This window comes from Leopardus geoffroyi, chromosome A2 (genome assembly GCF_018350155.1).
Source record: "Leopardus geoffroyi isolate Oge1 chromosome A2, O.geoffroyi_Oge1_pat1.0, whole genome shotgun sequence".
NCBI classification, from domain to species: domain Eukaryota; kingdom Metazoa; phylum Chordata; class Mammalia; order Carnivora; family Felidae; genus Leopardus; species Leopardus geoffroyi.
The window spans coordinates 55,771,205-55,913,937 of record NC_059331.1 but is presented as its reverse complement, the minus strand read 5'-3'; the positions used below and the strand labels follow the sequence as shown (position 1 = coordinate 55,913,937).

At 52.1% G+C, this 142,733-nt stretch overlaps 1 protein-coding gene and 1 non-coding gene across 2 annotated transcripts; both read right to left on the bottom strand.

The window, feature by feature from the left end:
* Positions 1-66,463: 66,463 nt before the first annotated feature.
* On the bottom strand, positions 66,464-129,576 carry WNT7A (Wnt family member 7A). The gene is made up of 4 exons (XM_045493944.1): positions 129,206-129,576; positions 123,918-124,144; positions 105,172-105,443; positions 66,464-68,911 (listed from the first exon to the last, which is right to left on the bottom strand). Exons 1-4 carry the CDS (start codon positions 129,274-129,276, stop codon positions 68,432-68,434), a joined length of 1,050 nt encoding a protein of 349 aa, XP_045349900.1. The 5' UTR covers positions 129,277-129,576; the 3' UTR covers positions 66,464-68,431.
* Positions 129,577-140,965: 11,389 nt separating this feature from the next.
* LOC123607763 lies at positions 140,966-141,069 on the bottom strand. Its single transcript, XR_006716908.1, has one exon. It is a non-coding gene; the product is annotated as a U6 spliceosomal RNA (small nuclear RNA).
* Positions 141,070-142,733: the final 1,664 nt, after the last annotated feature.

Sequence of the window (142,733 nt, the reverse complement as noted above, 5' to 3'; positions counted from 1 at the left end):
GTCTCTGAGGCTCTCTTGATTTCTCTTTAATCTCGTTTACTCTCAGTTCTTCAGACTGGACAACTTCTATTGACATATCTTCAAGTTCACAGATTCTTCCTTCTGCCATATTGAATCTGTTGTTGAACCCCTCCAAGGATTCCTTTCATTTCAGTTGTTGAGTTTTTCAACTCCACAATTTCATTTTGATTCTTTTCTATGATTTATGTCTCCTAATCAATAATCGTTGTTGGTTCACTGTTGTCATACTTTCTTTCAGTTAATTAAATATTACTTTTTGTTATTTGGACATTTTGGTACAAGTTTCTTTGAAGTATTTTTCTCCTAAGTCAGACATACAGGGACACTCAGCAACAGTTTCTACGGAATTCTCTTTTTCCTGAACATGGGTCACACATACTGTTTCTTTTCATACCTCATAATTTTGTTGAAAATTGGACATTTTAGATAATGTAGTAGCTTTGGCTTCTGATATGATGTTTTCGCCCTGGAAGTAATTGATATTCCCTGTTTAGTAACTTTTGTTTGTTTAATAACTTGCCTGGCTAACATTAACAACTGACAACCCTGAGTGTGGCTGCTGCTATTTGTGTTACAGTTTTTTATTCTTGCTTTAACTTTTAAGTCTAACTTCCTATAAGTCGTTCCTATTTCTGGATAGCTTAATAATAATCCAGTGATTGGACAGAGGTCGTGTTCAAACTCTTTGAGCCAGTAAGGCTTCTGTCTTCTCCTGATGTGTGTGTGTGTGTGTGTGTGTGTGTGTGTGTGTGTGTGTAGGATACAGTCTATTCAAAGGTCAGGATGATTTCAAGTCTGCCTTTGCTTTCACTTTCTTCTGGGAATCTCCATGTCTCTTATATAATTGCACAACTCAGGGCTGGCCAGGAGCATGTGAATATCTTGGGCTTTCTCAGTCCTTTACTTTACACATACAGGTCCTTAAGGTCTGACCTACCCTGGAAGAACCCTTGTGCCAACTGAGCTGAGGAGACCAAGAGCCAATGAAGCGCAAAGCCCATGGCCTTCCACTGTTCTTATCTGAATCTCAGCAGTTTTTCCAGCATAACAGCTTCTAGGATTTGGGGCATTGAATGAGGGTGTGAAAGGCAGGGAACTAGATCCCCTTAAAGGCCTATGTGATTCTGCTTTCCTGGCAGAAAGAATTCCATGTGATTTGGCCAGAAACTCCCTCAGTCTGCCCCTCTGGACCACAAATGCCATAACCTTGGGACTGAAGCCACAGCTGTGGAAACTGAGGCCCAGCATGGAGAAGGGGATTCCTGAGTGGAAGACACAGAACTAGGATCCTGGCTGTTGCACAGGATCCTGGCCAGTAACTATTTCAGTGTCAATTTCTCTGACCCTTAAAGTCTCTAGCTCAGTAGACAAGATGATGCCTCTCTTACGCCAACATCCCACTGCAGTGTGGGTACTGCTACAGCCCCTCCTGAGCTCTGGCCACACCAGCCTCTTTGACTTCTGCACATGTTGGGCTTGTCCGGTGTCAGGATCTTTGCATCTGCTTTTCTTGGTCTGGGATGCTCTTGCCCAATTCCCCACACTCCCCTCCAGGGTAATCTGCTCAAACAGTCCCATGATCACTCCATGTAAAGGGCATCTCCCCCATTCTCCATCACTACTGTTGTTTCCCTTTTATTTTTTAAATTTTATATATTTGAGAGACTGTGTGAGAAGGGGATAGAGGGTCTGAAGCAGGCTATGGACTGACAGCAGAGAGCCTGATATGGGGCTCGAACTCACGAACCGCAAGATCATGACCTGAGCTGAAGTTGGATGCCCGACCAACTGAACCACCCAGGCATCCCTGTTGTTTCCCTTTTATTAAGTCTCTAATACCCACCTGCAATTATTTGAATTATTTAAGTATTCGTTTCTGGTTTGTTCCCCCCCCCCCTTTATAAAAGGAAGGTCTCCAAGCTTATGGACTTTATGAGTCCCCAGTACTGAGTCTGGTGACCAGACAACAGACGCATCAGTGGTTGTGCAATGGAAGGCTAAAGAGAGGAAGGAGTGAGTGAATGCCTGTGATCCCTGAGGACCTTCACATGAAACTCCTCTGTTTGGGGTCAGGCCCCAGTGGCATGTGGACAAGGGTGCTGAGAACTAGGGAGCTATGAGTGTGTGTGTATAAACACAGGCTTTGTTTCATTATCCAGCGATGTTTCATTGGGGGCCGTCCATGTGCTGAGAGTGAACCTGCCATTCTGGATACATAAGATAATTAACGCCATTAAATTATATCAGTTAATATCTGATATGCTAACAGATGTTAGCACTAGAACAGGGAGGGGGAGAAAGTGCTGGGGGGGACCAGCTGCAGTTTAAAGTAATGTACATACAACGGAATACCATTCAGCCGTGAAAGAAGGAAATCCTGCCATTTGCAACAACATGGATGGACCTCGAGGCTATGATGCCAAGTGAGATAAATCAGCAGAAAAAGACAAAGACTTCTGATCTCACTTATATGTGGGATCTAAGAAAACCTAAACTTGTAAAAACAGAACAGAATGTTGGTTAGCAGGAGCTGGGAACTGAGGGAATTGGGGAGATGTAGTTCAAGGGTACAAACTTGCAACCAGTAGATAAATACGTTCTGGAGATTTATGCACAGCACAGTAATTATAGTCAACAATACTGCATTATAAACTTCAAAGCTGCTAAGAGACTAGATCCTAATTGTTCTCAACACAAAAAAACAAATTATAATTATGTTACTTGATGGAGGTGTTAGCTAATGCTATCATTTTAATCATATTGCAATGTGTAAATGTATCAAATTATCAGATCGACATGCTTTACACCTTGAGCTTGCACACTGTTTATGTCAATTCTATCTCAATTAAAAAAACATAAAACACTGTACATATGTCCCTGAGATTATTACACACAAATATAAATAATCTACAACACATTGTGCATCCTATTCAATCTAACCTTGTATAAAATATATTATATGTGTTAATGTGTAATATAATATATGTTGTATATATATATAATATATATTATATGATACCATGCACATGTATAATTATACAACAGGATAAGTTTGTGATAATGGTGTATATATGGTGATTATATACAACAATATATGGTATTATGGGTTCTATTACATGTATTCACAGCATGTTCTGACCCGCAGGTAGCTTCAGGGCCAAGTTCCACAGGAACTTGGGAGGTGCCTTTGGGGGCTCCTCAAGACCAAGACACTGGCATAGCCCTGGCCCCAGTCCCACTGCTGTCACTTTCACGGTGACTGCATGTCTCTGAGACTCAGCTCCTTTCCTGCACAGAGGAGGTAAAGGTACCTCCCTTGGGGGATCTGGGGGTGATTGCATGAAATACGATTGAGGGAGTAGGAAGGGCCTACTGTGTGCCATTTAGCTCGCCCAGCCAGCAGGCTGAGGCTCAGATCACAGCCGACACTGTAGGAGCCACCATTCCTTTTAACTTAAACAAATAAATAATGGACATTAGAAATGTACCTGGAATTTGAGAGCATGGCGTAGTCATTACACAGAAGTGCACCCCCTGTGCCTCCCACCCAGAGTCAGCCATCACCGGACTGTGTTGTTCATGTTTTATCAAAAAGTGTATGTGTGTGTGGAGGGGGAGGGGGAGAAGCTGAGGGGTTGCCTGGAACAATTTCAAGGAAATCCCAGACTTCACAGATACCGCAAAGCCTCCATTGCATCTAAAATAAAAGGACAGTAATTCCTTAATAATTTTCTAACTGGGAATATATTCAGTGGTTCCTGTTCAAGTGTGCTTCCCAACCCCCCCCACAGTGGATTTAATCAAACCGGGATCCCAACAAGAACCACATGGTGCATTTTGTTTCTTAGTGTCTTAAGTGTCTTTTAATCTATAAACTATCCTCCCTTTTAATTTTCATGCCTTGAATTTCTTGAACAGACCTGGTCATTTGTCCTGTAGACCAGTACATGCTTTGGAATGAATGAATGGATGAATGGATGAATGAACGAGTTGGTGAATGAATGACTGCTCGTGTACCTCCTCTTGATACTTTTGGAGGAAAAGTGGAAGAGAGTACTGAATCCAACCGCAGGCCTTGTAGAGTGCGTGGTATTTGAATTTACTTATTGACGGTTTTGTTGGAAATCCTTGTTTCCCAAAACTCATCTAGACAACTGACCTCTGGCAGGAAACACGGGAGGGGCAGTGCCTCGTGGAAGCGTCTGCCACGCCCCATCCTGAGCGGGAATGCTCGGAGAGGCTGGGCATTATTTATGGAGATGTCCAGGTGACAGGGGGAACTTCTGGCCAGGAACTGCCTGTGGTGTCACATCCGTAACCTGGCTGACATCGGAACGCCCTGGGGGGAGCGTTTCTCCAGGAAAGGATGGTGGGTCAGGAGCCCCCATGGCGTCTTTTCAAAGCAATAATAAAGATATCAGAAGGGCAATCTGTCAGGCACAGACGTTGGTGGTGAGCACTGAGGCCGGGCAGGTGGTGCAGAGGAGAAGGACGCGGCTGAGAACCAGATGTTGCATTTCCTGAAAATAGACATGTCAGGTCTCTGGGGCTGTCAGGTGCCCCCTTATTAGCCCATCAGGCTAAACGGAGCCACTGAGCAGTGACATCTCACTCAGCCATGGCACCTGGCAGAGGACCGTGGTCCAGGCTGGGACCCGGGCCTGGAGTGTGAAGAGGTTTGAAGAAGTTTCCCCTTGGGGAAAACAGGCACTGCAAAGGGGGGCAGCGGCTCAGGGGCAGGACTACCCAGGCCAGGTTTCGGCCCACGGGACCACAGAGTGATGGCTCTCTACGTGGGAGGGTTCCAGTGTCCATTGCTCAAGGCTCCCCGGAGTGGCTGTCGAGCCTCACGGCGCCTCCTCATTTCTACCATATCACGCAGCACTTGTCTTTGCAATGACCTTTATTTAAGTACGTTTGCCTTTTTTCACTTAAGCAAGCGGAAATTTGACAGACTGTCTTAAAAACTCAAACAAACAAGCCCGGCATCACAAACTCTCCATTAAAGAGATGGTAGAAATCAATTCTGTGACTCCTCCGTGGGGGCAGTGAGTGTGAGCAATCAGGTCCATCTCAGGGTGCCCAGCCTGCGCTCTGTTTGCCCGGAACAAAGGTAATGACAGGCAGGCACCCGAGCTGTCCCATGATGCCACCGGGGGAAGAAAAGATCATGGAAACCGGCTCAGCATGCAACACCAACATTACCTAACACTTATGTCCCATCCAGTGTCATCTTAGGGATGGGAAACTCTAAGATCAGCCAGGAGACCCAGGCCCACAGAGGAGGAGGGATCCACTCAAGGTCACACAGCAGGATGCTGCTTCTGAAAGCTTCATTTCTACAAGAGTCACTCCGCGTCCCTGCGACCTGCTTGACTCTAGTGAGCACATGTGCCTGCCAGTGTGTGGCCATGACCCTGGGAGAACAGCTTGACCTCTCTGGGCCTTGGTGTTCTCTTCTTTGCAGTAGGAACAATGCTTCTCCCTTCCCCAGGTTGGTTGTGAGATGTCGGTAAGAGGAGACTATCCTTTCAGTGGATGCTTCCTGAGCATTGTATGTCTGGCACATAGTAGGTGCTCAACACATAGAATCTCCTTCACTGCTAAAAAGCGATTCTGTGGCATAATAAGCACCAGGTATTAGCACCTACTCCACACCAGCATCTGCCTGGGGGCGTCTACCCACGCTTCGCAAGATAGGTATTATATCACCACTTAATGGACGAGGATACTGAAACTCCGAGACGTGAAGTAATTTCCTAAACGTCGAGAGGTGCTCTGGACAGTGCCTGAGCCGGAGGCTGTGGCCAACGCGAGGCAGTGCTGGGACTTGGACCCGGGAAACTGAGGCTCAGGGAGACAAGACTCGCCTAGGGCCTCGATTCCAACAGCCAAGCTGCCTGCCGGCAATTTCAGATTCAGGTGGTTGAATTTGCAGCCTGGGAGAGAGCAAAGCCTGTCTCCGAGCCTCTTGGGGGAGTAGATGTGTAATTATTTCGGGCAGATTGAATGCTTCTGACAAAAAGAAGGAGGGAGGAGGGAACAATTAGCCCTGCTTTGCAGGCTGCTGGTATTTCTCTTGCAAGGAGCATTGCAGCCCGAGACGCTGTAATTAGGCCTTGGTAATAACAGGCTCGGTATCTCCCGCACCCTGTCAGGGAGAAGAATCCATCTTATCGGTAATTGTAGGGTTGGCGGTTTCTGAATGTCTCTTTCCGCTAACCCGGGCCCTTCCTGGGGGGGAGCTGGCAGGGCTTTCTGAGTGAACGCTGCCTGGGCTGGGGTGCAGGGCGGGTGGGGGACCAAGTCCGGAGGAGCCTCCCTCAGAGCTGGGGCGGGAGGCCTGAAGCCGCTGCCTGGATCTTGGTCCCAGCCTCCCCATCTGTCTTCCCTGCTCCCCATGCTCCTGCAATCCATTCTCCACAAGCAGTCGGAAGGCATGCAGGTAAACTGGAAGTCGTACGACATCCCTCCTCTGCTTCACACCCTCCGTGGCTCCCATCTTCCTCAGAGGCAGAGACAAAGGTCTGCAGGCCTGTATCATCAGAGCTGTCCCTTTCTACCTCCTGCCTTCCCCTCACTCGCTCTGCTCCAGGCCCACTGGCCTGCTGCCTGAGCACAGGCCCGCACATTCCTGCCTCTGGGCCTTTGCACTTGCTGTTTCCTCCTCCTGGACTGCTTTTCCTTCACACACTCACTCCCTGGCCTCCTTCAGGTCCTTTCTCAGGAACAGCCACTCCAAGGCCTTCAGCACTTCTGATTCTCCTGCTCTGCTTTATTTTTCTTCTTATCTTATTTTTAAATTTTTTTAAAATGTTTATTTATTTTTGAGAGAGAAAGAGAAGGAGACAGAGTGAGTGGAGGAGAGCACAGAGAGAGGGAGACACAGAATCCAAAGCAGGCTCCAGACTCTGAGCTGTCAGCACAGAGCCCGGTGCAGGGCTCAAACTCATGAGCCGTGAGATCATGACCTGAGCCAAAGTCAGACACTCAACTCATGGAGCCACACAGGCGCCCCATATTTTTCTTCTTACCTTATTGCCTTCTAATTCACCATATATATTACACGTTACTCTCTGTGGTTCCCACAAGGCTGTCAGTTCCGTGAGGCCAGAGGGTTTTTTTTTTTTTTTTTCTGGCTGGTTCACTGCTGTACCCTGAATGGCTAAAACAAGGCCTGTCACACAGTAGGTGCTCAATTAATAACACACAGCTGGCCTGACTTTGAGCCTGAATGTTCTCTGCTTTACATGAAGTTCTGGTCATTACTGAGGCTCTACCCAAAGGCCCTCTCCTCCAGGAAGACTTCCAGGAATCTCCTGGGCCACACCCTCCCGTCAAGACCTGTTGAAGACACCTGACCTCCCTCCGCTCAGCCACCACCTGTTCTTCCATCGGTGGCTGTGAACTCCTTCAGGGCTGTGGCCCAAGTATGCTCTGGGTCCCTAGGGACTGGCCACCGCCCTGCATCCTAGCAGGTGCTGAACAGATGTTTCTGAAGAAATGCAGGCAGGAAGGGGGAAAATATCTGGGGAGGTGGGTGAGCAAGGAGAGCAAACAATGTAACAGCCACTAACATGAACAGAGAGCATCCTACTGCCAGGCATTGTGTTGTGTGCCCTGCCTGCACCCACACACTCCATCTCAAACAACCCTGTGCACAGCTCTTGCTATCACCACGTCCACTTTACCAAAAAGAGAAGTTAAAAAAGAATTGGTTAAAAAATTGAGTATTGGTTAAAAATACTCCTTATTGGAGTAAAAAATTGAGTATAGATCTCCATCTTTGCCATCTATTCATTTGTAAATTACACACACACACACACACACACACACACACACACACACATTTATATACACACACATGCCCCAAAAGAGAAATATTAAAGAGATAGATGAACATAGGGGCACCTGGGTGGCTCAGTCAGTTAAGTGTCCGACTCTGATTTTGGCTCAGGTCACGGTCTCGCGGTCATGAGATCAAGCCCCGCATGGAGCTCTGTCCTGGGTGTGGAGCCGGCTTGGGATTCTTTCTCTCCCATTCTCTCTGTCCCTCCCCTGCTCGCTCACTCTCTCAAAATAAACATTAAAGGAAGGCATGGATGAACATAAAGAGATATTTTTATGTGTTCTGCCTCTCCACCATGGATCTTACACAATGTCTGGGACTGTACATCCTATTTTGGAACCCAATATACCTTGGGTAGGTGAATCAACGAATGAGAGAATGAGTGAATGCTTGTGAATCATAGCATTCAAGAACAGAGGCCTCATTTTGGTGGGTTGTTTGGTTGCTTTCTTTGCTTCCTGGCTGTGTGTCCTTGGATGAGTTGCTTAACCTCTCTGAGCCGTCGTTATCTCATCTGTAAAGTGGAGATGGAAATAGTCTCACCTCCATGGGGTTGCGATAAGGAGTCAATGAGATCGTTTATATAAAGTGCTCAGAGCAGGGCTGGTACATTCTTGGCTGTTACTATTGGGAAAATTATTTCTTTTCCTAGAAATAAGGTTGAATAACTGGCCGGAGTCAAAAAGTCAAAGACTAAGAAGGACTCAAGAAAGAATGCTTGTCACCAGCTCCCTTCTGCTTTGTGTCACCGCTAACTTGAGCTGGGGCTGAAACCCCTGTTTGCAGTCAGCATGGCACAAGAATGGGAGGTGCTTGGGGAGGACGGGGCACCGCCTGTAACTTGTGTGACCAGATCGGGTTCCCTGGCTTACAGTGGGGTAACAGTGTACAGCTGTTGGGATCAGAGACTTGGAGGGCTTAATGGGGGTGAATGTGCTTTGCCAGTCAGAGGAGGGGCTCCGGGCTCCGGGAAGCGGAGCTGTAAACCCCAGCAGCTTTTGGCTAAGGACTCACCTTGTCAGGGTCATAACTCATTCATCTTGTGCCCAAATGGGCAGCCCCAATTCCTGGCTTACAGGGATAATTCCCCCAACTCATCTGCGGACAGATTGCATCAGAATTCCCGGTCCTCACCCAGCCTGGTCCCATCGGAATCACGGGGCAAGGGACTTAGGACTCTATAACAAATCCCCCCAGGGCTCTACAGCATGGCTGACCTGGAGATTTGTATTGCATAATCCACATTGCCCGCTTTATGATCTTTAGGGACTCAGAATCTGTCTCTGGGAGGGGGGTAGAGACCAGTGGGCAGGCGGGGGTTCAAATTTGCTAGCAGCGTGACTTTGGATGATTCACTTCATGGCTGAGCCTCAGTTGTTGCATCCGTAAACAGGGGTAGTAAGTAAGAGCACCTGTTTTCCTTAAAATTGAGGTCTAAAGCCTCTGGTGGAGACCTGGCTGCTAACTGCTCAATAAATAGGAAGCATGAATATTGTAATAATAATAATAATAATAATAATGGCAGGTGTCCATTCCTTAACCATTTGGCTGCCTTGTCAGGTGTAGGTATGAAAATAATAATAATAATAATAATAATCTGTTGTTAGTGGTGATTGTTGTTGTATTACATGCAAAATATTTCTTCCAGGAATTTAAGTTCATTACAAAAGGAGGGGAGCTCGAATGTCACGGAAGAGAAAACCCTGGTCCACCAGATTAGAGCAAAACAGTGTGCAGGTTTTTGCTAATTATGTTCAAAGGGGCCTCAAAGCAAAATCAAAGCCCTCCTCTGTCTTTGCTGAGCTCTGAACGTGAAGTGTGCTGTGTGTAGGTGCCAAACCCCACTAATCATCCCATCTGTCTTTTCAATAAAAGGTTGACTGTAAAAATCAGAAGCTGAACAATAGTGTGTTTTATTAAACACACATACATCTTCAACGCAAATACCATTAAAAATTTTCACTTTGGGGGGCGCCTGGGTGGCGCAGTCGGTTAAACGTCCGACTTCAGCCAGGTCACGATCTCGCGCTCCGTGAGTTCGAGCCCCGCGTCAGGCTCTGGGCTGATGGCTCAGAGCCTGGAGCCTGTTTCTGATTCTGTGTCTCCCTCTCTCTCTGCCCCTCCCCCGTTCATGCTCTGTCTCTTTCTGTCCCAAAAAAAATAAATAAAAAAACGTTGAAAAAAAAAATTTTTTTTTTCACTTTGGGACACCTGGGTGGCTCAATCTGTTGAGCATCCGACATCGGCTCAGGTCACGATCTCACGGTTCATGGGTTCAAGCCCTGCGTGGGCTCTGTGCTGACAGCTCGGACCCTGGAGCCTGCTTGCGATTCTGTGTCTCCCTCTCTCTCTGTCGGCCCCTCCCCCACTCTCTCTCTCTCTGTCTCTCTCTGTCTTTCAAAAAGAAATAAACTTAACAAAATTTTTTTTTAATTTTCACATGAAAATGTTTTTAATTACTTTCATATAGAAGATAGCAATGCTCTATATTTCATGTGCTATTAAAACAAGTTTTAAAACCCTCTAATAAGTGTTGAATGAAACTAAATTTATTGAAGAGGAGCAATGAGTATAAAACCAATACTACCAAATCATTAGTGATGCCTTTTGCATTAACAGCATTTGGAGGGTAGGTGGAGAAAGTATAAACAAGGATGTCGACATTTTAAAAGGATATCTTATCCAGCCTTTGTCTTTTTGCTAAATCTTGTACATATTAGAAGGTGTATTTGAGATGGTTGTACAGATACTCAGCTCAAGTCACTGGGAAGCATTTGATATCAGCAAAGTCACTAATGGACACATATAGGAACTCTTAGGTTTTTAGGTTTGTAACTGCCTAGAGTCTCTGAGCTGAAGAGTCTCGCCTTGTAAACCTTTTCTTGGTGTTCATTAGTGTATTTTAAATAATTTTTTATTAGGTGGGAGGGCTTTCTGTTATAGGCACCGTGATGGAAATTGTCAATAACAAAATAAGAACACATTTAAGAAAAATTGGAACGTACAGCTTAGTATCATAAGAATGCTCGAAACCGACTCGAAGGTGGTTTGAAGTTTCTCCATGTGACTTTTTTAAAAAATATTTTATGCAAAGCAGTCATTATATTTGTAATGATCCTGACAGCTCTTTGGAAAATTTTCTTGTGCTTTCAAAGCTAATATGATTGGAGTAAAAATGCAAAAAACACTTAGCTCTTGAAATCTTGCTCTCATTTAGTGTATTTACAAAATCAAACGCTCAGTGAAAAGGGTTTTGAAAAACCAGCCTAAGACCAGAGATTATGCTTCCTGTCTTTCCCTGGGGTTCATGGGCAGAATCCAATGATGCAAGAAATTTCTATGACATCATCAGAGCCCATCAAAATTTTGGTAAGGGAACTTGGGATGTGGGAAATACGAATTTAAAAAGTTATTTTTCATGTGTTTCTTAGAACGGCAATGATACTGTTCTCTAGGTATCAACTCATGATTTCACAAAGTCTTGTCTGTCCTTTTAGCCAAATGTCCTATCTAATGGCTGTCAATGTCTATGAATCAGTTTGTCTAAGTCCTTTAAGTCTTCAACATGCTAGAGAAATATACATCCCAACTCTTTGCATCTTAAAGAAATCCAAGTAAGCTACTCTCTTCTAGAATGATCTAGAATGGTCCAGAGGTATTCGAACTCTGGATTAAGTAGAGTGAACTTAACCAGTGCAGTGGTCCTTAAACCTCACCCAGCAAGAGAGTCACATAGTGAGCCCATGACACTTCCTATGCAGGAGGCATGGAGTGCGGCCCAGGAATCTGCCACTGTTCCCAACAATCTCCCTGCACCTCCAGTGCAGGAGGCCCGTGGACCACACTTTGAGAAACAGTTAATTGCAGCCCCTGCCTGTTTTCCCTTTAATGCTAGGTGCACCAGTGACAGGATGATTTATTACTTTGTGGGTCACTGGAATGACATGTACATAGACATTTGTGGAATGTCATCAATGGTATGTTCATGAAGGCCCATCATGAAATGAAAATATGCATGCTAGTGTGGTAACACTAGCACCAGATTTTAATGAACCCCTAGGCAACCGTGTCTTTTTTTTAATGTTTTTATTTTTGAGAGGTGGGGAGCAGAGAGAGAGGGAGACGCAGAATCCAAAGCAGGCTCCAGGCTCCAACCTGTCAGCACAGAGCCTGACGCAGGGCTTGAACCCATGGAGGGTGAGATCATGACCTGAGTTGAAGTCGAATGCTTAACCCACTGAGCCACCCAGGCGCCCGAGGCAACCCTGTCTTGATTACTGGAGTTTTATAACACATCCTGGCATCTGATAAAGCAAGCCTTTGACCCTCTTCTTCAGGCATGTCCTGGCTCTTCCCTGAGTTCCATATAAGTTTTTGTGTGTTATTTATGCTGTAAAAATATTGGTATGTAGTTTGCATTCAATACAATTCATTTTAAAGTATACAATGTAGGGTTTTTCAGTATATTCACAGGGTTCTGCAACTACCACCACTATCTGCCTCCAGAATGTCATCATCCCCCAAATAAACCCTGTACCTTTTAGCGGTCACTTCCCATCGTCCTTTCTGCCTGGCAGCCACTGATCCACTTTCAGTCTCTATGTACACCTGTTCTGGAAATTTCATAGAAACGGAGTCATGTAGTATGTGGCCTTTGTGTGTCACTTCTGTGATTTAGCATAATTGTTTCAGGGTTCATCCGTGTTGTAACGTGCATCAGACCTTCATTCCTTTTCATGGCTGAAGAATGTTCCATTGTATGGGTGGACCACACTTTGTTTATCCACTCATCATATGATGAGAAATTGGGTTGTTTCCACCTTTTGGCTGCTGCGAATAGTACTGTTATGAACACTTATGTACAGGCTTTTTGTGTGAACCTGTGTTTTCAGTTCTCTTGGGTCTATACCTGGGAGTGGAATTGCTGGGTTATGTAATGACTTAATGTTTACTTTTGGGAGGACCCTCTAAACAGTTTACCACAGCAGGTGCACCATTTTACACCCCCAGTGGCAATGCTTGAGGTTTTCCACACCCTTGCCTATGCTTCTTGTTGTTTGTGTTATTAAAGCTGTCCCACTGAGTGTGAAGTGAAATCTTACTGTGGTTTTGATTTACTTTACCTTATGACAGGTGACACGGAGCATCTTTTAATGGGCTTATTGACCATGTTAACATCTTCTTTGGAGAAATGTCTATTTGAATCCTTTGCACATTTTTAATTGGGTTGCTTGTCTTTTTATCCTAAGACTTCTTCGTTCTGAACATTAGACCCTTATCAGATATATGATTTGCAAATACTTCATTCCATTCTGTGGGTTGTTTTCACTTTCTTGATGGTATCCTTTGAAGCACAAGCATGTTTATTTTGATGAAATCCAATTTATCTTTTTTTTTTTCCTTTGGTTGTTTATGCTTTAGGTGTCATTAAGAAACCGTTGCCTGATATAAAGTCATGAAGATGTACGCCTGTGTTTTCTCTGAAGGGCCTTACTGTTTCAAGTCTCTCACTTAGGTCTTGGATCCATTTGGAGTTCATTTTTTGTATGTGGTGTGAGATAGGGGTCTGACTTCATTTCGTTTGCTGTGGTTACCCAGTTGCCTAGTACCGTTTGTTGAAAAGACTATTATTTCTTCCCTGAATTGTCTTGGCACCCTTGTCAAATTCAACTGGTCATAGGTACCTGGGTTTATTTCTGGACTCTCAATTAATCTACATGTCTATCCTTATGTCCGTGTTACACTGTCTTGATTACTGTGGCTTTGTGGTAAGTCTTGAAATAGGGAAATGTGAATCCTCCGACTTTTTTTTTTTTTTAAAGATTGTTTTCGCTATCCTGGGTCCCTTGCATTTCCATATAGATTTTAGGATCAGCTTATCAATTTCCATAAAAACAGCATGTGAGGGGCTCCTGGGCGTCTCAGTCAGTTAAGCGTCTGACTTCAGCTCAGATCATGACCTCATGGTTCATGAGTTCAAGCCCCGCATCAGGCTCTCTGCTGTCAGCACAGGGCCCACTTTGGATCCTCTGTCCCCCCCTCTTTCTGGCCCTCTGCCACTCACGTGCTCATTCTCTCTCTCTCAAAAATAAATAAACATTTTAAAAAAACAGCAGCTGAAGTTTTGATAGGGATTGTACTGAATCTGTAAATCATTTTGGGGAGTATCGTAATCGTACCATTATTAAGTCTTCCCATCTATGAACATTTATTTAGATCTTTCTCTCAATGATGCTTTCTAGTTTCCAGTAATAAGCTTGCACTTCTTTAGTTAAATTTATTCCTAAGTATTTTATTCTTTTGATGGATGGTACTATAAATAGAACTCTTTTCTTTATTTCCTCTTTGGATTGCTTATCGCTAGTGTATACAATCTCTTCTATACGTGACAGGAAGTGTCATGGCGCCCATGCAATAGGGGATTCATTTCAGTTAGCCCTCAAGCTAACTCCTCCTCAAAGCTGTTGAAGACACTTGTCTTCAGGTACAGAGATTTCAGGGGCTGTAGACCACAGCCATGGGTGATTCTGAATGAGGAGACATCCTTCTCTACTCCTCAAGCTAAGACCCAGAATGCCTGAAGCTGGAATCAGGGCCTGGACAGAGAAAGTGGGCGTGGCCACTGCCTTGCGTAACTCCAGGACATTCTATCCACTTTGCATTCCTGAATTGCCATTTGTTGGACGCTTACTCCTGGCCCAACACTGTTCTTATTCAATCCTCCCCGCAACCCACCAGGTTCTTATTATCCCTGTTTGTATGGTGAGGAAACTGAAGCATGGAGAGATGGGAGAACAGGGTCAAAGTCAACCAGCTGGGAGGTGGCAGAGCAGAGGCAGATCCCAGGATCTCTGCTCTCAACTGCTATGCAGCCGGCAGCAGAGAGCATGAAACAGTACGTGCTCCAGAGAGAAGAAAGAGAATCTGCTGATTCCCTCAGAATCTCCAGGTCTTGACTCTTTTTACCTATCAACCCTTCCAATAAATCGCTTTAAAGTATATTACTTATTTACGTATCTATTTATTTATTACGATTTTGCCTGGGCTCTCTCAAAGGGAATTTTATGACCTTGGTCAAGATATTACATATGTAGGGGTACCTGGGTGGCTCAGTCAGTTAAGCATCCAACTCTTGATCTCAGCTCAGGTCTTGAACTCAGGGTTGTGTGTTCAAGTCCCATGATGGGTTCCGCATTGGGTTCCATGCTGAGCATGAAACCTACTTAGAAAAAAAAAAAAGATATTACATATGAAAGCTTAAGGTCAGGGGTGGAAATATCCTTTGGATATTCCTTTGCATATGGTTGAAGCTGAGAGTATTTGTTAGAAAGATGAATGGCCAGTTCTCACAGGGAGTCTACTGAGATAAATCGGCCCACTGTTTTTTTTTTGAAAGTTTGCTATGTGTCAGGGATCTCTAGTATTTAAAATGCAATAAGCCATTTAATCCTCATAACAGCCCAGTGATACATGATAGGTACATTATCATTTACACCGTATAGATGAGGAGACTGAGATGCAGACAGGTTGTGTCTGTGCCTGGGGGATCAGCCATAGTAAATGGGGGCTGAGCCAGAATCAAACTTGGGCAGTCAAATCCCAAGCCTGGCCTCTTAACCTCTGCATGTGGGTGCATACTATTTGCCTGAACCTTCCTCTTCATCTTCAACAGGGTCAACCAGCCACTGCATGCTTGTGTCCAGTGATGGGGGACTTATTCCAGTGCCAGCCCTGCCTCTCCCTTCCCACCCTGGTTGTGCCGCTAAACTGTGTGAAGTTCCTTGAGGTAGAACCACTCTGAGTCCTTTCTCTATCCATCCCCCTCCCTGGTGCTGCCTCCTCTGTCTGAAACGTCCGGCCACATTTGTCTGGCTTGAAAGTCCACTTCAAAATCTGGTGTATTCCACTGCATCTAAAACACCACTGGTTGTAAAATGCATCTTTATTCTTCCAGCTAAACTTAGAATTCTTTCTTATCACTTGAAAGTTTTATTTTAGTGTCATTGAAAGAAGCTCTTTATTTTTTTTTTAACGTTTATTTACTTTTGAGAGAGAGAGAGAGAGACAGAGTGTGAGCAGAGGAGAGGGAGAGAGAGAGGGAGACACAGAATCCGAAGCAGGCTTCAGGCTCTGAGCTGTCAGCGCAGAGCCTGACATGGGGCTCGAACCCATGAACCATGACATACTGACCTGAGCTGAAGTCAGACGCTTAACTGACTGAGCCACCCATGTGCCCCGAAAAAAGCTCTTTAGACATAGAATCTATCATTTATTACTCTTGTGCCTAAAAAAACGTCAGAGACTGGGTAAGTTAGTCCTCAAACGTGTTCACATTCAGAGTCGTGCTGTTTTGAGTAATTTCTGACTTGGTCATTGACGTCTATGGTTTTCCACGTAATATTGTCCTCTGTGCCATCAAGACCGTGCGACGTTGCCACATTTCTGGGAAGGTCGCTCCACTGTTATCCCTGAAGCTCTCTTCCAAACCTCTGACACCCATCCTGCAAACTTTGACTCTGGCCTTTTCTTGCCTGGCATGTGACGGTCAACCACCTTGCATGTATCGAGAACAGAAAGAGACAAGCTTCATCTATTTGTGTGGATCTTCTCTTTTTGAGACCCTAGAGCATTCGGCGGTTGCTTTGCAAGAGAAATTGGCTAGTTCTCCTCTGATAAACATTCGCTTTACCAATATCACCTCTATCCTCTGTTTCCTCGGTTCCCAAGTCTTTCTGCACACGCAATAACTTTTCACTTCGACGGCATCACAGTGTAATTCTTGTTGAAGACATCTTAAGTGGCAATTAAGTGGAGCACATGTCATTCCAACAGCGCACAGACCTCAGCAGAGCGATGCCCGATGAACAGCCGTGGACCAAGCTCACACAGACGCAGGCGGTGACAGCCGCACCCCACTGCCACCTGGCGACTAGGATGGTGAGCGGCTGTCCCTTCTCAGGGATGTTAAAATGAGAAAAACAAGTGTGTGAGCTCCCTGAGGGCAGGATGCCTCATTCCTGTGTGGAACCCCAGGGCCTGGCCCAAGGAGATGTTTTTTTGTTTTGTGTGTGTGTGTGTGTGTGTGTGTGTGTGTGTGTCAACAGATGAATTGAGTAAGGCCCAAGGCAGCTGGGGACCATAACAGTGTAGAAGGATTCAGGAAAACATTAACACGCAGGGGTAAGGACTCGCATCACAGAAGGCGGGGGCCGGGTAGTTTGGGGGCAAAGTGCCCACTCTGCCAGAATTAAACCCTGAAAGTACCCTGCCTTCCTGCAACAGGGAACGGTTGGTCGTGGGTGAGAGAACAGCAGACCTGACCGGGTCCTAAGAGATCTTGTTCAACTCCCGATGGCTAATTTATGCAGGAGCCAAGATTCAAACCTGAGGGGGTGTAGCCTCAACCATGATGCCGCCCTGCCCACCCTCTCCTGCCAGGATGGATTGCCTTGGGCAGCGTGGAGCTCCCTGGCATATAGGTAGAAGCACGGAACGTGGAAACTGACCCTGCGTCACTCTTGGCAGTAGAAAACATAGGCTATGAGATGACCGGCATTTGGAAGTTTTGTCAAATCCCCTTAACCCAACCTGAGTGATGTACAGATGGGGAAACGCAGTCTCATGTGTCTCCTTCAGGACTCTCGTCCTTCCTCCTCTGAACACCCCCCCCTCTCTGCCCCAAGCCACTTGCCACTTTGTTAGCGGTTTGCCTATTCTGTCGCCTTCATGAATCAGTTATCTGTGTCTGGATTTATCTTCCTGACTGCAAAAGAAGCTAAGTAAAGATGCCATCTCCTCCGAGTGGCCACATGATCTAGTGGAGGGAGGGTTGACTTTGAATTGCTTCCATAACTGTGGGATGTTAGGAAAGTTGCCTAAAATATCTTTGCCTCAGTTTTCCCTGTCTGTAAAAGGGAGAAACGGTGCTAGTACCTACCCCCATCTGTGGTTGAGAGGATTAAAGGAGATATGGAATGTGCAACAGGACCCGACGCATGCTAAGTTCTTAGTAAATGTCAAGTTCCGTTGTCATCAGCATTATTCGCCTCTAATTAAATGAATTTGGGTCTGTATAGTGGGCAGATGTCTCCATGGCCCCCTGTTGTCCCTTCTCTGGTAAATGCCCACGGTCTTGGTGGGCTGGACCATAGCTCCTGGTCCATGCCAATCTGTGCATCCCTTCCCCAACCACAGTGATTGGCTCCAGGGCTAACACATGGCTGAGGCCCAGCCAATCCACAATAGGAAGACTCAATTCTAGATCTTTGTGCTCTTTGGCCACCAGGGACTTAAAGCTGGACAGGTGGAGTGCTGAGCCCCTCTGCACCCCTTTACCCCAACGGGGGAGACTGCCTGAGAAAAGAGCCAGTGCAGAGGGGGGTAGGTGGACCCCTGAGGGAAGAGAGAAATCAGTGCTGGTGACATAACCTGACCCCTGCATTAAGCTATACCTGAGTAGAACCAAAGCAATTCTACTCTTTGCTTTTTTTGATCACTGAGAAAAAAAAGAATTCCTTTTATTCCTTAAGCCAGCTTGGATTAGGCATCTGAAAGGGTCCTAGACGATAGTTATTCCAAGACTGTGTGAGATGGAAGTTAACATATATATACAGTAAAACCTTGGTTTGTGAGCACAATTCTTTCTGGAAACGTGCTTATAATGCAAAGCACCTGTATATCAAGACGAATTTCAAGAACCATCGGCTCAGTTGTGACTGTGTGACATTTGTCATCACGTACTTGGATCGCCAGACATCCCTCGTTTGTCAAGTTAAAATTTATTAGAAGTGTTTGCCCATCTTGCGGGACACTTGCAGAGCAACCCAAGGTTTCTCACAACCCAAGGTTTCGCTGTATTTCTTTTTTTTACGTTTATTTATGTATTTAGCGGGGGAGGCAGAGAGAGAATCCCAAGCAGGCCCCTTGCCATCAGCACAGAACCCCACATGGGGCTCGAACCCACAAACCGTGAGATCGTGACCTGAGCCGATCAAGAGTTCACTGTTTAACTGACTGAGTCGCCAGGCGCCCCTACGTATATTTCTAATTGCATTTTTAAAAAGAACTTTGTTCCATGGGGCACCTTGGTGGCTCAGTCAGTTAAGCGTCTGACTTTGGCTCAGGTCATGATCTCATGGTTTGTGACTTCGAGCCCCGCGTTGGGCTCTGTGCTGACAGCTCAGAGCCTGGAGCGTGCTTTGGGTTCTGTGTCTCCCTCTCTCTCTGCCCCTCCCCTGCTTTCTCCCTCTCTCTCTCCCCCTCTCTCTCTCTCTCTCAAAAATAAATAAATGTAAAAACAATTTTTTTTAATTAGAAAATTAAAAAAAGAACTGTGTTCCACAAATGTAGAAAGACCGTGTAGTCCGTGCTGAAATCATGATCCTTGGCCTTTGACTGGCTTATACGTATAGATGCCCTTCTCTTCACGAGCCTTTTGAAAACCGCTGGGTAACCTGCTTCCCTCTACACCTCCACACATTCTGAGCTGCAGCCAAGCTGCCCAGCATCAGCACTGCCACCCCATGGCTAAGTGTGTCTGAGTCCGTGTTTTCCCCCACCTTTCTACGATATTCCCAGGGGAGAGTTCGTATCACCTGTCCCCTTGTATCTTTTTCTTTATAAGCACCTCAGCTCAGTTCAGGCAATTACCTTAGACCTACTCATGTTGTCCTTTTGCATGTGCCATGCCTTCTGGAAATTGTGCCCTCCTAACTCTTGCTCTGTCCCTTCTGTTGCTGTACCTGTTTACTATCTCTCACCCCAAAGAAGCCCTGCTTTCAGCCCTGTAAAGGCTTAAAAATGCTAGTGATGTTGGCACATTTGTGATTTTGAGGGGAGAGCTCACTCTACGTCCCCAAACCCTACCTCTGCCCCTACCTGTTCCATAGACATTGACGTTCTGAAGACTGGTTAACTGTCGCTGTCTCCCCTCACCCACCTTGCTGACAGAAGGCCTGACCAGAAGGCCTAAAAGTGTTTGTTAAGGGAATATACCCTAAGGGCTTGGCTTGTGGGCGTCCCATCCACAGGCAACAAGACTTCTGGGCTAACACCCCATGGCTTGGAGCTCAGACCCACTGCTTCCTCTTTCAAAAAGTGTATTGTGGTGGTTTCTTTCCTTTCCTGAAGTCAGATTCGTAGATAATATCGCCTACTTGCAACCCGTGATTTCGATAAATCAGTACAATGTCCTAGTTATAATATTAAAGGGAAATAAAAGGAAATAATTTGTAACAAATAACACATATTTCATTTCATGAATGCTTGGGCTGAAACGACACCAGAAGAGAGGATAAAGTTGTCAGATGATTGCACCTGTTGATAATGAATGTGTTTAGACCCAAGAGAAATAAGGCACTCTTTAACTGAATAACGTAGTACATTGAAATAGGGATAAAACATGTATTTACCCACGTGCATAGAATGCACCCTGTATACAGCAGCTACAGGTGCAGACTGACGCAGCTGGGGGCTGCAGGTGATGTTAGGAGAGGGTGGACAGCTCTTCGCTCTTGGGAGAGTCCTGGGAAAAATAGGAAACACAGCCTCCTCTTGCTTCCCACGGTGGCTCCATCCCTGGCAAGTTCACGAGTATGCAGACGCCTTGCAAAACACAATCAAACCACTTTGTGTTTAAATGCAAAATAGAGTGGGGCGCCTGGGTGGCTCAGTCGGTTAAGGGGCCTACTTCAGCTCAGGTCATGATCTCGTGGTCCGTGAGTTCGAGCCCCGCGTCAGGCTCTGGGCTGACAGCTCAGAGCCTGGAGCCTGCTTCCGATTCTGTGTCTCCCTCTCTCTCTCTGCCCCTCCCCTGTTCATGCTCTGTCTCTCTCTGTCTCAAAAATAAATAAAACGTTAAAAAATAAATAAATAAATAAATAAATAAATAAATGCAAAATAGAGTGAGGTTCCAGATTCTGTTAGGACACGGAGGGATACCGACAGGTCTTCCTGGGTGGGACAGTCCTGCACGTGGAGATGTCCAGCTTCCAGGAACCCTGTCTGCTGAATGGGAGCAGCTCCACCCCCAACGACTGGGATGAACATAAACACCCCGTAAAAAATTCCACATGCCCCTGGGGTGATAAAAATCCCTTTGAGAAACCCTAGTTTAGAAAGGAGTCTGGCATCTACAGGGACGAGACTTGGCTCTATAGCCATGGGTAAACTGCTCCTGAGCCTCAGTTTTCTTCTCTGTTAAATGGGGGCTTTTTGATGTTAGGCAAGATGGTGCATTGACACATGGCAGGTACTCAGTGGGCAGGAGCTCTCTCCTTCCATTCCCTGTAACCGTCGGTCAGGCCTCAAAGACCCCACCCTTTCTCTCACTCCAGGAGAGAGGCTTCAGATCAGCCTAGCCCTGTGTGCTTCCAGAAGCTTCTGTGGGTTGGCCTTGCATTGCATCTGTGCAACCTTGCCCTTCCAAAGCCTGTGCCATCCAGAAACCTGAAACTGTGTTGGTCTGTAATTCCTTCACTCAAACACTGCCTGAGCACCTGATGTGTGCCCCAAAAGCCCTGTGAGGATATAAAAGGGGTCACAGGCTGGGGCTCAGACCCAAGGCTCAGCACGAGCCCTGTGCTGTCTGAAGGCAGCAGGGAGAGCTTCCTGGAGGAGGGGGTACCTGAGGATGGGGAAGGTTTGGACATGGAGCTGTGAGGAGAAGAGCATCCTGGGTAGAAGTGTTGAGGTCAGTGTCTGAGAGGCTGGGATGTGAAAGGTAATCAGAAAACCATTCTGTCTGTTACTAGCCTAATACAGGCCCTACTAGCCTGCACCATGTACCAATGTCTCCCCGGCCTTCTGGCCTCCAGCTACGCCCCTCTAATCCATCCCTGACCCCTTCTGCCAAGAAGAAATCTTCCCCAAATTTACTTTTAACCTTGTTCAGCTCTGCTTAAACCCTCCATGGCTCTATCTCATGCAAGGCTTTCGGTTCCTTGTGACTTGGACCACTGGTTGTTCTGGCCTCCACCCTAGGACTTCCGGCCCAAACTCTCTCGTGCATCCATTGTTTTTCATCCAACACATATTTATTGAGCACCTACCATATGCCAGATCCTGCTCTAGAGGCCAGGCAAATTAATAAAACCCCAGCAGAGAAATTCTTGATCTCACAGAACTGACATTTTGGTGGGGAGCTAGACAAGAAAACAGAATACTGTGAGATGACAGTTGCAGTTAAGAACAGATAAGAAAAATGTAGCAGGGTCAGGAGACAGTAAGGAAGGAGTTTTCTTAAGTATGTATTTTAAAATTTAAGCCTGGGGGCGCCTGGGTGGCTCAGTCGGTTGAGTGTCTCACTTTGGCTCAGGTCATGATCTCGCAGTTTGTGGATTTGAGCCCCACGTCGGGCTCTGTGCTGACAGCTCGGAGCCTGGAGCCTGCTTCGGATTCTGTGTCTCTGCCTCTCTCTGCCCCTCCCCCCACCTCAAAAATAAACGTTAAAAAAATGCTTAAAAAAAAGTTAATCCTAGTCAGATACCATGTTGTCCTTTCTGGTTTAAAAACATCTAGCTTTTGATCCTATGACAGTTTTGCAGCTAATTCAAAGAATGAATTTTGATTGGACTTGGCAGATCTTGGCGGTCCCTTTTGGTCCAGGGATGGGCATGTGACTCCATTTTGGCCAATAGTGTTTAAGGGAAAGACTGCCAGGGCTTCTGGGAATGATTTTCCTAGAAAGAGGCAGGCAGAGAGAAAGCCCTTTCTGCCATATCTCCCCTTAGGTTTTGCTTGAGCCGCCATCATGAGGGGAGGTGATGTTGGTTCCCATGACATCAATCTTGTGACCATGAGGGGAGATTAGAGTGGCATGCACAGAGTGGCAGAGTGGGAAATTGTGTCCTCAGTGACATCACTGAACCCGTGAACAAGCACAGCGTCCTTACCTTAGAACTTCTTGTTCAGGCAACACTAATATTTAAGGTAAAAGTTCCCGGGGCGCCTGGGTGGCTCAGTCAGCGAAGCGTCCGACTTTGGCTCGGTTCATGATCTCGGGTCGAGTTCGAGCCCCGCGTTGGGCTCTCTGCTGTCAACGCGGAGCCTGCTTCAGATCCTCTGTCTCCCTCTCCCTCTGCCCCTCCCCTTCTTTCTCTCTCTCTGTCTCAAAAAGTAAATAAACTTAAAACAAAACTTCGTATTCCTTCCTGTTGGTAGTGTTGCTCATTCTCGGTGTGCCAAGCTATGACGTCCCCCAGGCCTCAAGCAGCTAGAGCAAGTTGAGTGGCTGCAGCTCCCCGGCTTATCACCTCTGACCTCCAGCAGTGCCTTCTGTTTCCCACAGTAGCTGGCCCATTGCCGTCCTCTCTCTCGATACCATGGAGGGATGGGGTGGAAGTTGACAAGCACTGCCTGAGGCCCCGAGAGCTGCATGTCTCACTACTGGCAACTGTACCCATCTTCTGTTCCACTCATTTGGAACCCTTCACTGTTCCCCAGACTCCCCAGACCCTACCTAGCACCATGCTTTTGCATTTGCTGTTCTCTCTGCTCAAATGCTCATCTCTTTCTGGAAAACTCCTACTCACCCCTCAAAGCCCAGTTAGAGATCAAATGTTGCTTCCTTTATGAAAGTTCTCCAAGCCCCGGCGCTCCACCGCAGTATCTCTTGTGTGTTTCCTTGTGCTCTGCTGCTCACCCCCAATGGCTGATGGTCTCTCCTGCTAGGGACTGGGCCTTCCACAAGTCCAGGAAATGGGTTTTAATTTAGATGTGTGGTCCCCATTTCTAAAGCAAGGACATGGAGGGCTCAGACCAGGGGCTAATGATTTTCATTGGTTAGCTAAATGAGTAAGGTGAGTGAGTGAGTGAGTGAACGAATGAGTGAATTTTCTCGGCTGCCAGGCTGCGGGCAGAGGCCAGACTGGCCTCTCCTCTGGGCAGGACGCAGTGGTTGTTCGGTGTTTGAAGGTGACTCTCCTCGAAGGTAGACCAGGTGGCCCTGTTGCTCACAGGGCAGGTGGAGGCCTGCCTGCTCCTGGCCCTCCTGCTTCCCCTAATCTCTGCTTCTCTTCCTCCATCTTGGGCAGGCAGCCTCCCAGGGGCCAGTCCCGCCCTCTTTCTGCCCCAGGCCTCTGCCAGCTGAGTTATCCTCTCTGCCATCTCCAGGACTCCCGGATCAGCAGCAACCCCCCCCCCCCCCCCCCCGCCTTCCTTCAGGTGTGCTTGGGGGCTGGGGTGGTACGCTGGAAAGTGAGACAGGTGACAGTCCTTGCTGCTCTGGGGAAAATTAATTAGCCTGGGTTTGCAAATCACTTTGAAGATTTAAAAAAAGAAAGAGAAAGAAAGACATGCACTAGTCCCTTATCGAGACGATTATTACCTTGAGGCTTACCTCTCCCCTTTGCTAGGGCAGGGTATGGCCCCATTCCACTCCATACCTGTTTTTCTAGAAAATCCAACTTCTGAAACCCAGGAGGTTTGGTGCACGGTGCAAGGAAAGGAGCGTTTGGGCCCTTTCTGGGCAGGGCCCCCACTGCTGAAAACCAGTTCCCACTTGCTGCTGGGATCTGGGGCCTCCGATGCGTGTTAGGATGCTGAGCCTGGTGACCCCGGGCTGGGACCTAACCTCTCAGAGCCTCCGTGCTTCAGCAAAATGAGGATAGCGATGTTCCCCTCAGGAACCAGCAGACAACAGCTACCCGATAAACAGAGTTCCTGACTGTCTTGGGACACAGCAGACAGAGTCCACACAGCCCCCAGGTAGAGGCTGGGCCTGTTGTCTGGGCTTGGTTTCCCAGGGACCACCCAGCCAGCCTGCCCGCTACGGGGCAGACTCCAGCTCAGAACCGCAGAAACAGCTGACAGCTGCCAGGATGCCGGCTTCCTCCCCACAGTCAGAAAGGCCTCACGGGGCCATGCCGGGCCAGAGGCGGGCAACGTAGTGGACCCTTGGCTTCACACCCCCAGACCGGAGTCGTCTCCTTGAGATGCCCTAGGATGTCCCCTACCCCCCGCCCTCTCCTGAAGTGGAAACTGAGGCTCAGAGAGGTCAGTCTCTGGTAAATGGACTCCGCACTGGGCTTCCTGGCTCTGCACCCCAGCTGGGCTGGGGGAGGGGGTGGCCGACAGGCAGGCAGGTGAGGTTTGGCAGAGGGAAGGTCTGGGAGCTTTTACGGGGCTTCAAAAGTTTGGCATGGTTCAGCTTGAGGTGGGCGACGCTTCCTTCTTGGGGACCCCTCCCCCTCTCATGTCCTGGCATACCTGCCAGGCAACAGGTGGGCCTCAGAACCGGCTCATTTATGGCTCCAGGTGAGTGATCGTAGGGCCCCCCACTGAGGAGTTGGGGGAGGGGTCGTCAGGCTCCAGATGAAAGGCCAGATGTGCCCCCCTCATCTCTATCCCTCTCCAGCTGGGTCCCCTGTGCCTTGGGAGACGGACTACAAGTGCCCGGGAGGTGCCAGGCCTGCCAAGAGCCCCACGGGGCCCCTGGAGAGAATGGTGGTTATTGGTGGGCTTGGTCTAGAGCTGGTGCCTCACCTCTGAGCCTTTTTCCTCTTCTATAAAATGGGGATGAGAATGCCCCCTTCAGGGGCGCCTGGGTGGCTCAGTCGGTTGGGCGTCCGGCTTCGGCTCAGGTCATGATCTCGTGGTTTGTGAGTTCAAGCCCCGCGTCGGGCTCCGTGCTGACATCTCAGAGCCTGGAGCCTGCTAAGGATTCTGTGTCTCCCCGTCTCTCTGTCCCTTTGCCACTCATGCTCTGTCTCTCTTTGTCTCTCAATAATAAATAAAAGTTAAAATATATAAAAAAAAAAGAATGCCCCCCCCAACAAGTATGCTGAGGGGAATAAATGAGATAGAGAAGTAGCTGAAGCAGGGGGCTCACAGGTGTTGGTTCACAGCAGCCGCGGGGCCACCTCGTGCAAGGCACAGGGGGTCAAGGGAGGCAGCGAGCTCGGGGACGCCATCTCCTGAGGGCGACGGGAGGTGTCTACCTGCTGACAGACTCCTAGCCAGTCTTTGCCCTTGAGGAACTTTGAGAGTAAGCTGGGAGATTGAAACAGCGATGATGATGATGGGGATGATGATGGGGATGGCAGCAATGACTAGCATCTATTGTGCACTTACTGTGTGCCAGCCCCGGTTCTAAATGCTCTACACATTTTATCTCATCGAATGCCCTCCACCACACCATCCCCGGAGGTTGGTATCTTGTGGCCATTCTCAATTTTGGGAAGAGGAGCGGAAGCACAGAGGGGTCGGGGCATGACTGAGGACACAACGCACAGCCAGGAAGTGGTGACCAATGACCTGAACCCAGGCTGTCGAGCTGTAAAGCCAACGCTTTTGACCATGGAATCGTGCTGACTTTGTGAGAATGCTGAGGATCTTTATACTGTGAAGAAGTCTAGAATCAATGTCAGAAAGGAGAAGGAGAGACGAATCTGGAAGATGCCCCGTTGGTCTTCCGAAGCTACAGCCGTCTTCTGCTCACATACCATCTGTGGCTCCCCAGTGCCTGCAGGACTAATGTAGGGCCCTGGGTCCCCTAACCCCTGTGTCCTCCTCACCCTCCACCACCCGCGTCACCTGCTGGCCACTCCTTGGCCAGCTTTATCTTCTTGAACACCTTTCTCCCCCCACCCCCCCACCATCCCACTCTCTGCCCTACCCTTTCTCCCTCTGCTCAAGTCCAGCTCCAGGCCTCCAGTTCCCATGCTGCCCTGGCCCTGGATTGGAGGGAACAATCATCCATGTCCTCCCCCAGGCTGGAGAGTTCCTGGGCCTGCCAGCCAGACACAGTTGCTCCAGAAGGTTCTAAGAAGTGCTGGGCTATATATAATACCGTGATTGTTGCCACATTTTTGGTTTTTTCTTTTTAACCCCCTGAGTATGTGTTGTAGAAAGTCTGAAGACAGAAAAGCAGAAGGCAAAAATACTGTTAGAATCCTGCACTGTCCCCAAGAGCTGGCCGCTATTAATGCCTATGGGTCCTGCCAGCAGACTTTTCTCTTCGTGCATTATTGCAAAGCATTTATTTAAACTTCTGCAGGCAAGGGGAAGCGCCCCCTTTTCCTTTCCTAGTTCAGGCTCTGTTCCCCGGGGGGTCAGTAAGTCCCCCTGCATGTAGCCTGGATCCCTCTCACAGGGTTCACCGTAGGTCAAGCCCATCCAAAGCGGTGGACCCCTAAGAGGCTGCCATCTTGGGTTGCAGAGGAGGGTGAGAAAAAGGGTCTTCGCTGGAATCTGGTCAGAGGGGTCAGAGGTTCTGGGCACCCCATTAAACAAGGACTGGGGGGTCGCTAAGTAGCCCCGGCAACCCAGAAGTCCAGCTCCTTGGGGGGCAGGTGCCTCTGTCTGTCTTGTCCCCTCGTGTCTCTCCACGACCCACAGCAGTACCTGGCCCAGAACAGACGCTCAAGTTTGTGGAATGAATGTGGGAGAAAGTGCAGGTGGGGAACTGAGTGAGAAGGCCTTGTGCAGCCTCCAAGGCTTGAACATCAGAGGCTGGGCTGTCCCCAAGGGGTCAGGGGGAGGGAAAAGCCCTGGGGCCAAGATAGGGTGGAAGGCTTCCTGGCAGGGTCAGGAGGCCCCGCCCAGCCACCCGCCCACCACTGGGGGCACAGGAAGTGGAGGCTGCCGTGTCAGAACCCTGAGGGCAGCCTTGCTTTAGAGCCATTTATCACCTGTAGCAATTCTAGGAATGTGGAGATAGAGGGGGCCAAAGAGGGAGGTACGGAGGTACCTTGGGGGTGGGGGGCCTTCTCCCTGCCTTTCTCCAGGAAGCAGAGAACCCAGACCCTTGGCATCTGGGAAGGCGTGAGTCTCTCCTGAAAACTCACCCTCACAGAGCATTGGATAACGTTGGCTTTTAGGGAGCGCCCAGTGCCTGCTGGGCAGTGTGGTGACCCTCACAGCAGTAGGTGCTGTCCCAAGGTCACCCCACTGGGGACAGACAGAGCCAGGATTCATACCCTTCAGTCTGGGGCTAGAGTTAACACACTGATGTAGAGTGCTCCTGTCAGCACCCAAGCCAGACGGGGCTCTGCTGTCTGCCCAGCACCCTGCGTGGCTCCTACCTACTCGGAGGAAAAGCCAAAGTCCTCACGGTGGCCGTAGTGTCAGCTGAACCAGTGCCTCTCTTGCCTGTCTCCTTCCACCCCCACCTCTGGCTCACTCTGCTCCAGCTGCAGGCTCATGTTCAACTCAGGGCCTTTGCACCTGCCGTCCCCACAGCCTGGGATACTCTCCCTCTATTTAGAGTCTTGGCTCACTCCCTGGCCTCCAGGTCCCTGCTCAGAAATCACCTCCTCCAAGAAGCCTTTCCTGACCACCCTTGTATGGCCCGTACCCTCTAGACCACTCTGGCTAGTACGGCAGCCACCAGCCACATGTGGCTCCTGGGCACTCGACATGTCGCAAATCAAAATTGAGATGTGCTGTGAGTGTTGAATATGCACCAGATGTCCAATAGCTAGTATTTAAAAAAATATAAAATACCTCATTAATAATTTTTTGTATTGATTACATGTTTCCAAGATAAAATACTGGATAGATCGATTGGATCTATTGGATTCGATGAAATATGTTATTTATTGATTTTACCTGTTTCTTTTTACTTTTTTTCAAAGCGATGAGGAGAAAATATAGAATTACGTGGGTGGCCCCTTCACCCCAGTCTCTTTCTTCCCCCACTCACCCCATCTGCCCTGCTGCAGATTCGTTTGTCTCTGTGTGCATCACCTGGGTCTCCCCAGCAGGACAGGCACACCTGGGTCCCACCGGTGTTCCCAGCACACACAGCGGCAGCTGTCGAGTGAGCGAAGTGCCTGCCCTGTGTCCACCATTGCGCTAGGCTTTGTTCCTGAGCGTCTGAACTTGGACTAGGGGTGGGGAGTCGGGGGAGGAGTGTTGGGGTCCCCGGTGGTGGGGGGCAGAGCATTACAGAATGAGTGAGGTTTGGATTCGGGTCGAAACACTGCCTCTGACTCACTTTGTCCCTCTATGTTTTACTGCCTGTCCTATAAGGATCTCACTCTCTGCTCAGAGGGTCTGACGGGTTCTTGGAGGTTGTCCTGTGAGCTCCAGCAGGTGGGAGAGGCTGGGGAAGCTGTCTCCATGGCTGACCCACACCTGAGCTGGACAATGTCATTGAATGAACGCTGCTCTAGAGGGGGACCACCATGTTCACCATGGCCCTAAGGAGGCGGTGAAAACGGAGAAGCCGGGACTGGCTTGGGCAGAAGGTCCCAGTGCCTCCTGGGGAGGAGGCAGGGGCCAGAGGGACCTGGGGATCACAGGCGGATGTGGCACGGTCTGTGTCCTTGATAGGGATCTCAGAGAATTCCAATGAAGTGAGGCAAAATGGCAGAGTTGGTCAGAGAGGGGCGTGGGATTCCTGAGGCCGGGGTGGCCCCTGCCTGGGTTGATGGAGGAAGGATTCCCAGAGGAAGTGCCCTGTTCCCTGGGAGAGGAAGGCTGTGCAAGGGCACAGAGGGGTGTGGGGCAGGCAGGGAGGTGGTGAAGCTGGGGTGATGAGCCCTTGCTGGTAGTGGGAGCTGGGCCAGGGGACTGGCAGAGCCCGCCGGCCCGGGGGGCTCTGTGGCCAGAGGACCTTGGGCATCCCTGCTGGAAGGATGCTGAGAAGTCTGTAAGCAGCCACCAGTCATGCCCAGTAACCTGGAGGCCGGTCCAGTTCACCTCCCTCACGAAGTCCCCAGTCCTTCCAGGCAGCTTGTGGCTGATAAACCGTCTCCTCAGGCAGAGCTGACTTTGCCCCTCCTGTAACCATGCCTCCACCCCAGGTCTGGGCTCCATCCGCAAGGATAGAAATTCTCCTGCTCTGACTGTCCTGGAGTGCCCTGCAGAGCCTGGGGACGGTGACAGAGTCCCGGATGGAGGCGGCTCCTCTCCAGACAGTTCCACCCGAATCCTTTGTGTCTCCTCACAGCCCCATCTCCAACCTGTCTCTGTGCTGGGAGAGGCACAGGGAGGGTGAACCCCTGCCCTGCAGGGCCAGAGGGAGTGTGTATGCCCCTGATTCGTCTGCGACCTTGTGCATGTGACCCCTCTCTCGGCCTCAGTTTCCTCCTCTGGAACCTGAGAATGGGTCACAGAGCTTGCCTCACAGGGTAATGGTGAGGCCTGGCCCCCGTGGTGACTCATGGGGTTCCCCTCTTTCCCGGGGAGCCGGGTTCTGAGGCTGAGCTGCCAGGTGGGTAGACAGGCGGGCAGGCCTGGCCCGTGGCCGGGGGGTGGTGGGGGGGGGCGTCAGGGGTGGCTGGCTCTGGAATTATCACAGCCCCCACGGGGGTGCGGAGTTGGCGGGGGCAGGCAGGGAGGTAAAAGGGGGGCAGCTGAGGAGCTAGGAGTGATTTAACACCTGCACATAATTATCAAATGATCCGCCTTCTGGGAATTATTTTTACCTTAATCTTTTATTTGGTTCCAAATAAAATGAGAGAGGGACCTGCAAAGCCTAGGGAAAGGGCAACAGGGAGCTACTGGGGTCCCCGGAGGTTACCGCCCCTCACTATTGTCCAGTCAGGGCACCTGGCACTGGGGCTTGTCTTGGCCATCGCGAGGGGATGTCCAGTGGCTCTGGGGCCTGCAGCTCACCTGGGAAAGGTGGGAGCCCTGTACTGCTGGGAGAATGTGTGTGTGTGTGTGTGTGTGTGTGTCTGTCTGTCTATATGTGTGTGTGTCTAAGTGTGTGTGAGAAGGAGAGACACACAGTGGGGGTGACACAGTATGGGAAGGACTGGGTATGTGATGGAACCTAGGTTGGGGATATATCTGAGCAAGGTATGCTTCTGTGCGTATCTGAGCATGTGTGCGCAGGTGTGCACGTATCTGAGCGTGTCTCAGAGAAACATAGGGGTGCTGAGGGTCTCTTGGGGTGCTGACAGCAGGATCATGGATGGGACATTCACAATGCAGATTCCTGGGCCCCATCCCTGGCAGACCCCATCCAGAGCCCCAGGGGACAAAGTTCACGAATCTTCATTTTTGGCAATCCTGATTTTTAACTTCCTAATAGAAGTGACCCAACAACTCATCTGCATCCTAAATTTTGAACCGCCTCATTTTAGCCCTGCAGAATCTTTGGTGGTTTGGGAACTTTACAGCGGTCAGATTCTTTGGGCTGTTTAATATCTTTAGAAGTCTGGAATATTCTGATCTTAGGGGGAAGGGAGAATGTTTAGAATTGTTACAACTTTTAGGTGTTTTCATTTTTAAGGAACCATTCAAAGCCTGGAATGTTCAGATGCCTTAGAGTAGGGCTTTGCACATGTCAAATACTCCTATACCTCTTGAAAACTTTTGCCCTCCCATCAAGCCTATTATATTTTTTCTTTTGTATTCAGTCAGGTACCATTTCTCTTCTTTTTTTTTCTTTTAAACTTATTTTGGAATAAGTTTAGACTTATAAAGAGAGTACAAAGATTTCCCGTGTACCCTTCACCCAGCTTCCCCTGATACTGACCATTTTGAGCCATGAGTGCAATTGTTCAAACCAGGACATGAACACGGATAAAAATGCCACTAACCATTCTGAGGACCTTACGTGAATTTTGCTATTTTCACACCAGTGCCCCTTTTCTGATCCCGAATCCGATCGAGAGTCCCATATGGCCCGTAGGGGTGATGCCTCCTTCCTCTCCACCAATCTGGGACAGCTCCAGTCGTCTTGTCTCATTTATGTTTTGTCTTAACGCTTGGACACGATGCTGACCAGTTATTTTGTCAAATGGCCTTCAGTTTGGGATCTGTCTGGTGTTTGCTTTCTCGTGATTAGATGGAGGTTGTGCATTTTGGGCCAGAGGGCCACAGAAGTGCTTCTCAGGGCATCATATCAGGGGATTCCACGGGGTGTCTTCCTACCATCTGCGTCCGCTGTCGTTTGTGTTTTTTTTATTTTTTAATGTTTATTTATTCTTAAGAGAGAGAGACACACACAGAGTGTAAGTGGGGGAGGGGCAGAGAGCGAGAGGGAGACACAGAATCCGAAGCAGCTCCAGGCTCCGAGCTGTCAGCCCAGAGCCCGACACGGGGCTCAAACTCACGGAACCGTGAGATCATGACCTGAGCCGAAGTCAGGTGCTCAACCAACGGAGCCACCCAGGTGCCCCCATTTGTGTTTTTATCTAAACTGATCCCTCCCTTTTTAAAGTACTACCTGCTTTTATCCAACCACCAGAAACAATATCCCCCAATTATGATGGGCTTGATGCTATAGGTATTGGAATGGAAAATCACCTAAACTCATCTCAATGGCCTCCAGGGCTTTGTGTCCCGCTTTAGATTGTGCAGGATCTTTGAAACTGTGCAACCGATCTTTGATTCGGTTTATTTTATTATTATTATCATCAAGGGAGTCATCAGAACCATCAGAACTCTTCGCCTATCAAACCCCTGTCCCTTCAGTGTCCTGCAGAGGGATTTGCCACACTTCACGTGATATATAAACCTCCATATAGGAAAAACAGAGAAGGGGCCCCTGGGTGGCTCAGTCAATTAAGCGTTTGACTCTTGATTTCGTCTTGGGTCATGATGTCACCATTTGTGAGTTCGAGTCCTTCATCGGGCTCTGCACAGTGTGGCGCCTACTTGAGATTCTCTCTCTCTTTCTCTCTGTCTCTCTGCCCTCCTCTGCTCACACATGCATGCTTGCTTTTTCTCTGTCAAAAATAAATAAGCTAAAAAAAAAAAAAAAGGAAAGCAGAGAAGTCTGGGAAGTTATGGAATCTGGCTCCCAAAAGTACAGCACAAAACGGGAGCCACCATGTCATCTCAGGCCACTGCACCTGCCCCTGCCATGTCCCAGCCACAGCCACTGTGCTCCCCATCCTGTAGGAATACCACTCCCTGGAGACTCTTCACCGCACCAGATGGGGAAGGGATCCCGGGAAACACCGTTCCCAGACTCTGTGGCCTGCCAAGCCCAGCAACGGGCAGCCCAACGCAGCCATGTTATGTCCAGTCGACATTCCACGGACGCAGCTTAACTGTATTAACTTTTGCATAAGGTCATGACAACACTGTGTTTCTACCTAACCGGGTGCAACTGCCCTCTGACCCACTGAAGGCACGCTCTGCCTGTCCCCCAGGGAGGACGCAACATCTCTTAAGTCGCTTGGTGTCTTCCAGCTGAGCCACATGCCTCTTCCATGTCTGCGACTCGCATGTGATGTTTGTGATGTTACCACCATCGGTGCACCTTATGGCTTGACGGGGCAGAGATGGGAGAGGAGGAAGAGAAAAATAATGGGTTAATATATACGAGTATATTTGTATGGAAGCAGAGGAAAATACGCATAAATTCTAGTCTTCATTTCTGCAGTTAGTCACGTGGCAGTAGGTACATTTACAATTCCTTCTTCCCCTCCTGGTCCCATTTCCCCTTGGCCCTCCCCTGAGCCGCCTGGCCTGGTGGCTGCCTTCCCGGGGCCGGCGGGGGGGGGGGGGGGTGCTGTGCCATTGGTGGTCCCACCTATACGGGCTGCGGTAGTTTTCTGTTCACCACAGGACACGGTGTACCCAGGGGGGTGGCCAGAGAACCCCTGATCTCTAGGGGCCTGCTGTCAACACCCCAGGAAGCCCTCCGAAACCTCTGCTTTAGGGATCCCGAGCTGCCGTCCCACCCGGCCCAAGGGCAGGGACCAGCCCGACCTGGAAGGGGTCGTGCGGGGAGCAGAAGATGGGGCGTTTTCTGGGGAGCGCTGACCGCAGCCCAGCAGACCCCGCCTGTACAAGGTTGGAACCCAGCTGCTCCAGGGGCTTGAGGAGGTGGGCTGGGCCTCATCCTCCCTCTGAACCCTGCCCGCATGCCACCCAGGAAACTGGGCCGATTCGGGACCTGGAGTGTGTGGGGAGGGCTGCGTGGCGGGGCCCACAGGAGGTGCTGTGTCTCGGGGATGAAGAAGGCATGTGCCGTGGGGTCGGGAAGGAGCCAGGGCGTGAGCGCAGGCTGCAGGCAGCGCAGGGGCCCGGGCGTGCAGCAACAGGCCGTGGTGGAGACACAAAGCGCCCATTCACTGTCTCCCAGGGCAGTGGCGACTCTCAGGGGAATCCCTCAGCAGCCTGGGGGTTTGGGGAAGCCAGTTCCTGGGAGACAGCTTTGTGCCCATGCAGCATGACATCTCGGGTGGGGTGAGACTCCTCGAACCTCCCCTCCAAGGCTCTCACGCACAGAGCCTGCAGCCTAAGCCCCCTCCCCAAACTAGTGTCAGGCACTGCTCTCAACACTTCACCTGTATTTAGTCACTGAATCTTCATAAGACCCTGTGAGGTGGGAACTATTAGACACGGGGAAACTGAGGCCCGGAGAAGCCAGGATGCAAATCCGTGAAGCCAGGCTCTAAAATCCACAAGTCTGACCAACTTTCTGTGCTGCCTCCGTAAATGTGGATCTCATGGGGAAGTGAACGGTGGACCAATGGCCCAAACTCCAGTCCTGGGCTGGAATTCGCTCCCCCACAGCCCTCGTAGGCTTCCCTCTACTCCAGCTTACATTCCCCGCCATCACTGACACACACACCTTAGGCAGCCCATTCAGTCCCTACGTAGCTCTAACACTGAGGATGTGCTTTCTTGCAGGGAGCTAGAGTCTGACTCCCTGTGACTTCCCGTAAAATTCTGGCTCCTCCCTGGCTGGGGTCTCCAGCCCACATCCTCCTCTTTTCTGAACATACTCTGGATATTCCTGCTTCACCTTCAGGGTAGGACTCCGTTCCTTCCAGGGACACTCTGAATAGTGCAGAACAGAATTGAATAATCACCTCCCTTGTGCTGGGTATAGATCTTAGTTGATATGACCTGAGGTAGGCACTTCCTTCCTTACAGGCACTGTCCCACTGATGATTTCAATTAGTTCTCAAGGAGGCCTTAAAATACTTTTCACTTGATATAGTTATGACTTCCAAGTTTGGAGAATTTTACTTTCACCTCTTGTAAGCCCCATCATGCTCAAGGGCATTAGAAGGGCATCTCTGGGGGGGCTGACTCTAAGGTCCTCACCATAGCAATAATCAACACCAACACCTGCTTTTCTGACTGGTATCTCATTAACACCCTGCAACCACTACATTGGGGGAAAAATAAGGCTCAGAGACATGGAGGGACTCCCCAAGGTCACATGGTCAGAGAGGGGCAGAGCTAATGATAAATCTAACTCACGCTTTTTTTAAAAAAGTTTTAAAATGTTTATCTATTTTTGGGAGAGAGAGAGAGAGAGAGAGAGAGACAATATGAGCAGGGGAGGGGCAGAGAGGGAGACAGAATCCAAAGTAGGCTCCAGGCTCTGAGCTGTCAGCACAGAGCCCGATGCGGGGCTCAAACTCACGAACCATGAGATCATGATGTAAGCCTGAGTCAGGCGCTTAACAGACTGAGCCACTTGGGCTCCCCTAACTCATGCTTTGTGACTATTTACTATGTGCCAGGCATTGGGCCAGTCTCTTTTAGAGCATCCCTCTGAGGGAGGCACTGTTTTACCCCCTTTGCACAGGTGAGGAAACCCAGGCAAACAGTTTCTTAGCAAATCTGCCTAAGCTGCACAGCCAGTGTGTGGCTAAGCTGGGGTTTAAACCCGAGCAGGCTATTTGAGTTCATGCTCCTCACCCCAAAACTGCTGTGCCTCCTGAGGCCATAAGGCACAAGTTTTGGCTCCATTAATGGTGCTGGGTCAGGCTGGTCCCCTCTAAGACTTGCTTTTCTCGTTGTGATTTGGGGATAGCAGTATCTTCCCCGTGGGGCATGGGACAGCATCCACACAGTGCCGGGCTGACCTCTCAGCACAGAGCCGAGCACTCAGGGAATGAGAGTTTGCGATGAAAGAAAAGAAAAGAAATGTTTAAAAAGCCTTTCTCGAGTTAGACTGCCTCTCAGGGTCCTTCCGGTTTATCCATAAATTCCTTCGACCAATGCTTTTCCAAACGCCTGCCCAAGTCTCCCGGGGCCTACGAGTCCCTGTGATCTGGACAAACTGTGACTTCTCCCACCTCATCCCCTGGACTCAGGCCACACAGTCTGCCTGGCCGCTTCCTGGCCTTACCTGGCACACTTGTGCCCCAGGGTATTTGCACCGGCTGTTCTCTGTCCTGGAAAGCACTTCCCCCGAATGTCCCTTTGGCTCACCGCCTCATTTCCAAAGACTTTCATTTCTCAGGGAGACCTTCTCTGCCTACCATCTCCAGGATTTCAACACCCTCTTCCGGGCAGCGTGTTGCACCTGCCATCCTTAGTTTCGTTATTTCTCTTTAACCTTTATTGTGCTCTGAGACATCACAGATATTACTCATTTTTGGGGTTATTGTTATATCACTATCGGTTCCACCAGAATGGGGGTTTTTGTCTGATACATTCAGCACCTAGTGAGTGCCTTGCATGTGGGAGTTTCTCAATAAACGTGCATGGGATGAGGCACGCTATGTGCTTAGACTGGATGTGTGAGAAGCCATCTCTGTCCTCAAAGACCTTGTGGGTGACAGCAGATGCCCACCCTGGTGACCCCCGTGTGGGAAGTGGCAGAACCTCTGATTGAAGCCAGCCCAGGGCCCTGGAAAAGCCAAAGTGGGTTGTGGGCCCTAGGCTGGCAGGAGAAGGGCAGAGGAATTGGGGGAGGGGCAGAACTTAGAAATTTGACATTAATACCTCAGGACCTAATTCATAAAAACATCTAATTACAGGGTGCCAGTGTTTAATTGTCATTTAGGTAATGACTGCAACTGCATACAAATTATAGGGTGATCAACTCAAACGTGCTTACAGCTGCTGTAAATGCCATTTAATCTAACATGGAGCTCTCCAGCCAGAGTCTCCGGAGCTCAGGCAAAGGCAGGGTGCTGGGGACCTCCTCCATTTGGCTTGACGTGCCACAATGAGGTGAATCACGTGAAGCTGGGCTACGAACGCCAGCTGGCATGAATCTCTACCCGCCCTCCTACCCCACCCAAGAACGGTGGCTTCCTTGTAAGCCCCGGTTTAAACTGCAGTAAGGGGAATTTAGGTTATTGACTCGGGAAAGCTTTGGGGGGTGGAAGGGGACGGTCGGCCTCCTGGTTGGCTGGGGGCAGGTGGGGAGCCCAGAGACAGGGCCATGGCCGGTTTGGCTTCCCCTCTACCAGTAGGGTTGGACCGAACTAGAGGTCGGAAACTGGTGCCCCCTGCTATGTTTTGTCTGGGCTGCACAGTGCTCTGGAAGGACGCACCTGAGAGCCTCAGACGGGGCATATACTCTCGCATAACCATACTCCCCACCGCTCCCTATCACCTCCCCTGAAGCCCACTTTCTTTCACCTTCCCTTGCACCTTTACCGCCTGGGTGCTGTTGGCACTGAGCTGCCTGCCCCTTCCCAGAAGGGGTGTCCACGGGTGAGAGCAACACGGGCTTTGGAGCCGGACACCCAATGGTTGAAATCTGCCCTCTGTCCCTTGCCAGCTGAGTGGCCTTGGGCAAAGAAAAGGGTCTCTCTGAGCCTCTCCATGTGCCAGAGAGACTATGCACATGTGCAGTATGCCTGGCTTGCAGGGTTGGGTCGACAGATTCTCCAGCTGCAAGGGGCAGCGGTTAAGAGGGTGGGCTTTGGTGCCTACCGCCCAGCTTCCCGGCTCAGGCCCGGTACCTGTGATCTTCCCGAACTTGCATACATTACTTGACCACTTATTGTCCGTGTTTCTCCATCTGCGAAATGGGGATAATTGTCACGAGTGCCACCTACGTCAGAGAGTTTATGCCACGAGTTCACTGACGTGCTGAGAATAACGCCTGGCACACAGCAGTAGGCACTCACGAAATGTTAGCCACGCGTGCGTGCCACGTGCTGAGGAACTGCGGATAGGGTGGAGGACAATATAGCCCCAGTTCCTGCACACCCCCACACGCGGGGGTACATGCACACACACATGCATATACATGCAGGCACGTGTGTGTGCATGTGTGTGTGCGTGTGCAGGAATTGGGGCTATATTGTCCTCTACTCTGTGCACACACGCATGCCCTCCTCTTTCTCCTCTCCGTCTCCCTTGGGAACTCTCCCCTGCTGATCCGTCTGGGGAACTCTTACTCATCCTTCAAAACCCAGCTGGCGATATCTGTTGGGCGCTAGCTGCCCTTGTGGCATCCAGCTTAGCAGGCCCCTGGCTCGTCTCTGTCTCTGAGCGGGGGTGTTTGGGGGTGTTTTGGTGGCTGGCGTCATAACCACACTGGGCACGACACTCAGAACAGCTTGCCAAGTGTTGGTTGAACTGACCCTGTTGGATCGGCAGGCAAGGAGGACCCTCAGAGAACTTCTATGCCAGGGCGGGTGCCTTTTAAAGAACCTGTCGGAAAAGGAAATACGTGTCATAAGGAAAACTATATACAACGGTAAAAAAAAAAGTACACGGGGCGAAAGTAAACCTTTCCTTCTCAACGTCTTGAATTTTCTCGAGGTAGCCAATGTTAATAGTTTCTTGTGCTGCACTGCAGACTGTTTTCTGCCTCCACACACAGTATATATTTTCTCTCCAAATGGACCCCATGGTCTGCATCTCTTTCTTTCACTTGCCAATGCTTCTTGAACATCCTTCTCTTTCAAATTTCACGGACCTTCCCCATTCATGGTACTGGCACCTGGTGTTCCAAGGTGTGACTGCCTCATGATTTATTTAGCTGGTCCCCATTTAGAGGCACTGGGGCTGTTCCTTTTTGTTTTTGTTTTTAATTTTTTAATGTTTATTTATTATTGAGAGACAGAGAGAGAGCACGAGCAGGGGAGAGGCAGACAGACGGGGAGACACAGAATCCGAAGCAGGCTCCAGGCTCTGAGCCGTCAGCACAGAGCCCGACGTGGGGCTCGAACTCACAGACCGCGAGATCATGACCTGAGCCGAAGTCGGACGCTCAACCGACGGAGCCACCCAGGCGCCCCGTCACTGGGGCTGTTTCTAACTTTTCTCCAGCCCATGCCAGCTGCACAAGCCTCTTTATTACCTTGGCATTTGCATTCTGCGAGTGGTGACGCGTTCGGGGGTGACGAGTTCCCTGACTAGGCCAGACCCCCACCCCTGGACCTTTTGGTTGCTTTCGGTCCTTTGGCATTTCACTTACCCTTTGGGTGCTGAGTACCCATTCTAGACTGCTTTAGAGATAGCCTTATCCCAGTGACGTTCTGCCACGGTTCAAGAGCTGCAAGGTTTTGATGGGAACCAGCACTGAGAGTGAGAGCACAGACGGACAGGCACATCCCTCTGGCCATTCCCCCACCCCTCATCACCACCAACCAACTGTGGCATTTCTGCTTTGCCCAGTTTTAGGTGGATTTTTTATCGTGGATGTGGAGTTTCTCAGCTACAAAACCATGTCCAAAGGCATTTATTTAGTCAGGGACCCCCGTCGCCCTCCATGTTTTAGATCCAAGGAAACTGAGGCCTGGGGAGAGGTGCTTTGTGGGTGTGAGGCCCTGCCTTGGCTGGGGCAGGGAGCAGCCGACACCCGCCTTCCCCAGGGGCCCCCGTCAGGGGCCTTCAGCCCTGTCCCTTGGCCTAATCCCGTTTTCTGCCCAGCTGAACAGTGGACAAGGCTTATTTTCATCCCATTTTAATGCAAAGGAGGCTGCCAGGCCTGGCTTGTTCTGAGTGTGGTGACAGTGGCCGTGAATGGGGACCCCAGTAACGGGGACAAAAATGTGACAGGGCCCTCCATCACGGCATTGTCCGACAATCGGGACATTATGGTTGCTCCTGGAACCCTCTCCGGGAAGGGGCAGGGGCCCCCGCCTAGTATGCTAAGCAGACAGAGGCCAGGCCCGCCTTGGGCCACCCGGCCTTGGCCTGGTCAGTAATTCCATTGTGTCAGGCTCTTGGACCTGAGCAATCGAGAGCATCCCCCAGCTGCCTTCCTCCCTCTACCTCCTGCCACCGAGGCCTGGACGTCTGGGATGTGGGTGGAGGGGCTCCTAGACTCCGCCCTGGGGAGGCCGCTGGTCCCGCTGCCCTGCTGCGTGACCCCAGGACAGGCGCTTCCCTCTCTGGGCCTCAGCGGGTAACAATAGCAGCGACAATGACAATAGCCACACAACTGTGGACATTGCTGAGTGTTTTCTGGAAACACCTGACACGCATTCTCTCCATGAATTCTCACAGTCACCTTGGGGTGGAGATTTTAGCACCCCCAGCGTGCAGTGGAGACACCCCCGGAGAAGGAACCTGGCCTGGAGGGCCACGGCCTGCTTTGGTGGGTGGCCTTCAAGGCTGTGGAATGCCAGCGTGGCATGGTAGAAATACAGTGCAAGCCGCGTGTGTTACGATCTCAGACTTTCCGGTGGCCACATTAAAAAATATAAAAAGAGGGGCGCCTGGGTGGCTCTGTCGGTTGGGTGTCCGACTTTGGCTCAGGTCATGATCTCACGGTTTGTGAGTTCGAGCCCCGTGTCGGCCTCTGGGCTGACAGCTCCGAGCCTGGAGCCTGCTTCTCATTCTGTGTCTCCCTCTCTTTCTGTCCTTCCCCTGCTCATGCTCTGTCTCTCTCTCTCTCTCTGTCAAAAATAAATAAACATTAAACATTTTTTTAATTAAAAAATATAAAAAGAAACAAGTGAAATGAATTTTAACAATATAATTTATGTAACTCTACCCAAAGTAGTATTTCAGCATGTAATCTACATTTAAAATACTATCAATAAGACATTTTACATTACTTTCCTTCTAATTAAGCCTTTGAAGTCGGGTGAATAGTGGGCACTCACAGCACACCTCAGTCCAGACTTGGATTGAGCATTTCAAGTGCTCAGGGGCCACACGTGGCTGGTGGCCGTCGTGCTGGACAGCACAGCTCTAAAGGGGACCAGCCGATGTGCTCATACTCAGCCTGGGCTGCTTACCTGTTCTGAGACCTCAGGCAGAGGAATCTGTTTCCCCCACTGAAGCTCCCATGACAGCCCAGATGATGCAGAGAAATAAAGTGATCCTCAGAGCCCTGGCTCAAGGGCCTTGGATCATTTGGCAGCCCTCCCCGAGGGTCTTTCTCCCAGACCCTGGCTGGGGCTGCCCCTCCTCTCAGCCACAGCAGAGCCCACGCAGCTTCTGTATGTCACCTCTCTGGAGTGCTGGGGTGGAGGCTGCGGGGTATGGTAGGTGGGAGGTGAGCTGAGTCAGGGGGGAGTCCTAAGCCTGGTTTCCTTTGCCAAACCTCCACATGCTGAGCCCATTTTGCAGACATGGAGACGAAGGCCCCCTTATCCAAAAACCCGGGAAGCAGTGGCTGAGCTGCATGTTCACCTGCCTCTTGCAGGAGTTTAGCTAGGAGAGTCCTCCCCTCGCCAACCTCTTCAAAGATCTAGGAGACTCCTTCACTGACAGACGAAAATGCCGCTCCCCAGGGTGAAAGCCGTGGGCAGGCAGCTGGGAAGAGCCTGTGGTCAGGAAATGGGGCTGCGTGAACTTAGCTCCCGCTGGCCCTGGGTGATGAGCAACTCGAGGTCAAGTGCTTGTCCTCTCCACTCGGTTTGCTCACGGCCAAGTCCAGGGTGTCTCCCTGCCTCAAGGACAAGGAAGGTGGCCATGTGCAAGCTGTTCCAGGTCCGAGGTGGAAGGGCACAGGGAGTGGGCATGGACGCAGCTTCTTTCTCTCTCCCTACACCACTCTCCCCAGACCCCATTGATCAGAGGAGGCTCCTGTCCTCAGAACCGCAGGCCCACCAGCTCTGCCAACCCCCGGCTCCTTTCCATTTACGACTGGACAACTTCCAGGGCCGGAGTTGGGACAGGCAGTAATGGACCACAGAGTGAGTGATGGAGCCCTGGGAGCAGACTGGGAGGAAATGGGGGCTGGAGTGGCAGAGGACAGGGCCGTCGGGCCTCTGTGCAGCTAAGGGATGGTGTGCTCCTGTCCCCCACTTCCCCCTGGCTCCTCCCCCACTTCCCATCCTCCCCTGAGCCTCCCTCCAGCCCTCCCTAGTTGGCGCGGCAGCTCCATTTTCCAGAATTGGAGACTGAGGCTGGGGGAGGAGAAGGGGTTTGTCCAAAGTGACACAATAAGCAAACTCCAGAGTCCCAGGACCTTCTTCTCCTGGTCCAGAGGTGTGTGGGGACCCTCCCGGCATCCTGTGCTGTGAGTCCTCCCATCTTTAGGGTCCAGCCTTGAGGCCCCCAAGTCTGCTTTCTCCCTGGCCTTGGGTTGCATCTGCCTGATTTAGGATGCTGGTTATTTCCCACCTTACGTGATATGTGACTTTGGCCAAGTCACTTCTCACTGAATCTCAATTTCCTCATCCACAAAAACGGGGAGGGGGATTTTCGCACCTGCTCACAGAGCAGTTGGAAACAATGTGAGAATAATTGTTAGGGTCTTGGCCCTTCAAGACATGCTTGTCTGAGCCTTGACACTGGGGCCTCCTATATCCTGGAGCCCAGATTCAGACTAGGGGTCCTGATGAGCCCTGGGCTAGCCCAGAGAACGATGAACCTGTGTCCTCCCCCAACCTCCAGAGCCTCTCGGGCCCAGACCACAGAGTTGCCTCTGACTACAGAACTTTTGTGGGCTCTACTGTGCCTAAAGGGAGGAAAGGCCACTCCAGCCACAGTATGGGGGAGATGCTCTTGGTGGGGGTACACAATGCTCCAGTAGTCCCAAGAGAGGCCCTGACAGAGAGCGCCAAGTTGGGTCTCCAGGAATTATTTTGTTCCTCTTCATCACCAGGCTGTGAAGGGAGCCTCAGAGGGGAGGGGGGAAACTGATCCCAGGAGGGGCAGAATGGCCTGCCCGGGGTCACAGGGCGGGTGAGCAGCTCAGGCAGAGTGTGGGCGCATCCCCCCCATCCTGATGCCCCCCGTCTGGCCTTGCACCTGCCCGCAGCACACAGTGAGGGTGTGGGAGCCACACACGCATTCTCAGAGCATTTACTGAGCATTTGCTGTGTACTGAGCACCAGGTTTTGGGGTAGACCCAGCGAAACAGTCTCAGTCCAGAAACACCCAGCCCAGTGGGGACCTCATCGACCAGGTGGAAAAGGCCAGAGGAAAGCTGCATCAGCGATAGAGGAATTGAAAGTCATGCAGGGGTAGAAAATCACTGAGCTTGGCAGGGGGTGGGGGGCGGGGGAGGGGCACCCGGAGGGGCTTAAGGAGACCCCTCTGAAGGGAGCTTAGAGCCGACTCAGGACAGCATAGTTGGGAGAAGCGCGTCCCGGGCAGGGAAAGCAGCAAGTGCCACGATCCCAAAGTGATAAGAAGCTTTTGGGAACCTGTGTGGCTACGGTGCAGGGGTGAGGGGAAGGGCAGGAGCAGCTCTGGAGACTCAGTTGAGGCCAAGGTGAGGAGCCGGACTTCCTTCCCGCTGGGGCGGGGAGCACTGGGCTGTTCTAAACAAGGTAGCCACATCTCTGATTGCTTGCTGGAAAGAGAAGCCAGGAGACTCGCTAGGAGGCTCTTGCAGCCACATGGATGAGAGCTGATGGTGACAGGTCCAGGGGGGCATTGGATGAGCAGGAGAGCAGTAGATGGACGCCACGGCTGTTAAGGAGTGGGAGACGGTAGGCTCAAGGGTCAGACATGGGAGGTGGTGAAGATGGAAGACAAGTGAGGAATGATGCTGAAGTTTGTGGTCTGAGCAGGAAGATCCGGGGGGAGAATCAGGAGTTCCACGTTGGGCTCACGGAGTTGCCCGTGAGACCTTCAGATGGACAGGACACAGGCAGTGGGATGCCTGATCTCACTGAGGTCGATATTTCATACCAGTGGATGAGGTCACCTGGAGACAGACACAGAGAAAGTAAGGAGGATGGGCCTATGGCCAACTTGAGCTTAGGTCCCATTAAGGAAGGTCTATACCTAGAAAGAAGGAGGTGACATTTGTGCTTTATGCTGTTCAGACTCTTCCTGGATCCTGTGCCTGGGACTGGTTGGGAGGAACCAACCAGGATCAGGAGGAATCTGTAGACACCATTTGATAAGTGGGGCTGAGGACATTCTGCTCTCCATGTTGAGTCACTGCAGGCTGCCCCAGGCAGGGGGAGGAGGTGGGGCTATGGCTCCAGTGGCCAGAGCCCAGAGAGGCAGGCTCCAGTGTGGCGTGAGGGAGAGTTTCCTCCCAGATGGCCTCCACAGGCATGGGGCAGGCTGGCCAACAAGGAAGGGGCTCTGTGTTCGGGAAGCTATGTGAGTTAGGAATGGACAGCCTCTCATGGAGGGCGATGCAGATGGTCTCTGGTACCGGGTGGGGGCTGGACTCCAGGATCGGCAGGGCCCCTCCTGCTCAGAGACGCGGCTTCCGACGGGGAACAATGTTCCCAGGGAGCAGCAGGAACCGCTGCTGATTACAAATTGCTCTGTGATTTTTCTCCCGTTACCAGGGCGACAGCAGGCTGAGCATCTTAAGCAGCGGCAGGATGCAGCCGGCTCTTTTAAAGCCGTACGTGGGTTCCCTTCAGGGTTCACTTTCTTTCTTCGCTGCCTCATCCTCTGCTTTCCCTTGCCCTCCTGTCTTCTTCACACTGTTCTCTCCCTCCCTCCCTGCCACCCACCCTGTACTTGGCATTAGGGAGCATACCTGTTCCTTATTTGCCTTCTCAGTACTGGGCCTCCTCCTTGTAACTCACGGCAAAAGCTTCTTGCCCACAACGTCTCCGCGCCTTGGTTTCGCCATGTGCAGAACAGGAAGGACACGAGCCTGGATGACCCTACCCGTCCCCACAAATGCACATATGCACATATCCAGCTCACCCTTGGATAGACAGTGCTGGTACTGCCTCCGGCAGGAAGTCTCTCGATTTCCCCAGCCTGAAGCGCATTTGCACGCATTCGGCAGCCTGCGCCTTCCAGGGCGGCAGCGGCCGCCAGTGACTACTGAGCCCTTGAAATGTGGCCGGCGCCGTGCAATGAAATATTTGAGATATATTGGCTTAAATAACATTAAAATTAATCATGCCAGCTTATTTTCACTTTTGAGAAAGATTTAAATGACCTCCGTGCCTCGCAGTAATTTCTGTTGGGGACGACGACGTGCAGCAAACATGTGTGAATGCAGAGCAGCACTGACGATCGCAGCCGCTGTGGACGGAGCTTGGTGACTCACTTCATCCCGACAAAACCCCCGTGCTGTTCTGTTAGTATTCCTGTTTGGTGGGGAGAAACAAGAGGCTTGGGGAAGGGAGCCCCTTGTGTGAGGGCACACTGCTAGGGTGGTCGTGGAGATCCCAGGCTCCATCAGAGGCTCTAGAAAGTCGAGCCGATGGTCGTGGTGTTTAAGGCAGAGACCAGGAGATGTCACGGCCGGGTGGGGCGGGTGGTTCCGCTTCTCATGGCGGGCATTCAGGTCGGTAGCAATGGCCAGGTGCCGTCCAATAGGGTGTCAGGTCGTGGTAAGCCCTGACGGGTTCATCACCAAGCCTTTACCCCCTTCTCGGTGCATCGTCCTGAAACTCCGGCGTCACCGCTTCATCCAGGTGGATCCGACACTCAGGTGCCACGGGCTACACAGAGGTCACCCGGCCCCACACATGCACAGCCCCGGGGCAGCTTGTACAACTCACTCGGCGAGTGTGTTTGGTCCAAAGTTTCTGCAGCCATAGGACTGTAGGGGAGGGAGAGAGCAGGAGAGCCACAGCCCACCCCAGGGTGAGGCTGCCGCCCAGACTCAGTCTAAATGGCTCCCAAGATCTTGTTCTTAAGCACCCTGACTGCCCCAGTAGGCCGGATCTTCTTCTTACCCTACCCCATACACGCCTTGCCCTTCTCTACTGTGATCAGCACCCAGAGGCTGACCTCTGAGGACCCCCTCATCCAGACTCTGTTGCCCTTCTGCTTCTCCATCTTTCTCTGTCCAGGGTCACCGTGGCTGCCTTCCTCTGCTGTAGTTGTAGCTCCCGCACAAGGCCCCCTCCCGTGGCTCCAGCCCTTTTCTGGGGATCGCCCCCTGCCCTGTTCCTAAGCCCAGGGTGGTGATGGCACTCCACTGTGCCCAGCCCTGGCTGCTGCTCTGGCCTCCAGGGCCCCCTGAGTTCTGCTCACATCCCTATAAGTAATGCCTCCATCCGGCGCTCTTCAGGCACCTGCTGAGGGGACATCTGTGTCCTGCCTGCACCTGCATGAATTTACCTGTGGCTCACGCATGGCCGGAGCTCGGCCAGACGCTAACTCTGGCTCCGAGTGATATGTAGCTATGGCAGCCCCCGCTCAGTGTCCCTGGCCCTGCAGCCACCCCCTTACACCCAGTTTGCTCCACTCTCTGCTTCCTCTCACGGTGGGCAGTTCCTGTGGGTCTCGGCCTCCTCGCTGGGTCCTGGCCTCACTCAAGGCCTACCGCTCATTATCGCTCAGTGACAGGGTCCCTGACCCAGCTCAGGGGCTTCTGGAGATAGGGCTCTGTGTCCAGTTCTTTCCCCATCTCCTTTATCCCAGGGCCTGGCACTCAGGAGACCCCAGTGCGTGTTGTTCAATGGCTGAGTGAATGAAGTCATACAGAATATCCACAGTCTGGAAACAAAGATGGTCACATGTATGTGTTATGCATGTGTGTGTGTGTGTAAGACACATATATGTATAGGCACACATACATACACACGCATGTATCTAGTGCACATATACATTTTTGCAAGTGCACGCACATGCATGCATATGTGTGCATATATACACAAACACACATGTGTGATACATATATGTACAGGCACACATAACCTCACATACATGTACCTAGTGCATGTACACATATATGCGTGAGTATATGCATGCACAAAACATACACACATACGCACATTCACATGCATACACACACATATACATTATGTGTGTGTGTGTGTGTGTGTATATATATACACACATATATATATAAAATGTCGTCAAGGACATCTTCAATTTGTAAAACGATTTAAAAATGCCATGTAAGTGTCAGACTCCCTGGCAACTCCATGCCCTGCAGATGCCAGCTGGACACCTGGAGGATAGGACACTCACAACAGCCTCCACAGCTTATCTGGTTCACTCTGTCCAGCAAAGCATCTAGCATATGAGGAAACGTTCGGTAAATCGATGGACAAGCGCTTGCTTGGCAGAGGCACGATATCCTTGGGACTCGGTGTCATTTCTGTGGCCGGTGCCAGGCCTGAGTGCTGGGCCTGGTCCCCAGGCAGCGTGGCGAGCTAGTGGACCGTGGGAAGTGTGTGCATGGGCAGGTGCGTGCACTGTATGGGAGCCCAGGCTCTGGCATTCACCAGCTTTGTGGAGACACAGGCTGGCTCTTTTGCATGAGCCCCTCCAGACCCATGCTCGGCCCTGCTCTGTGCCCTGGGGGCTGCCTCTGGGGCCGCGTCCGTGGCCTCCCAGCCCGTTGGCTTCACCTGGCCTGATAGGGGGTCAGAGGCTAAGTGGGGTTCCCTGGACTCTCCTTCAGGGCGGCAGGTGGCTGTGGCTGCATCCCCCAATGATGGTGGCTCCTGTGGGTGGCCACTCCTCCAGCCGCAGCTGCCCGCAGCAGGTCCCAGGAGGGGCTGTTCTGTGCCCCAGGCCTCAGGAAGGAGCAGCCCCCTCTCCGGCAGCCCCTGTGTGCCTCACTGTCCCTTGCTGGTTTCTGTCACGCTGCCCACGCCTCTGTAACCAGCCCCTTCGTTAATTATTTGACTGTGCTCCCTGTTCCCTGCTAGGACCCTGCGTCGTTTTCCAGGCAGGTCACTTCTTAGAGTTGAGTCTTGGCTTCTGTAAAACGGGAGTAGCCAGCATGCAGGGTGGTCGAACAGGTTACGTGAGAGAATCCCTCCGGGCAGCATGGCCAGCTCATTGCTATTGCACAGGAAATGGCTGTTACTTGAGCATGCTATAAGGACAGGGGAGGGGAGCAAGGTAGAGTAGCACGGATTCTGCAGCCAGGTAGACGGTCTGGGTTCAAATCCCAGCTCTACCACATCATAGCTGTGTGACCTTGTGCAAATTCCTCAGCCTCTCTGTGCCTCCCCTGTAAAACGGGGGCAGTAGTTAACCGTAACGTCGATCACATATTAACTCTGAATGCCCCAAACAGCAAGCGCTGTGACTGCCACTACCTAGCGGCCACAGAACCCCACGTGTGCTGGCTAGAAGTTAAATGTTAGTGGTGGGGGCCCAGCGGGCACCTCTAGCGTTTACACCGGGGTAACTGGCAAATGCTACAGATGGGAGTCTCCTCCGATCCTGGCACGCAGTTCAATTTTGCCACATTCTCCTGGACTTCTTCCATGTTGACAGTTGGACCGATGTGGTCCAGCAGCCCTGGACAGCGTGTTCGCGTCCTCTCCTTACTGAGTGAGCAGTCTCGTATAACGGGGGCTCTGTGGCCCCTTCTTCACACCTGGCGCCCACCCCTGTGGCCTCACGGTCCCCACCCTTTCACTCTGGGTGGATCACTCCATCCTGCCTGCCGTAAGCATGCTGGGGCAGGGATGTGTGTGTGTGTGGGGGGGGAGCCTGCAGCCAGGCCGGCAGCTCCACGGGCCCCTCCCAGGGCCAGCGCGCCCCCCTCACCTGTCCTGGCTGTGTAACTGGAGCCCCAACCAGTGGAGCTGGTCCCGGCGGCCAGATCGCACAGGTATCGGCTGACCGCCTGTGTCCCGTTTTCCTTCACTCGGGGCGCAGGTAACAATGGCCGACAGTCCTCACAGGGGGCCTGGGCCCCCCCAGGGAGAGGCCCCGCTGTGCTATCGGGCCACACGATCTTCCCCCTTAAAAGGCCTGCCCTCCCTGCTGACATATCGCACAAACGGGGCCTTCACTCCCTGCCAGCGACCGTCTGCTGCCCTGGGAGTGTGGGCCGGAACCCGGGCCCCCGTGCCAGCCAGGCCCGCGCGGCTCACCCTCTCCCTCCATGTGAACCTGCCTCTCGATACACCTGACCATTCTTTTCCCCTCGGCCTGAATTACACCCCGTGAAAGCCCTTTGTTCCTCCGCCCTGGTCGAAACTGGGTCTGGCACGGTGAGGGGCTGTCCCGTTTCTACCAGTGTAGCCATCTGCCTGTGGGCAGCCCCGCAGGCCCCTGACCGGCTCTCGGTGGGACCTCCAGGCTCGGGGAGCAGACTGGGGACGGTGGCCAGGGTGAGGGGGTCCCGCTTTTGCCTCGGGTAGCCCCGATATTGCCTCTTTCCTGCCTCAGAATGCTGGCCTCCTTTGCTCTCGAGGGTTCTCCGCGGGAGCACACGGAGGCCTGGGCCAGTGGTCTCGTTCGGCCCTGCCTTCCTGGGTGAATCAGGGAAGCCCCGGGCCCTCGCTAAGCCCTCTCTTCCTTACCTGCAGGGTAAGGTCTCATGATGAGACCCACCTCCCTGTGCTGTTGCAAGGACTGTGTGTTCACAGCACATAGTGGGTCTTTGGGACTGCTGGTGCTGGTGGTGGCTGACCTGTGAGAGCTCAGCAGGGTGGGGGGACGGGGAGAAGGGCCGCGCTCAGCTGCAGACATGGGGATGGGACCTTCACGATGGACCCCACGGAGAGGGGTGGGCAGGGTAGGCCGCAGAAGCCCAGTTTCAGGCCAGGCCTTGGGGTTCGTGAGAGAGAATTCAGCCTAAGTGAAGTCGCACTGGCCCGTCTTTGAAGGACTCAGTAGCCACGAGTGGCCACTGCACGCTGGGCCCAACACTCTCTGGGATGGTGCTACTGTAAAGCCTGACGGGTGACTTCATTCCGCGCATGCCTGCTGGGCACCTGCTGGGCACCAGGACTGGCCTGGGCCAGCCACAAACCTGCCGGTCTTGGGAGGCCTCTGGGCTTCCTTGGCTTGCCCTTCCCACACGTGCTCATTGGGTGCGTACTGCGTGCTGGTGGGAGGGGCACCCAAGCTCTGCCCTGGGCCAGCTCGCAGCAGGCAGCGTGGGGCGAAGGCTTGGGTGCATATCACACCCAAACCCAGGTGTGAAAGGTCCCCTGACAGCTGTGCCAAAGGCCCTGGTGGTGGAGAAGTCCCCCCTGCTAGCGTGAGGGATGCTTCTGTTTCTCCACCTGGCAATGTGCCAGATGGTCTGAGAATGAACTGCCAGGTCTTTAAGTTCTGAGTTAAGCACCCATGACTTCCACTGCCAAGGTTTTGATAAGATGTGCTTTCATACGTCCAGGAATGGGGAGTTCATTACCTCCACTTTAACAAGACTCAGCCTAACCTCGTTGTGACAGGTGGGATAATGGGCCCCCAGATATGTTCACATCCTAATCTCTGGAACCTGTGAGTATGTTACCTATATGGAAAAAAGGACTTTGAACTTGTGAGTGAATGAAGGATCTGGAGATGGGGAGATTATCCTGGATTATCCAGAAGGACCTAATGTAATCGTAATGGTCTTTCTTATATGAGTGAGGAGGCAGTGGCGGGTGGGGGGGAGGGGTGTGATAACAGAAGCAGAGATTGGGGTGATGTGGAATGAGGTGCTCCGAAGGCAGAGGGAGGGTCCGTGACCCAAGAAACACAGGTGGCCGTAGACACTGAAAAGTCAAGGAAAGGAATTGACCTCTCAGAGTTTCCAGAAAGAACGAGCCCTTGCCCACACCTCGACGTTAGCCCAGTGAAGCTCCTTTCAGACTTCTGACCTCCAGAACTGTAAAGAGAACGAATCTGTGTTGTGTTAAGCCACCAAGTTTGTGGTGATTTGTCACAGCAGCCACAGGAAACGAATAGACTGGCACAGTGGTTAACAGCACGAGGTTTGGCGCTGGACTGAAATTGGTTTGAATCCCAGCTGCTACCTTTTCTAAATGGTGGTGCCTCAGTTTACCTTAGCTGAAACGTGGGGCCCATAACCACACCCACCCAATAGCGTCACGAAGGGTCATCATTCAGAAAAGTGCTGTGTGTTGGTATCACAATCATTACCTCGTGAAAGGCAGTATGTGATTTACTGAGAGTGTAGTGACCGGGCCCAGACCATCTGGACTGTAGAATGACTCTGTCCTGCCTCAGTTTGTTTATCTGTAAAATTGCAGTAGTAAGGAGGCTGTTCTGAAGATTGGTGCCTGCCTCCTGGGAAGCATGTAATCAACACTAATTATTATTCTTGATTTTATGGTATCCCCAGCCCCACTGCCCCATCCTGGGGACCGCCCTCCAGGCACGGGCCCCCAACAGCCAGGACCCGGGGGGCCAGAGCCGAGGATGTGGTCAGGTAGGCTGCATGGCAGTGCCCTGCCAACGGGACAGGCAGCCTGGGCCTGCGACTGGCCTGGCCAGGCCTGGCTCTCTGTTGGTCCACTTTCTCTGTCCCCCGCGCCCCTCAAGCTGTCCAAACACGGGCCGGGCGCCCAAGGAGGACTCCCAAGGAACAGCCCTGGGAAAGGTTGGCCGTCCGCAGCATGCGGCTGGAGGAAGCGGCCCTTGTTTGCTTTCCTGCAGCTCCAGGAGCTTCCTTCCCTCTGCGTGTTTGCTTTGCTTTCCAGCAGCTGCCTGCTGTGGAAGGCTGGCCGCCCAGTGGACCCAGGTCCTAGAGCCCCAGACACTTCCAGACCCAGAGAAGCAGCTCGGAACAATAGCTCAGTCCCTGGCCTCAGCTCCCAGAATCCTCTCTCGGACTCCCTGCCCTAGAAACTAATTCAAGAGCAACCAAAGCCAGCACATGCTGAGCGCCCAGTGTGTGCCAGGCCCACACGTACCCATGTGTATCAGGTGCTCCTTGAACCCTCCCTGAGGCACCAGGAGCCCGTGCCTTTCTGTCCCCATCTACCGGCTGGGAAACCCAGGCATGGAGCCGGCGGGCAGTGTGCCCAAGTCCTCAACACTCATGAGTTGGATTGGGTCTCCAGGAGTCCCGCTCCAAAGCCACGCACCCTGTGCACCCCTGGGAGCTCTATCAAAGAATCAGAAGCTCAGAATCACAAGATGGGAGCATTTTAAAACAGAGTCATAGTATCCAGGAACTGGATGATGGAAATTCTCAACAGTAGTACAGGATCTTTTAAGAAAATCAGAGATCCTTAGTCTCAGGCTCATTACATCTCATTGTCAGGAGACCCTAAACGTCTTACGCCCCTCCTCCTGCTCAGTCCCTCCTAGGATGCATTTTCTTGCACCGCCGCCCCCCCACCCAGTGTGCGGTTCTCTTGCCCGCCCTCCAGCCCACCCATCCTCCCACCGGCTTCCATCCCCTCCTCTCCCTCCTACTTGCCTGCATCAATTAGCACCCCTGCCTCTGAACATCTGGTGACAAACAGTGGCACTGATTACAAGGGCCTTGCGTTTCTTGTGTGGATTTCACAGGGGCGTCCCCGGGGAGGATGGGGGAGTTGCATCCTCAAGCTGGGTGTCGGTGGGAGGCAGCTCTGGCGACCCCAGCAGGCCCCCAGGAGAGGGAGATTGTGGTCATGAAGGAACCTCATACAATTCTCGGCCAGGAGCAGCCCCAGAACCTTTGTTCGGAAATCCCATCTGCTAGTGGGAACGAATCAGGGTTGTCCAGGGCAACCCAGAACTTGATGGGGAAGCCTCCTCTGCAGCACCCCGGTGGGTGGTTGTTTCAAGTCCCTTGAATTCCTCCAGCAAAGGAAAGCTCATTACCTCACGGGTTTTCCAGGGTTTCTCCAAGGTCATCCTGTGGGATGATCAGCCCTCGTTTTGGGAGAATCCCTTAAAATGTAAAAGCTGCCACTGTTTGGCCCAGAATCCCACCTTCTAGGAGACAAGAAGACTTTGCAGCAAGACTCACACCGGGTGCCGAAAGATACATGTTCAAGAATCTTTGTTACCATGTTGTTGATGACGGTGGAAAAACCAATGGAATCCTTGTCAATGTCCTTCAACAGGGGGTTGAGGAAATAAATTTGGGTGCTTCCATGCCGTTAAAAAAAAGAATAAAGCGGATCTACTCATGTGGAATGTGAAGGTGGAGAAAATACCTTGAGGAACAGGCATGTTCCACAAGGGGACATATAAGTCCACATTTGTATTCACACAAAGTGTGGCCTGGCTCCCTCTGGGTAGCAGGATTTTGGAACACATTTTCACCTTTTACTATAGACACCTCTATATGTATATATTTTTAAAATTTTTTAACGTGTATTCATTTTTGAGAGAGACAGAGTGTGAACAGGGAGGGGCAGAGAGAGAGGGAGACACAGAATCCAAAGCGGGCTCCAGGCTCCGAGCTGTCAGCACAGAGCCCGACGCAGGGCTCGAACTCACGGACCGTGAGATCATGACCTGAGCCGAAGTCGGATGCTTAACCGACTGAGCCACCCAGGCGCCCCTGACACTTCTGTATATTTTTAAACCAGGGAGCGTGCATTACTTTCTGTTATTAAAAGATATAAAGGAAGAAGATGTTCCTTAGCCTGAGGCAGTCTGCCTGGCGAGAGCACCAAGGGGAAGGGCTGGCTCACTGACTCCCATCTATCTGCTCGTTTGCTGCGACTGTGGGCCGGGCACTTGCCTCTAACTATCGACATGGACACGGCTCCAGTCCTGCTGTCCTACTTGGTAATTACAGCTGGCCTGCTAGTGAAACCTGGGCATCTCGGTGGCTTAATGCCATCGAGATGACTCCTTTGGTGTCAGCAGTCTGGAGTAGGCATGCGGCAGGAGGTCGCAGAGCAGGAGGCAGTCCCAGGCTCCTGCCACCTTGTGGCTCCTTTGTCAAGGAGGCTGTGAGGGGAGAGAGGTGGCAAAGCCCACCTGCTTCTTTCCCATGAAGGTCTGGGTATGATGCATATCCACTGCTGCTCCCGGATCACTGCGGGAGAAGCGGTCCTACCGAGCCATCTCCTAGAGGGCTGGGCCCCCCGGGAAGTGGCTCTGCTCCTGCACAAATGCTCTGGGCCTCCCTGCCTTCACTACCAGCCTCCTTTCTTGTGCAGATCGAAGCGCCTTGATGTAGAAGCAGGCAGGGGGGCTCAGAAGAGAAATTAAGTGGGCTCACCTGAATTAGAGCTGACCTAATGCTTAATCTGCCCCAGGTGGATCTGGGGTTAAAGCTGCCCCAGGGACCGTGTCTGAGCGGTGCTGAGGAAGGCGCATGGGGTCCGTTTGGGGGCTCCTGCCAGGGGCTGCTCTGTGCATTCATCAGCTTCCTTGCCTCTCAACACCGCCAAACAAAAACCTGCACGGCATAGTGTGTGGTGTGGGCAACTGCCGAGAAGGAACACAAAGCTGGGCTGGGGGTTACGGGGAAACAGGTAACAGGCGCTGGTGTTTTAGGCAGGGCCGTCAGGGGTGGCCTCCGTGAGGAGGTGACTTCTGAACAAGGACCTGACTGTGGGGAAGGAGCCGTGTGGTGTCCCTGAGGTTGGGGATGAACGTGGCCGTCCAGACCCGGCCAGGAAGTCCTGGCCTAAGCTAGTGAGCAAGCAAGGACATCAGGAGAGGTAGGTGCAGGTGGGGGCCAGACCGTGTGGACCGTTGGGTTGGCCGTGGTGTTTGAATCTTACTCCAGCTGTGCTGGGAAACTAATGGATGAATGCATGGCGTGGGTGAGTAACAGAGGTAAGAATGTGGCACAGAGAGGCCCCGTGCGGGGAGCTGAAGGAGTCCTGGGAGCCCATGGACGTGTGGCCAGTGCAGCCTTCCTAAGGACAAGATGCCTGGGGAGCAGGAGAGGTTGACCGGGTAGCAAGCTTACCAAAGCTTTCCCAGGTAGTGGGCCAAAGGTGTAAGCAAGCCATTTACAGAAGAGAAGACAGAAAAGGCCAAGTAGCCCATGAGGAGATGAGCAAACTCATGAGGAGTAAGCAGAGAGGCACAAGGTGCCACTTTGCATCCATTAGACTGGCAAGAATTGGAAAGCTGGGGACTGCCAAGTGCTGGAGTGGGTGGGGCACAGAGGACACCCGATGCCCTTCGTGGGAATGGCAGGGGTGGAGCCAGTCAAGGGAGCCACCTCCCAGGGCTCATGCAAAGGAAGTCACATCTATCCTAGCTGGGGCACAGCAATTCTGCTCCTGGATACTTACCCCCGACCTTCTCACACAAGTCCCTTAGGTGACGTTCATGTGTAAGGATGTGCCCTACAGTGCTATTCAGGGCAATGGGTATTGTAGGCACCGGATGCCCACCACTAGAGAGTTGATGGCCATGTCCTGAGCACGATACTATTTTCTGGGCACTATGGGGTACACTTGACCTCATTATTTGACTGCAGAAAGAGTCCTTATATCCCTGTGTTCTGCTGTGGAGGCTGAGGCTCAGAGTTAGGAGCTGAGGTCTGTGTGACTTTGCGTCCCCCAGAGTCAGCTGTCCTGGGTGGTTTCGCTCAGCTCCCTATTGAAGGGGCAGCTCCTGCATGGAGGGTGGCCACAGGGCTGGGCAGTACCGGGTCTCATGGGACACAACCTGGCTACTGCAGGAGCCCGGGTAGGAGCCCGGAGACTTGGCTCTGCTGCTTAGCAGCCCCGAGACTTCAGACAAGTCATCCTCAGGCTTTGCACCTGTGAAATGGACACATTTCACATACTAAGGCATCGGAGGCCTTAGTGAGGTTGCTCTAGTCCAGCTCCGGGCACAATCAGTGTTTGCTTCCGTTCTCCCCATTCCCCGGGTGCATAGGGGAAATCTCTCATCACCACGCCCAATGTAAATAAGGAAGGCTTCTCGGAGGGGGTGTATCTGATCATGGAAACTGGCTTTGTGACAGTTAGATCCAGGCAAACTGAGCTCTTCTTCCAGCTGTGTGGCCTTCGCTTCATGCCTGTCCGTTTTGGGGCCTCCGTCTCCCCCATCGTGAAACTCGCTGGTCCCGGTGAGCAGGCACTCTGACCCAAGCACTGCTACTTGGTCAGGGCCCAGGAGCTCTGGGGGCTCTTTATGAAAGAGCCCAGTGTGGGGAAGAGGGCGGGCCCCCAAGGAGTGTAGATGAATCTACACACCAATATGGGGTCATGGTGAGGGGTTCACAACAGCCAGAGGCTGTGTGCGGGTGCCTGCTAGCCCCCCAGCCCTTCTCTGACCAGCAGACCCTCTTCCAGGAAACCATCTTAGCAAAGATCCTTGGAGTCCGGCCTCCCCTACCATCAGCCTGGACCCAAACATACCAGAGAGGCCAGGCATGGAGGTACAAACCCTCCTCATGAAGCAAGCTGGCATCTGGATGACAGTGGCTGGTACCTGAAGACTGACAGAGGCAGGAACAAGAACTACCTGAGGCTTCATGTTTTGGCCCCACCCCCTCTCAGCAACCTGGGCTCACATCTCACCTCTCTGTACCTCCATGGGGACCACAGCAGTGTCTACTCATGGGGTTGTTGTGACCATACAATGGGGCAATCAAGGGGCATTAAGCGCGCAACCCTGACAAAGCCACAGTCATTGTTACTCTTCTAAGTCCCACCCCTCCCAGTGCAAAGGGGACTGAGCCCCCAGGGTAGCCCTCGGGCTACAGAATCCCATTTGTCAGGACCCTCAGTCAGGAGAGGCTAAGTTATGCTGCTATAACAAAAGTCCCAAATCCCACTGGCTTAATACAACAAAAGCTTATTTCTCACTCCTGCAAAATGTCCCAAATGGGTCAGCTGTGGCTTTGTTCTGTGGCATAACAGAGTAGCAGCCACCGTGGGGAACACAGCCCATCGCTCTGGCACAGGGGAGAAGGGAGATGGGAGGCTACTGGCTCTTAAAGTGTCCGCCTGGAAGTGAAACTCATCGCTGCCCTTCCATTCGGGCTGGCCGATGCAGGTCACAGGCGGACCCTAAGAGAGCAATGAGCACGACCCTGCTATGTTCCCGGAGGATGGAGGGACAGAATCTTTGCAAGCAGTGCCCATGAGCAGCATGCCATCCGACCTTTTTTAAATTATTATTACTACGATTTTGGCCGTAATTATTTTAAGTATGGGGCTCAGAGGGAGCAAGGAGTCAGCCCCAGACCACAGAGAGCCGTCATTGGCAGAACAAAAGCCATTCCCTTATTCGACAAGGGTTTACTGAACAGCTACTATGTGCCAGACACTGTCTTCAGCAGTGGGGAAATTATACAAAAAGAGAGTCAAAAAGCTCTGTGTTCGATCTTTTATTTTATTTTGCAGGTGGTAGTGGGAACACAGACAAAGAAACAGTCAACATAATAAATAAGTGAATGATAGTGTAAGCAAGAAGGCAGAAACAAGAGTAAGGGCAGAAAGGTTGGGATCCTGGAAGGAAGAAGGCCCTTTCAGTCTTAAATAGGGTGGTCAGGCCTCGTTGAGAAGGTGTCACATGAACAACGACTGGAGGGAGATGAAGGGGTGAGCCATGGGGATGTCTGGGAAAGAGCATTCCAGACAGAAGCAGCAGCATGCACAAAGGCCCATTTTGTTACTCAGTCAACAAGCATTTATTTATTAGGGCCTACTCAGGTTAGGCAGGTGCTGAAAACCTTGGCACACAGAGAAGAATGAAATAATCCCTAACTGTGAACTTCAGAATGCGATAGGGAAGAAAGGAAAAGCCTTGTCATTAATGAATTTACCGTTCATCCATCCACCCGTTTACCCACTAAGCATTTATGTAGTGCCCGCGGAGTGCCCTGCCCTGCTGGGGCCTCAGTGCAGGACCAGACGCTGTCTCTGTCTTGAGTTGCGCCCTGTCTGGTGGGGGGAGGCAGGCACAGACAGCTACTTTCCAGTGTGAGAGAGAAAAGCACAGTGGTCACAGGAGCCCAGGGAGGCCCAGAGAGCCGGGAGGCGAGGGCCACAGTCCTGAGGCCTGAGCAGGCAGCAACAGTGGGGGTGATCTTTGGTTAGGGGCCAGACATTGTGAATTTGAGCTGGTCGGGTGCAGATTATTTTGTGTGTTCCTGTGAATCTTCTCAAGCTTTATTCAGAGATGCCCTCACATCCCTTGGAAATGGTGTGCTTCTCATGGGTCTTGCTTTTGTGATCCAGTAGGTGGGTCTGGAGCAGTGCTCAGTCTGGAGCTAACCGTTCTCCAGTACCGAGGCAAGCAAGGCCTTCCAGGATGCTCCACCTGCTGTCCTGAGAATTGTGAGTAGGGGTCTGGTACTATTCCCAGGTACTCTCAGTCTGGTCACCAGGTGACCCTGTCTCTGTCCCTTTCAGGTGGCTCCTCCCCTGGCCTCAAGTACTGGCCTCATGTGCATGCACTGATCGTGTAGTTGGGTCCTCGGGGCCCCTGCAGATCCGGGCAACTCTGTCCTCTTGGTCTGGCCTGTGAAGCATGGCTGCCTCAGTCTCCATGGACCCCAGCAGACTCTAGGTGCTGTGGCTCCCTGTCCCCACGCCCCAGCCTGGAAACCCTCAAGGCAGCAAGCTGAGCAACCATAGGGCTTACTTCATTTGTGCCCTGCAATACAGGGACAGTACATTGTCCTCTGTGGCCTGACACCCAGTGTTTCGAGAATTACTGTTTTGTGTCTTTTGTCTGTTTTTGTCGGTTTTAGGCAGGAAGGTAAATTGGTCCCTGTGACTCCATTTTGGCCAGAAGTGGACAACCCCAGTAATTCTATGCCCCCCTCGCCTGAATTAAACCAGGTTCTTCTCTCCTCTCTCTCCTTCCCTTCTTCCAGCTCAGGCTGATGTGTGCTCTGGGTCAGACCCTTCACTGTGCCCTGAGGGAGGCCACATGGTGGTCAGAGAGGGCCCAGAGCCCGGGGAGGAGAAGGAGGGGTTCGCATTGTAGCTCTGGCCAGCGTGTACTCAGAGGAAACCTGGGAGCCCAGAGGAAGCTCGCTGTGACCTGTTGGGAAGGACTGCCATCCTCCCTGCCTTTCGCAGATGACAAAACTGAGGTCCAGAGAGGTGAAGGCCCTCCTAAGGTCACACAGCACAAGACGTCAGAGCAGGATTTGAACCCAGGCCTGGCAGACCATGATATTCATAGCTAACATTTGTTCAGTACCTTTTCCGCGCTGGGCACCATTCTAAACACTTCCGTGGCTAGGCTGTACAACCCCTGGCACAGCCCCATCAAGCAGGAACGCCTACTTCAGTTTCCAACAGGGTTTCAGGGTGTGGGGCTCTGGATTGGGGATTGAATCCCGCTTCTAGCTTTTTTTCTTTTTCTTTTTTCTTTTTAAGAGAGAGAGAGAGAAAGCACAAGCAGGGGAGGAGCAGAGAGAGAGGGAAAGAGAGAGAGAGAGAGAGAGAGAGAGAGAGAGAGAGAATCCCAAGCAGGCTCCACGCTGTCAGCGTGGAGCCCGACATGGGGTTCCAACTCACAAACCATGAGATTGTGGCCTGAGCTGAAGTTGGATGCTCAACCGACCGGCCACCTAGGCACCCCCCAGGTCTAGCTTTTAAAGCATGTGGGGGGGCACCTGCGTGGTTCAGTCGGTTCAGCATCCAACTTGTGCTCAGGTCATGATCTCACAGTTTGTGAGTTCGAGCCCCGCGTCGGGCTCTGTGCTGACAGCTCGGAGCCTGGATCCTGCTTCGGAATCTGGGTCTCCCTCCCTCTCTCTCTCTGCCCCTCCCCTGCTCATGCTCTGACTCTCTCAATCTCTCTCTCAAAAATAAATGAACATTAAAAAAAAATTTTTTTTAACGTTTGTTTATTTTTGAGACAGAGAGAGACAGAGCATGAATGGGGGAAGGGCAGAGAGAGAGGGAGACACAGAATCCCAAACAGGCTCCAGGCTCTGAGCTGTCAGCACAGAGCCCGATGCGGGGCTCGAACTCACGGACCGTAAGATCATGACCTGAGCCGAAGTTGGACGCTCAACCCACTGAGCCACCCAGGTGCCCCTAAAAAAATTTTTTAAAAAGTGTGTGTGATCTTGGATCCATTGCTTAAACTCTTTGCCTAAGTGTCCTTACCTAAACCAGATGTTATAAGTCAAATTGTGTCCCTCCCCCAAATTCGTATGTTGGGGTCCTAATATCCAGTCCCTCAGAACATGACCTTATTTGGACATAGTGTCTTTAAAGAGGTGATCAAGTGGAAATGAGACCATTCAGATGGCCTTAATCCAGTATGACAAGTGTACTTATTAAAAGGGGACATTTGGACCCAGAGAACATCGAGGCAAGACAATGTGGAGAGGCTCAGGGAGAAGGAGGCCATCTATGAGCCAAGGAGAGAGGCTGGGAACAGACTCTCCCTTACAGCCCTGAGTAGGAACCGACCCAGCGCATGCCTTGATTGTGCACTCGAGCCTCCAGAACTGTCAGGAGATGAGCTTCTGTTGTTTAAGCCCGCCCAGTGTATGGGCCCATGTTCCAGCGGCCCCTGCAAACTCCTGTACGAAAGCTGATAAGAACACCCATCTCCTCCTGTGAGGATTACACGACAGAGTGTGTGCAACGTGCTTGGAAAAGGTCCTGGCACTTTCAATCAATGCTCAGTGATTGATGAGGAAGCTGAGGCCCAGAGAAGTGAAGCGACCTTCCTAGGGTCACACAGCTCACACCTACGCTCCTGATGATTCTGCTGTCCTGCCTGAACTCCAATCTGAGTTCTCTCCTGAGTGCACTTTGCCGGAGCTCCCGACACCCTGTGCCTTCTTTGCCCGTAGCTGGTGCTTCACCGCATGAATCGATGATCCTTTCGGAGGTCAAAGGGGGAAGAAATGAAACAACAGAGAAGAGGGCCAGGCTGGCAGAGAAAGGATCTAACTCAAGGAAGTAATTACATATTAAGTGAAAAAGTCCTATGGGCGTGCTCACTGATCAGCACCGCCGAGTCCCTGATGGATGTGCAGCCCTGGACGCCTTCCAGTGGCAGGAGCCGTGTCAGAGTGTCTGCCCTAAGTCACGTCTCCACCGCCGTCCAGGTGTGCTGGCTAGCAGGTGGGGGCTGGCAGGTGGGTGGGAGGGTGTGCAGGGCAGAAGAAGACGTTCCTGTGGAGAGGAGGGCCCGGTGTTTCAGGATGGAGCAGCTCGATGCCTAATGAAGCGCTAAATGACGGGCCCTGGGAGCCGAGCCTCAGTTTCCTAGTCTGTAGAATGGGTGCCACTGTGATCAGGGAGACCCAGGACCTGGGGGTTTTTAAGAACCTGTTGCGGAACCTGCTGGAGGCCAGAGAGGGTCGGGGCGAGGCTGCAGAGAATAGTCCTCTCTGGTCACCCGATGGGGGAGGGGTGCAGTTGGGTGCAGTGGGGAGGCAGAAGGAAGACAGGTGGCCTTTGGGGGATAGCAGAGGGATGGGGTGAGCAGATTGTACAGCTCGGGGACAACCTCTCAAAGTCGTCCTGATGGGCTGTGGGGTGCGGGGCTGTGGTGTGGGGGTGTGTGAAGGGGGCAGTTAGCTGGATATTGAGAAAACTCCCCCAGGGTGTGAATTTGAGGGGAAATGTTAGCAGAATGAAAAGTGCCTATAATCATCACAGCTCAGCACCCCCCCATCTCTGCCCTGGGGAGAGGAACCATAATGCAGACCAGAGAGGGAAGGCATTGTCTCAGGATTTACAGCCACAAAGTGGCTGGGCCATGCTGCCTGGGGACAGCACCCCAGGACGTCCAGGAGGCAGGGGCCCTCAGCACCCAGGGGCCTGGGCACAGTTTGGGTCACCAGATATTTTATGTATTTATATTTATTTTAGCAAATAAAAATATAGGATGCTAGTTAACTTGAATTTCAAATAAACAATGAATTCTTAGTATACATATGCCCCATGTAATATTTGGTACATACTTGTACTAAAGTTTCTGTCGTTGCTTATCTGAAGTTCAGAGTTAACGGGGCATCTTGTATTTCATCTGACGACCCCGGACACAGAGAGAGGCAGGAGATGGCTGGGTTTGGGGAGGGAGCTTTCAAGTCGGACTCACTGGAAATTCAGCCTGGGTTTTCTCCTCCACCTTCAGGGTACCTGCCTCATGAGACTGACGTGAGGACTCCATGAGATCCTTCCAAAGCCCTTAGCGCGCAGCCTGGCATGCAGTCTAGACTCAATGTGTACTCCCTATCCTTATTATTTACTGAATTTGGCTGATCAATTGCCAGTCATGCATGTAAGGCAGCAGGTTTCAAACCTTGGGGTCTCAGGACCCCTTAACATTTAAAGAAATTACTACAGACACAGAGCTGTTGTGTGTGGTGTATGTGTGTTTGATCTATCAATAGTTATGATAATAGAAATTAAAGCTTTGAAAAAAAATATAAATATTTATGTATTCCTCTTAAATGATAATTAGCCCACTACGTTTACATAAATAACAGATTGAAACATTTTTTTTAAAAAAATTTAATGCTATTTATTAGAGAGAGAGAGGGAGAGAGAGAGAGAGAGAGAGTGAGTGGGGGAGGGTCAGAGAGAGAGGGAGACACAGAATCCAAAGCAGGCTCCAGGTTCTGAGCTGTCAGCACAGAGCCTGACGCAAATCTCGAACCCGCAAACCGTGAGATCATGACCTGAGCTGAAGTTGGACGCTTAACCGACTGAGCCACCTGGGCACCCCCATAAATGACATATTTTAAATGGAAATGGCTCTGCGTTTTAAAGCCCGTGGAAAAAGTGGCATCGCTTTACATTTTTGCCCATCTTTCCAATGTGTGGCTTCATCGAAGTCAGCCGGCCTCTCGCGTCTGTGGCTGCATCCGGTGCCCTATGCTGTCCCTTGTCATCTGGCCTCTGGGAAATTCCCCTGCACACCTAGGAGCCCGAGAGTGTGAAAAAGGCTAGTATCTTAGTATTACCATAAAAATAGTTGTGACCTTTTGATCTGCTAATCCCGACAGAGGTTCCCAGATCACGGGATCACGTGTTGAGAAGCCCTGAGGCCCCTCACAGACCTGGCCACACCCGCTGGCGCTGGCAGTGGGGATGGGATCCAGGCTGGCTGTGCGGCCGCGCTGGCCTGAGCTCCTCCGAGGTGGGTGTTCACAGCTGTGGCCTGCGCCGAGAGCCACAGGGAGCCCGCCTGGGATCCGCATGCACTTTAGGCGACGTCGCTGAGGTTCCACCAGGGGAAGGACCTCCCTTGCCCCGTCCATCCAGAGCGAGAGGGGGCAGAGCTGTGATCGGAGCCCAGCATCGTGAGCTTGGTTAGAGCGGGGCTTTGCCGTGGGGCGCGCTGCTTATGTGAGGCCGGAGCAGAGCCTCAGAGGGTGCTGTCCTGGGCCTCAGGAGTCGTCTCTCTTCATACTGTGATCTCCTGCCTGGGTGTCTCCTGAGGGAGACGGCCCTAGATGTCCTCCAGCCTGCATACCCTGATTCCCACCTGCACCTGCATGCAGCGCACACACACACACACACACACACACACACGCGCACACACGTGGCCAGGGACTATAGGCGAGAGGTGAGGGTCAAGCCAGGGCCTTCCAGGTAATAAAGGTTGCTCAGTCTGTGGGTGGCCTCTGGGTGTATATCTTATGAGTGTGACCCTGTACCCCTTGGGGTGGCCTGTACGTGTCTCAGGTCCTGTCAACGGGGTCTGTCTGGGGCTCTGGTCACGGAGGATGTGTATCTGTACTTCCCCTTTGTTTTGTTTTTTTTAATTTCGTATGAGTTTATTTTTGAGAGAAAGAGAGAGTGTGCACGAGGGGCGGGGAGAGAGGGGGAGAGAGAGACTCCCAAGCAGGCTCCATAGTGGCTGCACAGAACCCGATACAGGGCTCAGACGCACACGGTATGAGATCATGACCCGAGCCGAAATTAAGAGTTGGACGCTTGACCATTTGAGCCACCCAGACGCCCCGGTGTTTCCCCTTGGTGAGTGTCTGGTCCCTTCCTTGGCTGTGTGCCGGTCCCTCTGGGTCTCTCGCTCAGTGTCTGTGTGCGACCGTGGGTCCCTGTGCACGCCACACAAGCGTGTGGCATGACACTTTCTCTGGGTCAGAGCAGCTCGCCATCGTGGGGGCTAAGCTGAAGGATGGCTGCAGAGTTTTCCTGTTGTCTGCAGCACATTCTTCTGGGGCTAGGAGTGTTGTTGTGGCAACCAGTGGCCACCTTGTCAATGGAGCAGATGTGTCTGTGACCACGTTAAGAGAGCTTGATCTGTCTCTGCGCTCCCAGCTGGCCCCCCGAGCAGGCAGGCAGCACTCAGGACAGGCCAACTCTTGTCCCCTAGCTCCTTAGCTCTAGAAGCCTGCCTGAGCCCACTGCCCCCCCCCCACCCTCTGCCTGGGCCCCAGCAGGGGCCCGGTGAGTCTGGGAACAGGCTTCAGGTCTTCAGTCGTTCCGATTCAGCAAATATTTATTAACCCCAACCGTGTGCTGGGCACTGGAAACCCAGTGGCACCAAAGACAGACAAAGTCCTACACTCGGCAAACTTAATAAACATATTAATACCCAAACCTCACACTTCCTTGGCCCTTACAGTGTGCCAGGCACTGTTTTGCAATTTATATGTGTCAGTTCATGTAAGGACTGCAATAATTCTGTTTTACAAAGGGGGAAATGCAGGCACAGAGAGGTTAAATTGCTTGCTCTAAACCACACGGCAAGAGAGGCAGGTTTGAATACAGGGCATCTGGTTCCATGCTCTGAACCACTATACTGCATAGCCTCTAATAAATAATTAGAGCCTCTAATAAATAAGTAATAATAAATTACCACTCTCTGAAATATCATTTCAGATAGCGGTAAATACCACAAAGAAACAAAAATCGTGGATGAAGGGTGCTGGACCCCAGGGTCGTTGAGGTTATACCACTGACAAGTTGGCATCTGAGTTGAGTCTTATTAGCCAAAGAGAGCCAGCCATGCAGAGGTCAGGGGAAACAGCATGTGTCAAGGCCCAGAGGCAGGACTGGAACACGGCATGTTGGAAGAACATTAGGCTGGAGCCTAATGAGGGAGGGGCTCTGTGCTATAACAGATGAACTTCCAAATCAAAGTGGCTTCCACAAAAAGACCTCTATTTCTTGCCTGTGGGTGTTCCTGACCAGCAGGGGGCTGTCCTCTGAGTGGCCATTCAGGGACCATCCAGGGCCCTACTTTCTGTGGTTCCACTGTCCATACCCTATGGCCCCTGGGTGGCTGTGTCAAGCTAGTGGAAGGGAAGGAGCATGGAAGGGAAGGAAGTGTTGATGGGCTGGGAATGGAGTACTTTGTCATCCAGAACCTAGCCCCCTCGGCCACTCCCAACTTCAGGGGAGACTGCAATTGCTCCAGCAATGTGACCCGGAAGAAGAAGACCCGGGCATGGCAGGAACACAGCCGGACTCCTCCAGCGAATGGCCGCTGAGTGTACCGACAGAGGGATCAGATTTGGGTATATTTTGACTTAGACACATGGGATTTGTTGACGGATGGGAGGTGGAGGAAGACAAGACCCAAGACTGCCTCTAAGACCAGGCAGCCGACAGAGGTGAAGAAACTGAAGTTCCGAGGTGGGGGAGAATGGGAAGATTTGGCGTTCCCTTGGACAGCTGCCAGGGTACTCCCTCCAGGCCTATCCCTTTAGGGCCCTCGGGAAGGCCCAGATCCTGCCCTGTGGAGCCTTGCGCTAGGTTTAAACAGAAGTCCAGGGGCGCCTGGGTGGCGCAGTCGGTTAAGCCTCCGACTTCAGCCAGGTCACGATCTCGCGGTCCGGGAGTTCGAGCCCCGCGTCGGGCTCTGGGCTGATGGCTCAGAGCCTGGAGCCTGCTTCCGATTCTGTGTCTCCCTCTCTCTCTGACCCTCCCCCGTTCATGCTCTGTCTCTCTCTGTCTCAAAAATAAATAAAAACGTTAAAAAAAAAAAATTAAAAAAAAACAAAAAAAAACAAAAAAACAGAAGTCCAGAAGCCATGTGGGTGTGTGTGCACCTGCATGCGTGCATATGTATGTCTGAACAACAGATAGGAACTTTATCCCTCCCAACACCCCCTCCGAACTACTTTGCTGGTGCTGGGGTGCACTGTGTTGGTGGAAGGCCTTCCCCAGGAGACACAAGTGCCGGCCTCGGTCTTCTTTCCGCTAGACTTGCTGCGTGGTCTTGCGTAAAGCCCTGCCCCTCTCTGGGCCTCAGTTTCTGCATCTCTGAAACCAGAGGTTTGGAGCAAATCGGAGGCCGCATGCTGGTGGCAGAAAGGCCAAGTTCAGCTTGCTGCTTGCACCACCCTCATGGTGTTTGTCAAAATACCCAAAAAGTGGGAGATTTTACTAAACATTTTGCTTCAGTCTCTTAAGATTTTGGCCTTGTTAATGTCCGTTTTGTTGAAAAGCCACTTCAGGAATAAGCCAAAGAGGGGGAAAATACCTTTGCCCAGCAGAGTCAAATATTTATTGCCATAAGCTGTGTTTGAAGAACCTTATCATTATGGAAAGAAGAGTAATAATACTAATAACTAATAATATGTATCATTCATCTACTGCTCTGAAACTCCAATCATCAGCAGGAGGACCCTCACAGCAGCCCCGTGACGTAGGTATTATTTTCCTACTTTTACAGATGGAGAAACTGAGGCTCAGAGCTCACCTGAGCTGGAGGCCTCGGAGAGGGAGCAGGCCCCAGGGTCGGGGACCAACAGTATGCCAAGGGGCCAGGTGACAGATTGGCAGCCGACCCGGCCACTCTTCTCGTTGTCCTGGCTTCCCTTACGCCACGCGTACTCTTCATCTGGATAGTGAGGGACTTCTGGTATCTGGGGAGGCTGGTCAGAACCTTCCCCCTTCTCAGGCACCATGAGGCCAGGAACAGAGGGATGCAGGCTTGGAAACTCTTCTTGTTCATGGCAGACTCTGGTTTTCTAAGGCAGAGAGAAACTGTGACGTGGGATCTGTAAGAAACCGTTGTACATCTTCTCCTCCCTTACCTAGCCCCCCAGCCCCCCAGCCACGCACCCAGCCAGCCAGCCACCCGTCCGTCCACTCATTCCTTCACATCCCTTCCCACCCTGACCCCCAAGTAAAGAAGAAATAAATGGTCCAAGGGAAGAAATCAACCAACCATCCAGCCATTTTATTTGTCCATGCTGCAATCCAGGCCCAGTGCTGACATTGGGGAGTCCAACAGAGCCCAGACACCGAGGGGCTCCCAGCACGTGGGGCCATCAGGCTGTGGTCTCAGAGGTATCTGAGTTTCACCAGTGTCTGTGGGCACAGAGCCCAGAGGAGCCATCTCGATGGCTCAACACAATTGCCAAAGGTCCCTGCACACCACACCTCACCCACAAGCGGAGACACCAGGGGACCAGCAGCTGCCCAGGAGCACGCCCGCATGCACACGTCACCCTGAATCTCTCAGGCACATGGAGAGAGAGACACACACAGCCGGGCATATGCGGGGGCACACAAGATGTACGCACATCGGGACCCCAGAGGGGCGTGAAGGTGCAAAGTCACACGACGACCCCAAGTCTCCCGAAGGTCTCACACACACACACACACACACACACACGTGCACACGGAAATGCAAACGGACACATGTTAGGACACACACAGCCTCTTGCAGGAGAGCTTTCCAGGTCGAGAGGCACTGGATGTGGGTGGAGCCGGAGCAGAGAGGCCTCGTCTACACCTCTCTGCCAGTCTGCCCCAGGACCGTGACATCCGTAGGAAGCCCTGCCGTCCTTGGGACCCCTCACCCCAGCTTTTCTGCCCCGTAACTGAGGACTTGGCCTCACCTCTCGGGACACACGGCAATGGCAGGGACATCCTGGCGAGGAGCAGCCTCCCTGAGCCGGTTTCTGCTGAGTGGCGATCAAGCCCTGTGATGGTCACCCAATGCCAAGGGCACGGGCCTGCCTGCTACATGGCTCATTACGAGGTCACTGCTCAGTGACCCTGCTCAAAAGGCCCGAGCTTCACAGGTGAGGCTGGGGATCTGATTCCTTTCCCAGGTAATACCGATGACACTTCAGTCCAGCCATCCGGGGGCCACTTTTGCCCACTTGGCCAACAGAACTCGAGAACCCAGCTATGTGAGGGTCCCCGTGGGGACCAGGCCTCGCTCCTCCTTACTCCAAAGTGAGTACCGGAATTAAGAAGCAGCACAGGCCATGGAATGATACAGGCAGACTCGATATAAATAAAATATTCATATAAAAATAGTCTCTTAACAAAATATTCTCTCTTATCCAGTGGCTCACTTTCCAAAAGATGGAAACTGCTGGGAGTTTTATTATCATCTTTCCTCTCTCTCTGTATTCCAAACTGGATTTTTCTACTGGTGTCAGTTTGAGCTGGGAAGGACTCGAGGGTGGGAAACGTCTCCAAATCTGGACCAGCTTAAATTTCTGGATAAGTAGCAGCAAACAGCAAAAAAATATAAATGTGTGTGTATATATATCTATATATGTATAAAGGACATCTGCTCTTAAACATCTAGTGCTGCAAGGGGGTACCTGCAAAGTCAACTAGTAGAAATATCTGCATAAAGAATAATTATGTACAGTTCTACTCGGCTCCTTGCCCTAGTGACAAAATTATCCCGCAAGGAAAGCAAGCGGTCCACTTTGCAGAAAACGGATCCCGACGAGGTGGAAGGATTCTTTTTAATTAAATAAATTAATATTATTTTTTTATCAGAATAAATTGTTAAATATTGCTATGTTGAGGCCCAAGGGTCCAGAGCTCCTGGTGCGAAGAGGCTCTGCTCCTGCCAGGGAGGGCCCCCCTCCCCGCCCCCGCCGGCGGTGTCTGGGGTCGGGTGCAGCAGCAGTGGGTGAGGAAGAGAACAGGCAAGGGCTCTGGAGAGATCTTTCCGACCGGCGCCCGCCGGAAACCCCGCGAGAGGTGTCCCTACAGCAGAAAAGACAAGCTCAGCATTCCTGCGGTTCCCCGTGCAGATCCGGGAGGAGATCCGCCAGGGTGACTGCAGCTTGGAAGCCGTCCGGTCCTCCCCGCAGTCTGACGTGCGGCTGGAGGCGCCCACCCGGCCGGAGGGCGGCGCGGCGGCGTGCGGGGCTCACTTGCACGTGTACACCTCGGTGCGCTCGCTGCAGGTGTTGCACTTGACGTAACAGCACCAGTGGAACTTGCAGTTGCACTGCCACACGCGGGCGTACTGGTGGGTGTTGTAGCCGCGGCCGCAGCACATGAGGTCGCAGCCGCTGGCCTGCGGGGCCGTCTTGTTGCAGGCGCGGCCCTGCGTGCCCACGCTTCCTGTCACCGGGTCCTCCTCGCAGTAGTTGGGCGACTTCTCTATGTACACCAGGTCGGTGTCCATGGGCTTGCGGTACGACAGCGGCTTCTTGATCTTCAGGAAGGTGGGCCGCTTGTTGCGGCTGGCGCGCACGGGCTCCACGTGAACGGCCTCGTTGTACTTGTCCTTGAGCACGTAGCCCAGCTCCCGGAACTGCGGCAGCGTGGTCCAGCACGTCTTGGTGGTGCAGGAGCCCGACACGCCATGGCACTTACACTCCAGCTTCATGTTCTCCTCCAGGATCTGCAGGGGCGGGCGGGGAAGAGCACAGCGCACACGTCACTGCACGCCGGCCACGGGTGGCCCCCAGCCCCGCCCACCCCCGCCCTTCCGGCCCCGCCTGGGCTTCCTTCCTTGTAGGTGGGGGAAACTCACACCTGGTGTCAAGTCCCTCTCACCTCCGGGCTGTGGGCCGTGCTTCTACCTGGAACTCACCTCTTCTCCTGGCCTCCCAACTCCTATCTGGTCCTTAGACTGGTGCTCAGATCAGGCCAATCCAGAGCACACGGAGGTTCTCTTTGGCCGGCACAGGCTTAAAGTCATTTTGAACCAACACTTGAAAACCGGGAGCTAGACTTCCAGGTGTTTTTTTGTTTTTTGTTTTTTGACAAGTAGAAAGGGCATCTGGCGATTCTAGAGTGAGACCCAAATTATTTAATAACTGGTACAGCTGAGTGCTGACGTTTGCGCATGGAAGCTGGCCAAAAACGCCAGCATGGCAGTCCTGCTCTCCACATCTCTGCCACACTGCCACATGGCAACAGCGCCTGGAGCTGTACCTCCAGCTGCCTCCTTCACGGGCTGGCAACCCCCAATTTGCCACAGTCCCCACCACTCCCTACTGCCTCCCTAACCTCAAGTATGTATTTTCAGAGGTCATCTGCTTTGACCACTTATGACATCTGCCAGGCACAGTGATTGGGAACCCTGGCTCTGATCTAACCTTCCCTGACCTCCAGGCTAAGATGATGTGCCTCTTCTTCTGAGTTGCCAATACCTTTGGGCTCCCATCGCCATGGCACTGAGAAGCAGCACTGTATAGGGAACAAAAAGCACAGATTCTGGAGCCTGGGTTTAAATCCCAGATCTAACATGAACCTGCTATGTGCCCTCGGGCAACTTACTTGAGTCCTCTGTGCTGCAGTTTCCCCATATGCAAAACAGGGATAACTGTAATTAATTATAATCACGCAACAAATTACCTGACAGCAACAAAAAGGAATGAACTTATACACACAAGAAAAACAGATCTCTAAGATGTGATGCTAAGCGAAAGAAATTGGATGCAAAAAAGAAACATACTGTATGATTCCACTGATACGAAGTTCAAGATCAGGCAAAACTAAAGGCTGGGTTTCACTTGGTCTTTATTTGCATACACGGGCAGTGGGCCACAGATGGCCTGTGAGCTGCATTTTCCTGACACCTGCTTTGGAATATCCCAGCAGAAAAAGAAGGCAACATTTACCCAACTCCCCAGGGTACTAGATATTTAGGTTGTTTTCAGGCTGTGGATTTTTTTTAAAAAATCTTTTCTTTCCCTCCCTTCTTTCTTCTTCTTCTTCCTTTTTTTTTTTTTTTTCTAAATTTAAATTCAAGTTAGTTTATATACAGTGTGGTCTTGGTTTCAGGAGTAGAACCCAGTGATTCATCACTTACATATAACACCCAGTGCTCGTCCCAACAAGTGCCCTCCTTAATGCCCATCACCCATTTAGCCCATCCCCCCAGTCCCCCTCCACCAACCCTCAGTTTGTTCTCTGTATTTAAGAGTCTCTTATGGTTTGCCTCCCTCTGTTTTTATTTTATTTTTTTCTTCCCTTCCCCTTTGTTCTTTCTTTTTTTTTTTTAACTGTATTATAGAAGGGAGTATCTTTGGAACTAAAGCTTCTCTTCCCTCCTTATCATCTTTTGCCTGATTTTATCCCAATAGACATTTATGAAGCTCCTACTGTGTACCAGGCCCTGGGAGGGGCATGTGCTAGTGAGCACAGTTTCTGGGTCATAGTGTATATGAGCATTTTCATGGTCTTCATCTGGACTGCCAAATTAATTTTGTCTGTTGTATAGTGGAAAAAAAGTGCATTAGTGAGTAAATGACTGAATATTAATCACCTGTATACACACTGGGCCCATGCTTTTATACGTGGCATTAGTTAACTCCATGAGGTTAGTATGATTCCATTTTACAGGGGTCAAAACTGAGGCTCACTATGTCCTAGAGCTGGTCTATGAGGCATTCAGAGGAAAGGGTCTTATTGCTGAGGGTTGTGCATCAGCTGCTTGGTGGCTGCTTATTTGCTTTGTGACCTTGGAATTGTCACACCCCCTCTCTGGGCCTTTGCCCAGCAAAGTTGCCTTTGCTGAAACATGGAATGAAAGCAATTCTATCTTTTCTGACAAAAGTCACGGTGCTGGAACAGAATCAGACATTCAAAAAAAATAGTCATTAGTTCTGCCTCTGGGCCTGGGCCTGTGTGGGTGCTGGGGACACAGAGGTGACAAGATAAGGTCCCTGTCTCCAAGGAAGGAGCTCCAAGGAAGGGCTCCCATTTCTAAGAGCTCTGCATCCAGGAGGAGGTGACCAGTGCTCGAGTCAATGGACTCAACAGGAAGGGAGGGCCACCCTGTTTCAATCACAGTATCGGCAATCGAATGAGCCAGCAACGCCACAAGCATCCAGAATGTTCAGGGACAGAGAATCCAGTTGGCCGAATGCTCTGATTCCAGGACACCTAGTGTGATAGAGCACCTACTGCGTGCAGGCAGCCTCATATGACCTGCACACACATACAGCTGGTACTGATGAGCAGCCCCCAAATAACACAAATAATGTCCCTTTTGGTTGTCAGTGAGGAGATAGTTCCCAAGCATCTGGCCCTCCTTCTGGCCTTGGCCTGAGAAGCGCGGGGAAAGAGCAAAGCTCAGGGGTGTGGCAATGTGCTTTCGGGGCCGGGTTAGGCATCAGCTTCCGGCCCACTGAGATTTCAGTGCAGTCAGAGATTTCAGCCCAGACATGCTGGGGACACTCAGAGTGGATTCTGACAACACTGAGGACGTAGGGCACCTGGAGCCCTCTTCACAGCTGGTGGGTGTGCACACACAGCACGTGTCTAATAAAGCTGAAGACGCTCAGAAATTTCACTTCCAATGTATAGACCTGAGAGAATCAAATGTTTGTGTGCACAGGAAACAGGTTCAAGGACGTTCATCGGCACAGCATTCATGGACACACAGAGAGTGCCCAGTGTGGATTCATGATCTCTCTCCACGCTGGGCACTCTCCATACATCCATCCATGACGGAATGGGTAAGGTGAGGGGTGCAGTCAATGGGACATTACAGGATAGTGACAATGAACAGCCACAGCAAACCACACCAACAGAGGTCAAGGTCAGAAACACAGGGGAGAGGGAAAACAGCAATCATAAAAGACTTCCACAGAACGATTTCATCTATACCAAGTTCAAAAGTGGGCAAAACTGGATTGTATTGTTCAAGGGCACGTATAGAGGGGAAAATTATAATAAAAGGCAAAGAAGTGAGGGTCACAAATATCAAGACAGTGGCTGTACCTGGAGTTGGGCAAGAGGGTTTGTGGTTGACAAGGGTCACCTGGGGGCACTTCTGGGGTGCTGGCAATGTCTGTTCCTTGATATGGATGCTTTATAATTATTCTTTTAAACCAATGTAGATGTTCTCTGTGCTTTTTTGCACAAATGCTTTATCTCACAATTTATAAAAATGCAATGCGGGGCACCTGGGTGGCTCAGTTGGTTAAGCATCCGACTTGGGCTCAGGTCACGATCTCACGGTTCGTGGGTTCGAGCCCCGCGTCAGGCTCTGTGCTGACAGGTTGGACCCCGGAGCCTGCTTGGGATTCTGTGTCTCCCTCTCTCTCAGCCCCTCCTCACTTGCACTCTCTTTCTCTCAAAAATAAATAAACATTAAAAAAAATGCAATGGGTACAATAGCTACTAAGCACAGGAAAGGATGCTCAACAGCATTAGGCATCAGGCAAATGCAAATCAAAATCACAGTGAGATACCCCTTCCCACCATCTAGGATGGCTGACAGAAGAAATACAGACATAGCAAGTGTTGGCAAGGGGGTGGAGAAATGGAAACCTTCACGTGACGCTGGTGGGAACGAGAAATGGAGCAGCCCTGTGGAAAACTATCTAGTAGTTCCTCAAAATGTTAAACAGGGTTGTCACATGGCCGGGTGCTATGACCTCCCTTGAGTCTTACAGCCCCCCTACCGCCATATTCATGTGTTGAACTCCTAACCCCCAAGGAGTAAGTGGGGACTTTGGAGGTTCTTAAGTCATGAAGACTTCATGCCTTGTTAAAGGAGGCTCCAGAGAGACCCCTGGCCCCTTCTACCGTGTGAGGACACAGCGAGAAGGCACTGGCTTTGAGCCAGAAGGAGGGCCCTCACCAGAAGGCAACCGTGCTGGAGCCTTGAGCTTGGACTTGCAGCCTCCAGAACTGTAAGAAATAAGTGTCTGTTTATAAGGTCTGTGGTATTTTGTGATAGCAGCCTGAACAGACCGAGTCCGCCCAGCAATTCCGCTCCTACGGATACACTCAGGAGAAATGAAAACATTTGCCCATACGACAACTTGTAAACCAAAGTGAACAGCAGCATTCTTCATAATTGTCAAAGTGTGGAAACGACCCGACTGTCCATCACCTGAAGAATGGATAAACAAAATGTGGCGGATCCGCACAATGGAACGTTATTCCGCCACGAAAAGGAATGAAGTGCTGACACGTGCTACAACGTGGATGGACCTTGAAAGCATTGTGCTCGGGGACAGAAGCCAGACACAAAAGACATAAATGTTATGACTGCATTTATGTGCATTGTCCAGAATAGGCAAGTCCGAGAGACAGAAGGTAGATTAGTGTGGTTTGGGAAGAGACTGGGGGAAAGGAGGCACAGGCTTCTTTCTGAGGTAACGAAAATATTCTAAAATTGTGATCATGGTTGAACATACCTGAGAATGTGTTAAAAACTGTTGGACTGTTTACTTTAAATGAGTGCGCTATATGGTATGTGAATTATACCTCAATAGAGCTGTGTTTTTTTTTAATAGAAATTTCTTTCTTTCTTTTTTTTAGTTCATTTATTTATTTTGAGAGAGAGAGAGAGAGAGAGAGAGAGCGCACATGCTGGGGAGGGGCAGAGAGAGAGAGAGAGAGAGAATCTGAAGCAGGCTTCCTGCCGTCAGTGTGGAGCCTGACGCAGGGCTCGAACTCACTAACTGTGAGATCACAACCTGAGCGGAGATCAAGAGTCGGACATTTAACCAACTGAGCCACCGAGGCGCCCCAAGCTGTTTTTTTTTTTTAAAGTCCCTGGAAGGTTTTAGTGAAAAAGCAATAGGTTGTATTTGTGAGGTTGTGACACCCAATGTTTTCGCTGTGGCGGATGCTGGGCCCTGAACCCCAGTGGCAAGGGTCAGGCTCCCGGGTCAGGTTGGGTGCAGCTGCCACTCCCGCACATCGCCTCCCTCTTCCTGTGAGGCCACAGCTGGCCTGGGGCCATGGCAGTATTTGTGTGGGCCCCTAATCAGATGACGTCCAGCCCGTTAACCCTGCAAACCCTGCATTTTGAGAGCCTTAGTGATTGCATTATATCCGCGCTAAGCCAGGCATAATCGAAGCCGCCCTTGCCAGAACTGGCCACCCAGACGGGCATCCGGATGGGCACCCAGCCCTCTGCCCGAGGCAGGGGACAACAGCAGAGGAAACAAGTGTGGGACAAAGCAACATTCTTTGCGGCCCCTGCCCCCACCCCCCGAGGCCAGGCTGGCTACGGGCTTCTCGGCTGTCCAGGGAGACTTTCAGGACTCCCTTTACACTTGAGGAGTCTGGACTGTGATGCAGTGACACGGAGTCAGAGGGTTTGCAGGCTCTAAGATGACACAACCCGGTGTACCCTCCCAGTGCCTGGCACGCAGCAGGTGCTCAGGAAATGCCCAAAGGTAAACTCACCATCAGGGTGTGCTCAGACTGTTCCACGACCAGCAAGGGGCACCCTGAATGTTCAGGGTCCGGGAGGCCTTGCCTGGCCAGGCATCAACCCTGCGTCGCTGGGCCGAGGGGAAGTGGGGAGGACCCCGGGGGTAACCGTGATTCGGGGAGAGGCAATCACAGGGCTTGGAGCACCCGGTATGGACACGTGTCAACATTTTATGTCCCTGGTGGCACTGCTGGGTCCCAGCTTACAGAGCAGCCACATAAGACTGGTTGGGGCCTGCCATTTCACCAGCCTGTGATGCTGACGTGCCTCAGTGCAAAAGGAAAGTGAAGGAGAAAATAAAGCTGCGAGGCCTGGACTCTGGTGCCTCACAGTGTCTCGGGAGAACATGGACTTCTCCCGCCTCCCGCCAGTGCCCTGGGGTCTGAACACCGCAAGGGGCCTCAGGTTAGTGGGGTGGGAGGACTTTGGGGGCAACAAGAAGTTCCTGCTGCAGGGTTCAAGTTTTACCCGACGAAGGGGTGGAGTTCCCTTCTCTTCCCCACCTGTCGCTGCTGCTCGGCTAGGAGATGGGACTTTATCGTGAGTGGACAGGGAAGCCAGTGGAGGCCAGGACCACGAGTCAGGATTTATAAAGCTAGCGTAGCCATTGTAACAAACGTACCACACTCGCGCAGAGAGACTGTGGGTGCCGGGGCCGGGCGTGTGTGGGAGATGCCTGTATCTGCTGCTCAGTTTTGCTGTGAACCTAAAACTAGTCTGAGAAACAAAGTCTATTTTTAAGAAGAAGATCTCAGGGGCGCCTGGGTAGTTCAGTCGGCTGAGCGTCCCACTTCAGCTCAGGTCATGATCTCGCGGTCCGTGAGTTCGAGCCCCGCGTTGGGCTCTGTGCTGACAGCTCGGAGCCTGGAGCCTGCTTCGGATTCTGTGTCTCCCTCCCTCTCTGCCCCTCCCCTGCTTGCACTCTGTCTCTCTCTCTCTCTCCCTCAAAAATAAATCAAAATAAAAAAAAAATTTAAAAAGAAGAAGATCTCAGAAGAGAAGCTGTATGCGGGGATGGTCTCTGGTGTGGAGATTGGGCCGTCTCTGATGCTAACTGGCTGGGTACCCTCGCTGGCCCTCAGTTTCCCCATTTTGAATTCAAAGGTCTGAACTAGATGATCTCCAAGGCCGCTTCTGCCACAGTCTCTCTGTCTTCTGACTCTGTCTTGGCTCTGTATCCATACTGCTTTTAACCTATACAGAGTGTTTTCAGACCCTGATGACATCTGATTTTCCTGATGCTCCCTGACAGATGGACATTAAACTCCCATTTCACAGGTAAAGAAAGGGAGGCTCAGAGAAAGGGAGGGACTTCAGCAGGTTCACAGAGTGTGTGTCCATATGTGTCTCCAGACCGCTCCCCACACTGCCATCTCTTGACCTTGCCCCAGGGGACGAAATGGCCCCTGACCGTTGCTATTGGTGATTGGTTGGTTGGGCCGGCTGCATATCGGTCACAGGGCAGTTTGAATGCAGCTGTGACTTCTACCTGGGCCTGACCAGTGGAAGGCACTAGAGGGAGACTGGAGGGAAGGAGGAAAGTCCTGACAGGTCCCGCTCCTACTTGCTCCCTACAGGGCCTCACATTTTCCATCTCCCTAGAAAGAAACACCATACCCATTAGAAGTCATTCCCTATGTCTCCTTTCCCCTCAGTCCTAGGCAATTATGAAACAGCATCCTGTCTTTATGATTGGCCCCTTCTAGACATTTCATAGAAATGGCATTATACAACAGGTGGCCTTTTGTGTGTCTGGTTTCCTTCATTCAGCATGTTTTCAAGGTCCTTTTCATGGCTGAATAATACTCCGTTGTCCAGATATGCCACACTCTGTCCCATTCATCAGTGGTTGTGTCCCCTTTATGATATATTTTTAGGTTTATTTATTTATTTTGCGAGAGAGAGAGAGAGAGAGAGAGAGAGAGAGAGAGAGCATGCACAAGCAGGGAAGGGGTAGAGAAAGAGGGAGAGAGAGAATCCCAAGCAGGCTCCGTGCTGTCAGCACAGAGCCCAATGCAAGGCCCGAACTCATAAACCATGAGATCATGACCTGAGCCAAACCCAGGAGTTGGACACTTAACCAACTGAGCCACCCAGGTGCCCCAGCCCCCTTTTAAAACTGCCCTCAATGTCCTAGTCTGAGTGCACCCAGTATACCGGCCATGACCCAGAGGCCACACAGGCTGCACGTCGTTCCTCTGCGGCGAGCTGACAATGGGCCCCTACCTCTTGACTCCCAGGTCTGTCCTTGCTCTCCCTCCTCGTCCACCCCTTGGCTCTGACCCCTATTCCTTGTCTGGCTAATCTTTACTGCCACCCCAGAGGCTCAACCCAACATTTCCACCGCTGGATGAGTACCCTCTGGGGAGGCTCACGCATGTGCCAAATGACTGGGTGCATTATCTGAAATATCAAGAGGCTGAGAGAATCTAGAGATCCACCAAGGGGGACTGGTTGTAGAAATGATAACACTTCTAATAACTGGAATGTCCTGTAGCGGTTAAAGAGAATGAGGCAGGTCTGTACTTCCTAATGAAGGCTGATCCGTAAGATACATGGTTAAGAGAACACAGCGAGGCGTGGAAAAGTATGCAGAGCATGAGCTCACTTGTGGGAGAAAGAAAAGATCTGTGCATGTGTGTTAGTAAGAGCACAGAATATCTCTGGAAGGATACATGGGAAATTAGTAAGAGTGGCTACTTCCGGGAGGTCACCCAGTGCCGGGGGACTGGAGGGACACGAGCTTTACCTCTCATGGTATTGTAGCTTTCGAATATTCTATTACGTCAGAAAAAAAGTCACCTCATCCACAAAGCCCTCCTTGATTGCCAAGGCAGTCAGTGACTCCCTCATGGTTTCCATGGCTGTCCTGGGCTGTGGAGTATCTGTCATCTTGGCCCTGTGACGACTGTCTCCCTGTCAGCATCTCCCATCAAGCCAGCAGATCTTTTTGGTGTACGTGGGGATATACTATTCAGATGCCCCTTCAAGGGAAGTCTTGCTTCAAAGCTACAGCTAGTGATGTGCTAGTAGACTGGCCCTCAAAAAAAAACAAAAACCAAAAACCCCAAACAAACAAACAAACAAACAAAAAACAAACAAACAAAAACCCCGTACAGCCTGTTTTGTAGTGTTTGCTAATTTCTTTGCGATAAATGTTCCTACCGCAGCTGATTTTAGGCTGCAAACGATTTGACAATTGGCTCACAAATCCCCGAATCTTTAACACTGGGTCTTGTGAGCCCACGGGAGCTGGCTCCAGCGCATCACGGGATGGGGGGTGGGATCCACATACAGCCACCAGCTGTCAGATCCTTCAGGGCCTGTCCCAGCCTCAGAACCACAGTTTTCCCCTGGTAGGCTGCAGCCAGGGGCTGAGAGAGGCCAGAGTAAGAGGTCTGGCCACTTCGATGGGCGATACCTCCCCCGGAGTTCCCGCCACAGCTTTGTCCAGCCAGCGACGCAGCTCCACTCCAGCCCAGTCCTGCTCCTCCCCTTTCCCTTTGCTGATCCCTAATGAACAGCTTGGACCCAGAACTCCAGCTCAGCCTCTGCTTGTGGAGAACCCCACCTGTGCCATTCCTTGGAGGCTAGGGCCAGGACATTCACCTTCACCACCCCAGCCTCTGGCAGAGAAAGCCTGGTGTGGAGAAGGTACTGGCCAGCAGGAAGCAGAAAGAAGGACCTAGCGTGTGTCTATTCGTATTCACTCACTCCATCATTGTGCATTGAGCACCTACTGTGTGCTACGGGGCCTCACCCCTGCGGCATAGGCCCTGGGAGGACCGTGATACAAGGTGATGCTCTTCCTGCCTTCTTCAGGCCTGCAGATCCGAGCCTGGAGCAGTTATAATAATCCACCTGCATCTGATTATAAATTTGTGAGTTCCATGAAGGAGTGGAACAGAACGCAAAGAAAACTTCTGACCCGAGAAGCTGCTCTTATGTGCACGTCCAAGAAGCTTCCCTCAAGAAGGCAAAGGCAGAGCTGGCAGCCAGATAACAGGAAGGATAAAATAGGATCAGCCAAACTTGCAGGATGGGGAAAGGGTATTTCAGACCTGGAAACAGTACATGCCAAGACCCGGGGGGTGGGAGGGATGTGGCCTGCCCAGGAGGTGAATGGGAAGGGGCAGCGGGGCTGGCCACTCGGGGCAGGGAGGAACCCGGTTAGCTGCACGCCAAGGGGTGCCACCGAGGGCCTTTCACACAGGGGAGTGGTGAGGTCCGAGTGACACCTTTAAAGATCATTCCGGATGGGGCAGAAATGAGGTTAGGGAAGGCCAGAGTGGCAGGATGGAAGGAAACTGTCCCCATCCAGAGATGCCAGTGGCTCTGACAAAACGGTGGCGGCGGAGGGGAGAGGGGGAGCCACATCGGCAATACTTGGTGCTCGGTGATCCGTGGGGAGTTTGTGGGGGGCCCGGGGCAACTCACAGGCCTCTAATGGGGACAGAGACCATGCACTAAAACAAGGGACCCGAAGGAGGACCCGGCTAGAGAAAGAACATGCACTGAGTGCATAATGAGGAAATCCCAGGCCCAGCGAGTAGCCCAGAAGAGGGGCATCTGGAGAGCCTTCAGTGCCACTGAAATCTGGCCCCCGTCAGCATGGGTGCCCACAGGACATCATGCGACTGGAGTCCCAGTCAGGGTTCAGTCACTTCCACAAACTAGAACATGTGGTTGACACCAGCCAGAAGTGGGGTAAGCACCTGTAATTTGGGGTATTAAAAAAAAAAGAAGATTACAAGAGTACAAGACATGAAACTCTGAGAAAGACTGAAAGCTTTAGACGACCACAAGTTCAACATGAGGTAATAAGCTACTAAAAAGCCAATGGCCTGAGGTCACATTAATGGAGGCCGGGTGCCCACAGTAAGGGAGGAGATTGCTATGTGATTTTCAGAACTGAACTATGCCCTGGCAGATGGACAGAGGCAGACAGAGATAGAGCATGTGTAGGGGAAGGGGCTGGAGACCCCAAACCGAAGGAGCTGGAGCTGCTTAGCCTAGAGAAGGCAGTTTATGATGTCCCTGGTCACTGTCCTGGGGCAGGGTGAGTGGGAGGGACCATGTGTTCATCCAGAGGGTAGAACTGCAAAGCCAGGTGGAGGGGAGCCACAGGACAGCAGATGCCTGCTCAGTGAGAGGCCAGCCCTCCCCACCAAGCTGACCAGAACTGGATGGGGGCTGCTGGGGAGGTAATGAGCTCCCTGTCCTGGAGAAAGTGGCAGCAGCAGCTGGGGTCTGCAGTGAGGATTCCTGCACAGGGTAGGGTAGGGCTGCTCTCAAACTGCTTCTCTGGCCCCAAACCTGTCGGGAGAGGAGGAAGGATTTTCTGCACCGCTGGAGGGAGAAAAATCAATCTCTTTCCGACAGGTCCCCCAGGAAGTGCCAACAATGTACCAGGTGCTGCCCGGAGCCCAGAATTACCCACGGCAGGATTCTTAGGCCTGGGAGGGGCCTTGGGAGAAACTTGGCTCCAGAAAATTCCTTGATTCATAGCATCGAATAGATACTATCAAAGTTGGCCTCCTGTTGCAGACTCTTAGGGCTGCCCAGAGGATCTGGGTGTGAACTTCCTGGAGGAGGGGTTCTGAGGGGAGGGAGGTCAGACAGTGACCTCTGGTTCCCACACAGTCCATGCCACATGGCGCTCCTGCCACTGGAAGCTTCTGAGCGTCCTGACTCTCCAAAGCGTCCTGAGGGGCATCTAATTTTTAAAACCCAAAAGCCATTTCCCAGCGTTGAATTCCACCACTCCCTTTCACAAACCTTCCAACACTGAGGCCACCGGGAGGAACGGGAAGCCCTACACAGTCCGGGGGGAAATCCTACCTCGTGGAGCTCCGTCGCTCCTGCCATGCCCTCCCCTGGGTGTGCAGCTCCCTCATCCCCCCATGGCCTGACCCAACCAACCCTTCAAGGGCCTCCAAAAATGGCCCTCTTTCTCAGAGTCCTGCCCTGCCCACTGTATGCTGGCAGGACTCTGCCAGCATGGCCTTCTCCCCGTCCCAATGCCCTTCTCCTTGTGCTGTGTTTCACAGCAAGCCTGGCATGGCCTTCAGAGCTCTGCAAATCCTGGCTCCTCAGTGAGGCTTGCCCAGACTAGAGTAATCCTGTCAGTGATGGCTCCCAGCTCCCACCAGTCATGGCTCCCAGCTCCCACCGCTCATCCCTCCCAGTTCCCACCAATCATGGCTCCCAGATCCTACTGCTCATCACTCCCAGATTCCACTAGTCATTACTCCTTGTTCCCATATCCCACTGATCATTGCTCATGGTTCCCACCGCTCATCACTCCCCGTTCCCACTAGTCATTCCTAAGGACAGGCTCATAACCTAGGCCATCAGAACAAGTCCTGGGGATTCCATGTGAGGAAAAGACAAGAACTGTTAGTTATTTCCCACCATATGTGAAGAAGAAATTCAGGGGCCAGGGCTATGGATAGGCATCTTGCAGTCAGTCATGTGAGTCTGAGAATGGAGAAAGCAGAACTGAGAAAAAAGAGAGGGTGATGGGTGTGTGCAACTGATTCCTAGACTATCTCTGCATCTGCATCCTGGATCAAGCTGGACCTGAATTCATTCCCCCAGGACCATTCGGTTCCATGAACTGATGAATTTCCTTCGTTTCAAAGCTGACTTGAGTTGGGTTTCTGTCCCTCACATCCTAAAATATCCCAAGTGATACACAGCTCCCTTTATCTATAGGAGAGGTGCCCTTTGTAAAGCTAATAGCCAGTCCATGAATTTTAAGTCACAGCATGGAGCAGATCTGGGAGGGGGTGGGGGAAGGACTGTGGGTTTTTTTTAAGGGCCTTGAAGAGGCCAAGGCCTCGAGGGCTAGAGACTGAGGTCTGCTGCTTCCGCCCCTTTAATCCCCTCCACTGTTGGCCAGCCTGGTTCCTCTGCAGGAGGGGTCAGTTCTGGGCCATTTGCACCCCAGGTAAGGAGCAGTGACTCAAGCAATCAGAATTGGTCCTTACATGACAGCATGTTGTGATGAAAGGCAGCCTAAAGCTACCTAGGTAGCCCAAGAACCCTGGTTCAAATGCGACCTCTAGTTGCCACATGCCAGCGATGACAGAAAGACCAAAGGGAGCAGGGCACACTCCCTGTCTCGCTCTCCATTTCCTCATCACAACCAGCCTGCCTCTGACCACAGAGGTGGAAAACCCAAGACACCGCTTGATAAAAAGAGAGACCTGAGAGAGTAACTTTTCGTTTCCTATCTTCGGATGCTGTGGTGTGACAGTGAGATTCCTGGAGCTTAGGCAGCCATCTTGTGACCAAAAGCCAAGAGAACCAGAGGCTGACAAGATGACAATGGCAGACCAGAAGGATGGAAATAACCTGGGCCCTGGAAGAGAGCCTCTGAAAAAACAAACAAACAAAAACAAACAACAACAAAAGACCACCTACATCCAGACTTCATTTCGTAAGAAACAGCCACCTCCTATCACTGAAACCACTTCTAGTAGGATGTTTTGTTACTTGTAACCAAATGCGTCCTCAGTGATTCACTTCTTGTAAAGTAGGAGCAAGCTGTTCCTCAGAAGGAACAGTGCGAATTGAATGGGAGAAGGGCGATGGGGACTTGGTGCAGAGCACCTCACCTAGCAGCCCTGGCCTGTAGGAGTTTTCCAGTTTCCTTTACGAATGCTGAGATGCATGGGCACAGCCCTCCAAGGGCAGGGGCAGAGGAGCAGCGCTGTGGGCTGTAGGAGCAATCGGCTGGAGGTCCTCTACACTGCTGTGTGGCTGCAGGCCAGTCCTTCTCCTTCTCTGGGCCTCAGTTTCCCCCACCTGTACAATGAAGGAGCTAGAGAGGGATCTCCAAGAGAGAAGACAGGGACGCAGAGGGGCAAGGAGGGCAGGGACGTGAGAAGAGCAGCTGGCCGCGTTCTCCCAGGTGTTCCCGGGGTGTGTGTTAGTTTCAGCGTGGTACAGCAGCCACGCGGACACGGAGGTCATTGCGCGTGTCGAGCGTGCCCTGCTGAGGAGGTTCTGGGTCTTCATCCTCCCTCCCGCCTCCTCCCACACCCAGGCCGACTCACCCCAAAACCCATCCTGTTGTGAACACCCCGAGCGCAGCTCCCGAGGCTTGTCGGTGCAGCTGCCACATGGCACAGGAGCCCAGGGCATCTTCATGAAGCCCCCGAGAAGGCCACGTCTTCTCCCCGCGTGGCGCCCGTTCCCGGTGCCTGTGGTGTCCCCTCCCATCAGTGTCATCGCCGGTGCTTGCTCCCACCCTGAGATCCTGACCACCCTCTCCCTAGTAGGACACCTGGTCCCAGAACCTTCTCTGGACAAACGCCGAGTGAGCTGGGCCACCAGGAAAAGCTGGCCACTGGTCAAGGAGAGGCCCAGAAAGCAGGTGGTGGGTCTGCTGGGCATGGAGGCCTCGTCTCCCTAGGGCTGGCGCATGGTTTCCACCGAAGGGAGGTGACCTGGGCTAGGACATGGTCACCGAGTCCTGCTGGCTTCTCCCAGGCCTCCATGCCCTCGCTGCCCGCAGCCGCATGTGACCGAAACCACCTGCACCAACCGAGCTGAACCCTTGTCCCTCATCCTCTGTGTGTGATCACGGTATCCCTGACTGTGCGTGTGCCACTTTCTGTGCTCAGTGCCTCACAGACACATCCCAAGGAGCCTGACAAGATCGGGGCCTTGCTGGAGTCAGGCCTGTTCCCTTGCTCACCTCCCATGAGAGCCTGGTTGTGCCAGGCAGTCTGTTTGCCCCCTTCTCCAGCCCAGAGGCTCACCTGTGTACCCCACACCCACAGACCCCCTGTCCCCCAGCCTCATGACAGATCTGGCCAGTGGGAGACCCCACAATGGACGGAAGCGCAGGAAGAAAGAGAGGCTGGGACACTTCTTCCCCCGATTCCCTCTCTGTGGGGCCATTTGGTGGCTGTCGCCGCATTACCCTACCTATAACCGTGGCTCCTGCCAGCTGGTCCCTCTCCTCCAGCTATACTTTCTCCAGTGACACAGTTCTCTTCACTGCCCCTTCAGGCCTCCGGGCAGTAAGAGCTCCTGGGGTAACCAACACCGGGTCGGCAACAGGCCTCACGGGATTCACCCGATGCTGCCCACACCCCTGTAAGTAATCCCTTCGGCAGACTCTCTTCCGGGACCCCAACTGTGCCATCTACAAGACCTGGCTGGGCCACCTGGTGAGTCCCACCACCTCTGTGCGCCTTGGTTTTGCCCCCTCAGTCAAGGGAACACACCGGCCGGCGGGAGGGCCAACACCAAATGACCAAAGGCACGGTGCCGGGCCTGGAGGAGGCTGTCAGGAAACACAGCTGCTGCTCCTAGGACTTATTTATTTCCGGCGTTGTGTGAAATCTTTATGTTGGCTCGGATAAGAGCGGGGACACTTTCTCAGGAAAGGGCTCCGTGCTGGCCTCGCACCTAAGCTTCACCTGCTCCTCCCACCAGAGCGGGAGCAACTCTTTGAATCTGCACAGCAACCATCTCAGGCAGGATTATCCTCGTCCCCGTTCTGCGGCCAAGGAGAGTACGGCTGAACAGAAGGAAGGCCGAGGGCCAGGAAGGCCTTGTTCCCTCAGGCTGTGGTCCCCAGGGCTAGTCTGCGTGGCGGACCCTGTGGTGCCCACCCAGGTCCCCCTCCAGGACTCACGCTCACTGCCCGGCAGCCCGGGCCATGGCCACTGATGCTCGAAGGCCAGTTCGTCCTGGGAGCCGCTCTCCCATCATGGGAGCCAGCTCACACAAGGTCATGACCCTCCTCGGGGCAACCCCAGCCGGTGATCGGTTGGTACTGGCTGCAAAGGCCCGGTCTCCCTGCCTCCGCTGGGGACAACTCTAAAGGGCCATTCCAGCCCAGAGCGTCTCACGGGACCAGCCGAAGGCTCCGCTGTGGCCGCATCGCGCCTCCTTCCGGGCGTATCTCCCCGGAGCCCTTCCTGGAAATGCCCTGCGTGTGAATTTCCACGTCGGAGGCCCTTTCCAGGGGCCCCAACCGAAGACCGTGTGGAACTCAGTGGGCCGCTGGCCGTGGACCGTGCCCCCAGGAGACCACAGGTGGGAGCACTACCCTGGGAGGAGAGGCTGCAGGCTGACAGCCCAGAGTCCACACCACTTGCCCCTGCTTCTGCTGCTCCTCCTTATCTTTTCCTGCTCCTCCTCCTCCTCCTCCTCCTCCTCCTCCTCCTCCTCTTCCTGTTCTTCCTCCTCCTCCTGCTCCTCTTCCTGTTCTTCCTCCTCCTCTTGCTCCTCTTCCTCCTGCTCCTCCTCCTCCTGTTCTTCCTCCTCCTCTTGCTCCTCCTCCTCCTGCTCCTCCTCCTTGTCTTCCTGCTCCTCCTCCTCCTGTTCTTCCTCCTCCTCTTGCTCCTCCTCTCCCTGTTCTTCCTCCTCCTCCTCTTGCTCCTTGTCCTCCTGTTCTTCCTCCTCCTCCTATTCTTCCTCCTTCTGTTCCTCCTCCTCCTGCTCCTGCTCCTCCTCCTCCTCCTGCTCCTCCTCCTCCTGTTCTTCCTCCTCCTCCTCCTGCTCCTCCTCCTCCTGCTCCTCCTCCTCCTGCTCTTCCTCCTCCTCTTGCTCCTCCTCCTCCTGTTCTTCCTCCTCCTCCTCTTGCTCCTCCTCCTCCTGCTCCTCCTCCTCCTCCTGCTCCTCCTCCTCCTCCTGCTCCTCCTCCTCCTGTTCTTCCTCCTCCTCTTGCTCCTCCTCCTCCTGTTCTTCCTCCTCCTCTTGCTCCTCCTCCTCCTGTTCTTCCTCCTCCTCCTCTTGCTCCTCCTCATCCTGATCCTCCTCCTCCTGCTCCTCCTCCTCCTCTTGCTCCTCCTCCTGTTCTTCCTCCTCCTACAGCTCCTCCTCCTCTCCCTGCTACTCCTCTGTTCTTCCTCCTCATGCTCCTCCCCTTCCAGCTGGTCCTCCCCCTCCAGCTGCTCCTCTCCCTCCTGCTGCCCCTCCTCCTCTGCTCCTCATCCTCCTTCCCTTCCCCCCCCCCCCGCCCGCCCCGCGTGTCAATCCATCATGAGCAGAAAGCTGCATATCACCCAGCTGCAGCTGTATTCCTCTGGGCAACTCAGATGAAAGAGAGGAAAAGGCAGCTTTTTTTCAGTAAACATTTGGAGTATTTTCTTCTCAGCCACATTCTTTAAGTCATATTGGATGCACTGACCTCAAGCAAATATCCCCGTCTGCCTCAGGTGGGAATGGCAGGGGGAAAGTCACACCCCACAGGACAGAGGTAGTGGAGGGCAGCCGGGTTAGCCCTGACGGCGAGGCAGGCCCGGCGTCCGGCCCGGGCCTCAGGAAAAGGAGTGTCAACCCAAAGCGGAGAGAGAAGTTTCCTGGTCTAGACTGGGACCTTCTGAAACTCAGCACTGGCCAGGTTACAACTGCTCAGAGGCCACCCTGGCTCCCTGTCGTTGGGGTTCGAGCCCAGTCTGCCCGGCTCTCGAGGCCTCCACGGACTGGCCCCTGCCCAACCTTGGGGACTCGTAGGGAGCCACGTCTCAGGGACAGACCCCCCCCCACCCCTAGACCTGTCTCCTTCTAGGTTCCCGCTCCCCCCAGTACACCTGTACACCCCTGCACACAGGCACACACACCCGGACACACCCCTCGTGCCACCTACACACGCACCCTCCACGTATGCATGGCCCCAGCGGCCCCCACCTCCTTCACACCCTCGCGGTCCTCACCACACAGTCACACGGGTGCTCGGGCTCGCCTGCTGCCCCACTCCCAGTCACACACACGTGTGCACACTCTCACACACCACCACACGCCAGTCAGCCCTGCATGGCACATACTCAGATAGTCCCTCACCCGCCCCGACACACCGCATAACCTCCTGTGCTCGAACACATACATACACACATAGAGCCCCCCCATGCTTGCTCACACATCATACACACATACACTCCTCACAGGCTTGCACACATCACACACACACACACACACACACACACACACACACACACGCTTGGAGGTGAGCGAGCCCAGCTGGGAGCAGCAGACGGGCTTCACTATGCTTCCTGCCAGGGGCCCTAGGCCAGGCCTCAGCTTTGCTCACCTATCAGCTGATTCTAGCACAACCCTTTCAAAGGACTGTTGAGGGCATGGAAGGTAGAAACCCCATTTTTGAGGTGGAACAGACAGGCCCAAGGGGCCAGTGGTGGCTCCAGGAGCTGCCTCCTAGCCCCAGCCCATCTCTCCCAGACACACTCTGTCTGCTTCTTTCTCATGAGTGGACTCACTGGGGGGAGCTGGGATGACTAAGGGGCAGGGGCTGCCTCTGACGGGGTCAGCCCTAGAGATGGGGTCTGGGTGGGGAATGTGGACCGTGGCCCGGATGGTAGTCAGGTGACCCCACTATAGCATGAGGGGCAGGGAGGCCGGCAGGAGCGAGGTGGAGCCACTGAACCCACACGTTCCCCCCGACTTCCGGAGCATTCATTCATTCATTCATTCTTTTACTATTCATCTTTCCACCACATGTTCATTTAACCCCTGCCCTAGGCTGGGCCCTGAGGTTGATGGCCAGGTGGGCAGGAAGAGGCAAGCCCCATGCTCTCTGGAAGCTTATGCTCTGCGGGGAAGGTGACCATGCACCCAAGTGTCACGCAGGCTGAAGCCAGCCTCTCCCAGCGGTGGCTCTGAAGGGAAGCACACACCTGCCCCTCCCGCGGTCATAGCCCCCAGCAGTTTGCCTCCTGCAACCCGACTGGAAGACGTTTTTGAGCCAATGGAGGAATCTGAATCAGATGGGGTATCATAGAGCATTGACGAATTCTTTGTATTGTTCCAGGTAATAACAGTACCATTATTATGTTTTTAAAAAATCCTTATTGATTAGTGGAGTAACATGATGTCTGCCCTAAGCGGTTCTGGTTTAGAGGAACTGGGGTAGAGACTAAAACAATGTTGATGGCTCTTGGCCAAATGTTGGGGTTGTTGTAGTTCGGCGTTGGGTACGTGGGGCTCACTATACAGTTCTGTCTCCATCTACCCCTATCATCCCCTGCTACCTCTGACCTCACCTCGGGTGTCTTGTCCCCTGCGCTCAAGTTACAATACGTTCCTTTCTGTTTTTCCCACCCACCAGGCGTGCTCCTGCCTCAGGGCCTTTACACTTGCTATCCCTCTGCCTGGGACACTCTTCCCCACCCTCCGTAGGGCTCCGTCCCTCACTTGACCCTTGCTCAAATCTCTCCTTTCCAAGAACACTTTCCCTGACCCCTGCCCTGATTCATTTTGCTCCCTTGTGTCAGTAACTGACATAGCATGCATTTTCTTTGTTCGGGTGCTCTTGTCTCCCACTAGAATGTACATTGCTCAAGGATAGGGACTTGTCTGTCTGCTCCCTGCTGGGTCCCCAGCACCTAGACTGGTGCCAGGACCATAGTTGGTGCCGGAAAATACTCACTAAATGAACGACTGAGAGCAGTAACAGAGGAAACTGACTGGAGTGAGGTGAGGAAATGTCCTCCTGAGTCAAGACCAGGATGTCGAGAAGGACGTGGCCGGACAAAAAGGAGGCAAGGACAGACCAGGCAGAGAAAAGAGCATGGGCAAAGGCCCCGGAGCACAAGGGAGCAGGAAGCAGTCAAGACATGAGGAGAGGGCCAGCCCGGCCTTCGCATGGGACAGAGAGGGACTTGGCATTTGGGAAGCCCGCTCGGGTAGTCGCATGGATGACAGACCGGGGGGCTGAGCAGGTGCGGGAAGCAATAAGACGGGGGCTCAGCCGGGCAGAACTGCAGATGAACAGCAAGGAAGCTCACAGAAGCTGGAAGAGAGCTTGGCCATTTTCCAGAGGAAGGCCCCTATGAACCTGCTTCAGTGGCGAATCAGCCACACCCTGCCAGCCCTATGGGGATCAGAGCCCCAGCGCCCAGGGCACGGCCAGCCCATGCTGCCCAGCAGGCCGGTGCCTATGTCCAGACCCTCTTCTCTTGACCCAGAGACCTGTGCACCTTCAAGGACAATGCTGAAGATGAAACTTCAAAGGCCTGTGGTATTTGACCACAAGGACAGTGCAACAGTCAGACCAGAAACACGCATCCACGCAAGACTCGGATGAGAATGTTCACGGCAGCACTATTCGCGGGAGCCCAAACATGAAACGACCCACGCGCCCACCTGCTGATGAACAGATAAACAGAATGTGGCATATCCGTATGATGGAGTATTACGCAGCCATAAAAAGGGATGAAATACTGACACAGGCTCAACACGGACGGACCTTGAAACCATTAAGCTGAGTGAAATAAGCCAGACGTGAATGGTCACATATTGTATGATTCCATTTATATGGATGTCTAGAACTGGCAAATCCAGAGAGAGAAAGCAGATTAATGGTTGCCCGGGGCTGGGGGAATTAGGAGTGGGGAGCAACTGCTAATAGGCACGTGCTTTCTTTCGGCGGGGATGAAAACATTCTAAAACTTTTACGGGGCTGGTTGTGCGGCCCTGGAAATCCCTTCTGTAAACACTTAATGTCAGGTCTTTCTGAACCACACGAAGCCCACGCTGCCTCAGGGCCTTTGCAGCTGCTATTCCCTCTGCCTGTGACACCCTTCCTCTGGTCCCTCAGCTACAGTTCCGCTCCTCAAAGCAACTCTCCATGGTGGCCCACGCATTCTCCCCCGGCTGTCATATCTCCACTTACATCTTCCAGGACTCAGGGCCCCTGTAGATAACGCATTTTCCTGCCCCCTCCCTGCCTAAATGTCAGCTCCAAAAAAGCACTGGCCTTATCTCTTGTTCAGGAGGCATCTAGAAGAGGCTTGCCTCATGGGAGGTGCTCAGCCAGCATTTGGATGCAATCAAGGAGTGAGTTAGCGGACAAATGAATGAATCCATCCCGGCTCAGGAACCTAGCTGGCCATTTCCTTCCCGCTGGGATCTTGTAAAGAGGCCCTGACTTACAGGGTGTCAGGGGAAGGCTGACACCCCAGGGAGGGGCCTAATGACAGGGGACATAAGGGATGGACGCTCCAGTGCATGGAGGGAAGACTCAAGAATGAGGTCATCCTCTGTGCCCCTGGCCACCCCCAGATGAACTTCCCTGATCCCAACGAGGCCCCGCCTGGGCGACCAGGTACTAATGAAGCCCTTTGAACCCCCATCCCAGGACAAAAGTTCTCTTTGTGTCGGTGTCTGGGCATAGGAGCTGGTATCCAGGAGGGTGGGCCGGTCTGGCCTCAGGTTCCTTGTTGCCCCACATGTCCCAGAGGACATGGGCGCAGGCATACGTCCCCTGAGATATGCCTTTTCCTGCCCCCGATGGAGTCAGGTTTTTTCCAGCCAGGCAACTGGGAAAAACACCCTGGGTTATCTCTATGCCAGGCCAGTTTCCAGAGGGGTGGGGTGGGGCCTCGCCCCGCAGCGTAGGGGGGCCACGATGGAGGAATAACTGATTTCTTACTGCTCTGAAGCTACAGGGAACTGCTTCAGGAGCTGAGACCCAAGGGCTCAGAGGCACCTGGGCTTTTGTCCCAGCCCAGCCACCAAGAGCTGTGTCGCTTCTGTGCCCCACTCTCCCGGCCATCTCTGAGGCTCTGTCAGTGCCACGTGGGCTGGCCCTGAGAATTTGGGGGAGTGCGAGTGGGCCTGGAAGGTCCTCGGAAGCCAGATCACATCAAGGGAACTGGAGCATCTTAGAGCAGAGAGAGGAGTTTCCAGTGTCCCCGCTGGGAGTCCTAGCTCTGGCATCTCCTGGCTGGGTGATCACAGGAATATCACTTCACCTCTCTGAGCCTGATTCTTCAGCAAGAAAACTGGGGGTTGAGAACAACAACAGAAACCGGCTCAGGGTTGCTAACCGAGGAAGAGTGTGTGACATGCCTGCCTCACAGGAGGGAGCTAGAGGACAGGGCTTCAAGGGGGCCTGGTCGGTGCTTCCAGATTTTTGCAGGACTCTTTTCTGCAGAGGATGCCAATGAGCTGGAGGACCTGGGGAGCAAAGGTGGTTCTTCCTAGTTGTTTTAGGGCGCAACTCCCAACTGAGCCTGCAGGATGGGAGTGGACTTTGCAGAGGGAGTGGGCTCTCCGGCACCAGAGGTGTGCAAGCCAGATTTAGATCTGCACCGTCCAAAATGGGAGCCGCCGGCCACACGAGCACTCAGACTGTGGCCAGTCTGCATGGAGATGAGCTTTAAGTGTAAAGCAAATACCAGATCTCAAAGACTTGTTATGGAAAAAAAAAATAACATAAAACATCTCAGTATTTTCATGTTGATTACATATTGAAATGATAACATTTTGGGTGTTTTAGATTAAATAAAATATATTATTAAGTTTAGTATCCCCTTTTTAACTTTTTTGATGTGGCTACTAGAAAATTTAAATTACCTACACAGCTTGTGTTAATTTCTATCGGACAGCTGGTCAATTCCTTGTTGCCCAAAGCATGGCCCCAGGACCAACAGCATGGCCTCGTGGGGGCTCGTTGGAAGTACAGATTCCGGAGTCTGCTTTTCCACACACTCGCTAGGTGATCTGTGTGCACTTGTAAATTTGAGATGCCTTGTGGACGCCTCGACTGGAGGTCTGGGGGATCCCCGTTTCCGGGATGGAGTGGGAGCCAATGGCCCGAAGTCCAGCCTGCATTACACGAAATCCTAACGGATGCCATTGTCCCAGAGTCATACACTTGGTCCATGCCGTCCTTCAAACCCTGCTCTCTCGCACCAGGAAGCAAACATACTTTCAAGAAAAAAGGGCAGCTTCGCGAGGGACCAGTCTCTCTTAGAAATGCACACAGAATACACCATTGGTTGGCACCTTGTAACTTTTTAAAGGCTGGGAAATAATCTCAGAAAATAACTGGAAAACAGAGCTGTGTGTTAAAACAACAACAACAAAAAAAACAAAAACAAAAAAAACAAAAACCAATGTGACCAACTCCCCCTAAATTCCTCCTTCTTTTTCTCTCTGAAAACTTGGCCCACAGGCATTAAATGGCACTAAATATAGAAATGGTAAGCAAGTAAATCACTCAGAGGTGCTATGGGTTGCCCAGGGCCTGTTTTACGGTTGAGTTGTAAACCATTGAGAGCTGGGAGCTGTAATTAAAATGCTGACAGCCTCCCAACTGTGAGCAGGCCGGGAGGGAGCAGGGCTGGGAACCCACAAGAGGGGAACAGGGAGGGTGGTGCATTTCCAAAGGCACATCGGCCCAGGTTCAAAATCCACCATTGGCTTTCCAGGACACAACCAAACCCACAGGGGTCGGGAGGTGATGTGCCCTCCCCGCTCCCAGCCCCACTCCCAAACACACCCATGTGACTTCACCTCCTACCTTCCCCTCTCTCCCTCAGTGAGAAACACACTGGCCTCTGGGCCTCAGGCTCTTGTGCCTGTGGTTCCCTCTGTCTCCAATGCTATTCCCCACAGGGCCCCCTTCCTCACTTCCTGCTCAGAACTCACCTTCTCAGAGAGACTCCTCCTGACTACCCAATATAAAACGCCCCCCACCCCTGCCCCTGTCATCCCCTCTTCTCACTGTGCTTTCCTTTTTTAATCATGGCTTTATTGCTCTCTCACAGTAGATTCTCTCTGTGTTTGATTATTTGTTTGTCCTCTGCTTTCCCTCTGGAATGTCAGCTCCATAAAGGCAAGCACCTTCTAATCCCAGAACCTAAAACAGTACCAGACACATAAATAGGCGCTTAATAAACATTTGCTGAATTAATGAATGCATGGATTTCCATCCCTTTCTTTCAGCTGGTCTGCTGATCTCACTGGGAAAATGTCCAGCTTGCCAGCAATGAGCTCAGCTTTTCACCCATCCATTCAACCAGCCATCCTTCCAAATAACTATCCATTCATCCATCCATCCATTCATCCACCTGTCCACCCATATAACCATTCATCCAACGATCCTTCCAAATACCATCCATCCATCCATCCATCCATCCTTCCAAATACCTATCCATCCATCCATCCATCTTCTAACATCTATCCATTCAAGTATCCATCTATCCATCCACATAACCATCCAACCATCTGTCCAACCACTCAGCCATCCACCACCCACCCATCCAAACCAACCCCCAGATGGTTAGACCTCATATCCTGGGGTCCCACAGTCCCCTACACTGTCTTTTACCAAATCCAGCTTATGCCATCATGAATATATGCAGTGATTCACCATTTCCTTCTGTTATTACAATGTAAGGATCTCAAAAGCAGAAATATTATCTCTGATTTCCAGTGCCTAACACTTAGTAGGTGCTAGTGGACGTTTACTGGATGAATATTTTTTTTCCTTTCCCCTTATTTACTTGCTCTTCACTTCCTATAAGACTGTGAGCTCTCTGATGGAAAGGACCATGTTTTCTGTCATCTGCGGGTCTCTAAAATCTTGTGTTTGACACAAAGAAGACAGTCTATAAATACATAACGACTGAGTGAGTGCAGAAAAAAGGAATATAGCAAAAGTATAGACTCTGGAGCCAGACTGCCTGGATTCAGATCCTGGATCTCCCTTCATTAGCCGTGTGACCTTGGGTGAGTCAATGAACTTCTATGTGCTTCAGGGTTCTCATTCATAAAAGGCAGCTGACAACAGTACTTATCTCACCAGGTTGAGATTCTTACGAGTTAATAGATATGAAGTACTTAGAATAGTGCCCAGAGTAAGACGAAGGCTACATAGGAGTTTAAGAATGAAATCCCAATGTAAAGCTGGTCCATAGGAACCAATATTGAAGGCACAGACTTGAGTTTAAAAGGCGGGAAGGAAGCGTCTGTCTGAGCCTGCACTGTTCCCATAGGAGGGCTCCTACAGCAAACACTTTTAACTTTTCCCAGCCACACTGGGATCATTTGGCAAACTACCAATATTATGTCAGGTGGTCATAAGTACTATGTAGAAAAAGAAAACATGGAAGGGGACAGGAAGTGGTGAGGCAGACAGGGCAGCAGTTGCAAATAGAGTGGTCAGGAAAGGCCTCCTTAGGAGGGTAGTACATGAGCCAAGACTTGAGGAGGTGAAGGGGTGAATGTCTGGAGGGTGAACATTCCAGGCAGAGGAAACAGCAAGTGCAAAGGTCCTGAGGTAGGGATAGACCCAGGGTGTTTAAGGAACAGGTAGAACAGAGAGAGCAAAGAGGAAGTAGAAGGAGATGAGGTCAAAGGGTCATGGGGGCCCAGGTCATGAAGAGCCATGTCGGGCATGGTGAAGACTTGATGTTTACTCTGAGTGAGTTGGGAGCCACTACAAAGTCATGAGCAGGGGAGACATGGTTTCACTGATGCTGGATAAGACCACAGGGGCCAAGGTGGGAGAAGCGAAACAAGTTAGGAGGCTGTTGCACTGTTTCAGGGAAGAGATGACGGCAGCGTGGACCAGAGGATCAGGGGTATGGGCTGTTAGAAGGGGGAAGATTCCGGAAAGATGTCACAGGTAGAATCAACAAATTGGATGTGGGGTGTGAAGGAAAGTGTCAAGGACCAAGTCAAGCTTTTGGGCCTGGACAGCTGGAAGGAATGAAGCAGGAGCCCGCTGGCCGGAGCGAGATGAGCAGGGAGGTTTGGGGCAGGTGGAGTTTTCCAGCAGAAATCCTGGAGCAGAGAGTGGCAGGCAGCTGGGGACTGGACAACCTGCAGGTCCCGGAATGTGGCATGTACTTGGGTACCTGTGTCATGGGGCCAGAAAGGGCAAGGGCAGGGCCCTCTTTGGAGGTGGCTGCTCAGACATGACTGACAGACCCAGACAGACCTCCTCTGTCTCAGAGCCGGCATTGCAAGGGCTTGGTCTCCTGTCCAGTAAAGTGACAGTCCCAATGACCTCTCACACATCTGCTCCCCAGTCCTTCCAGCATGCTACCTGTCTGCTATGTGGGGAAAAAGGGAGCTTTAAATGGAGCTAGAAAGACCCTTAGGAATAGAATATAGGGATTAAAACCTAATCGTAGCTTTAAAATGACTAGCATTGCTACTAATAATAACAATATTCACAATAGTAGCTACTGTTTTCTGAGCACTCATCAAGCAAGAGAGCACGGAACCCAGCACTCTTGAGCATTGTCCCATTCAGTCTACACAGCGGCTCTGGGGAGTACAAATCATCACTTTTCTCCCAGTGAGGAAACTGAGGCTCAGAGGGGGAAAACTGCCCAAGGTCACGCCATATACAAGTTGCAAAGTTGGGGTTTTTATTGTAGCTCTTTCCCCGGCTGTGTCATTCGCAGCTCCCAGAGTGGAACAAAAGTCCAACATCCCTTCATGAGTCAAGAGCGCAGTGTGGCCAGGAGCCCTCTGACCTGCCTCCCCACACCCTGCCAGGAGCCTCAAAGCCCAGGGGAGAATAGCTCCCCACAGAGCAACCCTCCCAGCAAACTGCGTGGCACCCAGCCAGAGCCTCAATCGCCTTGCCTGCAAAATGGGCACATTTTCACCACTCCCTTGGAAGAGCGTTTCAAGCCTTGGCCATCAAAGTGTCAAAGAAAGGTTTTGCAAATTAAAAAGTGTTTTACCAATGTTCTTGTTAGAATTATTACTTTGTAATACAACCAATCCTCTAGGCTCCCCCTCCCTCAAATACATACACGTACACACACATATTATGTATATATAAACACGTATGTGTGTATATACATATACAGTACACACACACAACTATATATATACATTACTGCAGGATGAGAAGAGGCTGCATAGAGCACAGGCTACAAAGGCAGATGGCCGGGAGGGAATCCTGACTCGGATGTTTTCTACCTCAGCAACCTCAGTGTACCACTTAACTGATCTGTGCCTCAGTTTTCCATATCTGTGAAATGGGAGTGACAACACAGGCCCTTCCCTGTGAGATCATTTACGGAGAGCACCTGGAATGGGCAGGCACGTGTTACATCAGGCCTTGAGAGGGGTGCACAGAGCAGCTGAGTGCTGGGCTCACACTGCCTGCACCCTCCTGGCCCAGAGCCTGGTCCCACCCCCAACATCCAGGGAGACCCTGAGATGAGGTAACTCATTCTGCTACCTCTGGGACTTCCCAGGAGCCTGAGATGCTGCTCAAGTCATTGCCTGGACCTCAGCTGCCCTACTGTGGAATGGAGTTAACAAGGATCCCCCCCCCCCCCAATCTCCCAAGGTTGTTAGACCAGTGAAACAGATTAACTCCCTTAGACAGAGTGCTGGGACACAGCAAGCACTGGCCGCTGTGAGCAGTGTTGGTTATTTGCAACTCTACGGCCTGCTGCAAGGTCATGATTTAAAGAAGCCCATTTCTCAGGCAAGGAGCCCTTTTTCAGGACACACAGGCACCTGGGTTTCTCCTCAAAGGACATGCAAGCTTTCAGAATTAGGGAAAGTGACCCGCCTGCTCCCCCATCTCACTGGGCCCCACCCCACTCCTCCCTCCTCCCCTCTAAGACCACTCCTGCCCCTCCCCTCCCTGTCTCCCCCACCAGCACTTGGCTCCCCCTCCCTTCATCCCAGCAGATTTGATAACACCCAGGAACCTCAGTCCCCCTCCTGAGGACAAAGGCAGCGATTGTCCCTGGTGGGCGCCTTCTGACTAGGTCTCACCAAGGTGAAATTGAGCCCCCTCGGCTTCACCCCACTTGGGAGGCCCCTCAGGGCCCCCTCCCCACCTCACTTCGGTTTCAAATGAGCCCCCTGGCTGAAGGGCCAGCAGCCACACTGAGAATTCCTTCCAAGAGAAATCAGATGGCCACTATTTGAGAACCCCTTGGGCTGGCTAGGGGCCAGGAGGTGAACGGATTCGCTCCCACTGCTGCCAAGACCTTCCCGAGTCCCCTTAATAACAACACCAATGTCTGCGCCCACTGATCCCCCAAGCTGATGGGTGCTGTCCAACAGACCTCCCTGAAAAGATGAAACCGTCTGAGACGGCAGCCATGAGACACATGTGGCCCCCCAGCACTTGAAATGTGGACTGAGGAACTGAACGTTTACTTTTATTTGTTTGTAATTAATTGAAAGTTAAATAGCCACAGAGAGGGGCCCCTGGGTGGCTCTGTTCCTTAAGCGGCTAACTCTTGATTTCCATTCAGGTCATGATCTCACGTGGTTCACGAGTTCGAGCCCTGTGTCGGGCTCCGTGCTGTTGGACTTACACCGCCAAATGGTACATTTCAAAATGATTAGGATGGTAAGTGTGATGTTATGTATATTTTACTACAATTATAAATAAATACATTTTTTTAAAATAACAAAGAAGCCTTTTGTTGATTTCAAAATAACTAGCTCATTAAAAAAAACAAATCACAGACTTTGGGACCGGGGGTCAGTAAGTTCTTAGCCCACTCCAAAAGCACTATCCACAAAAGGAAAAACTGATAAATTGGACCTGATCAAAGTTAAAAGCTTACTGCTCTGAAAAGACCCTGTGACAAGGACAGATAGACAAGCCAGACACTGAGAAAAAAACTATTTGCAAAACATGTGTCTGACAAAAGACTAGCATCTAGAATGTATAAAGAAACCTCAAAACTCAACAGTACAAACATAAACAGCCTAATTAGAAAATGGGCACAAGAGGGGCGCCTGGGTGGCTCAGTCAGTTGAGCGTCCGACTTCAACTCAGGTTGTGATCTCACGGTTCGTGGGTTCGAGCCCCGTGTCGGGCTCTGTGCTGACAGCTCGGAGCCTGGAGCCTGCTTTGGATTCTGTGTCTCCCTCTCTCTATGCCCCTCCCCTGCTCCCCCCTCAAAAATAAGCAAATATTAAAAAAATTTTTTTGGGGTGCCTGGGTGGCGCAGTCGGCTAAGCGTCCGACTTCAGCCAGGTCACCATCTCGCGGTCCGTGAGTTCGAGCCCCGCGTCGGGCTCTGGGCTGATGGCTCGGAGCCTGGAGCCTGTTTCCGATTCTGTGTCTCCCTCTCTCTCTGCCCCTCCCCCGTTCATGCTCTGTCTCTCTCTGTCCCCAAAATAAATAAACGTTGAAAAAAAAAAATTAAAAAAAAAAAATTTTTTTTGACTCAAAAATAAAAATAAACGGGCACAAGACCTGAAAACGTTCCACTGAAGAAGATATATGGATGGCAAACAAACATACGGAAAGATGCGCAGCATCATTAGCTATTAGGGAAATGCTCATTAAGGCCACAGTGTGTCGGTGGCCTTACCACTATCACGCCTACCAAAATGGCAACAGTAAACACCAGCGGCAATGCCAAATGCTGGTGACGACGCGGGGTAAATGGATCCCTGTACATCGCCGGTGGGGATGCACTTTCTTACAAAGCTAACCAGACAACTACCATCCACCCCAGCGTTCGCACTCTGGGGCGTTTATCTCAGAGAAATGTTCCATGCCATGACTGTATCGATGCCAGCATCCTGCTTGTGATATTGTACCATAGTTTTGCAAGCTGTTAGGGAAAACCGGGGAAAGGTACGCGGTATCTTCCTGTGTTGGGGCAACTGCACGTGTATCTATAATATGTTGGCATAAAAAACTTGTACTTAAAAGTACAAGAAACATGGTAAAAGTTGAATTTGAGTTAAACAGCAATAGTTTCTTGGTATAAGTATGTCCCACATAATATTTAGGACATACTCATACCAAGAAACTATTTGTTATCTCAAATTCAAATTTAACTGGGAGTCTTGTATTTTATCTGGCAATCTTACTCCTGGGAAATTCCCCAAGGTAAGAGCAGATACTTGTCATTTCATTCATTCACTCAGCAAAGATCTCTTGAGGACTTAATATGTGCCAGGCACTGTCCTAGGCACAGAGAACCCACCTGTGCACTTACCTCATCCCTACCCTGCAGTACTGGCATTGAAGTGGAAGAAGACAGGCAATAAAGCCATAATGAGCTATGTAAATAAGATAATTTCATATGGGGGTAAGTGTTCCACAGAAAATAAAGCAGAGTAGTATCCAGAGAGAGCTGAAGTAGATGTAGGGGAGGAAAGTCAGGGAGGGACTCCCTGAGAAGGGGGCATCTAAGCAGAGGCCTGAAGGAATAGAAGGAGCTAATTATGCAAAGATTGAGGGAAGAGCATTCTAGACAGAGGAAAGAGCACGTGCAAAGGCCCTGAGGCAGGAACAAGACTGGCAAATTCCAGGAATGCATGGCCTCAGACCAAATTGGTATCCACTGGTCCTAAGAACCCTGTGTCCTCCCCTTCCCCACATGTCAGATCTGGAAGACCTTTCTGAGACCATGGAAGAGACCGAAGCTCTGGAGGCCAAGATTGGCCCAAAGCTGCCACTGGCCCATGTGCCTCAATTCTGAATAGAAGCCTTTCCATCTGGGAAGGTGAGAACCCATAGCTGCTCCTGAATCTGGGGCAGAAATGGAGGGCATGGTGGCCCCAGGAGGACTCAGCCTTGCCTGGGCAGCCGGCTTCAGACCAGGTAGGGCTTGGCTCCTCCTCTGGCCCTCAACGTGCCACCGCTGAGCACTCTATCTGGTCAAATATGCAAGTGGCCCTCTGCACGGTGGAGAGGAGCATAGCTGAGTAAGCCTTATCTGGGCCCCGCCCAGCTGCCAGGGGCCAGGTCTCTGGTGTCCCTTGACTCACAGGCCTGCCTGCAGCCAGGGCAGGGTGGGAATCCAGCTCCCAGGAGCACCCAGACCAGACGGGGCAGGGCAGGAAGGGACAAGACCGACCCCCCCCCCCCACCACCACCACCACCACCACTCCCGTGAGCGAGAGGCTGGGCAGGGACTGGAAGGTGACTTCTCACTCCAGTGGCATTCCATCCCCCTGAGCTCACCTCCCTCGGAGCAAGCAGCACATTCCAGCAGGGCCAGCCCCATCCCAGCTGGGCCCCCATCCCTGGGGGCTGCCTCTCTGGGGCTCAGTCACCACACTCCCAGGAAGGGATCTCTGAGGGCCCCTCCCTCCCTCCAGGCCCCAGAGCTGCAGCACACTTCCCTCTCTGTGCACAGCAAGACCTCACCAGCCTGCCCCGCCAGGTGCAATGTGTTTGTGGAGGCTCCAAGAGGCCGGTCTCCTATCCCCCCAGCTGGGGTTCCAGACCTGGCACCTGGCAGAGGCTGGGCTTTTCTGAACCCCACAGGGGCATTCTACACGTGCAGCAGAATGTCTCTGGAAGGGCCCCTGCACCTGGCTCTCCTTCCACCTCCAGGACTGCTCTTTGGCTCCCCATAGTCCTCCTGTCCCGTGCCCACTTCCCAAAGGCAAATGCCCAGCTCTCCTGCTTTCCCACTCAAATCCTCCCTCTGGGCAATCCTACCAAAGGCCAGGGCTTCTGTTACTGCCTCCTGCTGGTGGCTGCCAGAAAGTGGCTCCAGATAAGATCTCTCTCCAGAATTAAGATCTAGGCATCCAGGATACCCCTGGGCACCCCCACTTGCAGGCCACAGGGTCTCCCAGTCCCAAAAGCACCCAAAGGTACCCTGATCATTTCCCCTGACACTGGTCTCCCCCTGCCCCAGGTCCTGATCCCAGTGAGAAGAGGCGTCCACCCATCCATCCCAAACATAACCCAAGGTGGGTCTTGTCTATTCTGCTTCCTGAACAGCTGTCCCTCCCCACTCTCCCGAGGCCCCTGCTGAGTTTGGGCACATGCTGCTGCCCTGCCCCCTTTCCTCTGTTGTACACTATGTCCCAGAGAGGAACAGAAACCTGCCTGCACACTTCTCCACCAAAGCCTCTTCAGGAACCTCCTGCAGAAGGGGAAAGTCTCACTCCTTGAACTGGCATTCAAGGCCCTGCATTTGGTCCTCACCCCTGTGCAGCCTCATCGCCTATTACCCCTCTCTCCCTGGACACACAGAACACCTCACCGGCCACCTGCACTGCCTGAACTATCCTCCTTCTTCCCACCTGCCTTGTCCACCTGGAGGACTCCTACTTAACGTTCAAAGCCCTGCTAAGGAGTCCCTTCTTCCTCCCAGAGGTCTCCGGACTTCTCCAAGAAGAAGCCACTCCCTCTTCTTTCTGCATTGCATTTCTCCTGTGGAGGGTAGCCCAGAATCCTATTTTTTGTTCCTCTTATCTGACGCTTTCACAAGACTGAGCATCTTGAGGGCGAGAATTGTGGTTAGTTCATCTCCCCCAAAGGCTGGGAAGAAATCATGCAAAGCCACAAAAATCCCGCCATCCAAAGATGTCAGCCCAGCGCTTCTGACGCCTCTCTCCCTCCCAACCAAAGATCCTATGATTCCAAACTCCACACGTGAGCATGTGAACCTCACGTTCTACAATCCTAACCTGAGCGGTCTTTGATTTCATTCCAAAAATATCATGCCCCTGATTTTCCAATAGGGAGAGACTATAATTCTAAAATCACCTTCCCAAAAGAGCTGTTGGCACGCCCATTTCTATCTTCTCCCCTGACCATTCTGATTCGAGGACCACACAACTGCATGAGACATTGCGGGGGTAGCCCCGCCGGCCTGCAGCGGTGCCCTGCCTCCCCAGGCCCAAGGCCCACATCTGCAGGTGAGTGACTGGCTTTGCCCGGGCTCAGACCCGAACTGGAGACCCGTAAGGGCAGGACGCCCCATGGCGTTTATTCTCCCTCATCTGCCAGGTGAGGTGGTGGGCTGCCCTGGGTCCCCCGTCACGGGGCCTGCCACCCCACCTCTGCCCCTTAGGACACATAACCCTTCCCTGACTTCCTCCTCCTTTTGCTTCTCACCAGCTGCCAACAAGCCCAGAGCCTGTGGTCGGGTTGAGTCTTGTCTTCTCACAGCAGGGGCAAGGGAGCCAGCGATAAACACATCTGTGATCCTTTCCAAGATGCTCCGTCAGGAGCGGCTGCGGGCTGGCCCCTTTTCTGCTGTCAGCTCCCTACCTCTGCTGTGTGTGGGGCCCACGGAAGCCTACTGTGGGGGAGGTCCTGCGGTGGGACCCCATGTCTTTGAATAACAAATAGCACCCTGCAGGATCCCGCGGGCATCTCCCCACTGGGGCCCTCACCAGGCCCTGACCAGCACCTGAGGGTCCAGAACAAATTGAGGATCATGGCCCCATTTAACAGATGGGGAAACGGAGGCTTCAAACAGAGATGGGACCCTGAGCTGATATACACTGAGCCTTACTAACCCCAGCTAAGTGGCTGTCCTTGCTCCTGACCACTTAGATATGTGTCTGGACCCTTGGCGGGCCCTGTAGCGGGGAGTGACAGTCTGGCCACTGCAGGGCTAGGCTGGAAAGCTGCCTTCCCTCTGTGCTCTGCCTGAGTAGTATGGCCACTGCCCTGGGTGGCCTCCCTTGGCACCCTACAAAGGGGTGCTCAGGTCTATTCCCGTGTACAATGGGAAGTCCTGAATTCTACTTCCGGGTTCTGGAAAATACATGGTGTCAGGGTAAATGGCTGTTCCAGGAAGGTACCCTCAAGGGTCCTCCCAAACTAGAGTGGAGTTGGTAGGTATGGGGAGTATCCCCTCAGCTGGGTTTCCCTGAGCCGTGAGAGTTGTTCCTGCTCAGAAACATCAAGTTGGACCCAGCCTGCACTCTTCCCAGACCCTGTTCCTGACGCTGCCCAAAGCTGTACTCTGCATCCCTGGTCAGTTTCTATGATTTTCGTACCTCCTCCGCTCCAGAACCATCAGTGACCATGAGGTGCTCAACCATTCACTCTGTATGTATGCAGAAGGTCTCTGTATGCCAGGCTCTGGTGTGTGGCCGTGAATGAGACACACAGGGTCTCTGTCCTCATCAAGCTTATGGTCTAGGGAGGGGAGCAAGCTCCAGAACAAGGCAGCATCTGAGAAAAGGCTAAGAAGGAATTGAAAGGGAAGCTTCTCTGAGGAGGGGACATCTGAGCTGAAAGGTGACCAGTAAGAAGAAGGCAGCCCCAGGAAGATTTGAGGGGAGAATGCAAGGCCCTTCTCACTCCTTAACGTGGCAGGTGACCTTGCAGGTAACAGCGGCTGTTACCCCTTCAGGGACCCATGACCCCTGAAATGACCCCAAGTCCCCACCTCTGGCCTTTGGCCACCCCCTCCATACAGCAGACCTGGGTTACCTTCATCTCTCTTCTTTGTTTAGTCAAACCTCACTCATTTGGGGGGCCCATCTCCTCCAGGAAGCCCACCAAGGTTGGTTTTCTGATCTCTGACAGTTCCCAGCATCTGCTTCCCCCAAGAGCTGCCTGGAACGGCAACCATGGCCCTCACACCTGCTGCAGCGACATGGCTTCTAAAACCCTCTCCCATGTGATATACACAGGTCCTTTCTTACCCCAGGCTAGGACTTCTCTCCTTCAGTTCTCACAGGGGCCCAACCTGGTAGGCACAGGTGAAGAAACTGAGGCCGGGAGAGGGAAGCCACTTGCCTTCCTTCTGTCCACCCCCAGGGAGTGACAGCTTCCAGGGCGGGAGGGAGCCTGTGATCTGCGACCCCAGCCATAAGGAGTGATCTGACCACAGGAATACAGAGGAATGGGCAGCTGGGGACCCTGGAGGGGTGTGCTGGCTATAGGTAGGCACTCCCAGCCACAGGACTGGATAGGCAGGGCCTTACACTTTACCCCAGGACATCATCCTGGGGCAGGCCAGGTGAGCAGCTCGGCCTGTGTGACTCACCCTGGCAGCCTGGGAGGCTCTGACACACAGGATGTGGCAAGAGGCTGGAGAGGAGAAGGAAGAGAGTGGGAGGCCTGAAAGCAGCAGGAAGGGCCCGGCTGGCCCGTGTCACTCCTCTGCACACCAGGGGGGCTCGCTCCCCTCTAAGGTGTGCATGCGTGACCCCCCGCCACTTGCCAGACAGACTCCCTCTCCCACGACACATGCTCACAAGACTTGTAATTATGCCCAGCCTGTGCTGAGGAGCACCTAGGTGCCAGGCCGTGGGGTAAGTGCTCCCCTGCCCCGTCTCCTTCCCTCTCCACCTCAGCCCCGAGGACACTCCTGCCAGCTCTGCTTCCTTCTCGTGAAGGAAGGAGCGACAGAGCCAGAACGCGAACCCAGGCAGCCTGCTGCCAGCCCGTGCTGCGACCATCACGCCGTGGCAGCGTGTGGCCAGCTCGAGAGCTAGAAGCACTGGGTTCGAATTCTGACCTTGCTCATTAGCTGTGGGAACCTCGGCTTGTTACCTAACCTGGGAAATGGGGATCACGATAAGACCATTCATAGGAATGCCTTGAGGATGAAGTGAGCGGATGCCTCCAGAGCTAGAAGACTACCTGACCGATGGACAGGCTCTGGCAGAACAAGATTGGTGCCCCTTAACCATCTGTCGCCTGAATGGGCAGCTTGCGGCCCATACTTTGCCAGGAGATGTATGTGTTGGAGCCTCTGGTCATCTTCCTTTTCACCTTTCTCTGTATTTTTTAAGAGCTACCGGTGACTACCAGTTCTAAACACCCACACTTAAAAACGAAGGGACTGCACAGAAAAATCTGAGTGTAAAATCAGAAGGTCCGGCCACAGTGGGCCGCATTCCCACAGAGCCACACCAGGCAGGAACCACGCTGGGCTCCTTGGTTTGCCATAGCCCTGTGCACGGTTTCCCTTGTTGTTGTCACTCCTGTTCCTGCCCGGCTCCTGTGGCCTCCTGTAGTGCCCGCACATGTCCTGTCACTGCGGTGGTCTATCCCCCACCCAGGTGGCACGGAGCCCTCACTCCCAATCTGCCCTGGCTCACAGAGGCTTCTCTATCGAGCTCCAAGCGGCCCCCAGAGACTTTCCTCTCCCAGCACCTCCTGGGCCTGGGGCCTCCAGCGTGGGCTCCCAGCACCATGGCCTTCACAGGCACTTACAGAGACCACTCCCAACCTCAGGCCTCTGTCTGGGATAGCACCCAAGCCAGGCAGCACTGACTTGGGAGCCCCGAGACGCCTGGTCAAGCTGCTTGTGTTTGAATACTTCTTGGGACGGGGGGCTCACTTTCTTGGTAACTCAATCTGTTTCTCAATGGCCGTGGCTTGTCCTCACACTGGTAGGACCTGCCTCTCTGTGACACCCCCCACCCATGGGCCCTCACTCTGTACTCTGGGCCTGAAGACCCATGTGCCCCCTTGCCTTGGGACAGCCAGCTCCTCGTGGGAAGAGATGTCTAGCCCCCTTTCGATCCCAGCACCTCCACTAGAAACATTCCGAAACATCCCTGACTCTCTTCTAAGCTGAGCCCAGAATCCAGGAGGATCTCAGGAGGCAATAAAGACAGAACAGTCACCCATATCTTGACTAAGGTGAGCAAGGACATTTCAGCGGCCCCGGCAGCTGCTCCACAGGGATGATTCTTACTGAACTCACCTCACCTCCTCCCCACAATCAGAGATCTGTATAGCTGATTTTGTGGGCCCAAGGACAAGACATCACATCCGTCCCTCGTTCCATCTTGCCGAGTTCCATCCGGTTTGTTTTACCAGAGACTCGGTTATTCAATCTCTCCAGTAACTGGCACGCTTCACGCCATACCCAGATCCTGACCAGCAGCAAATCGACGACAGAGTCCAGCCGAATGAGGCTGAGGGCAGAGCCCTGGGGCTCACCACCAGACACCCAACACCAGCCGTTAGGAATAAGCTGTTTCACAGCAAATCTGCCAGAGCCGCCCGGCTCCCCTCCCTGGCTGCCTACCTTTCGGCCCGCCTCGTTATTGTGTAAGTTCATGAGAGTCCGGGCATTCTGCTTGATCTCCCGGGCATCCACAAAGACCTTGGCGAAGCCGATGCCGTAGCGGATGTCGGCAGAACAGCCACCCCACTTCCAGCCCTCGTCCCGGTGGTACTGGCCTTGCTTCTCCTTGTCGCAGCCACAGTCACTCAGGTTGCCTTGGGTACAGGCAGCTGTGATGGCGTGGGCCACACCGGCGGCAATGATGGCGTACGTGAAGGCAGCCTCCCGGCTCCCTGCAGGGAGAAGAGTGGAGAGACTGGGGTCAAGTCCGGGGCACCCTGGGAGAAGGCCAGCCTGGATAAGAAGGGGAGCCGAGCTCACTGTAATGCTCTGCAAAGAAGGACTGAGTGCCTACCATTCCTCACCCCCCGAGAAAGCTCCGTCTGGGGCCGATGACAATGCCCGACACCCGCCAGCATGCACACACCCATTCAGTCCTGTCACTGAATGCCCTTGGGGTGTCAGCTGGGCAGCGCAGGGGTTGTCCGGCTTCCGGAGGGTTGGATGAGGGGACCTCTCTGTCGATTCCCACCCACTCCCCACCACACTTGATGTGGCCGTGTAAACTGTGTGCACACTAACGGCAACACACTACAAAGCGGCATTTCTTAAAACACCTCCAGTGTGCACAGGCCCTGGAGCCAGAGGCCTGGGCTCAGATCCCAGGACCGTCAATCCCTGGCTCTGGGACTTTCAGCCAATGACGACTCCTCCCCGTGTCTCAGTCTCCTCAGCTGTAAAATGGGGACATGGCCATCGTGCCTTTCTCAGAGCAATGACAGAGAATGTTAAGAGTTTGTCCGTGTCAAGCTCTCAACTCTGTGCCCGGCTCATGGCACCTGCCTGACACAGCAGGTCTTGCGTTTGTGGTCCCTATTATCATGGCTGTGTGTCGCCTATAAGCCCCATCCCCTCCTCTTCCCCATGGTCCTCTCACTAGACTGTGAGCCTCTCCAGAGAAGGCTGGGACCTGGCCCCTTCGTGTCTGTGTCCTCAGGCATCATCAGTCTGATAGAGAAGGCAAGGTGTAGGGAAGGGATGCGGACTGCCCACAGTCAGGGTGGAAAGGGTCAGGAAGGAGCCTGGACAGGAAGGTTCAGTGGAGGGAGGGCGTTTGGGGGGCACCTTTCCCACAGGTCTTCCCAGCTGCGTGGAGATGTTCTGTAAGGATTTACAAAGGCTCTGCAGGATGGTGCTAGGGCTTTAAGTGGGAGTAAAAGGGTCCTGAGTAGCTGGGGCACAGCAGTGCTGCCACCCTGCCCCTTAACCTCTCTGAGCCTCAGTCTTTCCATCTGTAAAATGGGTCCGAGAGCAGCGTCTGCTGTATGGAATGAAGATGAACCCAGGCACTCTCTGGGAAGCCCCAGTGAGCCCTCAGCAAGTCCACTGTCACAGTGGGGTGGGGTGGTTCAGGGAGGGCTCCCTGGAGGAAGAGGCCCCACACCCAGAGCAGGCAGATGAGGCAGGGCTGACCAGTCATGAAGGGGCAGGGAGAGGGTTCCAGGGTGCTGTGATGCACGTGACCTCAGCAGTGGGTGAGGCAACCTCCAAGCTGCTTCGGGCCTCAGGTCACACTGATGCACACTCAGGTAGATGCCTCCCCCATCCACCCCTCATCGACCTCCTGGCCTCGTCCACCCGGGCTGCTGAGACACAAACAGCCTGCCTCCCACCCCATCCCCAGCCACTGCTCTCCCACTGTCTGACTGACATCGGCCTGCCCACCCGTCAGATGGCTTCGCTCTACCAGGGCGCTTTGCTCTGCCATCCCGTGCCAGCCCGTCCTTGGCACCCCTGTTCACACAGCGCCTCCAATCCCAGCCCCACCACTTCCGGACTGTGACTCAGGCAAACTCCTTGTACTCTCTGAGCCTCAGTCTCCCTGCTTGTGAAATGCAGATGATGCCAGTGCCTACCTGACAGGAGCTGCTCAGAAGGAAAAGGAGTGGGGGTGACCTGCTTAGCCCAGTGCCTGGCTCACCAAACACCCCTAAACTGGGCACTCTCTCCTTTTCACTGTACCTCAAGCTCAAACCTGGAAAAAGGCATTATTTCAGCACCTACCAGGTTCCTGACCCTGCATACATTATCGATCACATTAGTATTAGAAACCGTGTGTGTGTAACACGTGCCCTGCAGAGCGCTGAGCACAAGGGAGCATCGACAGGGGACAGGCCCAGCGTGGACAGGGGACAGCCACAGTGTGGGCACATGCACAGGCTGGACCTCGGGCAGGCTGGATTCCTGACAACGCTTTCGTTCTGTAAAATTAAGAAATGCTGCATAAGATCGTCCACTGCACGGCCGGGCTCACAGGAAGGCAAGGGAACCCGTGGGGGCCGTGTGTTGAGGACAGAACTGATCACCGGCAGGGCGAGTAGGCATGGGATGTGGCCATCTTGTGTTGCTGGGCTCTGCAGAAAAGGGAGCTGGTGAATTAAGGCCTCAAGGCCTGGTGATCAGGCCCTGGGTCCCAGAGGGGCAGGGCATTGGAAAGGAGCTACTACTTGATGGACAGAATTGCAGAGAGGGCATGCTGGGAAAGTCGCTGCTCACGCACACACACCCAGCAAAGCAGGACAATAAACAAGCTACCTGAGGCAGCACAGGAGGTGGGAAGGTAAGGGGTGAGGACATCAGAATCCTGGAAACTGGGAGCCTTGTCCCTGCCTTCGAGATATGGCTCAGACTTGTCCTTCTGCATGCTCAGGGGTTCCCAAGTCAAGGGCGAAGACTGGCCCCAGGCCGGTCATTCCCTAAGACCCCTTGAGAAGCAAAGATAAAGCTGCCAGGCACCAGCTCACAGCAGAGTATGAAACACACGAGGAAATAATATACTAGATTCAGCCAACAGTGAGATTAGACCCTCAGTGACACCAAAGGAAAGAGTAATGAGATGGAGAGCATAAAGAGAACAGGATGGGGGTCATTCCCGTTCCACCACTTCCCAGCTGCGTGACCTCAGGTGAGTCACCTAACCTCTCTGTGCTCCAGTTCCTCCACTATAAAATAGGGAAGGCAGCCACCCACTTTCTTAGGGTAGCTGAGAGGATTAGAAACACTAACAAAGATAAAACATTTAGCACAGAGCCTAGTATGAGAAAGGGGCCCCAGATACTAGATTTATTGCGATTTCTATTCATGACGGTAGTAACAGTTTTTTTAATTTATTATTTTTTTAATTTACATCCAAGTTAGTTAGCATATAGTGCAACAATGATTTCAGATTCCTTAATGCCCCTTACCCAAGTAACAGTTCTTTATGAGAGGTTGAGGAGGTAAAGAGTAGGAGGCAACATTGATCTTCATTTATGGTTGAAGAAAACGAGGCCAAGAGAAAGGTCTGGCTTGCCCTGGGGCCACCCAACGGGTGGGCAACAGAGCTGAGCTGCCGACTTGGCCTCCAGACACCCCATATAGATCAAGTCTGTCCCCAGGGATTAAATGGCCGGAGGTGCGGCAGCAGCTGAAAGGAGACTGTGTCCCCTTTATCAGACCAAGAATGGAGTATGCAAATTGAGGAGGGGGCGGGGAGCCAGGCCTGTCATCTGAGACTTGCCCTTCTCCCAGACTCCTCCCTGGAGGCGGGGCCAGGGGCAGGGTGGGGAGGGGTGGGACCAGCGTCCTTTGTGGTAATTTTGTGTGCAGTGCAGGTGACCTGTCCCTGGTCCCTCTGAGCCCCCTGAGCAGCGCACACCAGTGCAGGTGGTGAGGGGCAGACAAGGAACTAAACACGGCTTCTGTTCCCAGGTACATCCACTTAGGTCGGGGAAGTGCAGTTGAACCCCCACACAGTTAACTCCCCTAAGTTCAAGGTGGACCCCACCCCCCCTCCCCGCTCCACAGTGAAGTCCCATCATGGGCCATGGCCTGCCCCTCCCCGCCAAGCTGGCCCTTACCTCAGCACCCACTGCCCCTGAAAAGTGAAAATTGTGGCTTAAGAGTTTCCAGGGACCCAAGTACTGGCTGCTCAAGCCCAATGCCTCGGGGTGCTAAAGGGTCACTGTGAGCCCTGCCATTGACCTTGATGTGGGCCTTGCCCGCCTACATTAGACTGGCACTGCCTGATCCCCCCCTCCCTTTCTCCTCCACCCCCCACCTGACCACTGAGGAAACTGGCCTGTGCATCAGGCTACCTGCGTGTCTAACGTCAGGCCTGTTAACCGCTTTAAGCCTCTGTTGTTTCTTCTGTGAAATGGGCATAATGACAGCATCTATGTATCATGGGCTACTGAGCAGACTGAACCACAGAACAAGGGGAAGGGGCTGAGTACAGAGCCAGCCATGTAGTAAGTGTTCAGTAAATGCCAAGCATCATTGTTGTTTTTGTTATTATTACCCCCAGGTCCCATTTTGCCTCACTGTGCTCCATAATGCCCCGAAGGATAAGACAGCCTCACCCAGAGGCAAGTGGGTGGGGTTGAGCCAGCCGTGTCTGCCTGCCCAGCCAAACTGCAGGTTCACAAGGCGACAGTGACCACATCTGTCTTGCTTCCATTGTTTACAGCCCCCCCCCCATAATGCGTGAGGGATGAATGAAGGAGCAGGTCTGTTTCCAATTTTAACCCCGCCAGGAGCTGGATGACCTTGCACGAGTCACTTAACCTCTCTGTGTCTCCATTTCCATACCTGTTCGTGTCACCTACTCTGTAAGAAGAAATATGTCTCACCTAGCACAAAGCTGGTGCTTAAATAAACTGCAGTGAGTATTACAGAGATTATAATTGATAAAATTACAGGCACACTGTTGGGAGATACAGAAAGAAAACTCCCCTCCCCCCCATTTAGTTTTTTTACATAGCTCTCCTGCCATTTTAGATTGATTTGCTTATTGTCTGTTCCTCACACCCCTACCACTCCCATCCCCCCACTGGAATATAATTTCCTTGAAGGTAAGCACTCTGTCATGTTCCCCATTGGGTCCCCAGGGCCTGACACATAGTAGGTACTCGGTAAATTTCATTGCATGAATGAATGAATGAAAGCTTCAAACGGTGGCCAACAACTTTTATTTAGGGCTTATTTGCCAGGCTCCCGGCTAGGCAATTTGGGAAAGTCTGCTCACCTATTCCTTAGGAAAACAACCCCAACTGAAAGGTTCAGAGAAGGTCTGACAGGAGGGTGGGGAGCAGTGGTGAACTCAGCCCATTCAGCCTACTTCCTCCAAGGTACCAGCACAGAGTTAGCCAGAAGCTGGGGTTTTTGAGGGGGGGTTTGGGTTCAGGGAGAAGGCCTGAAAGTAACATTTGTTGAGCACCTACTATGTGCTAGACCCACACTTGGCTCTCTGTGTCGTGTTTCCCAACTGCCCTATCGGTAGACGTCACTGTCCACAATTTTACAGATGAGGAAACCAATGCTCTGAGAGGTAAAAGTGATTCACTGAGGCCACCCACCTACAAACTGGCCACAACTGGGATTCTAGACCCAAGTGTCCTTTCTCAGCCCCACCCACCTCTCTTCCTGGCTCCTCGTTGCATCTGGAGGCCCACGGTTAAGAGAGATTCTTTTGGCTTAAGGCATGGATGCTTATCGAAATGCCTTTATTTCTGTCAAGAGATGCCATTAGGTTATCAGTTAAAACCTATCACAAATAATTTATAAGACCCATTCAAGTGAGACGGCTTGCTAAGCTAAGAGCCGGTTTTGATGGCAGGGAGAAGGTAGAAAATGATTCCAGAATCTTAAAATCTCAGACTCTCAAGGTGAGAGGCCATGTTACACTGCATCCATCCGTGGGATCTTCCTGCACCCATCCCATGTGAGTAACGCCTTGATTTATCAGTGGGGAAACTGAGGCTCAGAAGAATGACTTGCCCAGACAGAGCCAGGATGCAAACTTCGAGGTCACATGCTATCTCCAACCACTCCAGGGCAATGCCCTACACCCTGGCCATTCTCAGGGCTCCCAGGACAGCCCGTGTCTCAGCTGCTTGGGTGATTTCCTGAAGGCCACCTTGTTTGTCTCTTATGAGGCATCTGCAAGAGTGCATTTAGGGTGTCTGTTTATGACATCCTATGTCCAATGGCATACTTCATCATAAGCATGGCAAAGTCATAAAATTCTTATTATTTGAGAGGCTCTTTCCTAAGCACTCAATATAGATCAACTCAATCCTGGCAACTGCCCTATGAGGTATGGACCATTACTATCTCCATTTTACATATGGGGAAACTGAGGCCTGGAGAGGTGATGCAACCTGCCAAGACTTAAACTTGGCTCAGCTCCAGAGTCGGACCCACTCTCCTGCCTCCAGGTCATGACACCCACTCAGTCCTCCTGACCCCGACCCAGGCACTTTCCCAGATCTTCCACATGAAGTCACTGAGCAGCACACGCTGGGCTTGGCCACTGCTGACCACGTGCCCTCCAAGAACACACCCACCCCCCTCTGCCTGGAGAGTCTACCTGTCTCTCCTACCCCTGAGCTGAGGAAGAACCTCCATCAAATCTCCTGGACCAAGCCATGTGCCCTGTGCCATCACTCCACAGATATTTCTTAAGCACCTGTCACATGCTGGGGCTTGGGGATACCGACAGGAGAGACTCAGACATGGCCTTGACTTCATAGGGGAACAGACAGCACGATCACATCATTCAGTGGCAGCTGAGGACTCTGAAGAACATAAAACAGGGCAGTGTTGCTAGCCGAGTGCACCGGGGGTCGTGCCTTTAGAGCTCAGAGGAGCCAGCTATGCAGCTCTCTCTGTGAGGAGCCCGCGTGATGACCCTAACACAGAAGAGCCGTTGGCAGAAGCAGGAGAGCCGGGGGCACAGGGGAGCCGAAGCTCTCAAGGGCAGTGGCAGGTTCTGCTGGCTCCACCATCCTGCCCTGCACAGAGGCATCCTCAGAATCAGAAAACAAACTCCCAGAGCCGCAGACGTAAATTCCTCCTGGAATGATAGGTTCATGGAGTCCAGAAGACTTGCCCAAGGTCACCAGTGACTCAGCGAGACTAGGGGGACTAGAACGAGGCTCTTCTCCTGGCTCCCAGCATGGGGTCCCCACTCTCACCTCCACCACATCCTCCTTAACTCTCAGGGCACCTGTATCTCCCGGTAAACTTTCCATCCAGAAGCCCAGGTAACTGGCATTAGCTCAGAACTTGGATACGATGGAGCTTATCCGTCCTTCCTCCTCTCTACTCCTTATTCGGCTGGGGGGACCCTGAGCAAGGGCTCTGCCTCCCCGAATCTCAACTTTCCCGTCTGTGAAATGAGAACCACCAGGAGGACACTGCCAAGTTGCCATGAAGAGTAGTGCACCCTCTGTGTAAAGAGCCCAGGCCCTAGGAGGTGCTCAGGAAAGTGTTATCACTGAGGTGAACATGGGGAGCCCGAATGGTGCCCTCCACACAGCCCAGCTCCATAACGATCCCGGTGGGTACAGAGGAAATAAACTGATGACCAAGCCTGCCCGAAAGATTCCATTCCACCGCCCTGTGCAGCCACCGTAAATGGTTTGCACCGGAATATTATCTGGGTGTATTTACGGTATCTTACTGGAAACCACAAAGTGCATTGTATTTTTTTTTTCTTTTGCTATTTAAAGCCAATGGGTCAGAGAGTGAGCAATCTGCAGTGACACGGGCTGAAATATATGATGATTTGGAAAATATACAGATGGAAAAAGGTTGCTTTTGCCAGTCCCGTGGCATGGCAGCTCACAGCCCTTCTGGGCTCAGAATGCCACATCTGGCTGTCTCCATCCAGAGGAACTAGAGAGCTTCTCGGTGAACAACTGGAAGAACTGGGGGTGCTGGGAGTACATGTCTGGGCTGAGCCTGGCTAAGATAATAGGCCCTTAGAGCTGGAAACTGGGGGAGGGGCATGTGCAGGCCCCCAGTCTCCACCCTTCTCTCCTGCCTCAGTTTCACCTCAGGGTCTCTTTTCTCACTGGGCAAAGCCAGCGCATCCTGCTGACCGTCCACGAAGGGTCAACATCTGCCCCTTCCTGCCTCCATGCCTTTGCACGTGCTGTTCCGTCAGCCTGGACATGGTCTTCTTCCCATCTGCCTGGTGAGAGGCAGGTGTTTTCAAAGCAGGGCCCTGGAGGCGATAAATCTGGTTTCACATTCTGGTTCCACTTCCCAGTGGCAGGACCTTAGATGAGTTCATTGACCTCTCAAGGCCTCAGTGTCCTCCTTTGTAAACTGGGAATATAGTCACCTTCTTCAAGTCGTTTGGATGGTTAAAAAACCAAAGCACATGACAGAATCTGTCAATCCCTTATCCACACCTGGTAAGGGATCAATAACCAGTAGCTCTTACAAGATGCACTGTTGGTTCACCAGCTCCAGTGCCCCCTCTCTGAGGGACCTTCCTGATATGCCCCTCCTTCTGCTTGTGGCTCAGCACCTTAGCTCTCCTTACTTGGTGTTGAAGTGAATTCTGTCTCTTCCCACTAGATTGTGGGGAGCTGGATTATTTATCTGTGTAGCCTCCATAGTTGAATGAGTGAATGACAGTGTGTGTAAAAGCGTGTAAGCATGTGAGTGTGTGTGTGTGTGTCTGTCCACCATATGAAAGCTGGAAAGAGAACATTATAACAAAAGACTCATCTCAAAGAATAGTGTCAGGAGAGCTAAAACCCAGGATGAACTGAGGCTTGCAAAAAAAAAAAAAATGCAAAGGAGACAAAAAGTCCTTTGTTAGCTGCGTTCTAAGCAAGAATAGGGAAAGAATAGGTCTTTCGCTCAGGCAAGATGGCGCATTGTTAAGAAATGGCAGAGAGAAAGTGGAGCTGGCCCGCCCCTTGCTTCTGTCTCTCTCACTCACTGGAAAGGCCTTCGAATCCATCCTTCCAAGCAGTCATTAGCTCACCAGACGTGTGCTTTGGCTGTTTTCACAGCCTGAAATGGGTAAAAAGACGGAGCCATTTGTGTGAGGCACGGATTCCCAGACGAGGGAACCTAGGCCCAGCGGGTCACCCTGCTCTAAAGAGTGCCACAGGAGCAAAAGCCTAGAAATGCATTAAAGTCATCCGGTGTGCAGACACAGGAGGGTGGTACTCCCCTCCCAGGGCCTGGATCCTAGGTCATCTGTGCCCATCCCTGGAAAAATTCCGGCGGGGGAGTACCAAACAGGAGGTCGTGAGTATCTGGAAAAGAATGCAGCCGTCCCGCATGTCGGGAAATCACCATTTCTTTGTTGACAATAATGCCGGGGACAGAGCAAATTTCTATATGTGCTAAGAATGTGATTATCTTCCCACATCCTGTCTCTCCCCTGACACAAGGGAAAGAAATTCTTCTGACAGCTCCCCTCCCAGGCAAAGCACTGGCGGACTGATTCATGCCCACCTCTCTCTCCAGCCTCTTTCTGCCCTCCCTCCCCCACACCCTAGAGTCCAGGGTGTCCGGATCACACTCCGGACCCCCTGGCTCTGGGCTGGGTCACACCTGCAAGCCTCTCCTGACGGCTTCTCCCCTGCCACAGCCTTCCCCCCTCTAGTGTGGACCAGCCCATCACAGATGACCCCTGCAGGCAGCCTTCTGTGCTACAGTCTACCTGCCTGGTGCCCTCTCCTCGCCTATGAGATCCCAGAGCACATTTTCTGCTCTGATGTTGCTGTCTGTCCCCACCAAACTGTGAGCACACTGAAGGCAGAGCCATTTCATCAGTCTACCACACAGAAGATTCTAGTAAATATCTGTGGGACCAATAAATGAATGAATGGCGGACACATGGTGGGGCAGGGGGAGCTTGTGGTGTGGGATCCCATGAGCATTTAAATTCTACAAATTCAACCAAAAGCACCTAGGGGAAAAATAAATAAAAACACTGTATGCGTGGGAACATAAATTGGTGTAGCCACTATGGAAAAGAGTATGGAGGTTCCTCAAAAAATTAAAAATAGAATGATCATATGATCCAGCAATCCCACTTCTGGATACATATCCAAAGGAAACAAAATCACTCTCTTGGAAAGATACCTGAACCCTGTGTTCACTGCAGCATTCCTTACAATAGCCAAGATGTGGAAACAACTTCAGGGTCCATCAATGGATGAATGGACAAAGAAAACGTCATATATATGTGTGTGTGTGTGTGTGTGTGTGTATTTTATGATATATACATAAAATGTGATATATAAATGGGATATACATATATATGCATATACGTGCACGCACGCACACACACACATATATATGTGTATATATATATATATGAGTGGTGTTTCTTGTGGGGTGGGGGGCAGGGGGTGCCTCTGCAGAGCATTCTACCAGATGGTCAGTGAGTCCAAGGTCAGAGATGAGTGGGTCCTCCAGGAAAAGCCTGCTCAAGCTGCTCTCTTGTCTGTAAGACTTTTCAGGGCCTTTAATACGCTGGTGGGCATTCTGGCTCCCCCAAGTAGGGAGCTCCCCAGTTTGTCATCCAGGGAGCCCTCCTATGTTTCTCCAGAGATGCTGGTGGAGGAAGGGAGAGGGTGGACAGTATCATTCTGCTGAACAGATCCTGGGAACGCATCTTTTTGAATCATGCCATGGGGAAGGGGTCTTCCCTAGGCCTTGACCTAATTAGCATGTTTACCCCATTTGAAGCCAATGCAAAGGTGGAAGGGAGAGCCAACAGAATGCCAGGCTAAAACGGATTAAAATGAAAATGTGTGGGAATGAATGTTCAGCCTTGTATTGAGGTCAGAATGAAAAGCATCCACTCACACAACAGAGGGAACAGAGTGCTTCCTGTGTGCAAGGTACCACCGACCTGGGAGTCAGAAGATAAGTAAGACCTGGGCCTTGTCCTCAAGGGCTCAGAGCAGCTGCTGGCACATAGGATAGAGAGGAGCTCCGGGGTCATGTGTTTCTTCATGTGTGCCCTGAGCACCTACTGTGTGCCAGGCCCTGGGTGGGGCATCCCAGGAGAAGATGCTTGACCAGGCCTGGGTTCCATGGACACCCCCACAGTCAGGGAGAAGATTGATATTGGACACATCTTTGCAAAAGTAAGCAATGTCCCTTCTGAAGGTGGTAAGTGCTGTAAAGACATCAGAACAGATTGACCAATCTCAGGCTGGACAGTACAGGAAGGCCTCCTGGAAGAGGTGGCATTTGGGTGGAGACCTGCATGATGCTGGAGCAAGCAGGTTACCTGCCATCTCTTGGCAGCTGCTCCCTTTCACCCTTCTCCTCTGCCTCCTGCTCCAGAGGGAGCTGAGGGCGGGTGTCTGCACCAGTACCCAGGGAGGTCCCCACATCCTCTGGTGCCCGTCTGTGGTCACCATGCCCTCCATGTACCAGGCGCCATGTCAGAGGCCTCCGTCTGCTTCCTCACAGAGCTGCCTTCTGGCCCAAGAGAGAGATGATAGCAACATCACAACTATGATTTCCGGAGCACATCCTATGTGCCAGGCACAGTTCTGAATGCTTCGTGGGGACTAAATGATCTCAGCCCATGGGACACAACCTATGGAGCAGACACTATTATCACTGCCGTGTGGTCAAGGTCCACAGCTAGTAAATGGGGAAGCCAGGAAAAGAACCACGCGGGCAGTCTAGGGGCTGAACTGTTATACAGTGCTGCACAAATAAGCAAATAGGGAATATGCCCTGGAGTCGTGAAGTGATACGAAAAATCTGGCAAGGTAAGGGGCAGATAGGGACAGGTGGTCGACGCTACCCATGGGTGTCCTCAATGGAAGGACAAAAGAGCATCCCAGCAGAGGGGACAAGGCAGGGCAAAGGCGTTGAGGTGAGAAGGGCTCTGGTATGCTTGAGGGTGGAAAGAAAGGCAGAGGGGCTGGAGATGGAGGGGAGAGGGGGTCTGGGTGCAGGTCACAGGGGTCTGTAAAGAACCAGGGGGCCTGTTGGTATTTTATTCCTGGAGGAACAGTAAACCACTACAGGGTTTTGCACATTGGGGGGGGGGGGTGGCTGTCATGATCAGAGCAATGCTGGGAAGATGCTATGCTGGATGGCTGTGCAGCTGGGGAGGCGGGGGTACATGAGGAGGCTGATGTAGCTGTCTGGGCAACAAGTCTCTAAAGATGGAGGTTTTGAACCAGGAGGTGGTGGTGGAGCTGGTGAGAGGTGGACAGACTGGCAGACACAATTCACAGGTAGAGTCAAAATGGCAAGCTTAGATTAGCAATTGCACCGGTAGCCTCTCCCTATTCTCTGCATCTCCTCACTCTGTTGCACCAAGAAAAAAACCCAGTGCATGCATCCCCAATTCGTTGAGCTCATCTTCGTCTGAGATGGGCATGTGAGCCTCCTGGGAGGGACAAAGGGATACCTTCTGATGGCCCTAATTTACAGGTGCCAGGATTTTAAATCCTGCACAACGTTGCCACGCGACTCCCTCATTCTGCAGATGGGAAGACTGAGATAGGAGAGGTGAGGTACTCTCTCAGAGTCCTCAGCAAGGTAGTGGTGGGGCTGGAATGGAAACCTGGCCATGTGACTTTGATCCCAGTGCTCACTTGGTTGCCACATAGCCCAGCAAGACAAGGTTCTCAAATACGTGGCATCTTCGAGAATCTCAAATCTGGCAGGCTCACACAAGGAGAAGAATATCCCAGAATCAGGGAACTCACTACCCATCTCAGCTCTGCCACAAAACAGCCATGTGACTTTGGTCAGCCTCCGCCTCACTCAGAGCCTGAGATGAAGGTAGACAGACCTCCTGTTGGGGGGCAGATGAGGCCATACATGAGGATGGGCTATTGCGGTGCCTGGCCCTCACGGATCCTCAATGAAAAGACAAAAGAGTGAACCCCACAGGAGCCACCATAGCCCGGGGTGCTATCTGATCCAGCCTCACTCCCCTGCACCATGACTCAGTACTACTACCACGACAGTCAAACCTGAGGCAAGAACACACAACTGGATGGAAAAATGGGTAAAAAGCATGAACAGGCAACTCACAGAAGAGTAAACATGTAGAGCCAGTAAATATATGAAGAGGGTTCACCCGAATTACTTCTCAGGAGAATGCAAATCAAGACGACAGTGAGAAAGCATTTTATACCCAATCCCTAGGCAAAAATGAAGTCTGGATAATTCCAAGTGTTGCAGAGGCTGTGGATCAACACTGCTGGCTGGCAGGAGTGGCACCTGGCACAATCACTGTGGAAATCAGGTTGACATTCATACCTGTGACTAGCAATTCCATTCCTCTGTATACACCCAAGAGAAACACAGGCGCATGGGCCCCGGGAGACGTGAACAGGGAGGCGTGTGGTGGCAATGTGACAATAAATGCTTAGAGGCAACCCAGATGTCCCACAACCAAAAGCACAGGAGCATAGATTAGAGTCTATTACCCCAGCTAAAACGAATCAGCAACAGCTAAAGGAACAACGTGGATGGGTTTTATTACTAGTAAGTGAAAAAAATAAATTCCAAAAGATTGCGTATAGGATGATGTCTTTTCTTTATAAAATAAAATAGAACTAAAACCAAATAATTTACTTCTGGGGACTATATCAATATGATAAAACAGACACAAACAAGCAAGGAATGGGAAACCCACGGTTCAGGATAGAGAACGTATGGCTTTTTGGGGAGAGCAGGGGGTGGGGAGAGCAGGGGGCGCACAGGGATGCTCACAGGGGTGGATGTAAATTACCCATTCTTGTTCTAGATGTTGTGTTGGGTGCTGGATTCAAGGGGGGGTTCACTGTATTATTTCAGAAAAGGAAAAGGCTGAAGGGGGAGAGGTGAATGCCTTCTTAAGCCCCCAAGGGCCACACTGGGTAGCAATTGATAAAACCAATTGATAAAACCACTATTGTGGCTTCCAATATTGTAGATTCCAATAATCCCTGGCATTCAAGACCCCTGAATAGCTGGCCTGCAATCTCATCCGAGACTTCTGACCCCCTGCATCTTGAGGCTGCAGGGCCTTGTCCAAGATCCTCTTAGCAATCCAACGTCCACATCTTTGCCCCACGGTTCTCTCCGCCAGGGATCGCATTCACTGGTGAAATTCTTCCTACCCTTGAAGACCCAGAGCAAGGGCCATCTTCACTGTCCAGTCCACTTGTCTCACCTTCACTGTCCAGTCTCACCTCTGAGCACCCACCACACCATCTGTGCCTTTCCCTAAAGCACGAACCATTCCACAATCTGCTTGCTCATTGTTATGGGCTGATTTATGTCCTCCCCAAAAGTAATATGTTGCAGCTCTAACCGCCAGTATTTCAGAATATGGCAAGGGGCGAGATGCAGTTGGAGGTATGACTGTTAAATCAGTGATTAAGTTAAAATGAGACCATCATGGTGGGTCTTAATCCAATCTGACAGGTGTCCTTGTAGGCAGAGGAGATTAGGACATAGAGACATCAAGGGCCAGTGCACGGGGGAAAGATCATGTGAGGACACAATAAGACGACAGCCATCTGCAAGCCAAGGAGAGAGGCCTCGGAAGAAATCAAACCTGCTGACACCTTGATCTTAGACTTCCAGGCTGCAGAACTGTGAGAAAGGAGCATCTGTGTCTAAGCTGCCCAGCCTGTGGTTCTTTGTTACAGCAGCCCCAGCTGGCTGATGGACCCGTGAGCGGTGCCTCTCCCCCAAGAGACGGTCTAGGTGGGGCTCCCATGTCTGGCCAACAAAATCACTGCCGCCCTCGGCCACTATGATTGGTTTGGGATGGACACATGACCAAAAGTCGAGCCCTGTTAGCTGATCCAGTCAGGGTGAACCCTAGGACTTTTGTAGGTGCAGCCAGAGAAAGGCTAAGGCTCTTCCTTGCAGTTCTAGAACCTGGAAGCTGCAGTGCTGGCACTTGAACAGCTATCTTGCCTCCCCAAGAAGCAGCTGTGGGGTTGGTAGAGGCCAACACCATCTCTGGTTCAAGCCATTCAAAAATTAGCACCATCCCTGACTTTCCAGTGACTTAGGCAGACATAAATTCCCCTTTTCACCTTGAGGTGGCTTGAACTGGGGTTCAGTTTCTAGCATCCCAGTGGCCTTTGTCTGGTTCACATCCCTGGCCCTCTCCTGAGATCTATACAGTAAAATCTGGAACATTCAGAAGGGGAGACAGAGCCATGAAACGCAGAGCTGGGGACCAGAGTGGAGGCTGAGGAGGCAGTGGAAGGCGAGCCTTTTGGTCCCGGTCTCAGCATGGGATGGATAACTATGCCAGGGGGTGGCTGCCCACCCCAACATCAACGTTCCTCTTCCTCCTCAGTCACAGATCCTTAGCTGGTCTCATAGCTACTCTGAATAAAAGACTACAGTTCCCAGCTTCCCATGCAGCTAGGTGTGGTTATGTGACTGAGTTCTGGCCAATGAGATGTAAGCAGAAGAAGTATGAAGGGGGTAGGCCAGGAGGCTTCTGGGAAGTCTCTTCAAAGACAACGTTTCCTGCCATCCAGAGTGCGGTCTTGATGGCCAGAGCTCCCAAAATCAAAGACTACACTCTTGATGCCTCACCTACAAGCAGCCTGTTGGCTGGCCATTGCCAGGAAGAGGCAACCCCATGAGGGTAAGAGCACTGATGAAGAGCCCAGAAAGATGAAATCTGAGGCTTGCTGCTTGGTGTCTTTAAGCAGGATATATTTACACGTGAGGAAACCAAGGCTCAGAGGGGATGTGACTTCTCAGACCCAAGGGAGGGTCTCATCTTGGCCTCCTTTTCCTCTCCTCCACTGCCACCACCTTACAACTTCCCGGCCAGGGTAATGCCTTTCTAAGTGGCCCTTGAGTCGTTGGCCTCCCTCCATCCTCTGCAACTCACTTCCAAAGCAGATCCCCACAGCTATCACTCAGGCCAGAGCCACTGTCACCTCCTGTCTGGAAGACTAGACCAGACTCCTAACTCCCAGTGGTGCCTCCACGGTTCATTCTGTTCCCAGCAGCTACAGCAATGCTGCTAAATTCAAAGTCGGATCCTGTCATTCTCTTGACCTCCATTCACTGGAGGAAGACCCAAACCCCTGATGTGGCCTGAGAGATGTCACACTGTCCAGGTTCTGGCTCCTTCTCTGACCTCTGAGACTTCCTCTTCCCCCTTGTTGCTGTACTCCAGCTATACCAGGTCCCTCACTGTTCCTCAAACTGCCAAACACATTCCTGCCTCAGGGCCTTTGCACATGCCATTCACGTTGCCTAGCATGCCATTACCCAGAACTGCCATAGCTCAACTCCCTCATGAATCTAGAGGCCTTCTTTGACCAAACAGGCTGGAACAGCAGCCTCCAGCCAGAGTGGGCACTCAATAAATAGTTTGGTGAGTGTATGAGCTAATGAATGACATAATAAATGAATGAATTTTATAGCCACCCGTTAATGAATCTTCCAGGATTGCTATTAGGCTGGATCATATGATGTTGCCATTTTTGCAAGCCAAAAATCATTGAATAGTGGCTATTTCATACAGTATGACCTTACTTTGGCAGCTATGCCATTGTTCAAAATTCTCCAATTGCTCCCACCGCCTAGAAATCCAAACTTCTGAGATGGATGCCACACACCTCCTGGCCCTGGCTCCCACTCCCCTTCCAAGCCTGTGAACCTGTTGCCCTAGCATTGCTATACTATCATGGGGTTTTCTTGGGCTCCTCTTATTGTTTGAATTCCCTGAGACCACCCAACGTGCAATGAATTCCCTCAATTGTACAATTCTAGCCAGCGGGGGGCTGCTGGACAGTAGGGGCTCCGTGTACCACAGCCCTCCAATGCACCCCAGCAGGCACTACTATAATGGCAGGCTAAGGGCTGGCTATTCCAAGGCTACAGGCTGTGCTGGCATAAACCCAGTCCCAGGAGACCGTGTCCTTCACTTTTGTTGGCCTTGGACAAGTCCCTTCTGAGCCTGTTTCCTCATCTGTAGCATCCCATATGTCAGCGAAACGCGAGTTTAAAATAATGCCGGAGCCCAGGCTTGGCTCCCAGGAACAGGGGGCTGGAGATGTGAGCAGGAGACGGCAGAAAAACCACAGATGCCAACAAGATGGGGATTTCAGCGACCTGAATCGGAGTCCCAATTTTGTGTGAGCAGGGGGCAGCCCACACTCTCTCCGGGCCTTAGTTCTCCACCTGAAAAGTCAGCCCTGAGGTAGGGAAGAGGGAGAAGGAAGGGCAAGTGTTGCAAGGCAAATGTCTAACCATGAAGATATCAGAAGGGCACACAGGTGGAGAGAGGCTCTGCAAGAGGGGGCCGACATGCCCCCCTGCCAACCTCACCATGATGCTGAGCTCTTTCCCTCTCAGGTGTGAGTAAGCAAGGGCCTACAGAAGATTGTGACACAAGACCTGCTTAGGACCAAGATGATACTGTTCTTCCTTCCAAGAAGGAGGAAGGAAACATCCAGCGGTGGATGTGACAGGGGAGCCCCAACCCTCATGGAGCCGGCGATCTCAGTGGGTGAGGAATGATTCAGATGGTGCCGAGTGCTTGGCCGATGGGCTACAGCTTCGTAGTGAGAGGGGACTTTAGACACCCGTGATCAAGGGAGGCCCCGGGTGGCCCAGATGCCGGGAGAGAGAGATGCACAGAGAAAAGGGGCCCCGGTGCTGCCTGTGAGAAAGCATCTGAGGCAGAAGGAATGCGTGGTGCTGGGGCTCCAGCACAGGACCCAGCGTGGTATGTTTGGGAAACAGAATAAGCCTGGGTGGGCAAGGGGGGAGGGGGCAGATGGGGGCAGATGGGGGCGTTTTGAAACGAGAGGAAGCCTCCATGGAGTGTTGAGCAGAGAAATGATGTGATCTGATTTTCATTTACAGAGGAGGACCCTGCCTGCAGGAAGGTCTGCAGGATAGTCAGGGGCAACAGGATGATGTGGGTGCCCGGGAGCCCAGCTTCGTGACCTGAGAGGGAGGATGTCAGGACACAGAAAAATGGCTGGATTTGGGATGGATCTCATCAGTGTCCACTGAATTTGCTGGTGTTGGGGCTGAGGGAGAGAGAGAGAACTCAGGGGTGCCTTTAGAGCAGCCCGGCAGGCCGGCTGAACCACTCCAGCCCAAAGACACTTGAGGCTGACTTATTTTCAGGGAAGTTCACAGCTTAGCAGCGAGCCTGCAGAATTCCTGGCCCCCAAGCAAGACACACACCATGACATTTTCCACAAGTGCTATGACCAAACCCCTTTCCACCAGGTTTTTGTCACAGTTGCTTTGAAAACCAAATGTGTGGCCTGACACTTTGTGCGTGTCTGTGTGTATACGTGTGCAGGTGCACGTGCACGCCCGTGTGTGCATGTCCAAGCAACCCACAATCCCCACAAATCGCAGGTTACCAATGCAAATGCCCACAGTGGCCTGGTGGGTCACATAAGGGGACTGGGTGGTAATAGGGAGTGGTAGGGACCGTGGCAGTGACTGGCCTGCCCCGGCTGCACTTGAAGAAGCTGCATTCTCAGTCTGACCCCATTATAACTATGTACACACATGTAGAAGTCATCAGATCTGCTGATTTTTTAAAAGAAGACAGAAATTCATATTTCTAGGCGAAACAGTTTTGTTTTTTTTTTAATTGGTCTTCAATTTAACGAAACAGCAGAATGCTATATCAGTCAGTTAGCATTCAGGCCACTGGTTGCTGTTTTTCAACTTTGCCATAAATGATTGGGGGGATCTGGATTCAAATTAGGAAGCCAACCCTCACGAGGAGATCTGAATTCAAGTCATGATCCCATATTAGGGAGCATTCCCACACGGGGCAGGTGAGAGGGCCCTAGAGGGATCCCGGGGGTATTGTGGTCTCCCACAGCCTGTGAGACCTTGCCTGAGGTGTCTGGGTGAGCACATACCCACTTTGAGCTCCTTCCCAAAGACGGTGCGCTCTCCCAGTGCAGAGCAGTTCCAGCGGCCATTGCGGAACTGAAACTGACACTCGTCCAGGCCCATTTGTGAGCCTTCTCCTATGACGATGATGGCGTCGGGACGGCTCTGGCAGATCGCCCGCTGTCTGGGAGCCAGGCCTGGGATCTTGTTACAGATGATGCTCGCGCCCAGAGCTACCACCGAGGAGAAGCCACTGGAACAGGGGACATAGAGAGAAGGAGTGTTAGGCCAGCAAGGTGGAGGGCACGGCTTGCAAGCCCTCCCAGCGTGTCTGGCCCTGGCCACCGCCTCCCACTGCTCCCAGCAAGGGTCCCAACTTTTTGACACTGCACCCCCAACCCACATTTATTCATTTCTTTATTCCCTATCGGCACTTTTATAATATATATGTACAATATCAGTGAGGCTTGATTTCCTTTTAAGATATACACACACAAAGACGATGTATGTCACAAACATAATGTGCACAAAAGAAGTTGCCCTTGTATTTATGATTGGGTTCAATTGAGATAAAATTTAAAATCATGCAAAATACAACCTAATATCGTTTAGGAATCATCTCTATATGGTAAAACTGCAAAGTCAAGCCAGGGAATGGTAACTGTAAAGTTTCAGGCAGCAGTTGGCACTGAAAGGTTGTCCATACACAGACATTCATTTAAAAAACGGGGCGCCTGGGTGGCTCCGTCAATTAAGCATCCAACTTCAGCTCAGGTCATGATTTCATGGTCCGTGGGTTCAAGCCCCGTGTCAGGCTCTGTGCTGACAGCTTGGAGCCTGGAGCCTGCTTTGGATTCTGTGTCTCCCTCTCTCTCTGCCCCTTCCCTTCCCTCTCTCTCTCTCAAAAATAAATAAACATTAAAAAAATTTTTTTTAATTAAAAAAACCCCACCCAACTGCTTGTACATGTTATATATATTCTCTGGTATGTATATATGTGTTCTATTAGAAACAAAATCTTTAAAAAGTAATTGTAAATAGAAGTCCTATTTACATAGAACTTCATGCCAACAGAGCATGTGTATCCCATTCTAGGAATGACCCACCTAGAGGATGCCTATGACAGAACCGTCTATAGTTCCTATGTTCCTGACTCATTCTCTACACAGATACGTCTTGGACCCCTATCAAGTGCCAGGCACCATGCTGGGACAGAGGCAACAGCCTGCCCTCCAGGAGCTATGGAAGGGGACTACACCCATTTCACAAATGAATAAAACAGACCATTGCAGACAGTGGTGGGCACTATGAGGAAAGTAAATGAAGACACTGTGATGGCATTTGGGGGGTGGCTGGGAGGGAAGAGAGAGGGCCCACTTTAGCTGGGGTGGTCAAGGGGGGCCTCCCTGGGGAGGTGCAGAGCAGCAGGGCCTGAATGGCCAGGAGCCAGCCATGGAAGAGTAATCTGGGCAGAGGGAACGGCAAACACAAAGTTCTGGGAGGGGAGCAAGCTTGCTGGGATGGCTCATGAACAGAAAGAACCCACAGAGGCTGTTGCCTCAGGCTCAGGGAAGGGGAGGGTCTGGGGAGAGGATCTGGTAGAGAGTAAAATTTTCTCAGGTGCATCAGGATGCACTGAAAGGCTGAAAGCGGGGAAACCCACAGGATCCCCTCCCTCCAACCCCACGGGGGCAGGGGTGGGGAGGAATGCGGGATGCCAGGGCAGGAGAAGGGAGAACAGACGGACGGGTAAGAGGGGTGGTGGCTTAACCTTGGCAGCAGTGGGGGAGGCTGCAGATGGGGCTGACCAAACTTGCTGATGGACTGATTGAAGGCAGAGCTGAGGGGAGGGATGGGGTAGGGTCTGAGGGAAAGACAGGCGTCAGTGTGACTCGTGGGTGTCTGGCCTGAGAGTGGGGCCATTTCCTAATATCAAGATAACCCCAGACAGGCTCCAGTGGTAACCCTGCGATGGTGCAGGTAGCCCTCCCTTTACACAAAGATGGTCCGCACTCTGGAGCTTTTAAAGAGAAGACCTCAACCCTGATGCCTCACTCTGGTTATAATAATAAGAGCTTCCATTTATTGAAGGTCACTGCCAGCCCTGGGCGAAGTGCCTCACACTTTCCATCCTGGGGCTCAGCTACAGGAAGTTGTTCTGGAATTGGAATTTCTTAAAGCGAGGCTCTGTGTACCAGTGGCCCAGGAGATGAGGTGATCCCAGTCCTTTCCAAGCACATAACAGACCACTCCTGCCCTCTTTCCCTTCATTCCTTCCTCACACCAGCCCTCTTCCTGCCTCAGGCTCTTCCTCCCTCAGGTCCTTACCCGTCCCCTTCCCTGGAATCTCTCTGGTCCCCTGAGATGTCCATCATTCTTGCCATCATTCATCTGACTTCAAGGGACACCTTCCTTGACCACGGCAGCTAAGGGAACCTGCCTCTACATCCCGCCCCTTATAACTTTCTATTACAGTCTCTGTTTTGTTTGCTTAATTCTCTTTATAACTTACAGTCTTCTGAAATGTTTTAATATGTGTTTGGTTTTGCGTGCCCACTTTGTTCCCACTTGTCTTATTAGACTATGAGCCCTTGGGGGGGGGGGCATGGAGGCCGTCTGCTGGTTCACTAAATGGCTACTGAATGAATGAATTATGGAGCTTCAAAAATATCACTCAGAATAAGTACCTGTGTTCAACACAGCAGGTGCCCCCCAAATACGTGCTGAATGAAGGAGTGAACTTTGGCAACATCCCTACCATATGCCAAGGCAGTGTGGCCAGTGCTGCTGCAAACATTAGATACCTGGGACCTTCTTAAACAGCCCTGGCCGCCAGGAATCACCATATCCATTTTGCATATCTGAAAACTGAGGCTCACAGAGATTGAGATCTGGGGGCCAGTGGGTCACAGATCTGAAATAGGAGACTCAGTAGAGCTCTCATTCATTCACCCGAGGCACTAAGAGAGAGTCTAAGACACCTAGAGCCAGACTATTTGAGATGTTTGAGGAAGAGGTGGCAAGTGGAGAGGTTTTGGCCCCAAGTTGGGAGGAACCTGTGAACATCTGTGACCCCCAGAGAGTTCCTACACCAGCAGAGTGTAATGATATATTAGGGTCAAAAATTCATAGGAACAATAATCTAGCAGCTAAGAGGTCAGGCCTAGGGTGCCATCCAAGCTTCCTTCACCTACTAGCTCTGTGGCCTTGGGCAAGTTACATCCCCTCTCTGTACTTCTGCTTCTCCATCACTAAAATGAGGATATTGATAATTAGTCCTCATCTGTCAGAGTGGCTGTGAAAATTAAAACATAGAAAGTGCCAGGCACATAGTATGTACTCGGTAAGTATGCTGCTCTCGTGGTTTTGATTATTATTGGATTTGCTGTCACAAGGGGATAGTGCTTGAGACACTTGCCCTAACATCAGTCCTGAGCAGGGAGGAACCAGTCACATCCTGGGAGCTGGAAGGCTTCTGAAGGACCTTGGGACTTTACTCCTCATATCCATTTTACAGATGGATAACCCGAGGCTCAGGGAGCAGTGGGGCTGGGCCAAATTCACCCTGCAACTTCTTCTCCTGACCTGGACCTCTCCCTGCCCCAAAGGGCGACGTCGGTGCTGAAGGCCAGCGCCCTCCTCGTTCCCTCCCTCCCTCCAGGGCAGCTGGGCCCCCTCGGGGCCAGTGAGGTCTCCCGGCAGGCGGGAGGTCCGGCGGGCGGGGCAGCTAGGGGAGGTTATTTTCTGTTGTTTTCCCTTTCTCTCTCCCTTCCCTGGTCCCTCCGCCCCGTTTCTAATTAAAAAGAAGATAAAGCCTCACGCGGCCAGCGCCAATCAGCCCGACCGGCTTCCTGGATGCTGGATGCGCGCGGGGCGGCGGGGCGCGGGCCAAGATGAAGATTAAAGCAGGGAGAAAAAGAAAAGCCACCCAGACGCGGATGAATCAATAACACTTAAAACACACCCGCAGGCAGACAGAGCGCGAGCCCCGCAGCCGCCTCTCCGCCTGCGGTCGCCTCTCGGTCCGCGATAGCGGCTGGCGGCCGCCTCGTCCGCTCTGTGCGCACCTGCTCGCACCGGCGGCTGTTCAACTTGCGAAATGCCCGCTCGCTCCGGAGACGCGGGGTGGGGAGAGGGGAGGAGTGGTTGTGGCAAAACACAAAGGCTCTGCCACACACACCCCCTCGCCGCAACCCCCGCAGTCTGCCCCCTCCCCAAGCCGAGCGGTCGGGGTCGGGGGGGTGGGGGTGGGGGGGCGGTGGTCACCGCTGGAGGTGGGAAAGCAGGTTGTGTGAAACCTGCCAAGGTGGCCCTTCCTTTAGCGTCAGAACCTCTACCAATCCCTAAAGCCCCCCACTCCCGCCCCTCCGTGCTTCACACGCATTATCTCCGAAGTACAAAGGGTGACTGGCCCTGCAATTGCAGCTCCGAGACGCGTCCCGAGCCACCCCCTCCCACTTTCCAGCCAGAGCGCCGCCCCAGGCCCCACCTCCACAGAAATGCTGGAGTGAAGCGGGGAGGGCTGCTCCGCAGGCGCGCCAGCGGACTCGGGTGCCCAGTTTTAGGAGGCGGGGTGGCCCGCGTCTCTCTGGCGCTGGCTCTGCGAGCTTGTCTCTCTGGGTGTCTAGGGCCATCTCTCGTCCTACCTTTGTGTGTGTTCGTGGGGATGGGAGGAGCTGTCCCCTTGGCCTAAGAAAGGGCTCCGGGAGTACGAGGGTCCTCGGAAATCGGGTAGTGTCAGGACTCTGAGCAGCGGTTTGTGCTTTTGCCATCGAAGGTCCCTCCCTTTAGGTACCTGTTCCCTGTTGCACGGACTAGCCCCACCTGCCACCCCGGGACTGCCCTGACTCCAGGAGTGGCTGTGCCCGCGCCTCTGTGTACAGAGTTCTTCTCGGGCTCCGGGGGCTGAGTTCCTTGAGAGCGGCTGTCGTTCCGGCTCCCGGCTCCAGAGCTCCTGAAGGACCTGCTGTTCCTATGCCTGGGTCAGAAGTGTCCCTAGGAGGGGCTGACCCTTTGCAGCAGCTATAGCTCTCTTCAGAGTCTCCCAGGCCGGACCGTCCCTGCTGGTTGTCTCTGGTTCTTGGGGCTTCCAGACTCAGACATCCTCAGGATGGCCGAACCTCTGCCCGAGTCTCTAGAGCTGTGCGCGCCCCTGGGGCGCCCGCCTGCGGGGGGCCTTTGTGCGCCCAAGGCTCCCACACCACGCTCACCCAGCCTCCCCGAGGGGCCGAAGAAGTTGGTGGCCGGCGGCCGACCCCCTCCCCAGGCCACACCAACTTTGCCGGGACAGAGTGGAGATGCGAGCGGCCCTTACCCGATCCGGAGGTAGACCATGCCCAGGCTGAGAAAGAGGTGGCCCAGGCAGCGCCGCGCTTTCCGGTTCATAGTCCCCGCTGGCCGCCGGGGCCGCGGGCCGGGCAGTGCTGATCCCGCGGGCCGGCCCCGGCGGGGCTATCAACATAGCCCGCCCGGGAGGCGCGGGCCGAGGCGTCCCCGGGGCCGTCTGTCCGTGCGCCCGTCCGCGCGCTCGGCGCCTGAGCCTCGCCGGGAGCGCGGGAGCCACGGAGCGGGAGGAGGGAGGGAGGAGCGAGCGCAGCGCGGGGCGACGCCGGGCTGCGCGCGAGCGGCCGGTGCAAGTGTGTGAGGCGCGGGGAGTGCGGGGGCGCTGCTGCCGCCCGCCCCCGCCCCTCCCTCCCTCCCTCCCTTCTCCTGTCCCTCCCCCACCCCCTCCCCCGCCCGCCTCCCCGGAGCGCCCGCCCCGCACCCCAGAGCCCGCGGGACAGGGCCGCCAGCTCCAAGCGCGCGCTCACGCCTTGCCCCACGCGCTCCCGCGGCGCCCCCTCCCGGCTCCGGGGCGCCGAGCCGGGCAGGGGGCGGTGGAAGTCAGTTCGACCCCCACGCGTCGCTACTTCGCAAGTTGCAGGTCGAGCTGGCGCCCTGGGACTGCCCCTCGGGTTGAGAGGATCGAGGCGCGACCGAAAACCCCCGCACCCTGGCTCGCCTCCTCGTCCTCCCCGCCCGGTGGAACGCTCAGAGCTGGGGGGCGGGGTGTTAGGTGGCACCCCGGTTCCCCCTTTCCCCAGGCTTCCGAACCCAGCTTCAGGGGAGGGCGCCCCCTTCCGCGGAGCGGGAATAACTGATTCAGCATATTCCTCCCCGACCCCTATTAGAGAGGGTGCGGCAAGTGGGTGCCCAGGTAGGGCAGCTTCTTCTGGAATGCCGCTCCTAGCGGACTGTCGGAGTCGGGCGGAGGCCAGGATGCCCGGCACGAGACCCGGGCGTGGGCCTCCGGAGCCGCCCGAGGGCGCCAGGCTCCGCTGGCCGCTCAGCACGCGCTCGCGGCGACACCTGGCGGGCGCGGTGGGCGCTGTTAGCTCCTCCTAGTTCCCTGAAACGGGGTGCTGGGAGCCTTCCAGCTGAGCAGAAATGCTGATCCCTTCCTATGATGTACACCCCGGAGTCCAGTTGAGCTAGGGGCTGGTGGACTCACGTTTCAGCTGAAGAAATTGAGGCTCGGAGACGCGAAGGTATTTTCCCAAAGTCAGCAGCTAGTGAGTGGGAGAGGCAGATTGGAAACACCGCCCCCCACCCCCCAGTCTAACCACCACCACGCCAGACCTGCCTATCGTTCAGAATTGCTTTTCTAAATCTTCCCTGAAAACCGCTATTCATGCATTCATTCACATTCCGCAAATGTCTATGCCAGGCATCATGGCAGGCCCGTGGATACAAGGAACACGAAGGACAAGGGACCTTCTTTCTTGGAGCTAGTGAGGGAGACAGACCAGAGAGAGGTAAACACATAATTTCAGACATCACAGCTTCCTGTGATGTGAAGATAATATAAAACAGAATGATGAGGGAGACAACACTGGGTGCCTAGGGATTATTTGAGATCTGAGCAGGTGGTGTTTGAGTTGAGAGCTGAAGGAGGCAGGATCTGGGGTCCCAGCACTTCAAGAAGGAGGACAGCAGTACAGAAGGTTGGAGGTGGGCATGAGCACCAGGAGAGGAAGTGGGGCTCTGCTCAAGAAAGAGAAAGGCGGTCAGTGGGATGGAAGGGAGGAGATGGGGGTACACAGATCCCACAGAGCTGTGTAGGCATGTCAAGGAGCTTAGATTTTAAGGGGAAGTTCAGTGGGAAGACATTGGAGGGATATGAAGAAGGATGACTCATCTGATTTGTGTGTTCAAAAGCTCCCCTTGGCTGCCCCGTGGAAAATCCACTAGTGGGGGAAGGGTAGGGCTGGGCAAAGTGAAGCCAGGCAGACCGGAGAGAAGACTACCCCATGGTCCAGGTATGAGACACTGGTGGTTTTAAAACACGACCACACAATTATTCCATGTGCCTCCCATTGAGAGGTGGGCTGTCTGTGCTCTCCCTGCTTAAATCTGGGTGGCCGTATGTGTGGCAGAAGTGATGCCACAAGACTTGCCACAGGCTAGGTCATAAGAGGCAGTGTAGCTTCTGCTTGTTGGCTAGAACACTCCTGCCGGAGCCCTGAGCCATCATGGAAGGGGTCTGGAGGCTGCCGTGATGTGAGGAAGCTCAGGCATCAATAGAGGCCACATGTGGGTGTTCTAGTCCACAGTCCCAGCTGTGTTCAGCCTCGGAGTCCTCCCAGCCCAGGTGCCAGACATGTGGATGATTCCAACCTGCAGCCACCAAGTCATCCCTGCCTTTGAGTCTTTCTGGCTGAGGCACCGTGGACAGGGGCTTCTGTGGCCATCCCTGATGTGCCCTGTCTAAACCCCCAAGCCCCATAATTTGGGAGTAGAATAAAATGATTGTTTTATGCCATTCTTTGGGGTAGGGTGCTTGTTACACAGCAATTGTAACTGAAACAACTAAGGTGGAAGGGGGGTGTGCAGGGAGAATGTAGGATGCTGGGCCTGGGCCACAAGAAGGTCTGACAGGACTTGGAAGGGCCTGGCCGAGAGAGGGGCAGGGAAGGGACAGAGTGGAGAGAGGGATGAACAGTGAGCCCCTAGGATGGCTGGAGTCCTGGATGGATGAAGGCAGTCATGAGTGATAGTGGGGGAGGGGGATTGGAGTAGCTAAGGGCTCGGGAGGAAAGTCACAGAGTCTGTCCTGGCCATGTTTTTCCTCCTGTACTCCTCTCCTACCCTCAGATGCAGTCAGTGATGAGCTCTGAGCAGTCTTCCTCCAAAGCATCACCTAAATGTGTCCTTTCTTTTCTATATGCATTGTCATTCTCTTAGACAAAAGATTCACTCGTGTCACAAGTGTTGGGGGACACTCATGATCAGGATGTTGGGGTAAATGCTGCGGACATAGCTGTGGATCAAATGAATCCAGTGTCTGCCCTCCTGGAGCAACTCTTCTGAGGGCTGATTTGATTATCAGTCACACTGGTGGCACTTACTATGTACCAGGCACTGTCACCAAGAACTGTACCACATTGACTCATTTAATCCTCTTATAATACTATGAGGTAGGTACTATTCTTATTTGTTAATATTTTTGTTATAATCATAATTATCATCATTTTATAGTATGGGTAAAATGAGTCATGGAGGGATGAAATAAAATCCCAAACTCCACAGCTACCACGTGGCAGAATTGGGATTTGAATTTACGGAGTTTTGACTTCAGCATCTGCTCTTAATCCTTCAATTATGCCTCCCATCTAATGGAAAAGAGAGACATGGGCCACTGCAATAGGAAAAAAAAGGTATTAGGCATCAAGATGGGGAATGCAAGGACTGTGGGAACACAGAGAAGAGGGCTCCAAATGGGTGGGTCAGGGAAGGCTTCCTGGAGGAAGTGTTCCTAAACTGGGATCCAGAAAGAATGAGTTGGGGTTCACCGGGCAGAGTTTTTGAAGCCAGAGGAAGCAGGGCTCACTAAGGTCTGGTGAATGAATGGAGCATCAGAGGGAATGGGGGTAGAGAGGGAGTCTGGGGACACAGGGTATATTAATAAGTTTGGGCTTTATCATAAAGGGAAGCAGGGGTGTCATATGGTCAGATTTATGCTTCAGAAGGTTCATGGCAGCTGTTATGCAGTATTGAGAAAAGGGGGCAGGGCATGGGGACAGGAGGTGTCACAGACATGCAGGGCAGAAGAGGTCCAGCCCACACAAGGGTGGTGGCAGATGGTAAGGAGACAAGCGGATGGATTGAGAGCTGGTCTGAAGGCAGAATAGACAGAATGATGCATCTCCAAGGACAAGATTCTGCGCTGGAGGCACTGTGGCTGGTGAGGACAACACAGAGATGGGACAGGGAGGAACAGGTGATGACCTTGGTTTTGGAGGTGCTGAGTTTGATGTGCCTGTAGGTCACTGAAGGGGCAGTTGAGTGAGTGTGCTGGGCACTCAGGAGGGAGCGTGTGGACTTTTGAGGGTGATGGTCTCCAGAGTTGGAAGTGGGCAGTCCTTCAAACCAAGGCATGGGTGAGACGTCAGAGAGGCCAAGAAGGCTGAGTGAGGACAGCCCAGCACAGAGCCCCAGTTCAGCACGATTTAAAGAACCAACTGGGCGGGGGCGTAGGGAGAAAAGCAGCCAGAAGCAAGTGAAGAAGACTGCCGGAGTGGGCAGGAAATTACTCAAGAGCTAGAGAAGGAGCAAGTAGTTTTCAGGATCAGAGCTTGTAGGAGAAGCAAGGACTGAAAAGGGTCCAAACTCAACTCGAACATCCAAAGATCTTTACAGTCTGGCTGAAAATCACCTTTCCAGCTCCTACTTTTCCCAAATCTCGTGACCGTATCACAAAAAATTAGCAGGTTGCCACTAATGTTTACAAAATGGAAACAGACCAGAAAATAATAGGGCACTGTACATAATAAGGCTCCGATTGTGTGTGTGTGTGTGTGTGTGTGTGTGTGTGTGTGTGTATCGTAGGTTGTAATAAAAAAAAAAGTTGAGATTGTTACTCCATCCTGTTATCCCCTTTCATATGTCTGGAATGCCTTTTCCCCTCCTTTTCCAACCTGGCTGATTCCTCTCATCCTTCAAGGCCCTCCCAAAGTGAACTCATCTGAAGAGCCTTCCCTGGTTAACTTTGCCTCTGTCCTAGGCACTTACTCTCTTTCTCATCCATCCATCCATCCATCCATCCATCCATCCACCAAACATTCACTGAAGATTAAAGTGTGCCAGGCCCCATGCTGGGTATGGGATACAGCAGTAAACACATTTTTTCTCTTTGTGCTCCATGGCCCCTGAGCTGATCCTGGCAGAGTCCTTCCTCCCAGAAGGATGGCTGGGCTCACGTGCCTCCCTTTTCCATTAGAACCTGAGATCTTAGCAGACAGGACCCTCTCTCCTGCATCTCTGTATCCCCAGCATTGATTGAGGACCATGGCTTGATAAAAAAGACCACAGACTTTGGGATCGAGAAGGCCTGGGTCTGAATACCAGCTCTGCCACTTAATAGCTGCAAAATCCAGGGCAGTTTCTTAAAAAAAATGTATTCTAAGAGTTGTTGGGCTTTCACTGAGGCTAAAAATCTTTCATTTGACTGACAGCTTCCCCAGAGGGAACTGTATCTGATTCATTGCAAGACCCCAGACCAGCTGTGACTAACTGCTTCATGACTCAGTGAGACCTACTGCAGAAAGTTCTTCTTTGACAGAGCTATGCTAACCAAGAGGTCCAAGAAGTTTTCTCCCCATTTGGCGCTTTCTGCTTGGATCAAGGGAAAAGGGTGTCTCTACAGCAGATGCTGCACCTTTTTTAGCCTGCCAAGCATGCCTGGGGCAGGGGCACAGAGGGCCTTGGCCTTTGGCTCCCCCTGCTGGATACAGAAGGAGAGGCTGCTTGGGTCCCCAGGACCGCATTATTAGGAACATGCATGGAGCACTGCTAGTTCTGGACTGGTTCAAATCTGGCTCCACTCTGTTATCTCCATGACCTTAGGCAAGTTACTTAAATTCTCCTTGCTTCAGTTCCCTCATCTGTAAACTGGAGATTATAACAGTTTCTGCCTCGTAGGGTTGTTGTGAGGTTTGAGACGCTACACGTCAAGTGCTTATGATGCTGCCTGGAACACAGCGAGTACCACGTGTGCAACTGTAACATTAAACTAATGGAAAGGCCACAACCACCGCTTGGTGCCACCACCGATCCGGATAGGATGTCCACGTTTAAAACAGTCTCCATCATCGGATTCCCAGGGTTGGGATAGTAGAGTCTTCCCATTCGTATTTGTTTCTTTTGTTTCTTTGTTTGTGCTTCTAAGAAAACCTCAGCAACAGAAACCAGAGAAAAAGCCTGGAGCTGTTGGGAGCAACTGGGAGCAGCAGCGATTCCCGTGAAGCAGGCCCCCAGTGATCGGCATCTGGGAAAGGCTGTTGGAAAAGTGTGTGGTTTTAGCATGAGGGAATACTGGGACCATGGGGCATGAGGCAGCTCTTCTATGGAAGCCAAGAGAATGAGGTTCTCCCCTCGGTTTTGTCACTACCCTGTGTGGCTTTGAGAAAGTCCCTGAAATGTCACTCCTCACCTTCCCAGATCCACTCTAAAGTAGCCTCACCTTCAGCCGCCTGCCCTCCCTTCACCTATCTCCTCCCTTCACAGCACTGGCCACTTCATGGACCCTGCTTTTATTCTCACTGTTACTTTCTTGTATGTCTCCTCATGCTGGGGAGGGAGGGGTTTCCACGAGGTTAGGGGCCAGTGTAGGATCCTGTTCACCATCATAATGCAGTCTTTTTTTTTTTTTTTTTAAATGTTTATTTACATTTGAGAGAGAGACAGAGAGTGCGCGAGCAGGGGAGGAGCAGAGAGAGAGACAGAGACAGAATCTGAAGCAGGCTCCAGGCTCCGAGCTGTCAGCACAGAGCCCGATGCGGGGCTCGAATTCACGAACCATGAGAACATGACCTGAGCCAAGTCAGATGCTCAACCGACTGAGCCACGCAGGTGCCCCCACAGTGCACTCCTAATAAGGAGTATGAGAGAAAGTGGCTTGGTGGGGCCTCTCAGCTAGTGCGGCCAGAGCAGACCTCTCCGCTGAGAACCAGCGCTTTGAGATGCAGTCCCCTCCTCCAGAAGCCATCCCTGGCAGATTCCTCCACCAGGACCATTATTCTTCATGGGCCCCATGCTGGCCCCCATCACAGCAGCCAGCTTGCTGTATCACCTTCGCCTGTGTGCTGGTGTGCCCCCCTCACCTGGCGCGAGCACTTCCAGAAGAGGGTGCACAGAGGCCGCGCTCCAGCGAAGCTCCCGGGACCCAGGGCCGACCAGCCCCTGTGGAGCCCCGGGTGGGGGGGAGAGGTGGAGGAGCCGGCAAGAAGGTTGCAGAAGCCTGCAGACTTCATTCTGTAGATGTGGGAAACCGCCCATGTCCCCTCCGTCTGAGCAGGGCGGTGACCCAGTGTGGGTGTTCGAGAGTGAGGCGGGCCTCTGTTGTCTTGTAGCTGCCCAGCGTCCAGCCCCCTCGTGACTGTCACCCCGGCTCCACTTGGGGGGGCTCCCGCTGTGCGTCAGGCTGCTGGGTGTGCTGCAGCCTTTCCCACGGAAGCTCCGCCTCCTCCACCTGCTTGGGGCTGCCCACCTCCAGGCCCGCTCTCCCAGGATGGGGGCAAGTGGGATGAGAAGGGGGGTGCTCGCAGGCCATATTCCCATGGCCAGGAAGCAGCCCCAACACAGAGACCGCCCACCTGGTACAGTAAGGACAGGGTCCCTCCCTCTGAGCTATGACGGCATTCACCATTTACTGAGCACCCGCCATGTGCCAGGCTCCATTTCTTTGCCCCCTGGAAACACTCTTCTCCCAGGTAGTTTTATCAGTGGTCCCTTACTTCATGCGAGCAGCCCCTGCCCACCCATTCTGTCCCTTCTCGGCACTCCGCACACATCTTACCCTGGCTTTATTTAGCTTCCTAGCATTTCTTGCCACTCTCTCCAATTTTACAGGATGTATTTCTTGCTGACTCATTTCTACCTGTTTTCCTGGCTGCCCTGTTAGCCCTACGAGGGAGATATTTGTCACTTCCCTGCTTCATTTCTGAGAAAGATGGCTGGCAAATAATCGGCCCTCGATGGATGATTGTTGGGTAAATGAATAATCGAATGGGTGTCATTTACCCCTCGTAACCACCTCATTCTCCAGAAGAGAAAACTGAAATGTTGAGAGGTTCAGTCAGTTGTCCAGCAACTCGCTGAGTGTCTGGCACCCAGTGAGTGCTTAATAAAAGTTAACCGTCAATTTCCTTTCTGTCTCCACGTCTCCCCACCCTGCTAACAACGGGGGCCTCTACTCTGGTTTCATCTCCATCCCAGCCCTCCCACTGCTACGCACTAAGTCCATTCACCCCAGGTCAGTGATTCAGTGCTTAACACAGGGGGGCCAGGATGAATAGGGCTGAAGCACTCTGACTGGGAGGAGCTGGAACATGGGCATGCAGGCTGGAAAAGCAGCACCTCACTCCTCCTGCTGCCAGAGTCCCGTTAGCTGCTCGGCTGGGCGGCAAACCCAAAGGCCAGTTTGCAAATTTGAGGCAGAGCCCGAAGAGTGCAAAGAGACTGTCCGTCCCATAGATGGCGAGACTGAATCCAAAAGCAAGTACTAGAGGCTCCCAAGACATGGCCGGTTAGGGGAAGAGTCAGATGTGAAAGGCCGCTGAGGCTGCTGGGGCAGACCCAGCCTTGAGCCTCGGCTCAGCCACTTGCTTTGTGATCTTAGGAAAATAATTAGCCTCTCTCAGCCTCAGTTACCTCCTCTGTAAAACGGGGAGGATAATGGTGCTACCTCTGAGTCACATGAAATCATGTACGTAAAGCATTTATCAGAGTATCTGGCATATATCATGCACTCAACATATGACAGGTATTTGATGATGATGACAATGGTCATGACATATATTGGAACCCGGCCTTTAGGACCAGAAGGAATCTTAAAGGTCATCTGTGCCAGTGTTTCTCAAACTTCTTCATCCATCAGAATGACTTGGTTACAAATACAGATGCCCAGGTCCCCTCCAGATCAAGCAGGGCCTCCTGGCAGAGGTAGGAGTCGTTCTTCTGCTTCTAAGGAGCTCCCCAGCTACCGACCATGTCTGGCTTCATCGGAGCAGAGTCTGTTGAGGATCCAAATACTAGTGCAGTGCACAGACCCATGGGCTGGGAGGCAGAAGTCAGATTGAGTCGGCCTCTGACGGACTTACTCCGGAATCCTGGGCAAGCCCTCTGCCCTCTCTGAGATCCATCCTTCCCGTCTGTACCTTCAGCAGTTTGGGCAAGTCAAGCGCCTCATCCAGAAGCAAGCATAAGACCCGAGGCCTGGCTTGCCGTTATACGTCTAGAGCCTGGTGGTTTTGCTGGTGAGACTCCGGGTCCACACAGGGAGCATGTGGAGAGGGAAGACGGTCGCCATCTGAGCTCCCTGCTTTGGAGAGGCCAGTTGGCAGGCTCCCATTTCAAATCCCATCTCGGCGTGTGACCTTGAGTGAGCAGCTTAGCTCTGAGGCTCTGTTTTCTCATCCTGGAGGTAGAGATGCTCCTCCTCACGGTATAAGGTCTCTGAGAGGTCACTTTGGCAATGCACCTGGAGCTAGTGGGCCTTCTTAGATACACAAGTGCTCCAGCCACACGGGGCCTGGCTGATCACTGGCCAGCTGACCACAGGCTCCTGGTCACCTTGGGAGGACGGTGCTTATCACAATTCCACCCCCAAGGTCTTCCTCAGGATAATCTGTCCCGGGTGATTCATCTCGTGGGCTGGGCCCTTCCTCTCAGGCCTGAAATATCTCCCTCCCTTCACCATTCCTGGGTCAGGCCTGTGACCCCTGCCATGTGACTTCCTCTGGGGACTGGCCCTGGGCTCCTGCCTGCCTGCCAGCCCTCCAGTCCCCGGCTAGTGACCCATTCTGGGCCTGACATATCAGGCAGGGCTCAGCTAGGGCGGAGGAAGCCCACAGCTTGTTGTGCTGGGGAAAAAGTGCATTCCCCACATCCGGCCCTCACCCTGGCCCAGCCACACCTCTGCCTTCAGCAGGCTGGGCTTCCGCCACACATCCTGGCCTAACCTGACCTGTTTATCACCCAGCTCCCACGTGGTGCCCTGCCCCTCAGGCACACACATTCCCAGGGAGGATTCTGGGCTGGCTGGAGCAGAGGGGTTGGCCAGTGTGCCTCACAACTTTATGGAAGTCACCCTTTTCTGGAGCCAAAGACAGCTCTTTGGAGAAGGTGAGGAGATGTGGACCCACATCCCAGCTCCACTGTGAACTTGCTGTGTAACTTTGGGCAAGTGAATCTACCTCTCCGGATCTTAGTTTACCTAATTTTAAGTAGAGAGAAAAATACCTCCATCTCCAGTTGTTGTGGGCTTTAAATAAGATAATACAGTCTTACCGATGTCTGTGCTTCACCTCCAGCCAATTAAATCGGAATCTGAGGGATAGGTCCCAGGCATTGGATGCAGCCAGTGATGGAAACCGCTAGTGTGGAATAATTGTTAAGAGCCAAAGCTTTGGAAGAGACCAACATGAGTTTGGATTCTGGCCATGTTATATAAGTATGGATATCTTGAATAGATTATTAGCCTCTCAGAACCTCTGTTTACCTGCCCATAAGATCGGGATGACAGTACTTACTTCCCAGTGCTGTTATGAGAACGAAAAGGAGTAATACATATTATGCGCTTTGCACATGTGAGCACCCCGAGCGACCCACGTGAGGACAAGCACCTTGTCACTTCACCACTGTACCCACTACAGCTGGCTCCGTGCCAGAGTCACATTTGGCATTTCAAACAAACATACGAACGTAAGTGTTATCACCATAGGTTAAAAAGCGATGAAGAAATATCACTTATCATGACCTGCCAGAATGAATAAAATTAAAAACAAGGAAACAACACATGTTGGCGAGGATGTGGGGAAAGAGCAACCGTCTTGCACTGTTGGTGGGCATGCAAACTGGTGCAGCCGCTCTGAAGTACGTGTGGAGATTCCTTAAAAAGTTAAAAATAGAACTACCCTATGATCCAGCAATTGCACTACTGGCTATTTACCCAAAGGCTGCAAAAAGACAGATTTGAAGGGTCACATGCACCCCAGTGTTTATAGTAGCTTCATCAACAATAGCCAAACTAGGGAGGGAGCCCAAAAGTCCATTGGCTGATGAACGGATAAAGATGTGGTATATATATGTATACATATTTATTAATTTTAAATAGAGAGAAATATGTATATATAATGGAATATATATATATATATATATATATATATATATATATATATATCTGTCTGTCTATCTATCTAGATACATAATGGAATATTACTCAGCCATCAAAAGGAATGACATCTTGCCATTTGCAACCACATGGATGGACCCAGAATGTATGATGCTAAGTGAAATAAGTCAGTCAGGGAAAGACAAATACCATATGATTTCAGTCATATGTGGAATTTAAGAAAGAAAACAAATGAACCTGGGGGGAAGAGAAGAGAGGCAACCATAAAACACTCTTCACGACAGAGAACAAACTGAGGGCTGATGGAGGGGAGGTGGGTGGGGCATGGGCTAGATGGGCGATGAGTGTTAAGAAGGGCACTTGTTGTGATGAGCACTGGGTGTTCTATGGAAGTGATGGATCACTGAATTCTCCTGAAACTAACATAATACCTTATGTCACCTGGAATTTCAATAAAAACTGGAACAAAAAATAAATAAAAATAAAATAAAATAAGAAACATCAGTTATCATGAGACAAAGCTTCTGTCTTTTGACAGACTTAAAAACGTACAGATCCCAGCATCTGTTGCTGCTAGGAGTGGCCATGGCTCTGTGGCGGCCACTGAGATGTAGATGGAAGTCACAGGTTCTTCGTCCCTTGCGTTTTCCCCTCTTTGTGGTCCTCGGGCTGCCATCTCGAGAACGGCAGAATGAAAAACTAGAAGGATCCTGGGACTCACCGGCCTGGGTGAGCTGCTCTTGCAGCCCAGAAGGCAGCTCTGGGCTTTCGTTTTTCCCCCAAGTGAAAAGAAGATAGACTTCTTGTTGTTTAGGCCTCCGGCTGGGGAATTTTTGTTTCTGATAGAAGGAAAACAGATGCTTTGGACCGCCTCATTGTTCTACTGTTTTTCTTTTCTTTTCTTTTAATATGGAACACTTCGCGAATTTGTGTGTCACCCTTGCACAAGGGCCATGCTAATTTCTATGCTGTTCCAACCTTAGTATATGTGCCCCCAAAGCGAGCACACTCATTTTTCTACTTTCTGTCCATAGTCATCAGACTCCAGATAAAGCTATGCCAAGAGGACCCACTAAGAGGGCTGAGGACTTCCTGGCACCACAGAAATCCCAGTCCTGAATGTGATCCCTTGGAGTAGAGCTAGCCATGGGTTCCTATCCACGCTCCTCTGGCCTCCTCAGAAGGTTCAGAAAGAGGGCGTGCCTCCCCCATGTCCCCTAAAACTAAAACTCATGGCTCCCATTGCTCTCCTGAGCACTGTCTCTGAAGTCAGGCGAATATAGATGAGAATCTTGACTGTTGCACTGTTTTGCCACGGGCAAAGTGTCTTCGAACAAGCCTGAGGTCACATTTGTCAGCGGGACTATGTCAACCAAGAGATACAGTTAGACAGGGAACTTGGAGGGAAAAGACAAAGTAACAGGACCAGAGGTAAGCAGTGCTTCCAAATAAACTCAGAACTAGGTCTAAACATCCAAGGGAAGGGAGGTGGCAGAGTAAATGTGATTATCACAGACCTTGGCATTATAAAAACAATAGCCCAGCAGCAGAATGTTGGGCGTGGGCAGGGAAGAGTGTGAGGGCCTTACTTTTCTCATCCTTCACAGTAGGGAAAAATAGAGCGGAGTGAAAAGTGTAATTTAAAAAAAATACATGACCCCCAACTTCTTAATATTCTTCATAATCTTGGGGGTTCTTGTAGGAAATAATACCTGATACGGTAACAAACCAACAAGTAAAGTTAGAACTGCTTTTATTTCCATTAAATTCTTTTTCTTTCGTTAAATTCAAAAATCAGTAAGCTCCATATGTTATTTTAAAATTTAGCATACAGAATAAGAAATAGGTGTACTGTGAAGAAGCATCATGAGCAAATGGAAAAGAGATGGATGATTGACTCAAAAAAATTTTTGGAAAACTACTTAGTGAAGAATAACTAAGCATTTAACTTACACCATAGTAAGGGGTTTATTAAAGATTTTAGTGTAAACAATAAAACTCTAAAACACTAGGTGAAAACAGATGTGTCTTTTAACTGGCATGAAGGTAAAAAGGTATCTTTTCTAAGATAAGATAAACGCAATGAAAGAGATCACAAAGGAAAAAAATGATGTAATGAAGTTAAAATTTCTGTACATTATAAAAGGCAAACACAAAACTATACACAAAATATTCAAGTACATATTCACTTAGGTAAAAATAATTTTGACTAGAGGTAGCTACCCTTGATACATAATAAAAGGCTCTAAAAATCACGATTACTCTAATAAAGAAGAACATGAATAGCCAAGTCTTGATTGAAAAAACATTGGGGCGCCTGGGTGGCGCAGTCGGTTAAGCGTCCGACTTCAGCCAGGTCACGATCTCGCGGTCCGTGAGTTCGAGCCCCGCATCAGGCTCTGGGCTGATGGCTCAGAGCCTGGAGCCTGTTTCCGATTCTGTGTCTCCCTCTCTCTCTGCCCCTCCCCCGTTCATGCTCTGTCTCTCTCTGTCCCAAAAATAAAATAAACGTTGAAAAAAAAAATTAAAAAAAAAAAAAGAAAAAACATTAATTAGAACAAATATATAAAAAATCACCAAACTCAATCCTAGAGAAATAGGCACTAGAGCCACAATAAAATACTATTTATAATCTGTACACTTGACCAAATATACTTTAAATGTGAATTTT

What these genes read in the sequence shown, in the direction of transcription:
- WNT7A (XM_045493944.1), bottom strand. Translation starts at nt 129,276, where the DNA reads ATGAACCGGAAAGCGCGGCGCTGCCTGGGCCACCTCTTTCTCAGCCTG. An exon ending in TGGGAAGGAGCTCAAAGTGG is followed by an intron (nt 105,444 to 123,917) that starts GTATGTGCTCAC and finishes TTCTCCCTGCAG; the next exon opens with GGAGCCGGGAGGCTGCCTTC. An exon ending in ATAACGAGGCGGGCCGAAAG is followed by an intron (nt 68,912 to 105,171) that starts GTAGGCAGCCAG and finishes CCGCCCCTGCAG; the next exon opens with ATCCTGGAGGAGAACATGAA.